Source organism: Neomonachus schauinslandi, chromosome 6 (genome assembly GCF_002201575.2).
Source record: "Neomonachus schauinslandi chromosome 6, ASM220157v2, whole genome shotgun sequence".
Taxonomy (NCBI): domain Eukaryota; kingdom Metazoa; phylum Chordata; class Mammalia; order Carnivora; family Phocidae; genus Neomonachus; species Neomonachus schauinslandi.
The window spans coordinates 132,719,113-132,863,291 of record NC_058408.1 but is presented as its reverse complement, the minus strand read 5'-3'; positions in this window follow the sequence as shown (position 1 = coordinate 132,863,291).

Genomic DNA, 144,179 nt, shown 5'->3' with positions numbered 1-144,179 from the left:
CATGTTGTTATATAAAATGACCTCTATAGCATGCTTATATTGGTGTTACAAAGCACCTCAAACTTTACAAGTTTAGAACTAACTTTCATATTTCTCACTCCCAACTGGCTCTCTTATATACTTTGTTGAATAGTAACATTATCCAGTTGCAGTGTTTCTATCCACTGCTCAGAAGCCTGAGAATCTTCTTTGACTTCTCTCTCCCTTACACCCCTAATCTAGGACACCACACAGTCTTTATTGTTTTACCATTTAAATATTTCTTACCTCCATCCAATTCTCTATATGTATACTGCCTTCCTCCTACTCCTGGCCACCATCATTGCTCACTGCAATCTTTCCTGTAGCTTTGTAGTTCTTCCTGCCTCTATGCTTTCTCTTTTCCACCTCATTCTTCAAGGGTGACACGTGTTTGTCTTGTCCATTCTGGCTACTATAACAGAATACTATGGGTGGCTTAAAAACAGTAGAAATTTATTTCTCACAAAAAGATCAAGATGCCAGCAGGTACAGTGTCTGGTCAGAGCCTACTTCCTGGTTCTCATTATATCCTCACAAGGCACAAGAGGTGAAGGATCTCTCCTGGGTCTTTTTTTATAAGGGCAGTAATCTCATTCATGAGAGCTCCACTCCATGATTTAATCACCTGCCAAAGGCCCCACCTTCTAACACCATCACATTGGGAATTAGGTTTCAAGGTATGAATTTTAGAGGGGGTCACAGTCTATAACAGTGTTCTTTTAATACTTCATATTTAATATTTTTCTCTGCTAAAATTTATGATTTTCCATTTTTCATAAGAATATGTCTATATTATTTAATGAAGGCACTAAGACCCACTGATATAGTCTGTATCTATATACCTAGACTTAGTAGCAGTACCTTCTGCTTTACTGTGCTTTATTCTACTTCAGTCTGAGTGTGTTTGGAGGGTTTTGTTGTTCTTGTTAATCCACTTCTCTCCACTTCAAAGCTTTTCATATATATTGTTACCCTGACTTAAACACCTCCACCCACCCCATATGACCTGGATAACTCCTACTTATTTTTAAGTTCTTAATATAAATGTCATCTTTTTGAAACAGTCTTTCATGAGTCTCTATTCTAATGTTGATATTCCTCTTTCATACATATCAAAGTCCCTTAATATTATTACTTCTAGTAATATATTATTATTACTTCTCTCATATACTATCGAGAAAGAGTAAATTTTTGTAAGAAAATTTCCAACATAAAAGAGTGAATAGTATTTTTTAAAAGATTTTATTTATTTATTTGAGAGAGAGAGAGAGAGAGCAAGCATGAGTTGGGGGGAGGGGTAGAAGGAGAAGGAGAAGCAGACTCCCCAGTGAGCAGGGAGCCTGATGCAGAGCTCCATCCAGCACCCTTAGATCATGACCTGAACCAAGGGCAGACACTTAACGGATTGAGCTACCCAGGTGCCCCAAGAGAATAGTATTAATAACCACCTATATACCACCATCATCTTGCTTCAAAAATTACAACTCATGGCCAATTTCATTTCATCTATACCTATAACCACACCTCCCTAGCTCATTATTTTGAAATAAATCCTATAAACATTTCAATGTATGTCTTTAAAGGATAAGGATCTTTTTAAAAAATTGTATCATTTCTCATACCTAAAAATCTACAGTATTTTTAAAAAGATTTTATTTATTTATTAGAGAGCGAGCACAAGTAGGGGGCAGAGGCAGAGAGAGAGAGGGAGAATCAGACTCCCCACTGAGCATGGAGCCCAATGCAGGGCTGGATCCCAGAACCCCAAGATCATGACCTGAGCTGAAGCAGATGCTTAACCAACTGAGCCACCCAGGCATCCCAAAAACCTATAGTATTTTCCATAATTTTTATAGTATTGTAAAATACCTAGTAATTGTTTCTATGTCTCTGCCCCTCTTCCCACCCCAGTTTGTTTCTTTGAATTAGGATTCAAATCAAGAACCAGATTGGGTGCCTGGGTGGCTCACTCGGTTGAGTGTCTGACTCTTGGTTTTGGCACAGGTCATGATCTCAGAGTCATGAGATTGAGCACCACATCCATTGGACTCCCCACTCCTCATCAGGGAGTCTATTTAGGATTATCTCCTTCTCCCTTTACCCCTCCCTCTGTCCATGCCCCCCCTCAAAATTAAATAACCTTAAAAAAAATCATGAACCAGAAAATAAGTATACATTACAACAAATTAGTATCTCTCTTACATATCTTTTTATACACGAATTCTTTTGCTTGTTTGTTTATTGCCTTGCCATTTATTTGTTGAACAATCATGGATTTCTTGCCCTGTTAATTCCTCTACACTGATTTTTTTTAATTGTACCCTCATAATGACATTTAGCATATTCCTCTTTTCCTCTAAGGAAAAAACAAATATGTATTTGTTCTTTACAGTTAAATCTAAAAACTTACTTATATTCAGTTTTGATATTTTGGGGAAAAGGTGGCCTAGGTGGTCTCATGTACTTTCATCAGGAGGTACATTATTCTGTTTTTCCCACTTTTGGGGGGCTCAGTTTTCTTTAATTGTTTTGTGCAGTCATTGCCCTGGGCTATTTTGCATGCATTATGTGTTCCACAAGGGCAGGAAATACCCGTCTTGTGCCAAGTATAATGTTTGTCACACACAATGTGTTCAATTGAGTGAATAAGAGTAGAGCCTTGTTTTAATTTATTGTATTGTCATATAGTCTTTGTCTCCATATGGATTTTGGGTTGCTGCAGGGACAGATCCTTTTATCTAACTTCCTGGGCTGGACTGAAATTTTTGTCACATTATATATCAATGAAGTTTTGAGTGGACGCTTTCAATCAACCAGGTAATATCACATGCTATAGAGAACTATGAGTTGATGAAGGATCTTAAGGCCTATAAACCTCTGCAATTTGATTACCCTAAATCTAAGAGTGGTGGTTGAGAAAGCAACTCCATATGCTTTTCAGCTGTAGCATTTTTCATCCAAACTGCTCCTAATGCCTTATTAATCCATGCTAGCATTGCTGTGCCTCTAAATTTAAACTTACTGCAACCCCTTGGAACTAAGTTTATGATATGAGAAGTCACTTTGTGGCTTACAGTTTAATATGCTCAGTTAACTCTAATAGTGCTGTTTTCTTTCTTCAACAGACATAAAGCATTTCCATGATTGAAGATAAAAGTAAACTTTGTGTGTCCTTACTGCTTTTGCTTTATTTTCTGTTGATTCATATGCTGTCAACTTAACACAAACATATTTTTCCAACTTACTCTTAGATATTATGTTGCCTGTTTTTCTTGGTCTACAAAGATAGGAACAAGTGCAAAAGAGGCTTATACTCTCCTGCTATAGGCCTGTTCCACGTTAAGTTGACAAATCATGGAAGCAGAAGTCATTTGCCAAAAATACATTTATTGGAATCGGAATTACTTTATCTGCAGAGATTGCTGGATTGGTTTATTAATTCTTCTAAATCCATCAAATCCTGATTTTCTAGAAATATAATACACAATAAAATTAAACAAATTTCTTCTATCTTGTAATAGTACTTTGAAAGGAAATGTAATTGTACCTTGTTGCTATATCATAAATACCATTATGTTGAATTCAGTGGTTAAATATGCACTGATGTATTTCAAAATAGACATCAAAATCACTGTTTATATTTTATTACCTTTCTTGATTTCAAAATAGTGAATGTTTTCCAACCATACCCATAACCCAGGTCCCCCTCCTGCTGATGAAGTGAAAATAATAATAATCGTCTTCAATAAAGATGGAACCTTTTCTTGTCTCCTGGGTTCCTAATTGAACTCTGGGGACTGAGGAACCATGTTTCACTTACCTCTGAAGTGCTACATTAAGCAATGTTTTATTATATATTTCTGTGAAAACCACTGGTATCTCCCTCTAACCAACACTTGAAATTAAAATTCATTAGTCTACCTGAAAATTAAAGAGGGAAAAATATGTAAAGCCCTTTCAAAAATTATTATAATCCTGCCCCCAAGGAACAGGATAACCAGCCTTCCTGTTAACAAACTTGTTACATTAATTTAAGGAATGATAATGAGCACATCCTCTTTGTAAAAACTCATTGGGAAATTTACTTTCAGCTCCTCTTATGAGACCTGTTCCTGAATCTCTTAAATGTTACTTAACTTTATATCTTACAAACTCTTTTAATTCATGAGTGGAATCCTATTTTCTCTTTTCTCTGGATGTGGGGCAACTCTAAAGCCAAGCTGTAGACCACCTACCCCTGGAGCATGATTTTTCACCTGTCTTCTCAATAGTTAGCACCCCCTCCCCCTTAACTGGGCTTGGATTTATTTTCCTATTTTTATATTTGTTTGCTTCCCCCCCCCCATCTAATCTCCTTTAGAGTTATTTATGACAATTAGAAGTGTAAATTCCAAGATATTTTATTGTACACAATCACTGTCTTCAAACTAGTTGTAGGAGTATTACATTTTTATTCTATGTTTCATTTCAATTTGTACTCTCAAATCTGTTTCTCTTGAAATTTATATTTCTCTTTACTGAGTTTGGTGTTTCTGTTTTGGGATTTATATTTTCCTGTTACTTGGTGACTCCTAGCATTTTTTGTTTATTTGTTCATTTGTTTTGTTTTTTAAAGCACTTCCAGAGTCATCTCCTGCATATTTTCTCTAGCTACTTTTAATTTTAAAAATCGCCTTAATTTATTGTATGCTGGTGCCAGTTATTGTTTTTATTGTTTGTCTAGCATATTTTCTATAATTTGCAAAGTTTCTATAATTTAATGGATGAGAAGGACACATAGGCTCTTTTGTCATTTTGATTCAGTGTCCCTTAATCGCCAGTTTTTATTTTGCTGGAGGAGGGAGTCTATCACTCAAGGATGTGTGTGGATCCATCTCTGGACTCTATTTTATTTTATTGGCATATGTGCCTATTATTTCACTAATAGCATATTGTCTTGGTCACTTTAGGTTTGTAGTAAGTCTTGAAGTTGGGTAATACCCATCCTTCAATGTTATTCTTCTTCCAAGTGTTTTTTGTTTGTTTTTGCCTTTTATATAAATTTTAGTAATACTTTATTGATATGTGCAAAATAGCTTGATAAAACTTTGATTGGAATTATATTAAATCATAGATCAAGGTGCAAATAATTGAAATCTTAGCACTATTGAGTCTTGCCATCAATGAACATGGAATACATCTCCATTTATTTAACTCTTTGATTTCTTTCATAAGAATTTTGTGTTTTCAAAAAAAATAATTTTGTGTTTTCCCACATACAGATCCTATAAATATATTGCTATATTTATACCTAAGTATTTCATTTTTTTGACATAATGGATATGATAGTGTGTTTTTAATTTCTAATTTCAAGTTCCAATTAGTTTTTTCTGCTATGAAGGAAAGAAGTAGACTTTTTAATATTAATCTTGTATCCTGTGGCCTTGCTATAATCTTTTCTCTCTTTTTTTTTTTTTAAGATTTGTTTATTTGAGAGAGAGAGCACAAACGGGAGAGTCAGGGAGAGGGAGAGAGAATCTCATTCAGACTACACTGAGCATGGAACCTAGCATGGCGCTGGATTTCACAACCCTGAGATTAGGACATGAGCCAAAGCCAAGAGTCAGATGCTTAACTGACTGTGCCACCCAAATGCCCCTTCTCTTGACTTTTTACATATTTCTCCATAGACAATCATTTTATCTGCAGATGAAAACAGTTGAACTTCTTTCTTCCCAATATGTACATTATTTATTTCTTTTTTTCTCGTTGCATTAGTAAGCACTTCCAATAAAATATTTGTCAAGAGTGATGAGAGTACACCTTTGCCTTGTCCCCAGTCAAAGGGAGAAAGTATTCAGTGTCTCACCATTAAGTATGGTATTAGCTGGAGGTTTTAATAGATGTTATTTACCAAATAGAAGAAATTCCCTTCTATTCCTAGTTTTCTGAGCATTTAATCATTAATAGTTGTTAGACTTTGTCTAATAATTTTTCTGCATGAAATGATACAATTACATATTTTTTTCTTCTTTAGTTGTGATGAATTAAATTAACTTTTTTTTGAATTTTGAACAAGTCTTGCATACCTGGAATAAATCACACTTGGTCATAGTGCATAATTATTTTAATACATTTTTAGATGCAATTCAATGACATTTTGTTGAGAATTTTGTATCTATGTTTAAGAGATATTGGTATGTAATTTTCCTTTCTTGTTATGTCTTTATCTGTTTTTGGTATTAGGATAATGCTGCCACAACAGAATGAGTTAGGTAGTAGTGCTCTAGTTATATTTTTTGGAAGAGATTGTAAAGAATTGCTATCATTTCTTGTTAAATGTTTGGTAGAATTAACTAGTAAAACCATCTGGGCCTGGTGCTTCCTTTTATGAGAGATTATTAATTATTGATTAAATGTCTTTAATAATTATAGGCCTATTCAGATTATCATTTTTTTCTTTTTGTGTGTTTTGTTATTTTCTATATTTCAAGGAACTGATTCATTTCATATTATCAAACTTGTGGGCATAGAGTTGCTCAAAATAATTTACTATTATCCTTTTAAGCTCATGGTATCAATAATGATGAATCCTCTTTCATTTAATATATTAATAATTTGTGTCATTAATTAAATGACTCTTTCAAAATACATTTTAAAACTTCCATTAGACTAATTACTTTTCATCAGAAATGTACCACAAAGACTAGCAGAGGTTGGTAGTTGGTTAGCCCTGACAGTTGATATAGGTTTTGTGTCTTCATTTCCTTTTTCAGACTTGCTGAAGTTTTTTTTTTTTTACATATAAGGTCTTTCTTATATAGATTTTCTCACATCCAACCACAGAAATAACCAGATACAAAAACTAATGGAGATACACCTATTGTTATACAAATATGTCAGTATCTAAGAAGGAAATTTTTCCTTATATTATGAAGAATGTTCTAACAACTACCCTGAAGGTTGATATTTCCACCTCTCACCCAAGCTCTTCTGAAACAGAAATTATCTTTAGGACTTTAGGATTACTGCTTGAAATTGTTTTAGTGAGTTTTATTTTGCATGTATTTTAATGTATTGCATGTACTTTATTTTGTGTGAGGTTGAGTATTTTTTCATATGTTTAATGTCTTTTGAAGTCCATTTCTTTTTTTTTTTTTAAGATTTTATTTATTTATTTGACAGAGAGAGAGAGAGACAGCGAGAGAGGGAACACAAGCAGGGTCACTGGGAGAGGGAGAAGCAGGCTCCCCGCTGAGCAGGGAGCCCGATGCGGGACTGGATCCCAGCACCCTGGGATCATGACCTGAGCCAAAGGCAGACACTTAACGACTGAGCCACCCAGGTGCCCCTTTGAAGTACATTTCTGATGAACTTTAGTTATCATGTTTTGCCACTTTTTATTTGAACATTTGTTTTTTGTTTTTTTTCTATGAGTTTATAAATGTTCTTTCCATATCAAAGAATTGGACCCTTTACTTGAAATATGAGTTTTAATTTTGTTTCCATTTTGCCATTTTTTTCTTTGTTTATTGCTGTTTTTGATATTCATACTTATAATTTTTATGTTGTAATTGAACAGACTTTTCTAGGTGTGGCACAAAATTTAGAAGTCCAAATATATTTGATAAATCTGAGATAAAAAGTAATTTAAAATACTCCTCCATGGTTTTTACTAGTAATATCTAGCCTTATTTTTTTACATTTAATTCTTGGGCAGTTTTGAGATTTGTTCACTAGAACACATAAATCCACATTTATTTGATTTTAAATGGGCACCCTGTTCCCAACCCAATTCACTCTAAAAGGAAAAAAAAAATGAAGGAAAAAAGAAAGAAGCTTCTTCCTATAGTACAGATTACTGTGTTTAAATATTGCCATTGATTTAGATCCTTATAGAATCTTCCTTTCTGAAATTCTGGCCAGTATACTTTCCTGATTTATAATTCAGAGGAAGTCTACAGAAAACTGGATATATTTACAGGTCTGAACTTTTGCTTCTTGGGCATATCATGTTGATTTCAATCCATTATTTACTAAAATTTAGTAATTTTAAATTGAAACATTGAGTTTTATGGTGCATCAATGATTTTTTATTTACTAAACTCTAATTAGAATGCAGCTATTTATTCCTATGTTTACATTTAGTTTGGTTCTACAAAATGCATATTCTATATCCTATGAGCAAGGCACTCTCTCTGACACTGCAAGGCATCCAAAGATAATTACTACCTCCTGTCCTCAAGGAACTTACATAGATATAAAGCAGTAGATCAGTGAGTACAATGAGAATCAGAAGAAAATATTTTTTTTCTCAGAAATATAAAAGGTGCTTATCTTATGGGAATACAGAAGAGGGAAAAGTCTCATGTTTATGAGGGAGCTATGCTGGAAAGTATTCATGGAGGAGATATTTAATATTTTAGATAGTTCCTAGTAAGTTGAGGTGGGCTGTAGGAAGGTCAATTAAGGAATGGAACTCTGAAAAAAAAATAGGGTTGGAGTAGTCAGAAAACTATTTCCATACAGAAAAAAGTCTAGTTTAACTGGGTTGTAGAATATTTACTGAGGGACAATGAGAAGTAAATTTGGAAAGGTAAATTGCCATCAGATCAAGAATGGTATTTGCTCAGAATTTCCAGGTATTAGAGAGACTTTTAAAGTTTGAAGAGGTAGAGGGTAACATAATTCTATATTAGAAGAATTAACCAAGTAGCCAAATAAGGGTTGACAGCACTTTAGTTTGTACATGAAGTGTTTAGGAAGCAGTCATTATTTCTGCTATAAGAAGTCAATCCCACCTGCCCTTAGGAGCTTCTATCCTATCCTTGGAGGTGTGTATTTTATGTGTGTGGTGAGTGGAAATGGGAGGTGGCACAGAATATAGGCATCCCTCCTAGAACCTGGCAGATACTGGGATTCAAATAACCAGCAGTTGGTTCTTGCATTTTTTCCCCTTGATTTTGTACCTCGTGCAATAAGAAAATGCTATGTGAGAAACCTTGAAGTTTCTGGATTCTATAGGGCAGTTTGGGCAAGTGAAGTTGATTGAGGTGAAAGTCTGCATCTGTGTTGTCCCCTTGAGGTTGCCTGGGGGTCTGGTAAGAAATAATGGAATGTCTTCAGGTGGGGTTGGGAAGAGTGTGCTGGGATATCACATATGTTTGCCTAGCTTTTTTCTGAAACTTCCTGGAAGACTTCTAGCTATTAATGCATTAAAAAAAAAAATCTGTCATTTAAATTTAATTTGCTAAAAAGCTTATGAATAAATAACCAAAACCACATTCTAATCAGTATTTTAAGCTAGCATAATTACATGATGTTGGCCTGGTGGAGAGGGTGGAGAGTTGGACCTAAATGCCTTTGACATCCTGTTCTGCAGGCACCCACACATCTTCCTCCCTTCTATTTGAGGCTTCAGTTTATAAAAAGGTTTCCTTTACCTTTGAGGTCTGAGAGACAGTTGATAATGGCTGGCTGCCTTTGAAGGCTCTGACCTCCAAAGGTCAGGGTTGACATTTAGATTTAGCACCTGGACATTCATATTCACTTTTTAAAAAAATTTTATTTTATTATGTTATGTTAATCATCATACATTACTTCTTTTCATTTGATGTTCCCAGGGAAAGCAGATTTCTAGTAGCTAAGTCCTCTGAGTGATAGATGACATCTAGGTTTCTTTTAAAATGACGTGACTGAGGCTCCCATGTATACCCCAGCCCCTGAGGAAGGAAACTCCATTTCACACTTACCATGCTTGAGATTCCAATAGACAGATGAATGAGAGTAAGAGAGAGAGAGAGAAGAAGGAGGAGAGAGGTTTACATCTGCAGGGTAGAGAAATGTGAGAGGGAATGTATATGATTTAAAAGTGGTCTGACAATGGTCAGGTACATCCCTCTACAAAAGAGTGCAAAGTTCTGGGAAGAATAATTTCTGTATCAATAAAGAAGGAATTGAGATCACAATCAAGTCATAGAAGCAGAGAAATTGGTGATTGTTGAACATGGCGATGTAGTTGATTGAAGTCTAGAGTAATTTGTCTCTAGAAGAGCTTTTCAAAGGTCCTGATGATTCACCCTAAGCCCCCTGGGATATACTCATAAGAGAGGTTATTATTGGAACAGCTTGGGAACTGTTACAGGTGGAGAGAAGGGACTCTTAGCTGACCTTCCAGTGCCACCAAATAAGTTCTAGCTCTGGGGCCTTTGACCCACTCTCCTACTCTGGATCTTGAGGCCAATATTGAGAATGATGTAATGACATGTCTAGGAAAATATCTCAGGACAGGTAGTATCAGGTGTCTATTTATTGGGTGACAGATCGATATTTCTAATTGTGCAACTCCAAAAATTTATTTGTATGGGCCCATGTTTATAGTTTCTGTAATGTTAGCTTTTTATTTTTAGTTTCCTATTGGCAACAGGTCTAGAAAATATGGAAACTTGATAGAGGAAGATTGTCTTTGAGTGAACCATGAACTGGAAAAAAGAGGTAGAAGACCACTGAGCAATGATAAATATTGAAGAAGTTGAGTTAGAAAGTAAATGCAAAAAAAAAAAAAAAAAGAAAGGAAATGCAGGCCCCCCTTGGCGGGGGGTGGGGGGTGGGGGGCGGGGAGCTGTGAGAGGGGTTACCAGCAATACAAGGTCTGGTTATAAGTCAGGCTGAAAAGGAAGTGAAGAACATACCCAAGAGAGCCAGCAGATTTTATCATATCTCAAACTGCAGAATTTTCTTGTCATTGGTCTAGTTACTGTCTTCAGCCAAAGACCAAATACATTTCCTTGCTTACTCTACAATACCAGGTAGCTATAAACAAGAACGCAAATATCCACGACCATTGTTTACTATGTACAAAGTATGTGCCAATATCTTTATAAATTTCTTTACAAGCACATTATTTAACCCTTGCCATGATCCTACGAGGTGATAGAGAAGGGGCAACAGGCTTAGAGAAGGCAAATCATTTGCCTAAAATTTCACCACTGATGTCTGTTAGTGTTAGTGTTTGAATCTAGATCTATATTAGCATATATTAGCATATCTACATATCTTCCTTCTTGGGGTGTATAACTAAGTTATTGTTATTATTAGGCTACTTTTGAGACCATTGGAACCAAAAAAGTACTTTCTCATATTTAGGGTGAGTGCTTTCTGTGGCAGAGTAAGGGGGCACACATTCCAGGGTTATATTTTATCCTGTCAAGAAGGGCCTTAGGCTTGCCATCAAGTGTGAGTGCCCACACAATTAACCGAGAATTACTGAAATGAACTCTGGCTTTGAAACTTAGAAATACGCTTTTGAAAGCAATTGTAGGAGAGGCAGCGCTAAAAAAAAAGTCAGCAGTTTTAAAGCAGAAAGAAGAACGTTTATAAAAAAAGCTCTATTAATGTCATCAACTTTCCTTTGCTTAAGGTCAAAAACTTATAGTATGTTGGAATACTATTATATTACAAATGAGTTCCAACAATCATTTGTTTTCATGGTCTTGTCAGGTCTCTGCCTGATGTCTTTCTATTTGATCATTGTTGTGTTAATGACTGTGAACCAATGAATAAACTATGATACCTACAGTTTTAAATTAGTGTGTGTGTGAGAGAGAGAGATGGAAAGAGAGAGGGGAAGAGCCAAAAAGGGGACTATGTGGTCAGAGGAAGATTTTTTCTACTGGTTTACATCATTGAAGTCAATCTGATATAGAAACTACTGATTTATATATAGTTGAAAGCAAAGAAATCTGTCAGGAAAGTAAACACAATCATATTAACCCTTTTTGAAAGGCAAAAGACTCACAGAATGGGGTATGTGGGACAAGTCCTCCAATGTGTGTTTGGCTACCTCATTGACATCCAAGTTCTATTCCCAGAAGATTATGCTTCAAAGAGAATTAGCCTCTGTCATTTACATAATGCATCAAGGTCAGCAAAGAACTTTTAAAAACATATAATGAAGTAAACACAGGGCTAGAATTTGAATCTCATTAAAGATAGACTTCAGCCAGAATATGGGTGTCTAATTCAAGGCAGGTATATAAAATGTTTTTGAACTTCCCTGGGGCAAGTACATGCAGAGCGAGCATTTAAAAATTCTATGAATACATGAAAGAATGGAAGGAGAGGGGGGAATAAGCAGTCTTAAGTATCAGGATTTATAAGCATGTTCTGTAAAATGGTGGTACCTTAGTGGCGGGGGGAGGGCACCGTCCTTGGGTCTAGAAGGTTCGTTCTTTTTTTTTATTTAAATTCAATTAGCCAATATATAATACCTCATTAGTTTCAGATGTAGTGTTCAATAATTCATCAGTTGCATATAACACCCAGTGCTCATCACATCACATGCCCTCTTTAATACCCATCACCCAGTTGCCCCATCCTCTCATCCACCTCCTATTCTGCAACCCTCAATTTGTTTCCCAGAGTTGAGAGTCTTTCATGGTTTGTTTCCCTCTCTGATTTCTCCCATTCAGTTTTCCCTCCCTTCTCCTATGAGCCTCTGCATTATTTCTTATATTCCACATGTGAGTGAATAGAAAGTTATTTCTCTAAGGGATTTCAGGAATCATCTACTCTATTTCTGGTATAAATACCAGAAGAAATTTGAGGATCAGAGAAATTTAATAATTAACTAAGGTTATAACTCTAGTCAGTGTCAAAGCTAGAATTAAAATCCAGATTTCCTGATAGTCTGTTTTATTTTTTCTCTTTCTTTAATTTTATTTTATTATGTTATGTTAATCACCATACATTACATCATCAATTTTTGATGCAGTGTTCCATGATTCATTGTTTGCATATAACACCCAGTGCTCCATTCAGTAATGCCCTCTTTAATACCCATCACCAGGCTAACCCATCCTCCCACCCCCCTCCCCTCTAGAACCCTCAGTTTGTTTCTCAGAGTCCATAGTCTCTCATGGTTCATCTCCCCCTCCGATTTCCCCCCCCTTCATTTTTCCCTTCCTGCTATCTTCTTTTTTTCAACATATAATGTATTATTTGTTTCAGAGGTCAGGTGTGTGATTCAACAGTCTTACACAATTCACAGCGCTCACCATAGTACACACCTCCCCAATGTCCATCATCCAGCCATCCCATCCCTCCCACCCCTCACCACTCCAGCAACCCTCAGTTTGTCTCCTAAGATTAAGAATTCTTCATGTCAGTGAGGTCGTATGATACATGTCTTTCTCTGATTGACTTATTTCGCTCAGCATAACACCCTCCAGTTCCATCCATGTCGTTGCAAGGGCAAGATTTCATTCCTTGTGATGGCTGCATAATATTCCATTGTATATATATACCACATCTTCTTTATCCATTCATCTATCGATGGACATCTTGGCTCTTTCCACAGTTTGGCTATTGTGGACCTTGCTGCTATAAACATCGGGGTGCACGTATCCCTTCAGATCCCTACATTTGTATCTTTGGGGTAAATACCCAGTAGTGCAATTGCTGGGTCATATGGTAGCTCTACTTTTAACTTTTTGAGGAACCTCCATACTGTTTTCCAGAGTGGCTGCACCAGCTTGCATTCCCACCAACAGTGTAGGAGGGTTCCCCTTTCTCCGCATCCCCGCCAACATCTGTCATTTCCTGACTTGTTAATCTTAGCCACTCTGACTGGTGTGAGGTGGTATCTCATTGAGGTTTTGATTTGGATTTCCCTGATGCCGAGTGATGTTGAGCACTTTTCCATGTGTCTGTTGGCCATTTGGATGTCTTCTTTGGACAAATGTCTGTTCATGTCTGATAGGTCATTTGCAAATATCTCCTCCCATTCTGTCAGTTGTCTTTTGGTTTTGTTGACTGTTTCTTTTGCTGTGCAGAAGCTTTTTATCTTGATGAAGTCCCAATAGTTCATTTTTGCCCTTGCTTCCCTTGCTTTTGGCGATGTTTCTAGGAAGAAGTTGCTGTGGCTGAGGTCAAAGAGGGTGCTGCCTGTGTTCTCCTTTAGGATTTTGATGGACTCCTGTCTCACATTGAGGTCTTTCAACCATTTGGAGTCTATTTTTGTGTGTGGTGTAAGGAAATGGTCCAGTTTCATTCTTCTGCATGTGGCTGTCCAATTTTCCCAACACCATTTGTTGAAGAGACTGTCTTTTTTCCATTGGACATTCTTTCCTGCTTTGTCGAAGATTAGTTGACCATCGAGTTGAGGGCCTATTTCTAGCTCTCTATTCTGTTCCATTGATCTATGTGTCTGTTTTTGTGCCAGTACCATACTGTCTTGATGATTACAGCTTTGTAATAGAACTTAAAGACCGGAACTGTGATGCCACCAGCTTTGCTTTTCAACATTCCTCTGGCTTTTCTGGTTCCATACAAATTTTAGGATTATTTGTTCCATTTCTTTGAAAAAAGTGGATGGTATTTTGATAGGGATTGCATTAAATATGTAGATTGCTCTAGGTAGCATTGACAACTTCACAATATTTGTTCTTCCAATCCATGAGCATGAAACGTTTTTCCATTTCTTTGTGTCTTCCTCAATTTCTTTCATGAGTATTTTATAGTTTTGTGAGTACAGATCCTTTGCCTCTTTGGTTAGATTTATTCCTAGGTATCTTATGGTTTTGGGTGCAATTGTAAATGGGATCGACTCCTTAATTTCTCTTTCTTCTGTCTTGTTGTTGGTGTATAGGAATGCCACTGATTTCTGTGCATTGGTTTTATATCCTGCCACTTGACTGAATTCCTGTATGAGTTCTAGCAGTTTTGGGGTGGAGTCTTTTGGGTTTTCCACATAAAGTATCATATCATCTGCAAAGAGTGAGAGTTTGACTTCTTCTTTGATGATTTGGACGGCTTTGATTTCTTTTTGTTGTCTGATTGCTGTTGCTAGGACTTCTAATACTATGTTGAATAGCAGTGGTGATAGTGGACATCCCTGATAGTCTCTTAAGTGTGCTTTTGGACATTTCATTAATTTGAGCTCAGGGACAAAGTCAATAAAATATTAGTTTTATTTGCAATTTGTCCTGTTCTAGTCATGTTACATATTATCTAATTGTAGTCACTTTTGTCTAATATCTATTGGGCACTTTTTGAATGCCAGGTACCATGCTGGGCACTAGGATTCAGCAGTGAATAAGGCGAGCATAGTCTCTGTTCTCGTTTAGTTTACAGTCTAACAGAACCCAGGTACTAAACAACTATTTATTATAAGTGTAAATGGTGTTTATTATAAGTGTAAATGGACCCCTACCAGGGTCCTTATCAGAGCAAGCTTTATTATTTCTACTTTATAGAGGAGGAAACAAAAATACCTTCCAGGAGATTGCTGGGCAAATATTGTAGCAAGAATCTGGGGTTTTAATGGTTCAGGATCCTTGACACTCACACCTTACATGTGGACGTAGAGGATCTTAGGCTCATATCACCTTTTAACTATTTAAAGTTAGACAACAACAAAATATAGCAGATAAAGTGAAATAGGCAAGGAGGGTTTTATTAAAGAGTTACAGCTAGAGGGGGGAGAGATTGAAATCAATTGCACTGAAAATAAAGGTAAGGAGTTTTAAGTGTTGGGATAAACTGTGAACGGCACTAAAGGACATTAGGGTGGAGATTGGTCAATGTGATTAGGTCCTATGAACTTTTTAATTGTTACTTATGGAAAATTAGGCTCCTACCCTCTCACAGGGAAAGGGTCACTATCTTTCTTGATGCTTACATTTCAAACGGATGGCCCCTACGTCCTTGAGAAAGATATTCCTGGGTGGTAAAGCTGGCAAAGGCTGGGAAAAGAGAAAATGTTTTTACAATTTTAAGTTTTCTAAAGTAAATGTTCCAAGAGAAGGAAATTCAGGTGCCTATGATCACAGCAACCAACCTCCAGGATTAAGGACTTTATTTTTCTGGATTCCTAAAACTTATTAAACTTATTAAACCCTCATTCTAGGCTAGGCAGTATAACAAAGAAGTGCGTACGGATCCTTAAATTTAGTATTCCCAGAAACTCTATGAGCTAAGTATTGTTATTATATCCCTATTTTAGAGAAGAGGAAAGAAAGGTTCAGAATAATTAAGTGCTTGTCTCAGAGTCACACACCAAATAATTGAGAGCCATGGGACTCGGCCCTAGGCTGGATGTTTCCAGAGCCCATGTTCTTATTCAGATTCTTTGATGTCTTGGAAAGTTTTAAAGATCTAGAGGCTTATATTAGTTTCCTATTGTTGCTGTAACAAATTACAACAAACATAATGGCTTAAAACAATGCAAATTTATTATCTTTCAATTTTGATGGTCAGAGGTCCAAAACTGGTCTCGCTGAGCTGAAATCAAGGTGTTGTCAGAACCGCATTCCCTATGGAGGCTTTGGAGGGGAATCCATCTCTGTCTTCCCTGCTTCTGGGGGCTATGCACATTCCCTGTCTTGCGACTCCCTTTCATTTTCGAAGCCAGCAATGGGCAGTACAATCTATCTCCCACCACATCACTCTGACACTTCTGCCTCACTTTCCCACATTTTTTGCCACTTTATTGAGGTATAACTGAGAAACAAAAGTTTGTGTATTTTGCAATGTACAATGTGATGTTTTGATGTTCTTACACATTTTGAAATAATTACCACAATTAAGTCGATTAACATATCCATCACCCCAGATAGTTATCATTGTGTGAGTGTGTGTTTGTGTATGTGTGGTGAGAACATTTAAGATCTACTGTGTTCCTTTTCATGTTAAAGGACCCTTGGGATTATATTGAGTCCACCTGGGTGAGCAAAGATAATCTTTCCATCTCTGGTTCAGTTTCTGTAATTCCACTTGCAACCTTAACATCTCTTTGCCATGTAGCTTAGCACATTCCCAAGTTGAAGGGACTACAACATGGACTCCTTTGGCAGGCCATTATTCTGCCTACTTCTAGCCCAAGTCTTAGAGGGACTGTAGTGATCAGTTCTCACCTTCAGGTAAATCCCTGGTTCTGAAGACACAGAGCATAAAAGAGCTTTTCCCAGGGCACCTGGGTGGCACAGTCTGTTAAGCCCCTGACTCTTGGTTTCAGCTCTGGTTGTGATCCCGGGGTCATGAGATCGAGTCCTGCAATGGGCTCCACTCTCAGAATGAGTCTGCTTGAAATTTTCTCTCCTTCTCTCTCTGTCTCTCCCACTCATGCTCTCTCTCTCTCTCTCAAATAAAATAAATAAATCTTTAAGAAAAAAAAAAAGCTTTTCCTGAGGCAAGTGTTGGTGCTCCCTGACTTACATGTTTAAAGTAACTGACCCCTAAAATACAATGAGGGAGCATTCCCTTTTCCCTCCCCTACCCCATGCCACCTGTTCAGTTAAACCTAGCCAAATATGAATCAGGAGAATTTCAACCTTTGCCGTGTATTCTAATAAGGGCAATATCCTCTATCCCTGATATGCCAGGTCTCACAGCTTCTCAAAGGGGCTGGATTAGCCAGAAACACCAACAATACCTGACCTATTCCCATGGACCCGTCCTTCCTAGACATGCTTTAATCTTGCTGCTTCCCAAATATATCATGCAAGAACAGTAATGTTTCTCAAAATGTGGTCTGTGGACGATCCACATAAAAATCACTAGGAGAATTATGTTCACTGTTACTTCCTGCATCTCTTCTCCTCCCCAAGACTGGTCTGAGTTAGAGCGTCAGAATCTTTTTTAGAAATGAGTATCCCAGATGACTTTTACTCCAGCATTCCAGGACCACACATTGAGAAACACTGGCACACATAAAGTTCCCAAGGAATGTTGAAATGGATACTCTGTGTCCCGTGTGTGTGTGTGTGTGTGTGTGTGTGTGTGAGTGCCTGTGTAGAGAGAGAGAGATAATGAAAGAAAATAAGAGAGAGGATTGGGGGTGGGGAGAGTTCTTATATGTCAGACTGTGCTATAATCTTTTTATGGGGAGTCTCATTGAATAGTCATAACAATCCTACAAGGTCAGTACTACTAGTCTCCCCATTTTAAAGACATGGAAACTGAGGATCCTGAAATACAAGTAACTTGGCTAACATCATAGAGATATGACGCATACAAGTGTGTCCATACATTTGCTCTTTTTTCCTGCTGCCTAAATTGGGCAAAATTCTTCAATACAGACAATGACTGCATGGTAGAGTTACCACAATTTAGTACTTTTGAAAGTTAAACAGGTGACTTTTAATAATTATGCTTGGACAAGAGGAATAAACGGATTATCCTGGCAAGTCAGACCTTCTCCTTAACCCAAGTCCTACTGAATGAGCTATAGTCATGTGAGAACAGGACAGGGATGCAGACTTGCAGGGCCCTGGACATTTAGGCATAGGAGCTCATCTTCCTGTGGTGAAGGAATATTTATTTGAAATTAAAACTTTCCTTTAATTTTACATTAGTTTCTTTTTGTCTAATAAGTAAATCATATATATTCATGTCTTTTTGTATCATTAATTGCATATATATATTTTAAAAACTGTATTATATGATCTTATTGTCATAAACCTTATTCAGTCTATGTGTACATCCATTCATTTATCCATTTGTTCCTTATGAACAAAGTGATGGCTAGAGTAATTTTCATCAAACTAAAATACTAATATTTTTTCCCCTGGTGAGGAAAAGCTGTTTTGGGTGATTTCTTTTGCATTCTGTTTTATTTTGTGCTCTTCTAAATAGTTTAAAATTTCATAGAGAACATGTTAACTTTCTTAAGATGTAAAACTTAAAAAATAATACAAGGTTTTTTTCAAAGGCAAAACGTTTAATAAAGGATCCATATCCTGCCTCCTGTGTGAGTTTCCACAGTATAAAACTCTAACCAAATCCATTCCCTGCTTTAGCTGTGGTAACTCAGGATTACCATAAATTCCTGTTTGCTGAGACCAGTATTCGTTTAAGTCTGTTGTCCCAGTAAAATTATTAAGAGCAGCTGCTCCTCTCTAAAGTGTCCTTGTTTAGAAAATAAATATAAGGGAGCCTGGGTGGCTCAACTGGTTGAGCGTCTGCATTCAGGTCAGATCATGATCCCAGGGTCCTGGGATTGAGCCCCACATCAGGCTTTCTGCTCAGTGGCGAGCCTGCTTTTCCTTCTCCCTCTGCTTGCTACTCCCCCTGCTTGTGTGCTCTCTCTCTCTCTCTGTCAAATAAATAAAGTCTCAAAAAAAAAAAGGGAAGGTAAATATATGGTCACTGTAGCAGGTTGGGTCTGATGAACAGTTTAGTGTGCAGAATATTTATGTGGCCCTAGTAATCATCATCTGTGGAAAACAGAAGCAAGAAGCCAGATGAGGCAGAAACGCAACTGGAGTGCAGGTTCTACAACAACCTTGGCTGATCCCATAGGGAGTTCTGGATCTAGAATGGCCCTTCACAGCTGTCTAAGTCAGGCTGAGACTCACTCATCAGTCGCTGGATATGGGCCACCTTGAAAGGGGCATGACTTGGTAGGGGCAGCTGTCTCCCACTGGGGGAATCCCTGAAGGTTCTCCTTGCAGGGAGACTGCTGGCAGCTGACAGCTCTCCTTGCAGGTAGGAAACAAGATCTTCATGAAAGGGGAGGTCTGGGTGGCACTTTGGTGGTGTTCTGCTCTCACTGTAGTTTCATGAGGTCCAAGTACCTCTCTGGGGACCTAATTAGTTGACCCAGTTCACCACTGTGGAGAGAGGAAACACCTCTAAAAGTAGCTATCCAGTAATGTGAGCAGGGATCCCAGCAGACCCAGGCTGGAGTGAGGTACTTTCCCTAATGTTTCTAAGGATGTGTGTGGTCATAGTGGTTAATAAAAGTCATTTAAGTTGCATTAGGCTATTCTGTTGTAACTTCCCCTATAATTATGCCTTGTAACTGAACAAAAAGGGCAAGGACTTTCCCTGAAGTCTTTCTAGCTGAAAACTTTCTCTGCTAAAGAAAATAGCTAATGTTCCAACTCCTCATTTCTTCCTCTGGGGAAGTTGCTGTTTTTTAAACACATGCGTGCATGCGCACACATACACTCAGCAAACCAATACTACCAACACAAGCCTACACCAATACAAAAGAGTGGATTGTTGTTACTCCGGCAGTCTTTGGGGCTCAGGCCCCAGAACGTGATTTCTGTCCTTTTCAAATTCAACACTTTTCCTGATTGAGAAATTTTTGATTAATTTCAAGGAGACAGATCTCAGATTATGGGAAGGATTCTTCCAGACTATGCTGTCTCAGATCTTTTATTGAAAGATGGTTCTGGGAACGCCTGGGTGGCTCAATCAATTAAGCCTCGGTCTTTGGCTCAGGTCGTGATCCCAGGGTCCTGGGATCAAGTCCCGCTTGGGCTCCTTGCTCAGCAGGGAGCCTGCTTCTCCCTCTGCCTGCTTGTGTGCTCTCTCGCTCTCTCTCTCTCTCTCTGACCCATAAAGAAATAAAATCTTTAAAATTTTTAAAAATTTGCTTTTCTTTCTTTACATTCTACCTTTTTGTTGTCGTTGTTGTTCTCACTCTAAATTTATTCATTTGTTAATAAAAATAAATAACCAATAACCCTAAAAGTAGGTAATACTGTCACTGGCATTTTAAATATGAAGAATCCTATATTCAAAGATGTTAAGTAACTCGCCCAAAGGTTATTCAGCCTGAGGTGCAGCAGGGGTTCAAAGCAGATCTGTCTAGCTTCAGAGCTCCTTCCCTTCACCATTAAGGTACACTGTGTTCCCTGATGAAAGGGTCAGGATTTTCAAATTGCAAACTTGCAGCGTGGGTGTTCTGCCTCCCTACCCTGTCTCACTGACACTTGGAAAACAGCTGACTCAGTTTTAAGGGCTGATTGAAATGTGAATGCTCTAGAGGAGGCTTTTGAAGGACCCAAGTTCATTCTGGGTCGTGGCAATGCGTAGGTCACCCAACTCAAAGTAATTGATGTAGTGGTAATAATCAGTTCCTTTTAGAGGGGATTGTGCCATGTTTAAAATAGGGCTCAGAGAAAAATGTGTTATTTAGCAAAGCATCATTACAGCTTGAGAGGAAAATGACCCATCATTTGTCTTTAATTCCAGTTTTCCCCCCTGCTCTGGTCCCTAATTTGGACCCAGGGTTTCCTCATTAATTGTATAAATGGGATTAATGACTTCATACCAGCAGAGAACATAAAGTACTTAAGAACTCCAGCCATATGACACATTATTGTAGTAGCAAATGGTGAAGTATTTAGCATTTATATAGAACTTTATTTGCAGTGTGCCTATTCTGATCACATATTCACACACATTATAACCCTAATGATCACTTTGTGCTTTTCTATTTGTTATGCTTGTATGTATTTGCAGAATTTAAAATTTGTAATATTAAGCAAAATTAATGCTCATGAAAGCCTACAGCTGCCTGCCTGTGTGGTTTGGGGTTTCATTTATTCAGAGAGCCTCTGCCTCCCCCACTGAGGATGCAACCCCTTGGGCTCTTTGGCATCATAGGGGGAACTCTGGATCACTCATCTTCTGTTGATGGAGATTTGAATGATGCCCTAGAGTTATTTGATTCCTCTAGCAGCCTCAGTTTAGGGCAGCTTCTTCACCAAGAATCTCTGTTTCTAGCTGCAAATTCCACATCCTTCAATCCTTTTAAATAGCCTTACACCTTTCTGGAGGTGCACGAGTTCTAATTGGCCAACTCCCAGCTGACAACTATCTAGGAAAATGCAAGGTAGACTATAATGCGTTTTCACATCTTTCCAATGAAGGCTACTTAGGACTCTTTCTGTTTCTGGATTAATAGATATTACAGAATATGAACAATTATAACAATGGTAATAACTGAATAATAAATATAACTCAAGCATTTGCGTAAGTTCTCTGTGTATGCGGTCTAGTTTACTCCTCTGAAAGTCTTGTGAGTTCATTACTAGTATTCCCATTTTAGGAAGGAGGAGGCTGGAACTTGGATAGTCAGGGTGACTTGCCCTTTGTCCCATATTTAGAAAGTCTTTTTCTAGAGTTCAGACTCAGGATGGATTCCCAAACAACTAGGAACCTTAAATCTACCTTAAATCATGTGAGTCTCACAATCAGGGAGAAGATTTCATGCCAGTCATTGAAAACAACAGTGTCCTCTATGAGCTGCTTTGCACACTCAAATCACTCTTTTGCTTATAGTTAAAAGTCAAGGAATTACCCTTAGCAATATGTTCCTCTCTGTCTTCTCATTTCTCCCCCATCTTCATTTCCTTTGCCTTTTGAAAATGATGACCACTTTCTCAGCATTGTGACTGTCCTGTTCAGTTTAAAATTTAGAATTTATAATTCAGTTTTTTCTACCTCATATTTTAATAAGATTTAAATGTCTGTGTTGCTATCTAATGACCTATTTGTGATAATGAGGAAATATCTGGCAAGGGGTGTCCTATTTTTCTATAAAGAATGTGAACTTCACTGAGGCTTGGGAAATTGCAAACTCTTATTTGTTCCTTCTTCCACCCATTTACATTTGGCTTCTCTAGCTTCCCCAAATCCCTCTCTCCAAGGACTGTGATGTGGGGGATGGATTCATACTTGGTAAGTTAATGAGGTACTTCTGTGCTCATTTGAGGTAGGTATTTATCTGGCTTTTGGAGGCAGAGTGACAGAAGATGGGATGATTCCTAAATTCTAGGTACTGTGGAGGGAGTCCTTTTCTGTCACCGTGTCAGGGAATTTGCAGGTGCAGCTCCTCTTTGGGCAGAACTAACTCTTCCCTTGTTAAATACCAGTAGGAGAAGACCAGGGAGTTCTTCCTGAGGAAGGAGGGAGGACCCTTTTTTGATCACCTCCTGTATGCTAGGCACTTTTAGGCTTATCCCATGGAAGACCTACTATGTTCTCTCTTGTTTGGAGTTGGGGGCTGAAACACTGCTTTATGAGGCAGACAGATGGAAAGAAAACCTAGAAGCTCAGTTTACAGGAGTTTGCCATTCTTGGCTTTCTCATGGTCTTCATCACCACAGGGAGGTTTCAGACCAAAGCTCTGAGGATTTCCTGAACATCTTCACCTACAATGCTTCAACACACACAGTTGGGAGTTGTCAGCTCTGCAATAAGATATTGCCCCTGCCTTTCTCTCAAATGATATTCCTAAATTCTTGCATTGACTTAAAGCCCTGTTTTAAAATCTCTTGCTGTCCCCTTTGATCTGGAGGTGAGAGGATCATATGATTCTGTTTACTATCACCTTGTTCCCCTCTGCCTACAGTCACAAGAGAACAGGACATAGCTGCGCAGTGTCCTCAGTCTGGGGTTGTGTGTCACAAGACCATTTTATAGTGTCGACCTCCGTAAATGCCACTTGGGGAAGTCTGTGTCATTTTACAGCTCGGGGCCTCAGACCACTACCATTTGTAACATCAAGTCAGGTTGGATAAATTTCTCTCTGACAGATTTAAAGTCTGTCTAGACCCAGGGAAAAATCATCCCAAGGAGCCTTAAGTTTAACTGATCTTCCTGTCCTTAAACAGAAATGAGTAAAAAATGTCACAGTGAAAAGTGTCAGCATGTTGAATCTCATAAATCTGTCAGCAACCTAACTTCACATACATGAAATTAATCAAATAATTTTTCCCCTAATTTGAATTTGAATTATGTACTCTGAATTATAGATATATTAACTACTTCCCAGCTGGTAACTATGGTTTTAGAAGACATGGAGGTGTTTTGTTTTTTTTTTAAGATTATTTATTTATTTATTTGACAGAGAGAGACACAGCGAGAGAGGGAACACAAGCAGGGGGGGTGGGAGAGGGAGAAGCAGGCTTCCCACTGAGCAGGGAGCCCGATGCGGGGCTCGATCCCAGGACCCTGGGATCATGACCTGAGCCGAAGGCAGACGCTTAACAACTGAGCCACCCAGGTCCCCGGAGGTGTTTTATTTAAAATAAAAAATTAAATTTTATCCTGCTTCTGATTGAGTGGTTAGAGTGACAAGTGATCAAGCAACAGGTTAAAAAAATAATCCATAATAGGTGAGTGTAAACCACTTTTGATTATGCCCAATGAGATATAATTGGTGATATTGGCAACAACATGAATTGCATTGATTTTCCCATCCAGCTGAAAACCTTGATGACACTTTTAATTTCATCTCTACTATTCCTCTTTTATTTTTAATGAAACTATTGTACAATGAAAAAAAAATACTAGTTACAAGTTCCATGCATGTATCTGTGCTGTTTTCCTGAAGGGAATGCACTTGGATATATGTTATCTGCAAAATCATCAAAATAGATGAATTAATGATTGTGGACTCCCTGGGCCACCATCTACTGTTATGCAGGCTGTGCATCACACAAGGGTCCCCAGCCAAGGAGAAAAAGAGTGCCGGGGATCCTGCCCATACTCCACCTCCCAACCTGGCCAGCCAGAGGAAGAGGCTTCTTTTTCTAATTTACACAAAAACGCCGTATGAACTAAAAACAGAAATTTACTACCATGTGCCAGGAAAAGACTAGAAGCTCTATGGGCTGTATTACATTTAATGTGTATAAAACCCTTACAAAATGCATTCATTTCCCCACCCTAGTGATATGGGAACTGAAGCTCAGAGAAGCAGCAAGTCACAGTCCTATAGCCTGTAGATGAGTATTGGATTTAAAAACCCCGTCTGTGCCACCAAGTGCTCTGTGCTTATCCACTGGGTTCTGAGTCCTCTACTCCACCTTTGAAATGGTTTCCTAGGGAAAGGCTCTGTGTTCTACCTTAGATGAAATGGGAAAAGGTAGCTTCTTTGTGAGTGCCCCAGGCAGTTGTTGGAATTTTTATTTTCTTGCTTATGTCCCTAAATCACTCTCATGGCATCAAAAATGGTTCCTTTAGCTACTCAAACTCTGCTTTCAGAATAAGAGAATAAGATCACTCTTCTAATCAGGACTCATTTTTAGGCAAGAAAGACAAATAAGCTCAAATTCAGAGGGGAGATGGAAGAACACAAAAAAGGGGAATGCCAAGCCTTAGGAAGATTAAGACTTGATTTGTTGTTGTTGTTAAATGTCATCTTCTCAGGGTTTCTATGGCTTTCTTTCCTCATCCGTTCCATTCTATTTTCCTCGTCTGCTTCCTCTGGGTCTCTACTTCATATATCTGTTTGCACATGTCCTGATATGAAGAGCCCCAAATTTGACTTTTGCAGCACCTCTCACATCCATTTGGAATTCTGTGTCTCTGGATTCAGATTCCAAGCCCTGGGGGTCCCGCTGACTTACTCTTCCTTCCATGCTAGATATCCTACTTAGGTGTCTTCTCCTGTTACACTTAGCTGGACCTGGTTTTGCAGAAATTTGGTTGGGGTAAAGGATTTAGGATTGGGGAATACGGTATAACGTACACTCCAAGGTGCCAAGAGTTGGGAGCCCATATTAATGGGCATAGATTGGCAGCTTCCTAAAATAGATTTAATGTACTTTCCAGACTCTCTAGCTGATACTACATTTCAGAAGGGTCATTAAAAGATCCAACCACGGCAAAGGCTACAACAGCCAAGGTGCTATTCCAAGGATGAAGTTTGACCCTTGTGATCTGGTTCTCTCAGTTTCAGGTGTCTCCAGCTCCACTGGAGTAGCGCAGTTGGATTGTGATTCTTGGATAGCCTGTTTGGACTGGCAGTCAGCTTTCAGATGACCTTTGCTCTGGCCTGGTCCACCCTTAAGATGTGCTTGAGCTCCATCTGGTCCTATCCAACCTTACAATTTTATCTTTCTTTATATAACAGGTATTGAGAGTATACTTAAGTCAGGCACTGCGTTTAATTCTTCTGCACCAATTCACTTAATCTTCAAAAGACTGTATGTGGTGGCTAATATCATTATCTTTATTTTACAGAGAGGAAAATCAAATTTTGGAAAGATGAAATATAATATCCAAGATAACCCAGAAACTAGGAGGTTTAGATGGGATTTAAACGGAGGCTCTAGACCCCGTATTCTGATGCACCGCACTACACTGGGCGGTGCCAATATGCAAGAGGCGAGCACTTAACTCGGCATCTCCCGCATCTTCCCTACATGGGGAGCAACCTGCTTGTTTCTCCAGCTGTTACATGTCTAACTTACCTCTCCACTGACACTTAACATTTCTTGTGGACCTACGCTATTTGGAGGCACAAATGAAGTTTTCAAACCCTGGTCTGATGGGACCTATGCTACCCTTCAGCTTTCATCACCATCGAAGGAAATTTATCACCATGATGTGTATGTGTGTGTGTATGCTTGTGGGTGTGTTTTCTGCTCATCTTCAAGTCATTTTTCCTAGTAGAAGGAGGCTAACTGTCAATGCTCGGCTGCCCCCAAGCCTGGTTTTATTCTGAAGCAATTAGCACTTTTACAAGTAAGTGTGATTACATGGCTCATCAGTTTCTTCTGATGATTAATTTACTTCAGTAATTTGGTAATGATGGCAATGATAATAGGTTTGCATTACCAAAAATAATATTAATGTTATTATTACACAAAAATGTATGAACATAATAATATAACTAATAATATAAATTAATACAATTGATATTTATAATGTAATTAATAATATAAATTATGCTATAATAATATAATGTATGATATATTAATGTTATATAATAATATATTATTATACACTATAATTATATTCTTAAATATGATGTATAATTATATATATTTATAATTATATATACATAATTAATATTTAACTGCCAAAAATCTTTAAATTTCTGCTCTTCAATGGTGCTCTGCTGAAAAACCTAGCATCTGTTAGTTCCATCATAAAATGTCAGTGTTCTAAGCCATCTAAATTGAAGGCAGATGTTAATAACATGGTTTAATCACTAGTGCATGAATTAAAACAAAAACAAAAAAACAACTTTCTTCACCGTTCACAACCTCTTCATCGTCTCAACCAGGTGGTCTGAAAACTCTTCAGACCACTCTGGACTATGGTGTTCAAGATGGATAAGGAGAGAAAAACAAGGATGGTTCTAGGCTACATTCTAAAAACAAAATGATGGTCTGCCCTTAACCCCTTTAAGTCAATTTCTGTGACTGAGATGAAGCCATCAGGATTACCTGTATCCCCATAGCTTAGTGCACACACACACACACACACACACATCCCACTTATCTTTTGCTGCTACTTGAAAATTTATTAGCTTAATGTGATAACTACTTTATTATAGCTCACTCTTTTGTGGACCAAAAATTCAAGCAGGGCTTGACTGAGTGATCTTCTATTCCAAGTGGCATTGGTGAAAGTCACTTCTGGTACACAACTGGCAGATAGTCTGTCTAGAATATCCATAATGGCTTACCTCACATGTCTGTCACCTTGGTAAGGGTGGCTGGAGGGCTGGGCTTGGTGGTACTGCAGACACAAGAGCCTAAATTTGGACTTTCCAGAATGCTTGTGTCAGGGTAATTAGACTTATATAGTGCCTCAGAGGTCTAAGAGTGAGTATGTCAGTGAACAAGGAAGACCTAGGGTCCAATATGATCTAGACATTGAAGTCACATCATGTCACTTCTACCATACTCAATTGGTTGAAGCAGTTATAAATTTGTCACTTAGCACAGTGCCTGGCTGGAAGGAAATACCCTCCAAATCACAGCTAATAGAATAACATCATTGTGCTTAGTAGATGTAATTAGTAACACTATGTTTCTATAGTATCCAGGCTAAAGATCTTTGTCCAAGACACCCAGGTATCTCCCATCTTTCATTTAGCTCCATATGAGCCCTATCTGATTTCGTTTCTCTCACCCAATTTCCCCAGGGGCTTCCTGAAGGTCAGGGCCTGCCTTGTAGGGAGATGTTCTCAGTGAGTCAGGCTGAGCACAGGAGATTGTGATTGCATTAGATTGGCACCCAGATCAGTAAGGCCAAATCTGATCATCATTGGCTAACTCGGAAAGCTTGCCCTGTAGAGACATAGCCTGGCTGATCTCTGCTGAGACAGGGCATATCTTGTTTGCTTCAAACAGCATCTTATTCATAATTGATAAGATCCAAGGACATCTCCATCATCCACCATCCTAATTTAATGAAAAATATTGTTAACTAAGACAGTAGTGCTCAAAATGGCTATTGATTCCAACTTTCATCTGGGGACAAACTAATTTCCCCCAAACAAGGATTTCACTGACAAAATAAGGTGAACATGCAAGCATTTCTTTTCCTGCTTCATCCAAAGCATGGTGTCAGAATTGTTTAAAGCAACCAGACATTGACAACTTAAACACCAGCAAACCAAGAAAATATTCCTTATGAAACTTCTGGAAAGGGAAATGGGCAGATACCAAGCCCTGTGGCTCCTAGTTGGAACCAACATCCTCTCACCATTGGCCAACTTAATGTGTTGCTAAACAAGAAAAGAGAGAGGGTAGAGAGAGTTTATCTATTGCAGACTAACACTAGGTAGAACTAGAAAAACTAGTTCATTATCATTAGAAAAACCACTGGACAGATCTAGGGAGAAGTAAAATGTTATAGCTTCAGTGGGCGCTTTAGCCAAGACACCCAGATTATTATCCTATCCCTATGTAACAAATCACCACAAATGTAGCAGCTTGAAATAATGATGGTTGTTCTGAAGGTCAGAAATTCAGACACGGTGTAACTGAATTCCAGGCTCAGGGGTTCACAGGCTGATTCAATGTTGCATTCCCATCTGGAGGCACTTCTAATTTACACCGGTTGTTGGCAGAATTCAGTTCTTTGCAGCTGTAGAACTGAGGTCATGTCTCCTTGTTGACTTGCCAGCAGGGAGCCACTCTTAGCTCTTAGAGGCCGCCCATATTCCTGACATGCAGCTCTCTCCATCTTCAAAAGCAGCAGGAGAATTTTTTCAGGTTAAATCCCTCTCACATTTTTTTAAATTTTTTACTTTTATTTTTTTGGTCTCTGACCTCAAGACTCAGATTTAAGGTGCTCATGTGATTTGTCTGGCTCACTTAATCTCCCTATCTTAAGGCCAACTGATTGAGGGTCATATTACATCCATCAAAGCCTTTTATGTCATTACCTAACTTAGGGTTTGACTGGATGTCTGGGACCCGTGTGTGCACCAGGTGTCAGGAATGTTAGAATTCTTCCTGCCACTCCAGGGATAAGGATTATATGAATGCCAGGGTTGGAAGTGTTCTTACGTTATCTCAGCTGGGTGAAGAACTCTTGCAGAACTATTAGCTGCAGAGTTTTGATTGAGTGTTTCCAGTAACTACTATTTCAGAAATTAAAGCAATGCTTTCAGTTCATTTGAGTGGTCATGAAACACTTTGTATATTGCATATGTGATTTAGACATCCTTTGAACCAAATGAAGGCAAGAGAATTTCCTTCAAAACCATAATTACTCTGTGGACCAGACTGTAAGCAGTGTCAGAATTCAATGAACTAATAATAACTCTAGTTATAATAAATAACTAGATAATTATATATTTCATTTCCCTTATCTTATTAGGTCTTTCTTCAAACACACACACACACAGACACACACATAAATAGGCAACATGAAGTAGTTTATGGTTTCTAAAAGTGTGGTCCAAGAGCCAGCGTCAGTGAGGAAAGAGGTGAATGTTAAAAATACAAATCTGTGAGCTATATCCCAGAATCCATGAATGAGATCTCTGTGGGTCTGGTTTACAAATCTGCATTTTAAACAAGCTTCAACAGTGATTTGTTTGCTTTGAGAATGACTGATACTCCTTTCCTTGTGATAAGAGCTAAATTAGGGTAATTTCTGAACTCTTTCCCTACCCATTTACTCCCTCTACCACAGGGGATATAGAACGGTATGTCTCTTAGTAAAGTTTGTAAAGTTGCAAAGAACAAACTAGGGATGCTTGGTTTAACTCCTTTTCTTCTCTGCGGGGGGGCGGGGCGGGGGGGGGGGGAAGTATCCTTTCCTGTTCTCTTGGGGTGGTCTCCTTCTCTGGACCCTACATAAACATGGGGGCTGCCCTGGTCCAAAGTGACTGGATTATAAATCGGTCTAATCCTTCAATTTCTGAGGTTATTTGTCATCATCATAAATAAAGCACCTACTTTATTTGATACTGATAACCTTGTTTTTCCCCAGAAAGAGTGTAAAGTGGAATCTTTTCCTATTGATTATAAACTCTGTTTCCTCTGCCAAATCTCCCTTCCCAGCCTAGTCTCCTCACAATTATTTCTGTCTTTTGTTTGTATTCTAGTATAGAATTTGTTCAAGCAGCGAGATGATTTTTGTTTTCACTGGATCTTATTTTGCATCAAAATTCCCTTCATTTACTTATGGCCAAGTAGGAAACCCTCAGAGCAACCCAGTGGACCCTACCACAGGGCACAGGCAGCCGGTTCTCCCTTTAAGGCCCTGAGCAAAAAAATGTTCTTTCTATGGGGTTCTACTCTTCCTTTGACCCGTCACTCTTTCTACTCACCTCCCAGAACATGCTACATGCAACTTTTTATTTAAATTAAAATTTTGTTGTGAAACACTAAATTATGAGTTTTTTTTTAAGATTTATTTATTTATTTGAGAGAGCGAGAATGAGAGAGAGTACATGAGAGGGGGGAGGGTCAGAGGGAGAAGCAGGCTCCTCGCTGAGCAGGGAGCCCGATGCGGGACTCGATCCCGGGACTCCAGGATCATGACCTGAGCCGAAGGCAGTTGCTTAACCAACTGAGCCACCCAGATGCCCCAATTATGAGTTTCTTAAGGGCAAGAAACATGTTATCTTTTTCCCTTTAATCTTTTGAGAATCTAGCATAATGCCAGGGAAAGAGTAGTTGTATGACAAATGTAGTTGTAGTACGAAATTCCTTGGAATCTCATACTAGTGTTTGTAATCATGCAAATAATACATACAGTTGTAGAAAAATTATAGAAACCTGAAAATAAGAAAAAGTAATATAATACCGGTTTTGCCATTGTATTTTAACACATTTAAGAATAAGTTGGATATGTACAATTTTATAGTTAAATAAAACTTATGATCATTTCCCAGTGTTATAAAAAGTTAAAAAAATTGGAATTATATTCCAATGGGTGTGCTAATAAATATTTTTTCACTTGCAATTTGACCATAGACTACACTGAACATCATTATGTATAAAGGCTTTTTGAAGCATAGAGAAAACATTCCCTTAGTATTTACTCCTGGAGTTGCCTGGGTAAAATTGCTACTAATTATATAATCATTTTTATAAACGTTTTTATACAATTTGCAGCAACTTCCTTTTCTTGCTCTTTGATGAGGGTTTCATCAAATTTGAGTATGCATATCTACAAACAATCTTTGTAAGAATATAAAATGATGTAAATCTTTGAGAATTTGTAGAACAGTTCTGTAAAGCTTTTCCATGCAATAAATGCTCTTCTGTCCAGTTTTATGAAGTCTGCGCACTGCACAAAGGTTTCTGGGGAAGGTGTTAGCAGGAGGGACAATCTGGTATTGCAGTAGCCATGACACTCACTTTGGGCTGTCTCTGCTCAGTGCTGTTGCTTTTTCTAATTTGTGTAGGGGTGTCCTGTGTTCACCAAGCCACTGCCCATCTGCAGGTGGTACTTTTTGTAAATACCACAAACACTTCTTATAGGGCGGAGGGACTGTGGCCCGGAGATTTTCAAGGCTCTTGGGTCCAATTTATGTATTGGGTTTCCCTGTTAATGTTACTTTCTGAAAGAACAGGTGATAATCTGCAGTTTAGCTTTGCGGCGGCGGGGTTGGGGGGGGGCAGGTAAACAATGTTGACACTGTGAAGAGCTTGGGTAATAAGATCTCTCTGTCTCTGTCTTGATCTCTGTGGGGGTGTTTCCTTTCTCTTTTAACTGTTATAGATCTCTGTTACAACTCAGACTTATTTTTTTTTAAATGGATAATAATACAAATGGACAACTAGTGATCTGACTGAACTACAAGTCATATCACCTTACTTCTTTCTCCTTCCTTCCTTCCTTCCTTCCTTCTTCCCTTAAGTGCTTGATATTTATTGAACACACAGTGTATTCCAACATCTGGGGATGTAAGAGGATCATGATCTACACCACGGAAACCCACATAAGCACACCCACAGACTGATGATCAGAATGTGGGAAGAACAGTGTTACAGAGCTACACACACAGGGAGTTCTGAGTGCATAGAAGAGGGGCAGCTGAAGTGGATGAAACCAGGAGAGGCTCACATAGAGCTAGAACCAGGGAGTAGGTAAAACTGAATGACCTAGAAGTAATCCCCTCTTGAAGAGGGGACCAAGTCGGCATTAGCAGTGTTTCTTGCATAAACAAGGGCCCAGGTTTACCTACTCGTTGTAATAGTGATTCTCCTATAAAGATACATAGCCTAAGTGGGGAGGAAGGAACAAAAAAATCCTTTTGCATGTAATTACTATTCCCAACAACTTCCACCCTGATGAGAGAAAAAGTTTGGGAATGTTTCACAAATATATTTTAGCTGAGTCAAATACTTTTTTTGGTGCCTGTTCAGGCAATAACCAGACAGCAAGCCACTTGTGGCTTAATTCCTAAATCATATTAAAACAAGGCAATTTAATTGCAATTAGTGTTAGAATAATTTATTCATAAAATGCCAGTATATGTATTTATTTTCTATAATCCATTACTTTCAGACTGGTCCTATGTGTGCTCCATTAAATTATAAAGTACAAGGTCATTTACCTACAGTTCTGCTTGTGATCATGTTTTTAGATTGCGTTCTGTTTGCTCTTCAGTTAGGATTAAATTGTTAGCCCTCTTAGGTCATTTATCCTTAGCTATTTAATTTCTCTGCGATCATCTAAAGGCTCTTATTATTGCTAATTAAACAGGTGTGACCTATTCAGAAAACAGTTGTCTTTCTCTGAATATCTGGTAGGATCCAAAATCAAGTCAATCCTCTTCAGCTTTCATTGTTCCTCATAACTGAATCCCCTCGTTAGTGATTTTGAAATTGTGATATGTGTCTGCCTGTTCTGGATTATTCAAGTTTTGGAGGCCTCTACACAGAGCACTGGGCACATGGAAAAGTACACACATGCAGGCACTCTTTTATTCTTTTTTTTTTTTCTGTGTCCAGCCTAGGACTTTAGTTTTCCAGGGATGGTCAGCTGAGCATACAGATAATGAATCTGGAATTGTGACATGAGGCTTCCCAGGCAAGCAGCTTCACATAGAGAAAAACCCATGTTCCACCAGTGGAGAATGCATGTACCCCTACTCAAAGCCAGCCTTCTAAATAGCTCTTTAATAAACGTGTTTGAGAAAGAATAGATGGTTTAATCCAAACCCACTCCCACTATTGGCAGATTAACTGCTTGTTGGTAGGAATAGGAGAGAAATCCAATTTGTTAAGTTCCTCCTGCCAAAGTAGCAAGGAATGTTGAGATAGAGATTTTCAGAACCATGGCCCCAGACAAATTTCCCAACTCTTCAAGAGAGGAACTACTGCAACAACCATTCTCTATAGAAGGAGAAAGCGGGTCCTAGAGATAAAGTTATTTGCCCAAGATAGCTGATATAGAATTCAAATCTCCAGGATTTTACGGCTCAATATAATATGCAACATTCTATTTTCCCTTTAGCATTACCATATGCAGAACAAGCAATATTCCAGGAATTAGTTGAACTGTTTGAGAATTAACCACATTTGACCTTTTTTTTTTTTTTTTAAAGATTTTATTTATTTATTTGAGAGAGAGAATGAGAGAGAGAGAGCACATGAGAGGGGGGAGGGTCAGACGGAGAAGCAGACTCCCCGCCGAGCAGGGAGCCCGATGCGGGACTCGATCCCGGGACTCCGGGATCATGACCTGAGCCGAAGGCAGTCGCTTAACCAACTGAGCCACCCAGGCGCCCTGACCTTTTTTTTTTTTTATTCCACATTATTTCTATCCTCTACTAAGCATGAGACTTCCTGAGAGGCCAGGACAGAAAATGTAAGGCAGTCTGTGCTGCGTATCATGGTGTGTCACAGAGGTTTGCCCCTTCAGGACTAAGCATCCACTAACCCGGCTTCAGGGAATGTTGTTACTGATAGATCTCAGCTGAATTTCTCCCCAGAAAATTCCCTTGGCCAAAGGGAACTGCTTTGCCCAAGTTTACACCCCCTCTCCATGAAACCCCTTCCCCCCAGTCAAATGGCAGGTTGATATAGGGAAATAAAGGACTGGCCCTTGCCTCAATTAGGGATATCTCTGGTTATTCCAATTTTGAGCTACCTGCATGCTTAGCTAAGGCCTCTATTGTAATGGATCATAGTCCAGTTTCTTTGTCTTCCTGCATCCATCTCTCCCATACAGGCATTGTTATTGAACACTTCCAACTAAAATACCAGAACACCAATCTGTATCCCAGAGTCTGTTTTCTGACTTTGACACTTCATGTAGAAGGAGTCAGAAGGAGTGTTGGGGAACAATCTAAAATGATGTTTTGGAGCAGGATCACTCACAGGATGTCAGTGAAGACTTCAACATCGATGGAAGTTGGAGTATTGATCGTCTCTTTAATGCCTGTGTTGTGCATGTATTTAGCTTCCACCAGTGGTGAAATAGGATGGGATAATTGTGAAAGGGAATGCAGTGTCAGGTGAGATATCGCTGGCATTTGAAAAGTACAGAGAAAGTAGTTGTTCAGTGGAGGAGGATGGTTGTGGCTAGGGCTGATCAGTGTATTATAGAAAGACAATGATGGGTATTAAAGAGGGCACGTACTGAATGGAGCACTGGGTGTCATATGCAAACAATGAATCATGGAACACTACGTCAAAAACTAGTGATGTAATGTGTGGTGATTAAATAACATAATAAAAAAAAAGAATGAAATTCTAAGGGGCGATTAATCAACAGTTTAAAGATAAGAGCAACTGGTTTTGAAATCAGAGGACAGGAAAAACCTGAGGATCAAGTCTCATACTCCATTTAAGGGAAATAGAAGTCCAGAGAATGTTGAAGTCTCAAAAATATCAAGTTTGCTGTTCTAGAGCAGAGCCCTGAATACAAAGACGTGGTGAGAGCCTGAGAATTGGGCTGTGGTTATATAGAGAGGTAAACCCATTAATCTTGATTCCTCACAAGTACCTAAGCTACAAAAGGAAAACATTCTTCCTTCCTAGAGGTCAGTGCTTCCCCAACATTCGAAGACAAAGAAGAGGCCTCTGCCTTACAAGCCCATATAAATCCCCTTTGAGAATCGACCCTTATCACTCCTACTGACCCAAGACCAGAATGCAGGGTTAATCACAGTGCATGCTAGGCAGGGGAATCTAAGCTAGTAAAGTAGAAAAGTACTCTACCCCATGGAGCTACAGAACCTGAAGAACCAAGCCAGCTCAATATGACAGGAGCCAGGAAATTATATGTAGGACTGGGTCCAGAGAAATGCTTCATCTAGGGACAGAAAGACATAATTGTCAAAGAATAGGTTACTGAAGAAAGTGATCATTATTCCACAATATAGGACTTACCCCCCTTGTAAGACTCTGGGAGACAGTGCTGATGTGCTGCTAGGGTAGCTGTTGAGGACTTTTTATTTTTTTTTATTTTTTTATTGTTATGTTAATCACCATACATGACATCATTAGTTTTTGATGTAGTGTTCCATGATTCATTGTTTGTATATAACACCCAGTGCTCCATGCAGAGCATGCCCTCTTTAATACCCATCACCAGGCTAAACCATCCTCCTACCCCCCTCCCCTCTAGAACACTCAGTTTGTTTTTCAGAGTCCATCGTCTCTCATGGTTCGTCTCCCCCTCTGATTTTCCACCCTTCATTCTTCCCCTCCTGCTATCTTATTTTTTTTCCTCTTAACATATATTGCATTATTTGTTTCAGAGGTACAGATCTGTGATTCAACAGTCTTGCACAATTCATAGTGCTCACCATAGCACATACCCTCCCCAGTGTCTATCACCCAGCCACCCCATCCCTCCCACCCCACCCCCCACTCCAGCAACCTTCAGTTTGTTTCCTGAGATTAAGAATTCCTCATATCAGTGAGGTCATATGATACATGTCTTTCTCTGATTGACTTATTTTGCTCAGCATAACACCCTCCAGTTCCATCCACATTGTTGCAAATGGCAAGATCTCATTCCTTTTGATGGCTGCTTAATATTCCATTGTATATATATATACCACTTCTTCTTTATCCATTCATCTATCGATGGACATCTTGGCTCTTTCCACAGTTTGGCTATTGTGGACCTTGCTGCTATAAACATCGGGGTGCACATACCCCTTTGTATCCCTACATTTGTATCTTTGGGGTAAATACCCAGTAGTGCAATTGCTGGGTCATATGGTAGCTCTATTTTCAACTTTTTGAGGAACCTCCATACTGTTTTCCAGAGTGGCGGCACCAGCTTGCATTCCCACCAACAGTGTAGGAGGGTTGCCCTTTCTCCGCATCCCCGCCAACATCTGTCATTTCCTGACTTGTTAGTTTTAGCCATTCTGACTGGTGTGAGGTGGTATCTCATTGAGGTTTTGATTTGCATTTCCCTGATGCTGAGCGATGTTGAGCACTTTTTCATGTGTCTGTTGGCCATTTGGATGTCTTCTTTGGACAAATGTCTGTTCACGTCTTCTGCCCATTTCTTGATTGGATCATTTGTTCTTTGGGTGTTGAGTTTGATAAGTTCTTTATAGATTTTGGATACGAGCCCTTTATCTGATATGTCATTTGCAAATCTCTTCTCCCATTCTGTCGGTTGTCTTTTGGTTTTGTTGACTGTTTCTTTCGCTGTGCAAAAGCTTTTTATCTTGATGAATTCCTGATAGTTCATTTTTGCCCTTGTTTCCCTTGCCTTTAGCGATGTTTCTAGGAAGAAGTTGCTGTGGCTGAGGTAGAAGAGGGTGCTGCCTGTGTTCTCCTTTAGGATTTTGATGGACTCCTGTCTCACATTGAGGTCTTTCAACCATTTGGAGTCTATTTTTGTGTGTGGTATAAGGAAATGGTCCAGTTTCATTCTTCTATATGTGGCTGTTCAATTTTCCCAACACCATTTGTTGAAGAGACTGTCTTTTTGCCATTGGACATTCTTTCCTGCTTTGTCAAAGATGAGTTGACCATAGAGTTGAGGGTCCATTTCTGGGATCTCTATTCTGTTCCATTGATCTATGTGTCTGTTTTTGTGCCAGTACCATACTGTCTTGATGATGACAGCTTTGTAATAGGGCTTAAAGTCCAGAATTCTGATGCCGCCAGCTTTACTTCTCTTTTTCAACATTCCTCTGGCTATTCGGGTTCTTTTCTGGTTCCATACAAATTTTAGGATTATTTGTTCCATTTCTTTGGAAAAAGTAGATAGTATTTTGATAGGGATTGCATTGAATGTGTAGATTGCTCTAGGTAGCATTGACAACTTCACAATATTTGTTCTTCCAATCCATGAGCATGAAACGTTTTTCCATTTCTTTGTGTCTTCCTCAATTTCTTTCATGAGTATTTTATAGTTTTGTGAGTACAGATCCTTTGCCTCTTTGGTTAGATTTATTCCTAGGTATCTTATGGTTTTGGGTGCAATTGTAAATGGGATCGACTCCTTAATTTCTCTTTCTTCTGTCTTGTTGTTGGTGTATAGGAATGCCACTGATTTCTGTGCATTGGTTTTATATCCTGCCACTTGACTGAATTCCTGTATGAGTTCTAGCAGTTTTGGGGCGGAGTCTATTGGGTTATCCACATAAAGTATCATATCATCTGCAAAGAGTGAAAGTTTGACTTCTTCTTTGCCAATTTGGATGCCTTTGATTTCTTTTTGTTGTCTGATTGCCGTGGCTAGGACTTCTAATACTATGTTGAATAGCAGTGGTGATAGGTGGACATCCCTGCCGTGTTCCTGACCTTAGAGGGAAGCTCTCGGTTTTTCCCCATTGAGAATGATATTTGCTGTAGGTTTTTCATAGATGGCTTTTATGATATTGAGGTATGTACCCTCTATCCCTATACTCTGAAGAGTTTTGATCAAGAAAGGATGCTGTACTTTGTCAAATGCTTTTTCTGCATCTACTGAGAGGATCATATGATTCTTGTTCTTTCTTTTGTTAATGTATTGTATCACCATGATTGATTTGCGGATGTTGAACCAATCTTGCAGCCCAGAGATAAATCCCACTTGTTCGTGATGAATAATCCTTTTGATGTACTCTTGGATCCTATTGGCTAGTATTTTGGTGAGAATTTTTGCATCCATGTTCATCAAGGAAAATGGTCTGTAACTCTCCTTTTTGATGGGGTCTTTGTCTGGTTTGGGGATCCAGGTAATGGTGGCCTCATAAAATGAGTTTGGAAGTTTTCTTTCCATTTCAATTTTTTGGAACAGTTTCAGAAGAATAGGTATTCATTCTTCTTGAAATGTTTGGTAGAATTCCCTGGGAAGCCATCTGGCCCTGGGCTTTTGTTTTTTGGGAGATTTTTGATGACTGCTTCAATTTCCTTAGTGGTTATAGGTCTGTTCAGGTTTTCTATTTCTTCCTGGCTCAGTTTTGGTAGTTGATACATCTCTAGGAATGCATCCATTTCTTCCAGGTTATCTAATTTGCTGGCATAGAGTTGCTCCTAATATGTTCTTATAATTGTTTGTATTTCTTTGGTGTTGGTTGTGATCTCTCCTCTTTCATTCATGATTTTGTTGATTTGGGTCATTTCTCTTTTCTTTTTCATAAGTCTGGCCAGGGTTTATCAATCTTGTTAATTCTTTCAAAGAACCAGCTCCTAGTTTCGTTGATCTGTTCTACTGTTCTTTTAGTTTCTGTTTCATTGATTTCTGCTCTGATCTTTATTATTTCTCTTCTCCTGCTGGGTTTAGGCTTTATTTGCTGTTCCTTTTCCAGCTCCTTTAGGTGTAGGGTTAGGTTGTATACTTGAGACCTCTCTTGTTTCTTGAGAAAGGCTTGTATTGCTATATACTTTCCTCTTAGGACTGCCTTGGCTGCATCCCCAAGATTTTGAAAAGTTGTGTTTTCATTTTCATTGGCTTCTATGAATTTTTTTAATTCTTCTTTAATTTCCTGGTTGACCCATTCATTCTTTAGTAGGATGCTCTTTAGCCTCCATGTATTTGACTTCTTTCTGACTTTCCTCTTGTGATTGAATTCTAGTTTCAAAGCACTGTGGTCTGAAAATAGTCAGGGAATGATCCCAATCTTTTGGTACTGGTTGAGACCTGATTTGTGACCTAGGATGTGATTGATTCTGGAGAACGTTCCATGGGCACTAGAGAAGAATGTGTATTCTGTTGCTTTGGGATGGAATGTTCCGAATATGTCTGTGAAGTCCATTTGGTCCAGTGTGTCATTTAAAGTCTTTACTTCCTTGTTGATCTTTTGCTTAGATGATCTGTTCATTTCAGTGAGGGGGGTGTTAAAGTCCCCCACTATTATTGTATTGTTGTCGATGTGTTTCTTTGCTTTTGTTATTAATTGCCTTATGTAATTGGCTGCTCCCATGTTAGGGGCATAGATATTTACAATTGTTAGATCTTCTTGTTGGATAGACCCTTTAAGTAGGATATAGTGTCCTTCCTCATCTCTTATTACAGTCTTTGGTTTAAAATCTAATTTGTCTGATATAAGGATTGCCACCCCAGCTTTCTTTTGGTATCCATTAGCATGGTACATGGTTTTCCACCCCCTCACTTTCAATCTGGGGGTGTCTTTGGGTCTAAAATGAGTGTCTTGCAGACAGCATATCGATGGGTCTTGTTTTTTTTATCCAATCTGATACCCCGTGTCTTTTGATTGGGGCATTTAACCCATTTACATTCAGGGTAACTAGTGAAAGATAGGAATTTAGTGACATTGTATTGCTTGTAAGATGACTGTTACTGTATATTGTCTGTGTTCCTTTCTGCTCTATGTTGCTTTTAGGGTCTCTCTTTGCTTAGAGGACCCCTTTCAAGATTTCTTGTAGGGCTGGTTTCGTGTTTGCAAATTCCTTCAGTTTTTGTTTGTCCTGGAAGCTTTTTATCTCTCCTTCTATTTTCAGTGACAGCCTAGCTGGATATAGTATTCTTGGCTGCATACTTTTCTTGTTTAGTGCTCTGAATATATCATGCCAGTCCTTTCTGGCCTGCCAGGTCTCTGTGGATAGGTCTGTTGCTGATCTAATGTTTCTACCATTTTAGGTTACATATCTCTTCTCCTGAGCTGCTTTCAGGATTTTCTCTTTGTCTCTGAGACTCGTAAGTTTTACTATTAGATGTTGGGGTGTTGACCTATTTTTATTGATTTTGAGAGGGGTTCTCTGTGCTTCCTGGATTTTGATGCCTGTTTCCTTCCCCAAATTAGGGAAGTTCTCTGCTATATTTTGCTCCACTATACCTTCTGCTCCCCTCTCTCTTTCTTCTTCTTCTGGGATCCCAATTATTCTAATGTTGTTTCATCTTCTGGTATCGCTTATCTCTCGAATTCTTCCCTCATGATCCAGTAGTTGTTTATCTCTCTTTTTCTCAGCTTCTTTATTTTCCATCATTTGGTCTTCTATATGACTGATTCTCTCTTCTGCCTCATTTATCCTAGCAGTTAGTGCCCCCATTTTTTATTGCACCTCATTAATAGCCTTCTTGATTTCGACTTGGTTAGATTTTAGTTCTTTTATTTCTCTAGAAAGAATTTCTCTAATAACTTCCATGCTTTTTTCAAGCCCAACTAGTATCTTTAAAATCATGATTCTGAACTCTAGATCTGACATTGTACTAATGTCCATATTGAGTAGGTCCCTGGCAGTTGGTGCTACCTCTTGTTCTTTTTGTTGAGGTGATTTTTTCCATCTTGTCATTTTGTCCAGAGGAGAATGGATTAATGAGAGAACAAAATGCTAACAGGGTAACAACGTCCCCAGAAAATATACTGCTCTTGAGGACTTTAATAGTGAGATGGCTCATAACAAACTGACGTAGAAATGCTAGGGCCACTGAGGTGGATGCTGGGAAAAGCGATTGAAAGGCTCAGAGACATGGAAATAATAGAGCATATATACTATAAAAAGCTATTTAAAAACCAGCTGGATTTGTTCCATGACAGGACTAGAGGGCTTTCTGTTCCAAAGAGATATGGTGTGTCTTGGTGAGAGTAGCCCTAGCATCACTGAGTAGTTCATAAGGACTGTCCTTTGTAAGTTGAGGCTATGCTGGGACATACTATTACAGAATGGACCTACCTAATAACAGTGAAATGATAGGATACTAAAATCACAGGGGCCAGGGTGACATGCAGAAACATTAGATAGGTAGGCACAATACTCCTAATGAGTTATACAATCAGAATGACAGCCAGGGCAGTCTAACTTATAAAAAGCTATGGAAAAAGTTAATGAAACATAGCATTACTAGGGGCAAGAATGTTAGCCTGGAAACAAGAGTGTTGCTCAATCTATAAAAACAAAAGAAACCAAGTACAATGAAGGGACTAAGGGTAGACACCCTAATAATAAAATCACAATTCTTTGCCCAGATTTGCTCAATTTTATGGAAAAGAATCAATTTTCAGATACATTATACATTGGTGAAAAGGTTGTATTCTCAGGAGGAAGGATCATGTAACATCACAAGTATATACAGTAATGGAGTCCCTTGTTACCAAAGAGAGTCAAGACTATAAATAGATAATTTTTCACTTGAGAAATGGGAATACCGAGGCATTTTGAAGAATATTAGATGCAGGATCTGATTTAACATTAAAGCCCAGAAACCAGACACATGATTATGGTGCCCCTGTTAGAGTAGGATATGAGTATTCTCAATGATTATTCCCTTGGTCTTCAAATGTATAGTTGAAGTAAACATATGTGGTTGTTGGTAGAAGTTTCCACTGGTTCTTTGGCCTTTGGGGAAAAGCTACAAAGTGACAAAAGCCACATAGGCCAAGATTTTAAATTAAAACCATATTGTATCCCAAGTAAGGCCAGGACTAGAGTGGGACAAGTGAGACTTGTAGGGCACAAAAGTTAATAAAATATTCACTTTCAAGATCATGTACTCTAGCCCTGACCCTGCTCCTGAACTAAGATGCAGAGATTAGTGGTATACCTAAAGACCTAAAGGAGCCAGGGAGATGGTCCAAATTGTATCCATATTTAATGACTCCACCAAAAAAAAAAAAAACCAGATAGATATGGGAAGATGGCAACAAATTACCACAAACTCCATGAAGTAATACATCTAATTGCATATGTTATGCCAGATGAGGTAACTTTGCTAGAGCAGATTGACAAAACCTCAGATACATACTATGAAGTCCTTGATCTGGAAAACGTATTCTTCCCCATCCCTACCAAGATGTATCAAAAACATTTTGCCTTCATGAAGGATAAATAACTGTATACATTTATATTTATACTTTAGGACTACATTTGTTCTATTATCCTCTGGTATAATATAGTGATCAAATGATCTTCACTGTCTGGACAGTCTACAGAACATCCTATTGGTTCACTATTTTAATAATATTATGTAAATCAGACCAGATGAGCAAAAGTAGCATATATATTGGTACCTTTGGCTAGTTACATGCACACTAAGCTGGGAGGTAAACTCTGTAAGAGTTTGGGGGCCAGACACAAAAGTGGAGTTTTTAGAGATCTCATGTTCTTGACATGACAAGATATCTGCTTAAAAATAAAGCACAAATTACTGCTTCTTGCACCTCCCACAACTAAGAAGGAAGCACAACATGATAATCTTCTTCCGGTTCTAAAGACAGCATATTTTACACTTAATATAATTTCAAAGCATTTGTCAAGTGACATAAAAGACTACCTCCTTTGAGCAGATCCTAGAGCATATAAAGACTATGAATCAAATTCAGGATTGGGTGCCAGTTCTACCATATGACCCATCATATCGTTTGGTATTATATCTATCTATAATGGGCAAGGATGCCATGCAGAGTTTAAAGTTAGATCCAATAAAAGAAGCAGAATATAGATCCCCTGTGTTTCTTGAGGCAGATCATGATATCACATGACTTTATGGCCATAACTGTTCAACATCAGTTCATTTCTCTCAGACCCAGCAATTTATTTTTTCAAAGATTTTATTCATTTATTTGAGAGAGAGAGAGAGAGTGAGCAAGAGAGAATACACACGAGCAGGGGCAGAGGGTGAGGAAGAAGCAGACTCCCCTACTGAGCAGGGAGCCTGATGCAGGGCTTGATCCTAGGACCCCAGGATCATGACAAAAGCCAAAGGCAGGTATTTAAAAGACTGAGCCACCCAGGTGCCCCATGACCTAGCAATTTATAAACTTGGACACCATTACATAGAAATGATATATCCAAGATCAGGCAGGTGTAGGGTGCAAGTAAGCTGATCAATCGGGTTTCCTAGATACCCAGGCCATCTACCACTTTTTGCTTTAGTTACCTCAGTCTCTGCTAACACCTATGGTAACCAGGCAACACATAGAAAAGTTCTGAACTTGATTCATAGGCATGTTAGCTCAGTAAGTTGACAGATACTGAATGATTAGTAGACACACTACAGATCCACCACAGTAACCCTGACAGATAGAAATGAGGGAAAATCATTCCAAGTGGCAAAGTTTCAAGTAAAAACGTAAGACTTTATTTTTTAAGAGCAGTTTTAGGTTCATGCAAAATTGAGCGGATGGTTCAGAGATTTCCCATTTAGCCCCTCCCGCACACATGCATAGCCTTCCCTATTATCAACATCTCCCACCAGAATGACTTAAGACTAGTAGGAAAAACAAAAGATTTTTCTGCCCCATGTGTTGAACTACCCTGGTCGCTTCACTTAGAACTTAGGTAAATAAAGCAGATATTGTTATAACTATTTTAAAAATGAGAAAACAGGCGTTCAGGCATATCTGAAATTTTTCAGTGGCCTGTAGCCAATAGATAGTGGAGACCACTGGATTCCAAGTCATGACTTCCTTCCTGTCCTCTCTCAGTGGAAACAACATGCTTCTGCCTGTGTTATAACAACAGGAGGGTTTCAAGCTCCTGCACTAAGCAAACTTATTTTCTTTATTCAGACAGTCCGGCAAATAAATTGCCTTTTACATGGTGAGCAAGCCATTTTGCTGCAAATTTTTGCTTTCTTCCCAAGCAAAGGGAAAAAATAAAATTATCAACTAACAAAATAAAACTATTAACTGTTTTCTATTTTGGATGGAATCTTTTCCTTCTCATCAACAGTAAGGAGACATATTTTTCTCAAATATGTGAGTGATCCAATCATGTGTTTTGCTTTGACCATTAACATTGCATAATCGATATTTATTCTTTTTTCACTGGTTCAACCCTTTAGAGAACTTACTATAGACCAGCTCTCTGCTCATGCTTGGAGATTTATAAAGGAACATTAAACAGGCTCTTTGACCTTGCAAGTCTCATATTTTATGGTATAAACAGATGTGGAGACCAAAAATGACAATATGGGGAGAAAAATATTTTATTTGATACCTCTGTCTGAGTCAAGGATGACCAGGATACAATGAAGTAAGGTCTCGTTGGCAGAAGTGGGAAGATGTATAGTACAGCAATTCTTTTTTTTTTTTTTAAGATTTTATTTATTTATTTGACAGAGAGAGAGAGAGCAAGAGAGGGAACATAAGCAGGGGGAGTGGGAGAGGGAGAAGCAGGCTACCTGTTGAGCAGGGAGCCCGATGCGGGGCTCGATCCCAGGACCCTGGGATCATGACCTGAGCTGAAGGCAGACACTTAACGACTGAGCCACCCAGGTGCCCCCTTAGTACAGCAATTTTGAATGGTTGGAATATACATGAGGGAGAGATGTCAGGGTAAAGTTAAAGGGAAGAGTAAGAACCAGATCAGTAAGTTGAACATCAAGGATTGAACATATTTGGATTTAAAAAATAAGCCAGAACTTTAACCTCTGTTGTTTGCTTTACACTCTCCATAATTGGCAGACAATGAAAGTAACCATCTTTCTACACTACCTTGTTCTGACATCTGGAGGAAACTCATACCATCACAGGGGGAAATAGAGTGATTTACTAGAAGTATAGGAATTTGATGATCATGTTTTCAGAGCAATTTTGGATTTATGCCTGACCACAAGCCAGCATATTTTAAATTAAAATGGCTGGAGGGAATCTAGGATAATTTAGTACCTTTTAATGTTTTCTAGGGGAAGTAAATTAGATTAGTGTTTCCTTGTCATTCTGTCCAGCAGAGTCTGTCATATTCAGGTAATTTGAATCTGCATCTACTTGGCTCTAAAGTCTGAGTGCTTAATAATACTGCCACAATTCCAACATGGTTTCTAGGTCTAGTATTACATGATTCTGTAGGGCTATTCCTTCCTGGCCTCTCCATTCACAAAGTATGTGTTTTCATCACCTCAGTGCTTGACAAATGACCTCCCCAGGGCTTGTCTATAGTGTTGGCTGGACATCAGAATCACCTGGTAGTGGTTAAAAACCCTGACTCCCAAGCCAAACCCAGGACAAATTGAACCAGAATATCTGACATTTGGAGATGGGACAAGGTGCACACGCACGCGTGTGTGTGTATGTTTGTGTGTGTGTGTGTGTGTGTGTGCAACTTACCAGGTTATTCTAATGGGAAGTTAAGGTTAAGAATGACTACTATGTAGTATCAGCCATGAATCATCTATTTTGTTTTAAATTCACATACTAGCTGTTCACTGTGTACCTGCTAGCAGAGGGTTAAGCAGTGATTGGAAAAACAAAGGACATAATGTAGGTTCTATGTTCTCTGGGACGTGACATTTTAGATTGCAGCTCAAGTCAAACACATATGAAACAGTTAATAAAAAATCGAGAGATCATAGTAGCAAGTTACTCTATATCTCCATATATATGTGCCTTTTCTATGAAAGGGGGACAACGATACATTTAAGTTTGCCCAGAGACAATAATGGCTTACATTATCTCTGTCTTCTTGGAATAATTATTAGCAGCACTCCTGTGCTCTCATGTTTCCTGTTTAGCTGATAAGTTATAAGCTCACCCTAAATATTAAATAATGAGGTATTGGGAAATCATGGGATTTCCAGTAGAGTGCCCAGCTCTGTGCTCAATCTTAAGCATCCACCATGGACCCCCAGTTCCTCTTGGACTTCATGGTCTAGCTGTCTCATGTTCTGCACAGAGGTCTACACTGAGCTGTTACATAAGTCATGAAACTAAGATAATTATCTCCTACCCTCTGCCGCACCGTACTCTCTGCCCTGGCCCCGTGATCAGCAGTCCACCTGATGTAAGGCAGCTAGCAGATGCTACATCCACAGCATCAGAGCTATATTCTATTTATATATAGAAACCCATCCCTCAGCAAATTCTGCAGCTATGGGCATGTGGAGCTGTGTTTTCAAGGACAATTTCTATGTTGACATGTCCAAGGAAGCTTAATGAAATCACTGACTTCAATCTGAAGTTCCCCTTGGAGCTTGAGAAGCAGGCAGACTGAAAGACTCTGTACCCAGGTGAAACAAAGGAACATCCAGTGTCTACCTTGTCACAAAACCTCTTCCTCAGAAAATGATTGTCTCTGGGGTGGGCTACCTGTTGTTTCTAGAAGACAATTCAGCTGAATTCTGCCAAGTCATTGAATGAATTTAATAGTCATTTATCATAAATATGTGCATGCTGCAGTTATATGTTTGGCTATAGAATCAGCTCAATCTTTTACTTATTTATTTTACTCTTTCATTCCTTTTGTTTTACTTTATATAAGCTTCTCATCACCTCTCTGACTTTAGTTTTGCTTGCGTTTTTAACGAAACTATTAGCTGAACCAATAATCGGTGGGCAAGCAACTATTGAGCATTGAAGATATAGATGACCTTAAAATCTAAGGCAGAAAAAAAAAAAACAGATACAATATTAGGCAAAGCATGTGGTAATAATTGGTTTACTTCTCGGAAATTTTTTCCTATAGCTGTTTGTCCTTGAACCTTGTGGGCATGGTGCTGGGCTTAAGGGCCAGTCTTAACTATAAGTAACAACTGCATCAATAGTAATTTCTTTTCTGTTAACACCTATTAAAAGGAATAGCACCATGGGGTAGAAGGTGTGAAGTGCCCCAATCAATCAGAAATTACAGGAACAATAAAGTAGTAAAGGCATAACTTATTTATTCAACACATATCCATTGTGCCCTCTGTATCTTGAGCAGTAGCCTAAATGGGAGGATAGAAGGATGTGTGACATAGCATCCTATCTCCTCGGGGAGCTCACAGACCAGAACACAAACACACAATTACAAAAGACACAAGTGCTGTAGGGAAAGAGGAGTGGGGATGGGCATGCAACCTCATCAAAGGAGATGTTCTCTGAGAAAGAGAGATCTTGGAGCTCAGATCAGAAGGAAGAATGATGAAGAGTGAGAGGCAGCGAAGGGGCAGGGAGGGGAAAGTGCTCTAGGCAGAGGCGTACAACATAGAGATGAAGGAGATGGTGGTGTAGTGGGAAGCAGTATGGCAGGAGAGGGATGGGAGACTTGTGGCTGGAGAGGTCTGCAGGGCCACAGGATACCGACCACTAGAGGCCACTCTTGAGGCTCTACCAACATGGTTTTGTTGCCAAAAATGCAGCATACAAATTCCTCTGTGAGCGAAACATCAAACACAATTGACAGACATTCTACAAAGGAACTAGACTCTTCTCTTCAAAAAAATATCAAGTTCATGGAAGACGAGAGTAGAATGAAGAATTTTGCTGAATAAAAGAGACTAAAGAGTCATGTCACTAAATGCTGTTTGTGATCCTGGCTTATATACTAGTCAGGAAACAAACATACAAACAAAGTTATAAAGATAATTACTCCAAAAATTGGACACATTTGAATACAGACTGTGGATTACATTATAATATTATATGACATTATATTTCATTATTATGCCAATTGTACTTTGGTTATGTGATAGAATGTCCTTGTTTTAAGAAAATACTGTGATGCATTTTAAGGGTAAAAAGATACGTGTGTGTCGTTTGTGAGAGATAGACAGACATTGTTCCCCCTTGATTTCCATGCCTTTGTTATGTTCATGCTCTGACAACTAAGCTTGATAGAATGTCAGAAAAGATTGAAATCCTCTCTAAATCCTTGACAAAAACTAAAACCTCCTGTTCCTTAAGACCAAAAAAATGCATATTAGTTATCTTATTCAGCTCCTGAAAAATGTTCCCTGGTGTCACCTAAATTTTATACTAAACTTAGAAATTATTAATAAAAATAACCAGTTATTAAATGCTTCCTTGTGCAAAGCACTATAAGAAGTACTTTGCATGCTTTATCCCACTTAATCCTCAAATAGCCCTACAAAATATGAATAGTCATTATCCCCATGTTTTGGTGAGGATCTGAAATTTTAAATAAGCCATTGATGGTCACACCATCAGTAAGTATCAGAGTCAGGCTACAAATCCAGCTTATGTTATTTCCAAATCCATTCTCTTAATCACTACACTAATACTAAGAAGTACACCTTGACATTTTAATCTTAAAGGCAATTCCCAGATCCTCTGGCCTGCCAGCAATGTCACTTTGGCACACAAGGGACAAAGCATCGGCTTTTCCAATGATGGAGCTGTAATGTTCTTACTGTTCTGTTCTTCGATGTCAGTAGGACCAGGGACTCTCTGTGAATGTTACAAGATGTTGGCCACAGACTCATGCCATTTCACCACTGTCCCAAGCACAGAGATGACTAGGTGTCCTGAATGTTCAAGTCCTCAGCTCCCTCTGAGTGACAAGCACTGGGATGTGACACGGTGCGTCTCCTGCCAGGTTACCTGCCGAGCACCTGAGTTAACAGTGAAGACACCTGAAATGTCATGGTCAGTTTTATGCTTTGTCCATTCCTAGGAATATGGTATTGGGAGTAAGTACTACAAATGCAGGCCTGAATGTGAGCAATGACCTAGAGTCAAAGGGAGACTCTTGTCTCTGCAATAGGTTGTTTCCTTTTTTTAATTCAAGAAATCTATCCTCATCTCTCTACCTTCTTGCCTCACTTTCCATCAACCATTTAATTGAAGATGTAGATTAGCTTCCTCCTATGGTAGTTTGTGTTTGTGTTTTGTGACTAGCAGTGTTAGCTGCTGACAAAATGTGGGAAAGGGGAAGCGGGACACATTAGCAATGAGGTGGGGTAGCCCCGATGCGGACCTCCCGAAACCTGGTTGGTCCTGGCTCTGGCACCTACGAGCCAGGCATCTCCAGGCCTTGGACAGCACATCAGTAATAAATCAGGAGCACTAATTCCTTGTTCACTCAGGGCAGCCTTTTTTATGCCTGTTTTCCCAACATAGTTATTACTAGGGCTCAAAAGTGTCCCCATTTGGATGATAAATTATACAATCACCCAAACACTAGAGAGAATAATTGGGTTGATATGAGGATCAAAAGGAATAATACAGCATGGAGTGGAGATTACCTGCATAGACCATGAACCCAGACTGCTGAGGTCCAAATACTGACTTAGCCACTTATTAGCTTTGTGGCTACGAACATGAGACATGGTAGGTTGGGCCACCCCCTCCAGGAACTATGGGCACATCATGAAGTGATACACATGTATAAAACACGTACTTTTTGGGATAGTCCTTTTGTAAATATTCCTCATGAGCCTGTAGGAGGCAGATATTTGGCTATCCTGGTTCTTACTAATATATAACCTCTTGTGATGAATATAGATAAACCAATTCTTGTCAAAAGTCATACAATGACCATTTCTACATACAGGGCAATACCTACATGCATACATGGATTTAACTAGCTCTAGGGAAAACACTTATAAATGGTTTCTATATTTTAAAAAAGGATGCTATTGCCTTAATGCCAATAGAACTTCTCCTTGAAGTTTCCCCTAATAGTGGTGATGGGTTTGCTCTGAATAATCTGTACTTTCCAGCCTAGGTCTGTCGGTGAGAGAGCTGGGTTGGGCACTAGCTATAAAGACTTACTTATTCCCAAGAATGATCCCTCTGTCTCTGGGCTGGCCCTGTGGGTTCCCCTGTGGCCCTGTGAGGTGTGGCATGTCCCTTCCTCTTGGGAACTCTGAGTAACAAACTGTTTGTTAAGGGCAATTGTCTCCTGATGTGTTGACCTCACCATACCTGTAAATAATGAAACCTGCAATTTTAAACAGATCTCGGGGCTCAGAGTCACTCACTTGCGTGGTCTGGGACATTTGACTCTATGTCCTTACAGAATCATTTGTTCTTCTCCTGGCAATCCATTCAATCACAGCAATTATTTGCTTTTCTAGTCAAGTATCATGGACTCTCTCAGGCCTTTAGAAAACCCCATTCACAACATATTTGCAACAGGTAAGGAAAGAGAGTGATGAGTTGACAAAAACTATCTTAAATTGCCCTAGGAATAATTTTAACATATAGAACAAAACGCCCTTGCACCAAAGTTTAAAATAACCTTAGAAGGAATACCTATTATTCAACACTACTTCACAGCCAATGCCTTATGATTTTTCCTTCTTAAAGCACATCACGTACATCCCGTCATTTGATCACTGTGATAACAGGTTTATTATTTGTACTTTCTACATGAAGGACATTAAATTCAGAGAGGTTGTGACTCACTAGCTGCAGAGCTAGCATTAGAACTGTGGTCGACTTGGTTCCAGCCTTCTGTTCCTTCCTTTGAATCACGTTGTTTTCCACCTATGACATTACTTTTTATGAAGAGAGAGAATGATGATAATGATGATAATGAGATGTATTCAAAGTGTTTCATGGCTGACATTTTTGTTTTTATTTCTGTGAAGGTAGGCTTTCCTTTATGCCCAAACATAAATAAGAGGTCATGTTTCATGATCTAGAGAAAAGAAATTATTCTTTCAATTTTTCCCTAGGCTCTTTTCTTTCACACTAAGAAATATTTTTCAATGTTGTTTTCTTAACTGTAAATAAGGTTACAAGAGGGAGTATTCAACCAAAACAATTATAATTGTCTACAAACATAATCCAGTAACCTCATTTCACCCATATTGTTAAAAGAGTTCATTGGACCGGCACATACAGCCACCAGCTAAATATATTGCTGTATGCAAACAGTGAATCCAATCCAATTTCCTCCATAAATATCCCTCTGCAAAAAGAAAGGGGAAGGAGGGAAGATCCTTCAATGTAAGTCCCAAAGTTCAGCCATTTATCCATTTGGTCCAAGGTTGTGATTCAATCAATTCAGGAAGGAGAGAAACAGACAATATGTATTCATTATCTGTATGCATTTTCAAGTGAAACAGTTAAACAATAAAAAAAATAACTTGTAATTGCAGGAAGCTCAGCCCAAATCAGGTGTCTTTTCTGCCAGGACACCTTGTAAACATTGCATCTCACATCTATGACATTAATCTGAAGGAGATGAAGTATCTTTTGTCTGGGTAATTATTTCTCTTCCGGGCATATCAGCATGTTTATATTTTTCTTTAAAAATTCAAGATATAAGGGTTCCTGGGTGGCTCAGTTGGTTAAGTGTCTGACTTTGGCTCAGGTCATGCTCCGGGGTCCTGGGATCGTGTCCTGCATTGGGCTCCCTGCTCAGTGGGGAGTCTGCTTCTCCCTCTCCCTCTGCTTGCCCCTCTCCCTGCTTGTGCTCTCTCTCTCTCTGACAAATAAATAAATAAAATCTTTAAAAAATAAATAAATAAAAACTCAAAGTATAACAAAATCTTACTTTTTTTCAGATTTTCCTGGCTTAGAAATGTTGTTATTCAGCCAGTAGTCACCTCATCAGCAGCATTAGAAAGACATTTTGTGTCTGGACCTCTGCTCCCGCTGTTCTCCTTATTCACACTGTAACCTAAGGCCAGTCTGGAAACATTTTAAGCCTTATATTCTTTGCTTTTGAAGGGGAGTCATGATCACACTTTTTTTTTTTAATTAATGGGGTCATGAATGAATGTGAATGGATTTTTTAAATGTGCAATATGCACAATGTGGGGAAATATTCAATAAACAAACTCAACAAACAATAATGTAAACAAATATAAAAGAGAAAATTTATCTTACTTCCCAACACAAGTCACTTTGAGTAACTCTTAGAGCATAAATTAAATCCTAACAAAGAATTTGCAAATGGCACGTGTTCACCATTAGTTCATTAAGGAAGGTCTCTACCTTGAATGTTTTCTGGTAATGCTTAGTTAATTCAGATTTTAGTTGTTGTGGCTTTTAAGTACACCTCTTAATTGGGGTTTTCCCTGATTCCATTGTTGATCATTTTCATTAGTCCCAATGAGTGAGCTTGTCTGCCAGCCATTTTCATGGTCTGAGTTGACAAGCCTCACACTTGGAAATTGTGTTAAAGCAAAAACTCTATTTTTCTAGAAAATAAATTATTTTTCTCTGTAAATTGTATTAACCGCCTTTGCTTCTGAGACATTCCTTAAATAAGGAAAAGGCAAAGTAGAATACTGATTCCTCATTCCAGGTTTAAGCATTTTACAAATACTGTGTTTGAGTTTATCCCTTAACATAGTAGTCAGTATTTATTAGCCCATTTATGTCTCAAGAAAGAGACCATACCCCTGCCACTCATCTGTTCTGCTTGCTTTGAAGATCTTCAATGTGCTTTGTACTATTAGTGTTAATCTTATCTTCCCCAAATTTATTCCTACTCATATGTTTACCAAGAGTACACTCTGCATTGTGCTATCTGCTGTGAGAGGCAGAATAAAGGTAATTTTAGTTGTTAGTGTACCAATAATAGTCATTATAAAAGATTTATGGGGCTCACAGTTCTTTGGGGAGATGAACCATAAGCCCAAAATAGTTAATGAACAATACAAGACAGTATATGATTAAGGAAAGCAATTTGTGAACCCAGTTGTCAGTGTTAATGGGAATGGAGAGAAGATAGGAAACAATACTTGGGGGAAAGCTTCTTGGAGGAAGTAAGGCATGAACTGAGCCTGAGGGTGAGGGTTGTATGTGACTAGGATATAAATAGCATAAAATGTGAGAAGAAAGATTTGAGATTGAGATTTCAAAGTGACTTCAGGGCTGAGCTATTGATGCCTTTGGGCGAGTGGGTATAGTAAGCTACTCTTTTTTATCCTTTGCTTTAAATGAAGGTAAATTCATGAATGTCAGTGATTTGGGCTTTTCCCAATTTATGTAGCCTTAGTGGCTCTTAATTGTTCTGTCTCATCTTTAATATTTCTTATTGGAATAGCAATCTACTTCTTGGAATACTCCTTCCTAGCTCAAACTGTGTATTTTCTGGAGATTTTTTCCCCCAAGAACCCTATTGAGATTTTATATATATATATTATATATATATTTCTTTTGGCTATTCTGCCTATATTTGATTGGCTCAGGATAGGACCTTGACCTAAGCTTAATAAATGAGTCACCTGGCCAAGATTTTTGATCTCAGAACAAGGGAGCTCATTAGGTCACTTTCTCCATTTGCATCTGTAAGATGTGAAACTTGGAAGTTCTTATCAATTGTGTGTTTGGCCAGGTATAGAAAGCTCCTCTCGATAAGAGAAGAGAAGAATGAAGCTGACACATAGAAATGGGTGTGCATGTATGCATGTGTGCGTGTGTGTATGTGAGGGAGAGATCAACTTCAATACATTGATGGTTCTATTACATTTAAGGCCCAACCACAGTCTTGTTCTTAGTTACTTTTTTAGTGCTTGCAAGGAAAAAGATATTTATTCTTTAACAAATGCTATGTTCTGAATGTTTGTGTGTGCCTCCCTCCCCAAAATTCACGTTGAAATCTTAACCTGTCAGGATGATGATTTTAGGAGATGGGGCCTATGAGACAGGATTAGGTAATAAGGATAGAGCCCTCCCAAAGGGAATTAATGGCTTTATAAGAGCAGCCCCACATTGCTCCCTAGCCCCTTCTGCCAAGAGATGAAATGCAAAATCTGAAACCCAGAGAAGGCCCTCTGCCTACCATGATGGCACCTTGATCTTGTACTTCTAGCCTCCACAACTGTGAGAAATACATTTCTGTTGTTTATAAGTGACCAAGTCTGTGGTGTTTTGTTGTATCAGTGCACGTGGATGAAGACAGCAAATTAACAATTGATTTAGAGATACAAAGTTCAGACTGTGCTTGTCCACATAACACCATTTTGCAATTAAAATAAATATATTCCCTCTGGTTGCCCCATAAGCATTGGACTCATAAAAGGAGCACAGAATGTCTTATAGTCTCCATTGACCCACCCCTTAACCTGTTGTCTCTTTGCAATAAAAAAACCTATACAACCATTCACAGCAATCTTACAGAGGTCATGGATCTTTAGCCATGGCTGTAAGGACTATTTTCGTTTAATTATTGTCCTCTATGTCTTAAACAGCCTATTAATTTATTTTGTCCAGTCAAAATATCCTGGGGCACTTACCAGGAATATAGACTAGCTGTGTGGAGCCTTCCAGTCATCAGGAGATGGGTTTGTGATTACCTTCTTTTCCTGATAAACTCCGCCATAACATAAACAAGAAACCTTTTTTATTTTTTCAATGAAAGTGAGGAGTAGTAGTGGATATGAGTGAAAAATGTGTGCAAAAAAGAGCCAGTCCTATTTGCCTTTAGTTTTATGATTTGAATACTCTAAGCTTCAATATAATACTCAGGAACCAAGTTCCTGAGTATACTTTTGACAGTTACACTAAACTTGGGCACCAAATAATGTTCCTAGAGAAATTGAAAATTGGTATGTACATATTATATTGCAGCACCAAATGAAGTCATAATGCAAACAGAATGCTCACAGCAGGAACAGTTATTCCTGGGCAGGTCTGGTCATGCCCCACGGCCTCTACAAACAGAGGAAGCCCTCCCCAAGGTTTGGGAAAATGCTAGGACATTATATTTTGTGTGTAGTGGGGGGGAGGGCCTTAGTGGGGTAAATTCTTCAGCATAAATTATTGCACAGTCTGTGACTATTTTTAAAATGAAGAATATAATTTAACTTGTCAGCTCAGGGGTAGAAAAATCCATTTTCTTTATAAAGGAGATACCTTGCAGGGTAACTGAATACGGAACTAAGAAGAAATGCCCTTCCTAAGAACAGATATTCCTCAACCACGGATTTAAAGATAAAGAAACCAATCTGAATGGGAGGGTGGCAGCTTGTGATTTATGAAGCCAATCAGTCAACCTGAGTTTATGTGACAGGCAGGTGGGAAACATAGTTGAAAACACAGCTCCTGCCTCCGATTGAGTATAATTTCTTTCCAACCTCAGAGCAGTTGTTTAGATCTTATCCAGATTATGACTTTCCAGTATCTCTGATCTTAGCCTTGTCTCCCTGAGCTGTGTGGTCACAGTTATTTTGCTTGGTCTTGGGAAACGCTGTGTTGTTTGGCGTTCAGACCACCTTGGCTCTGATCCTGACTCTGTCATTTTCCAAGTAGACATTAGTCAAATCTTTTCAGGATCTTGCTTTCTGCACCCATGAAATGGAGGTTCAAATAGCACCTGCCCTGCAGAGTTGTTGACCTTCAAAGAGAGACCTTTTGGTTTCATATATTTTCTGTATGTTTTTCTACTATTTCCCTTACTTCTAGTTGAATTTTTATTATTGCCTTCCTCTCCCTTGCTTTGAGGTCAGTTTGCTCTTCCTTAGACAGGAAGTTTACAACTCTGCCTCAGCCTTAATTTCATGACAGCAGAGTCTCAAGGTCAGCCAGAGGAGAGAGGATAGAGACTCTTTGGGTCTTTTCCTGTATGTGTGCACAGCCCAGGGCATGCAAACAGCCCTGGGTATGTGTGTGGCCATCTACATTCCCAAGAATATATCAGAGATTCCCAAAGCCCCCTGTAACAGCTATTCATTCCTCTCCCCAGCATTTCCTTTTGTTGTAATTATTTTTATTCTTTGAGAAGAACTTATTTTGTGCCCCATTTTTTGCCTCCACCTCAAGTAGATGTAGTATTAAACAAGTGACACTGACTTCCCCCCCCCCCCCATTTACAAACACCCCTGGGAGAAAGTGTATTCACATGGTGTGAACTGAGTCAGGTCAAATAAAGACAAATGAGTGCAGTTCGACAGGGAACTTCTAGACAGATCAAAGAGCAGTTCTTTGGGAACGGGACTTTGGAGAAGCTCAAGTCCTATTCTGTCCCGTCCAGTGCTGCTGACGTTTGGTTTTCCCTGTGACTATGGGGCAGCTGCTTCTCAGGACAACCATGGAGGCACAGAGCGGGAGATGGTAATAGGACAAGTTCATTGCAATAAAGCTCATTATTATTACCAAAGTTCAGTCTTCCTCTATAATAGATGTCCCTTACATTGTTATAGGCCTTTGCTTAATTCCCAGAGCTCTGAAAAAATTGATTTTCACAATTTTTCCCACTGTTCTCATTACTCCAGGGAGGAAAGAATTTTCAGAGGTCCTTATTTTGCCATTCTGCCTGACTTTATCCACGTGCAATTTTAATCTTCATTCTCTTATGAATAATGTTTTTATTGCCTTTTAGGCTTCTTTTTTCTTCTTTATTTTTTAAATCTTTTTATGATATGCCCCTTTTGTGGTGATTTTCTTGGTTCAACTTATTTTAGTTTCTTTGTAGATTAAGGTGTTTTCATTCATTTCAAATTGGTCATTTTTTATGTTGTTTTCTTCTTCCTTCCTCTTCCTCCTTTTTCTCCTTCTCTTCTGTCTTCTTCTTCTTCTTCTTCTTCTTCTTCTTCTTCTTTCTTCTTCTTCTTCTTCTTCTTTTTCTTCTTCTTCTTCTTCTTCTTCTTCTTCTCCTTCTTCTTCTTCTTCTTCTTCTTCTTCTTCTTCTTCTTCTTCTTCTTCTTCTCCTTCTTCCTTCCGTCCATCCTTCCTTCCTTCCTCTCTTTCTTTCTTTCTTTTTCTTTCTTTCTCTCTTAAACTAGCCCCACCCATCTCTCCTCTCTTTCTTGGACTCCAATTATACATGTGTAGAAAACATGCTATTGTCACGGATTCTTTGCTTGTTTTTAGTCATTTATGTTTCCTGACTGCTTCAATTTGGATAGTTTCTATAACTATGAGGTCAGCAACATTGTTCTGTTTTTTTTCTGCTGTGTCTAATCTGCTGATGTTTTAGTGATTTTTTTTTAATTCTAAGATATGATATATTTCAATTCTAGAAATTCTGTCAGGTTACCTTTTAAATTATCCATTTCCCTCTACATTCTATTCATGCTTTCTCCTTAATTCCTTGACTATATTTGTAACAGATATGGTAAGACCTTTCTCTGCATATCCCATCCTGTCTCTCATTCTCAGTAGGTTTCTAATGATTGATTTTTCTCTTTTTTATGGGTGACATCTTTTATTTTTCTCATGTCTAGTCATTTTTGATTGGTTGTATATATGGTAAGTTTTCTGAAGTTTGTGCTTGATTTTATTTTCTAGCCATGTTTACAAACCATTGAGCTTTGATCTAGAAGGCAATTAAGTTACTTGAGGAACAACTTCATACTTTCAAGATTAATGTTTTAGTTTTGTTAGGTTATAGTACTGCCTGGGTGGCTCAGTCTTTAAGCATCTGCCTTTGGCTCAGGTCATGATCCAGGGTCCTGGGATCAAGCCCCACATAGGGCTCCCTGCTCAGCGGGGAGCCTGCTTCTCCCTCTCCCTCAGTCCCTCTCCCCACTCATTCTCTCTATCTCAAATAAATAAATCTTTAAAAATAAAGGATATAGTAGCTTATACAGACATTTCTTGGGCTTCTGTTGAATGTGCTAGATATTTAACAATGACTCCTCACTCTGGCCAGTTGGAACTTGAAAACCTTCCAGCCCTGGGTGAATGCTAGGTATGTTCAGCTTGCAGCTGTTTGATAATTTTTTTGCCCAGTACCCTGGGGTGCCATATGAGGTTTCTTAGTACTTAACCCAAAACTCAAGGGACTTGAATGTAGATTTATGATATTCTTTCCCTGGGAAGAAATCTCTAGCATGCAGCTCCTCAAATTCTACTTGCTTCAACTACCCTGAATTCTAAACTGCATTTCAGATTTCAACTCAACACATTTCTCAAGTACTGTTGGGTTTCTTTTGACCCCTCAAACTGTGATTTGCAAAATATTTGTCAGGATAATTGTACGGTTGACATTATTAGTTTCCCTGCTATCAGAGACCATACCTTTACACTGCCAGTGGGTCAATACCTGAAAATAGTTATTTCTCATGTTTTGTTCTGCTTCCTCACTGCTAAAAGTAGGAGGAAGAGTCCATATCCAGCTACAGACTCAAGGTTGGAAGCATAAGTTCCAGTCCTTGCTAGCTGATTTTTAATTCCTTGGCAATTTTGATCTTTTTTCCAAAAATACTTCATGTAATTAGCAATTTTAAAATGCACTAAAAGATTTATTAACAGTAATAGCAAATGCATCAGTCTCATGCTTAACCCTACCCCATTTCCCATTAAGCTTTCCAAGAATAATTACTTTTCTCTCTTTTATCTGTTTCTTAAAACAGATTAGCCATTAGTTCCCTGGATTTTCCTTCCCATGTTGATGCTGACTTGTTACTTTTGGTTAAGAAAATTTCTTCTGTGCATTAATAAGCCAGTCATACTCTCTATACATTAATGCTATTATATTCAAGATAAAACACAAAGCTAATTAATCACTTCAGCATGTACCAGGACCTCTGCATCAAAGAGTTCAGACATGCTTTCACATGAGAGGTGGCATAGCATAATGGTTAAGGACTCAGGCTCTAGATTTAGAAAGACAACTCCATCTCTGGCATTCACAAATTTTTTAGCTTTCTGCAATTTGAATACATCTTTGGTTTTTACATGGATAATGGCTATAGTGAGAGTTCCTACTTCATAGGAATTTTTCTGAGAAGTAAATTAGATAATGCTTGTAAAGTGCTTAGCCTAGTATATGCTGTATCTAGTATATGGTACATACTTACATTTTATCAGTGTCATAGAGAAGTAAAAGAAGGAGGTGGGAAAAAGAGGATCAGGATGATAAAGAGGAAGGAAAAGAACAGGAAGAGAAGAAGACATAAAGTGTCAAGAGCTATCAAGAAATACTATAAAAAGCCTTGGGTTGTATCTTACAAACTTAATTTTTAACAAGAGTTTCCCTCTGCTATTGTAATGGACATTTATTCAACCCACATTTATTGAGCTGTATAACTTTACTTTTCTACCAGAGGAAAATTGGATCTGTCACTAGTTAATTATATTAGTTAAATACCTGGAAAGGTGGTAGGAATAATTCACTGGGAGCAATACCTGCCACATTATGACATCTTCGTGTAGGTACATACAGTTAATGATAGCCCCATTACAAATTTAATCACATGTAAATATATACTGTGGCCCCTGGGACTCCAACCAAAATTAAACTCTAGGAAAAATTACAGTACAAAAAATAAAGGAGATGAATGTTTTCAGTAGCTCTTTTAAAAATAGTTAGTCTTTGGGGAGTGCAATAGGAAAGTTTTCCAAACCAGACTGATCATTAAGGTAGATAAATATCATTAACTCAAGATGTCCTAGAGATTTTGTCCTCTATCTGCGGTCACCTTCTTTCTTTCAGGGTGCTGCTAAATCCAAAAGTATAACACAGAGCTACTTGCTCTCAGAGCCCAGGTGTTCTATGGACATTTGGGGTGTACCCCTAATCCAGCTCATGGGTAAATCATAGTCAGGGATGGTTATGTAGCTACATTATTTCTAGAGCTCCCAGAAAACTTCAGTCTAATGCTTTAAACTTCTCCTAACAAGGTGTCAGAGGTAGAACCAATTCTGTTCCCAAAGACACCCTGGTCCTCGAGTACATACCCAGTAATAGAATCAAGGTTTCATACAGGTAGACAACTATATAATGACTATAGATAGAGCAACTGCTTGCAACTTAGTGAAGGGTTTCAGGTCTTAACACACAGTAGATTTTCAATACAGGAATGTTGAACTGATCTCAATTCCCTGTAATAGAATGTAACAACTAGGCTCACTCCACCAACCCCCCAACATATTTCTCATCAAACATGATTCCACAATTTGGTGTTCTAGAAAAGGTGGTGTTTTGTTTTTGTTTTTTTTTTTCCATAATAGCTGTAATAAAATTTACTTAGGAAAACAAGCTGCTATAAATAAAAATATAAATCCATGTAGAGATGTTATTATAGTTTAATTGTTTCTCTATATTTCCTACTGAGTAAAATTGGGCTGCTGCCTTATACCCATCAGATTCGGAGTTAATTACTCACACAAAATCAGCATGCTAGGTTTGGGGCCATTTTCATAACCACCTTATTTGTTTTGCTTTTCATATCACATACATATATACGGATATATGTGTGTATATGTTTATACACACATGTGTGCATATGTGTATGTGAATGTATATATGTGAGCAAAGTAAAATGCAGCATAAACAAAACACCAGACAGAAGGCCTATTTCATTTGGAATAGGTGTACTGCAGACTACAAGTGAATGACTTCTACATGACATTCAGGTAATAAAGCGATGCCTACTCCAGGCAGCCCATCTTAACACTGAATCTATTCTTTTTTTTTTTTTAAAGATTTTATTTATTTATTTGAGACAGATAGAATGAGAGAGAGAGCACATGAGAGGGGGGAGGGTCAGAGGGAGAAGCAGGCTCCTTGCTGAGCAGGGAGCCCGATGCGGGACTCGATCCAGGGACTCCAGGATCATGACCTGAGCCAAAGGCAGTCGCTTAACCAACTGAGCCACCCAGGCACCCAACACTGAATCTATTCTAATTCCAGGAAAAAGGCAACTTCCCATGAGGAAGGCATATATTTTCTTTCAGTAAATCTCTGTTGTGAGTGTATGCCTCACTGACATCACAAACACCAAATGTTACTTATGAATAATCACATTTAGAACATGTACCTTGGGGCACACAACACGCTTGCTAAATGAAGATGGGGCCAGGATCTGTTTATTGATTGTTTTGTGCCAGGAATTTTACGTTTATTCTTATAGTAACACTGCAAGATAGTTCATTTTATAACTTAAGAGAAAAAGTCTCAATGACCTTAATTAAATTGTATAAGGATACACGGCTTGTATATTACACAGCAGAGATCCCCACCAGTTCCATATTTGTTCAACATTCTTCCATTCTCCCTTGCATCAAGATAAAAATAGAAGGAAGAAAGGTAAGCAGGGGTATCTTTATTATGTATGTCAAAGTGAAAAAAATGCACTGGACAATATTAAACAAAGAAAGATTTTATTCAAGGCTGTTGCAATAGGGAAAAGAAGCCAGAACCATTTCTAAACTCAACTCCACTGAAACAAACAAACAGTAGGGTTTTAGGAGCTGAATTAGGAGGAGATCATAGGCCATCTGTGTTTGCTAGTTGGCTTTACCCAAAGTAAAAGTAAACTTTCTCATATCTTCAGGACAGGAGGTAGTTTTACTGCTTGGGGCAAGGCACCCCCAGGGGAAGGCAGGCTTCTTACCCTTCCACAGACACTGAGAGGTAGAAGCACTACCTTCCTTCATGATGACATTTCAAACAGATCACTCCCAGATCCTTCAGAAAGACACTCCTGGGTTGTAAAATTGGCAAGAGAATTTTAAAAAAGATTTATATCTCAAAGAGGCAGAGAAAGGATTTATAATTACAAGTTTTCAAAAGGAAATGCTCTAAGAGAAGGGAAATCAGGAGCCTAGAGGCAGAAAGAATTCAGCACAAAATGCAGTCAAACTGAGGGGAACACTAAGGTAGTTGGGGTGAATATGCGTACATCTGCGTCTAGCTTCTTGCCCCTTTGACTCTTGTCTCTCATCTTTCTCCTCAGTTTCTGTATTTGTGTACTTCTTTCTCATCGCACCATTAGTAAAGCATAATATAAAAGATAAATGTGACTCTCATGCAAATATAAACACTATTAATAGCTGACTGGTTTTGCTTATTGATGATGGCAGGAGTGCCCACGAGGGCCCTCTCTCCAGGATCTTCTTCTTGTCTTACATCTTCTAACCCTGTTTCTTTTGGTGAATCCTCATGTCCTCCAAGGCATAGGTTATCTAAAAAAATGTATGTTGTTACTGTTATTCTGCACTTACCTTTAGATTTTCCATTGTTACATTTCATTATCTTTTGCTATAGTGTTTGCAGCATTAGATTTTTAAATCATGTGTGATGTGTGCTTGGATTTATTTTTAGGTATACATTTTGCTTTCTTTCTTTTTTTTTTTTTTAATTTATTTGACAGAGAGAGACACAGCAAGAGAGGGAACACAAGCAGGAGGAGTGGGAGAGGGAGAAGCAGGCTTCCCACTGAGCAGGGAGCCCGATGCGGGGCTCGATCCCAGGACCCTGGGATCATGACCTGAGCGGAAGGCAGACGCTTAACGACAGAGCCACCCAGGCACCCCTACATTTTGCTTTCTTATCTGGAGAGTTGCAGTAAAAATGAACCAGCATCTTGGCAAAATTAGGGACTTAAGAGCATTCTAGTGGTATCGCTTTTGATCAGATGAGGCTCTCTCATTTTCCTCATCTCTTTCTCTCCCCCACTTCCTCCCTCCTTCATTCTCTCTCTCTCTCCCCTCATCTCCCTATCTCCTCTCCCTCTCCCTCTATCTCTTCTCTCTCTCTCTCTGTCTCTCTCCCTCTGTCTCTCTATCTCCTTTCTCTCTCTGTCTCTACTTTCTCTCTCTGTCTCTGTCTCTCTCCCTCTATCTCCACTCTCTCTCTCCCTCTTTCTCCCTCTATCTCCTCTCTGTCTGTCTGTCTCTCTGTCTCTTCTTTCTCTGTCATCTCCTCTCTCTCTCTCAATCTCCCTCTCTCTCTCTTCTTTATAGTTCCAAACTCTGGTCCACCTCATGTGAGCTCTTTCTGAGGTCATGGTGAACTCACAGAGAGGTCTTACATGAGAAAAGGCAAGATGGAAGCAGACTAACCTGCACAGGCTGCAGCATTTGAAACACCACACTGTTTGCACTAATCAAATAATTCCTCTGGGTAAATGCTGTTACCCTGACAATATGATCTTGGAAGATGGATATTTGAAAAATGAGCATCCTAGAAGGATATGAGCAGGGAAATGAACTTCAAGTTATAACAAAAAATTAGAAGGGGAATAAACATATCAATAGCAGAGGAGCTGAGGTGGCTATCTATCAGGGGACAGTGTTATTCATCCTGGTACATTGAGCAGAAGTGTAAACACTGAAATATTCATGAAGAGGATGGATGCAGGGAAGCTGAGTTACAACCCAGAGCTCCAATTTGATGAATGCTATGCCGCGAGGGTAAAGGGACAAGAAGAAATGGGCATAAACGAAGGCAAAGGTTCATCTTTTTTTTTTTTTTTCACTTTTGCTTTCCATTATACAATAAAATGTCAGAAAATAGAAATACAAACACACATGCTTTGTGTAGTATATTGAAACTTTCTGCAGACAGGAAAGAGATAGAGTAGGTCTTTCTGTCTTCTAGGAATATTTAGATATTTAGATGCTTTTGCCTGAGAAATCAGTGGGGGTCTTGATGGTGGTGGACTCCATGAGGGGTGGGTACAGCCTCAGTACAACCTTGCTGTCTGATGACATTGGCTCCTTGTGCATGCATGGAAGCCGGGTTCAGTTGTAAGCATCACACTTAGACAACGTTTCATCGATGGAATGAAGGCAGATGAGACATCACTCACACACTATGTGCCAACATTGCCACAGGAAAGACTGGTGAAGGACCCCTCTCCAGGGTCCTCAGGAGTGAGGCCGTTTGCTAATCAATATCTCAGTGACCTTCTGCATTTTACTACTGCTAACAGTCAATTAAAGAAATTTATTCTTCTTGGGGTGCCTGGGTGGCTCAGTCGTTAAGCGTCTGCCTTCGGCTCAGGTCATGATCCTGGGGTCCTGGGATCGAGCCCCGCATCGGGCTCCCTGCTCGGCGGGAAGCCTGCTTCTCCCTCCCCCAATCCCCCCGCTTGTGTTCCCTCTCTCGCTGTGTCTCTCTCTGTCAAATAAATAAATAAAATCTTTAAAAAAAATTTAAAAAAAAAGAAATTTATTCTTCTTCTTTCCCTTAAAATGTATTTCTAGAAAGCAAGCTGAGGAAATAGACTATATAGGAAATAATGAATACCCTGATTATGTTTCCAAGAAAACCAGCCAACAATACTGTTTGTTTATCTCTTCATTATGAAGATAGATGAAAAAGGCAACAAACTGTGCTTGAGAATATAAATTGCCTAGAGTGTTAAAAATACTAGTTGGGCATTTACTTAATAAAGGTATAGACAACGTGCAAGCTGTTTTCAATTAGATGGACTTTGCCTTTCCTCTCTAAAATAGGGCAATTTGAGTAAACTTCAACAACTTTTATTCAACGACCCATAATCCAGTTCATCCATATTTTGATCTAACAAAATATTGAAGCTTAAGATGAAACTCTGCCCAGTACTTATAGTCAAAAACATTTAGTAAATAGATAAATTAGGGTAAAAGGGAATACTTAGCAAATTAATGAAGGAAGGATCTGCTTATACATCTCTTGTGAAAGGTAATTTATTTTTCATATGCCCTGAGTTACTTGTAGAAATAGAACTTAAGGGAAGTCCTACTGTGAACTAATAAAATATATGAAGTTAAAACAGAAGTGAGCACAGAAGTGAGCACATTTTAATGGTCACTAATGACTTAATTAGTATAGACCATCACACTGTTAACAAATTATTACCCTTGATAGATAGAAGTGTGCCTAATGGATTTGGCCATTATTTTTCTGTGTTCCACACTTGAGATAGTTATTGATCTTGGTCTATGACATGTATTTATGATGCACTTGTCCCCAATCTTTGTGTAGCTAGAGGCTAGCGGGTCTCGACTTGCTCTTTCTGTACTATTGTCATGTAACTGTCCTTCAGAAGTGCTATTTGGGAGCCTGTGGTTCTAGCTGACTTTGATGCATGAGTTCCTGGTTGGCTGAAAGCACTTGTTCAGAATCAACTGCCCCCTACCTCTTAATTTCACATGAAACAGGTCTGCCTATAGCTACATTTCCTCACTTGTCTCTCTCTCTGCTTCTTCTTTGTCATGCAGACATCAGGATGCATGTAAGATGTTCCACTCTTTTTGTCCACACTGCAGCTCTTTGTTTCTAGATGGACTAAGACCTCTAAGCATAGCACCTGATACTTCTGGGAGTTACAAAGAGCATCAACTTTTCTCATTATATTCACTACAAGAAAATTCAGAGAAGAACTTCTATGGTCACCAATTACAAGCATAAAGGAAGGAAGGAAGGAGGGAGGGAGAGATAAAGGAAGGAGGGAGGGATAAAGGAAGGAAGGAAGGAAGGAAGGAAAGAAGGAAGGAAGGGAGGGAGGGAGGGAGGGGGGAAGGAAGAAGTTTATATTTTTCTATCCTTTGTGCTTGTTGGCTATGGCACAGTTCACAAGCAAGATGCCCTCCTCATCCCGCTCCTAGCTCACCACCCAACCAAGAAGGCTAAAAAGGATGAATATATAACTGCTGTGATTTGTTTACTCTGAAGAAAGTCTCTATTTTAAGGTGAAATTAGAAAATGCATCATTTTGGGGCGCCTGGGTGGCTCAGTCGTTAAGCGCCTGCCTTCGGCTCAGGTCATGATTCCAGGGTCCTGGGATCGAGCCCCGCATTGGGCTCCCTGCTCGGCGGGAAGCCTGCTTCTCCCTCTCCCACTCCCCCTGCTTGTGTTCCCTCTCTAGCTGTCTCTCTCTCTGTCAAATAAATAAATAAAATCTTTAAAAAAAAAGAAAATGCATCATTTTAATGGTTGAGAACAGGTGTCATTGCTCCTTTTCAAGCTTTTTGGGGAAGCTAAAAGATGACTGATGTCACAAATGTGGCTGGGAGGCGAGGAATCTGCCCCTTCACTCTTCACCCACCACTAATAATAATTGTAATTTCTCCTTGATGTTATTAGCCGCTGCTTTCCCATGAGGACCTGCTTGATTCCCCTTTAAAAGCCCCGTGTTCTGGCATCATTTGCTGGCCTTACTCCACGTAGCTTAGCCCAAAAAAGATTTAAGGTGAGGGGGTGGCATACATAGTGACATATACTGAGGCAGCTGATTTGCTTTTTATGGGGTTTTAATGCTAACTGCTGAGCTATATGTGATTGCTCAACAAACCTTACAATGGAAGTTCTCATCCATACTCTGAGCTGCTTATTGTTAGCCACAAGAAGCCATTATGAACAATGGCACAGCTCACTGTGGAGGTGCCTGCCCCTTGGGGCAATAGAACAGTTACCTCAAGCTCACTGCTCTCTTCTATAAAATCCCATTCATCTGAAATCCAAGAGATTCTAGAGAAAGCAAGATTCCCATTAAAGGAATCTCCTGGTGAAAACGGGGCACTTACTAAAAATTATCTCATAACCTTCAAACCCCAATAGTAACTAGACAAGGTTTGTGAAAATATTTCTTCATTTCTCTCTTTTCTCCCCTCTCCTCCCACTACCACCCCTGGTCTTCTTGCAACTTACTCTCCTTTGACTCTTCATAATTTCATGTAACCAGGCCCTCCATGCCTCTCCTCTGATGTGAAGTATATACCACTGCTGTTAGGATAAAATGACTGCTTTGGGTCTTAAAGGAACATCTATCATATTTCTAACCATCTCCTGCTCATCTGCAGCAGAAAATCCATTAGCTTCTTGAGTCAGCATGATTCAAGAACACCTCCTCCTCTCCTTCAGTCTTCCCCTTCAGTACCCATCATCCCAGTGCCTGGCATTACTATATCCTTTGCCACCCAAGCATAGACATTTTTCCCCATTTTGTCCTTTTTCGAATCTCACATCTTAACTGTCACCAGTAGTTGTTGACTTTACGTTCAATGTTATTTCCTAAGCTACCAATGCCTTGTCAACCATCAAAGTTTCTAATGTATTTATTTTCCCAACAGAGTTACTGAAAGGCCCTGAAACTGTTGACTCCAGTCTTGTCCCTTATCATCCATATCCCTACCATCACTAGTATGATTTCACTAATATGCAAATGGCATGTTTCTTCCTTGTTTCAAATCCCAGGGTGGTTTCTTAAATCTCAGACTGTAAAGCTCAAACTCCTTAACTGGAATTGCATACCAGGCTCTTCATGCTTTGTCCACTATCTTTTATTATATGCTAGTGTTTCCCTTTCACACTCGTTGGCGGTTCTGAGTCCCTGTAAAGTGCCATGCTTCCAGATGATTCTGCAACAATATATACACTGTTTCTTCTTCTTAAAATGCTTCACTCAGCACTTCTTTCCCTGGAAAAATTCTTACTGAGACCTCAAAACAAGGCTCAAATATCACCTCCTTCCCTCCTCACCTTGTGAATTAATGACTTTCCTTTGCATTGTAATTTTTACTCCTTATGGCACTATTTTTTAATCTGATATTTTCTGTTGTTTCCACAGAACCATGAGTTCATAATGGTTTCATAAAGAAAATATATAGAATCAATGAAATACATTCAATAATAAATGAGGGTACTTTCTCTTCTAGCCAAGAAGGAGTAACCAGAGTCAAACTGACCTTATTGCACAAACAAATTTAAAAAGCTAGAAAATAGAATACATGAAACAAGAGTTTTCAAGACAATGGACTCTAGGCAACTGAAGATGGTGATCCCTGAAAATAAGAGAACGGACAAGGTCAATTATGATTGATGGCTTGTTGCCTGGAGAGCATGTCCAAGCCATGGCACAATGAGGGGAAAACCAGGGAGAGACTGGTGGCCTCCTTGAGTTGAGGAAATAAAATTAGGAGTCGGGAGGCCAAGGAGCTAGAGTTGATAGGGCAGAATGCCAGAGAGGAGAGGCCAGCAGAGAGGAGAATAATCAATTAGATTTGTTTTGTCTTTTTATATAAATTATCATTATAAAATGCCCTCCCTATCCCTGATAATATTCTTTGTTGTGAAATCTAATTTTATAATATTTATATGGCCTCTTCACCTTATATATTATATATATAATATATATAATCATTTAATAAATTTAAATTTAACATTTAACATTTAAATTATATAATATTTTATATAAATTTTTATATAAATTTTAATAAATTTAAATTATATAATATATAATTATATAATTATTTTTTAAAGATTTATTTATTTATTTATTTGAGAGAGAGTAGAGGGAGTAGCAGAGGGAAAGAATCTCAAGCAGACTCCCTGCTGAGCACAGAGCTCAACATGGGACTTGATCTCAAAACCCTGAGATCACAACCTGAGCTGAAATCAAAAGACCCATGCTCAACCAACTGAGCCACCAAGGCACCCCAAGAGTTGACTTTTAAAACCAGACTGAGGGTCACCTGGGTGGCTCAGTAGGTTAAGCCACCGGCTCATGATTTTGGCTCAGGTTATGATCTCAGGGTCATGAGATCTAGCCTCAGGAGGGACTCTGCCCTGGGTGTGAAGTCTGCTTAAGATTTCCTTCTCCCTCTGCCCCTCACCCATCCCTGCATCTGTGTGTTCTCTCTCTCTTAAAAAAAATTAAAATAAATGAAAAAATAAAATAAAACCAGATTGAAGAGATACTTGTGCAACAACTGACTTTTTAGCTTCATCCACACAGTTGTGTTTCACTTTCAGAAGGCAGAAGGAAAAGCCCACCATTAGCCAACTTATACTAATAGGATCTATGTCCCTCTGGCTGTGCATAAAATTAGGGCTCTCTCCCTGCTTCTTGTTCTAACTGGTGAGATTTAACTAACTGTAACATTTCTGAATTTTCCTCAAGAGAAATTCCATCACACTGAACCTCTGAAGTTTAAAAGTGTGGAGGTCATCTAACACCTTACTGTATCTCTCTCCCATGGAAAAGCTAAAGGGACAGGGCCATGATTCAAGGTGAAATACAGACCCACAGTGCAAGTCTTAGTGTTGACACAATATTCTGCCAGTTGAACTTTAGTTTGACTGAAAATTAATCAATGTAAGGGCAATTTTTAAAACGCTTACAGTATACTTAAAAATAATATTCTTTCATTAATATTTAGCTTGTAATTGGTCATCCAGCAAGCAAAGAGTGCCTTTCATGATTAGACAGTTTTTAGGGTCAGGTGGACAATTCTTCCATAAACTTTTATATGTTAATTCATGTCATACTTGTTATTTATTTAAGGAAGAGGGAGGGAGGAGGAGAGAGTGAGAGAGAAGTGGGGGGGAGAAAGAGCATAAAAGGTGCTGAAAAAGTGTTGGACTCAAACAGAAACATGAGTTCCTTTGGGAAGGAAAATCATTTTCTTAAGTTGAAGTAGCTGAAGAAGGGAGAACTCAGTTTTACAAGTGCTCACACCTTATTGACAAATATTCCTTAGACTTTGTTGAACTACTCCACAATGATCAGAATTTCAAATATCACTTAGGCATATTTTAAGGTATTGAAATATGCCATTTCCCAAAATTTTGAAATAATTGTCTACCACTGAATTTTCTTCCCTGTAAAGTATAAAATCAGTACCTAATGTGCTATCATAAGTTATGTAGCCTAAGTGTTCAGGTTATTATAGAAATTACAATAAATTAATAAAAGGATGAGTAAGGGTGCCTGGGTGGCTCAGTCGGTTAAGCGTCTGCCTTCGGCTCAGGTCATGATCCCAGGGTCCTGGGATCGAGTCACCCATTGGGCTCCTTGCTCAGCAGGGAGACTGCTTCTCCCTCTGTTTGTGTGCTCTCTCTCGCTCTCTGACAAATAAATAAATAAATAAAATCTTTTTTTAAAAAAGGATGAGTACATGTGTGGATAAGGGATTTTAACTTGAATTTTTGGCAGGACCTGTGCTAACTTGCCAACATGTGAGGGCAGTGACTCAGACTGGTTGAGATTCACATTTGGGGCTGCTGATCTCATAGGTGGGAGCCATAGCTTGTTATATAAATAAGATTTGGATCTTAATCATAGGTTTAGATGATGTGTTATATTAATTTAAAATGAAGATCTAACTGCCATTTGTCTTATTGTGAACTCTGGCAAAAATTTTGTTAATATCACAATTTCTTGAGTACTTTCACAACATATCTTACCAATATCTTCTAAATATCCTTGGGTCTTCTCTGTGGCATTTTTTGAGTCCTAATCTCACTATCTGTGAACTCCTGGTTCTACCTCTCATTTTATTTGGGAGTTTGGAAAAACTACCTACATAAAACTATACTACTTTATTAACGGCCGACACTATACTCACCTTTAACTTATAAAGAGCAAATGAAGTAATATATGTCTAATGCTAAAAATGAGATCTGGTCTCTAAGAATATGACAGAACAGCTATTATTATCATCACTAATACATCATAATAGCCTCTCAAAATCATACTGTCTTAATGGAGACAACAAATAAGTTAACTATAAACTCATCTGTCCCAGTGCTAATTGATCAATTTCTTACTCCTAAGATAAATACTTAACATAGGAACAATATATTATTTCCATTTTTTAAAAGATCTTTTGAAAAAAAAAGTCCTTTGGAATTATGGGAATTGCAATTTTCATAAACACCTATCTTATTGCTGCCTAGTTTATGTTTTACATGGAAGAAAAGAAACTATGCAATATAGGGACGCATGAATTCTGACAGAAACATGTCAAAACATCCCAGAAAAATACAAAATCTACACTGATATATTTTTTAAAGATTAAGTGATAATGTAGAAATTACAACTTATGTTACCCAAGATTAGAGAAAACTTTCAATTTCTTCTTTATTTTGTAAGGAAGATATTAGAGTTTGTTTCACTTTTTATAATAGTAGAATAGATCTTATTGGAATAACTCTCCCGCAAATAAATATAAATTCTTATAAATATTATATTTTTTTTAAAGATTTTTTAATTTATTTGTCAGAGAGAGAGAGCACAAGCAGGGGAAGCTGCAGAGGGAGAGGGAGAAGCAGGCTTCCTGCTGAGCAAGGAGCCTGATGTGGGACTCGATCCCAGGACCCTGGGATCATGACCTGAGCTGAAGGCAGACACTTAACCGACTGAGCCACCCAGGCATCCCTAAATATTATATTTTTAAAAATCTCTTTAAAGCCATGAGAAAGCAAAAAAAAAAAAAAAGAACAGAAACTAGAAGAAAATTGAGCCTTGAAATAAAGGGATAGCAATGGGAATCATTTGCATTGCTACAGCATTTCACCTGGGCATATCTTATAGTTTGGGCATGGGATACTTGAAATGCAAAGATAAAGCAAGAGTATTACTGGATTGAGACATTAGAGGACTGACTTTAAGGCCACCAAATTGACTAGAAAATAAGGGAGAAATTCCTAGGAATGACCAAGACTTAGGAGTGAGAGGAAGAATGAAAATCTGTGTGTAAACTCAGTCTAGTTCCATGACTGACCCTGAAATACCCTTTACTAGGGGAAGTGTCAAGGGATCAAGTTCAAGTTACAAGGTAAAAGAATGAGGGAATTAAACAGAGGTTTCAGCTGCTTCCCACTATAGAAGCAATAGAGTTTGCCATTCAAAACCAGGTTACCTACTTACCAACATAATTCTACTATGTAACCTACAAATATTAGGTATACAATAAAAATTTACTAGACATGCAGAGAAACAGAAAAATGTGACTCAAAGACAAGGGATAAAAACAGTCAATAGAAAGTGACCTTGAGATATCTCAGCTGTTGGAATTTGCAGAAAAAGATTTAAGAGCATCTATTATAAGAACATTCAAGGATATATACAAAATAAAATAAGACAATATGTTCATCATGCAGGAAGAAATGTGACATATCAGTGCATAAATGTAAACTATAAAAATTCCAATCTGGAAACACTAGAACTGTAGAGTTCATTATCTAATAGAAAAATTAATAAATACAGAAGTCTTTGTACATGTTGACTAGTATAAATCCTTCCATTTCCCAGTTTGGTCCACTGAGAGGGCCTAGAAGTAGTAAAACCATAGTAACAATAAACATACCTAGAACCCCGATGTTGGTTTCTAAGTACCATTCTCTATAAAAGAAATCAGGGATCCTTGGAAAATGGCTGGTTCTAGAGCTGGGGAAAGGGGAAATATGATGATCCTGTAGCATCTACTAACACCAAAAAGTAAATGGATGCTTGGGGCTAGAGAAAGGATGAGCATATGCCAGAATGACAAAGCTGTACCAATATGAACAAAACAAGTAACAGCAGGATTGGATTCTAACACAGGGAGTAAAACAAATATGAGTCCATATTGATATAAATACATGATTAAATAGATAAATAATGGTGGAGAAGGGATATATCTGCCTTTTTTAAGAATTCCAAATAATAAATGTAAAGCAATGAAGGAAATAAAAACTTATCACTAGAATATCTCAGTAATAACTACTGCAGGCAAATCCTCCAGGCAAAACTTTTAAGAAAAAACAGTATATTTTCATAGCCTACAAGTATCTCTCATCAACTATTAATTACTGGGGTGTCTTTAACTTTTGTCCACAAATTATTTGATATATCTCCCTGCAGAAAGTAGAGCTTAATTCCCTCCTCCTTGAGTGTGGCCTGGACTTAGTGACTTACTTCCATCAAATATAATATGGAAAGGGGAAAATATTACTGTAAGAAAATCTCTGAAGAAACTGGGCAGATCCCACCTTAATAAAGCTATCAGATTAAAAGTCACCAATAATAAGTCATGCTGAAATGATGTCAAAGGACACTGAAGCTAACCAGAAAAAAATTCCAATGGCCAAAGTGAGAACAACATACACAGCAAAATAAATAACATGATATACATGTGTACACATGTATATACACAATGTATATATACATTATACATATAATACACACACATATATATGCACACAATGAAAAGAGTACTCAACTTCTATGGCATTTTCCCCCATATATCCATAGCACCAGTTTAATCATGAGATCTACTCAGCCAAATCTACCTGAGAGACACTAAACAAAATACCTGACCATTACTCTTAAAAAGTGTTAAGGTCATGAAAGACAAGGAAAGCCTTAGAAATCATCACAGATTGGAAGAGATTATGTAGACATGATAATTAAATGTAATGTGGTATTCTGGATTGAATTTTAAAATAGAAATAAAGGACATTAGTGAAGAAAGTTTTGAAAGCCAAATAGTCTGCAGTTCAATTAATAGTGTTGTGTCAATATTAGTCTCTTAGTTTTGATAATTGTATTATGGTTATACAAGATGTTAACATTAGGGGAACGTGGGTGACAGATGGATAGGAATTTTCTGTACTATCCGTGTAACTCTTCTGTAAATCTAGAATGATTTAAAATAAAGTTAAAAAACAACAACAAAGTTACCTCCAAGAAAGATACCTTAGAACTGGTTAATCCTTCATAGGTTCCTGACTCTAAACCCTCCCTCTAAAGGAATTTCATTGAACAGCAATGATAGATGTATATTTTTCAAAGTGTAGCACTACTTTTTATGAAGTGAATTGAGGGCTTCTTCTGAAGTCTGGAATTCTGACCAAGGAACATACTGTGGTTCCCATAACCTTACTTGTCCTTCCTCTCTGCCAATCACATACATATGTGGTGAGTTCATACATATGTATGTGGGTGTGTGTTCACACAAATGTTAGGAATGCTACAGAAACATGGGCATTCCAACTCTAGATTTTCACACTGAAAAAAGAGTATGTTTAGTGATTAAGCAGGCAACTCTATTAATTAATTAACTGAAGGTAATTGAGTTCATGTCTATAATTGTCAGAAATAAATCAGAGCATGCGATAAGACTAAGCTAAACATGAATTCTGAGATGGAGAATTTACCTAGATTAATTGATAGTTCTTTCTAAGATAAGTAAAATTTAAAGCAAATGTATCTCCACCTCAAGCATGCCTTCAACAAATACAGACCGTCTTGGTAAACAAAACCACCAGAGCCTGGCCTGCCCTCACAGAGCATATACTCTAGCTGGGTGTCGGATTTCATGGAAATGAAATACAGAACAAATTTTTTAAATATGTGTATAAATTCAATTCAGATACCATAAAAGAATTGTGAAGAAAAAAAGAAAAGATCATGTAAGAAAGAGTTACCGTGGATGTATTGTTAGACTGAGTGGCCAGAGGAAACCTCTCTGAGGAGGCTACAGCTTTAAACTAGTTTCTCTCCACTTTGAAACCAGCCATCTACACTCTTCTTCATGATGTTGGGGCTGGAACTCTGCAAACTGTGTATTTGCTTTTCCAGCCGCTCCTTATTAGGCTCTGCCAGTAAGTGGCACTGAGAGTAGTCTGAATGTCTCTGGAAGGGAAGAGATATACTCCTTTCTGTTGCTTTCAGCATCATCTCAGCCAGAGTTTTCACCATGGTTATGGGAGTTCATCCTAGAAGCAACAGTTCATTATAGAATACAACAATTTACTTTATTCCCCACATTCCCATGATGAGTCTCATCACATCCCAATAAGCCAGCACCAGCTGTCTGGCAACCCAGAGATTTTAATGGATGCAGACTAAATAGGCCCAACAAAATTTTGCTCTCTCTAGCCAAAGGACCATGGAAAAGACAGTCTAGCAAATAGAATGTTTTTAGACACTAACCATGCTACTGCAGCCAAATGCTACCAAGGCTAGGAAAGGCTAAGTGGAGAGCAGAGACTTCTACTTTCAACAGGCTCAGTTTTTCAAGGAAACTTCCTTTGATACAGTCGACAGCAAATGTCCATTCTTGGACAAATGTGCTGTGCTGTATTTATGCCAGTTAAACCTTATCATTAAAGTATTTTTTCCATGTTTTCAGGTATTATCCATAATTCTGGTAAAGGAAAATATATAAACTTGGTGTATTTTTTATATAACACATTATCCTGGTAAGTTTATAACAAATGGCATGGATGAACACACATGAAACATGGATGAATCCATACACAGACTATAAATTCTTTGAAGCAGAACCTGTTTTGCACCCTCTTATGTAAATCAGGATTTCTTAACTTTGGCACTACTGACATTTTGGGGCTAATAATTCTTGGCTGGGGGCTGTCTTGTGCATTATTGTATGTTTAGCAGCATGCTTGCAGGAGAATGCCAGGAGCACCATAGCTGTGATGACCAAAAATGTCTTCAGACATTGCCAAATATCCCTTGAGGGGCAAAATTGTGCCTCTGTTAAGAAACACTGTTGTAAACAAATCTCTAACATAGCGTTGTGGCCAGTATTTAAAACAGAAAATGGAGAGAGATTTGCATGAGCATTCTTCCATCTCAAGCAATGGTATATGCAGGAATGTTTGTCAGGATAGCTAATAAAAGTGGGAATGTTCAGGACACATTCCCCCAAAACATGACACCTAGTCATGTTTTAAGCTGAAGGAGTTTGAGAAGATGGCATAAGCACGAAGTTCTCTCTGCCCATCCCTCTGCTATTCTCCCCTGAAGCAGGTCCTAAGACTTTCATGTGAGAGGTGCCCTCTATAACCAGAGGAAAGTAGCATCCTTCTCTCCAAGATGGAGCAACACGAAGAAAGAGCTGAGCAGCAGACCTTGTGAAGGCTTCCACCTTTTATTGCACTTTGCTCATAATCTTTGTCCTATCATATGACTCCACGGCTGTCACCTCTTTATCAAACCTAGCATAACCATTCCCTTATGAAGGCTCCCATGTCACATAAAACTTAGATAAATGAATATAGTTTTCTTGGTGAATCTGTGTTTTTCAGTTTAATTTTCAGGCCCACCAGCGACCTTAGGAGGGTTGAGGAGAACTTTTTACCCCTCTACAGATCTTCTCCAGTGTCTCTCCAGGGCCTAGCGCATAGTCACGACCAGAAATTGCCTTATGGATAAATGAAAAAACAAATGAGCAGCAATGACAATCTGTAGCTTGCCAGTGGGACTTGATACTTGATAGTTGTCTTCAAATTCTTTATGGATATGTTCAATGGGAGAAAATGAGACTTGTTTTGTCTAATGAAAGAAGTTATCCCAGAACAGTAAGTATAATCTGAGATGGGAGAGTACAGTTCCAAATAAGGAAAAATGTGATCTCTGTTGACTCAATTTTCTCTCTCAATATATTCTTGCTTCTCTAGGGTAGGAGTTACATATTCCTTGATCACTGTTACATTTCCCCTGTTGGACGAGTGACTGCTAAATAGGAGAGAGTTAAAAAAAAAATACATATATTCAGAGGTGAAAAAATTCAGACATTTTCAAATATAAAAGTAGTGCGTTCTCCATCACTGGAGTTATTTTCACACACCCAAATGATCACACATTGTGGATCTCATCCCAAGGATGCAGGCATCAGGTAGGGGTTGAACTATATGATATGAAAGACTTTTTGCCTAGTCTGACCATGATATTTTAGAATTCCATTAAATTTATGCACCTAATTTGCCTACTCTTGCCACGGTTGTTAGGAAAATCTGCCCCACCACCTGTGAAGCATTCCTCAAAAAATGAAGCTCCTTGGACCAAGTGAGATGAGAGAGGTAGATCTCTTATCCTGGGGCCATGAGATAAATGTTTCACAGTGGTTTAAAGACATTAAAAAGCCTTTTTCCTTTATTCTCCTTTCAGATTATCTCACCCTATTACATAAATCTCAGAATTTTCAGTTTTCCCAGACCTGGGGTAGGAGCCCGCCTTCCTAGAAGCTAACCGAATAAAATTTTCTTCTTATATGGTGGCTGATTATTGGGCTTCTGTCGGGGAATACACCACGGAAGCCAGGCCATAATCAATAAAACTTATGTTGTTAAATGTTCCTGAAGTGTTGCTCCAAAGTGCTGTACAAATATTATATATTGGGGTGTGTGAGCATTCTGTTCCTTGTGGATGCATTAGCGGAGTAAACAGAGAGCAGTAATAGCAGTGTCTTTAGGGCCTTCTAGCTCCTGGGGCACCTTTTTCTGGGAACAAAACCACACTGGTTGAAATTCTCTTTCTGGTGGAAATATTCTGTTATTGAAAGACATTCCCAGAGTGGCATTGTCTGTTGCCACAGAAGAGCATCTTAGTTTTAAAAATAGCACCTGCTGAGGTTTTCTTAATCTGCCTGGAAATGATTGTGTGCCATTTGGGCATTTGTCTGTTTATTTCATCTCTCATGCACATATTGCTCAATAGAAACATAATTTCCTGTTTTCATTTTTTTCTTAATTTAGAAATATTATCAGCTTTTGAGTGACTAGAAATAACCATTAGTAATAAATAATGGTTACAGAATGCTGAAAAAAATCTGCAAAGGAGACTGCAGTTGATTAGAAAAATGGTCACAATACTTTATAGTACCTCTGATTAAAAGATGGGGCTTGAATCCCCAGCTCTTTCTGCTGTGCTGTGGTATTTTGACTTACCTATTGCAGAGGTGACCTTGTGAACTTAGGTCCTGGGCCTACGCTTGAGATGCCTTGCAGCTTCATCTGTTGCTGCTTGTGGATTCCTGCACCCCTGTGTGAAGAAACTGAGTCTTGCAGGCCCCCCCTGTTGCCACAGCTGATGACCTGCCAAATGCCAGACTTGGGAATGACTGGAGCCCAGTTCACCCAACTGCTAGGCAATCTGCAAGCCAGAGCCAGGTGACTACAGACTTACAGGGACCCTGGCTAGGTTCAACCAGAGGAACTGCCCAACTGACTCATTAGTGTGAGCTAAAAAAAAAGGTTGCTGTTTTAAGCTACCAAATCTGAGTATGGTTTGTTACATAGCAAAAGATAACTGGTACAGAAACTGCTTCATAGAAACGAGGACATACAGTAACAGATGTAGATCTTATGCCTATTTTTTTACTCCTCTTATAGATGTAAGCTTAATAAAAGCAGCAACCTCATTTTTTCTTGCTCATGGCTGTGTGGCCAATAACTAGGACAGTACATGAGAAAGAGTTAATGAATTCAATTTAGTGGCAAATACTTTGAGCATGACACTGTGTTAATTTTACAAGATTCTGTCCTCCCGTATACTCTAAGAAAACTGCTATCAAGGGGCAAACTCTATCCAAGTCAAACCAGAGGATTTCACTCCTGGGTGCAATTTGAATGTTCCTTTCATCCTGAGCTACAACCTCATAAAGAATGGTATCAGGCAGGCGGTCTCTCTCTCTCTCTCTCCCCCACCCCCCTCTGCCCTCACTCCTCTTTGTCTATAAAGTAGAACTTAATATACCATATGCCTTATACCAATAGTCTGATAGTTAATCAGCCATAGCAACTGGTTACAACTGGTTTTAAAGCTGGGTTTCTGTCAACCATAATATTTAAAGATGCTTGTCTTTGGGGAAAAGGGCTTTCTCTAAGATGAAAATATGATAGTGATATAAGAGATACAGTTGTGGTTTAAAATAACTGTGTTTATAAATAAGAATAATACCATGCCCACTTTCGGGGCTAAGCTTCTCTTGAGTGGATTGTGGTTTGGGAGAAGAGAAGAGCTAGGTTTTATATTTCCTTGATTAGGTATGGCAGATAGCAAAATATTATCCTGACACATTCACAGAAGGCAACAGCAATCTTGTAAACTCTATAAACATAGAAAACCCTGACACGTCTCAAGCTAACATCAGATGGCTAATGTCAATGTATACTCAGGGAAAATAAACAAACCAAACCAAAACAAAAACAACCTATAGTCTAAATAAATAGGGGGAAGAGTAAAATATACCTTAACAAAATGCTGAATTTAATTGATAATTTTGAATTACAGGCCACAGTTCACTAATTCATATTATAATTATATAAAAGAAAGGAAATGACATGTTAATGTTTTATTTAGTTAATAAATTGACATTAGGAAATTACTTGAAGTGGCTGATTGGTTAACTTCTATCATTTTCCTACAGAAAGATTTGAATTTTAAAATGTTACTGATATTTGCTAATATTCTAATTAGTAAGCCCTATGACCATACCACACACCTCTGAATTTCAATTCTTAGATCAGCAACCATTAGAAACGAAGACTTAAAAATTAACATTAATTAATTTACTACTACAGCAAAGACATATATAGGGTTAGAAAGGGATAATCACTTTTCTTAGTCCATTCATTTAGCACTTGTTTAATGACTGATGCCATTTAATTTTGGTGAGGAGGGTAGAAGAGAGGTGGAGCAGTTAAGGAAGTAGAATAAAGAAGCCAATTAATCACCATTCTCTCTGTTCTCTGTGTTGCCCAATACCAGAAACACTAGCTGATGATAAGGAGAAATTTAAATATATATATTAATGGACACTAAATAAAAATAAAAATTCAGTTCTTCAGCCGCACTACCACATTTCAAGGGCACAGTACCCAAAAGTTAGATTTTGTGAGGTTTTGTTATAGAAGCACTCCACTTCCAGGTACCAAATTCTATGCCAATAAGCGGTTGCTGAGTAACAAACTACTCCAAAACTTAGTGGCTTAAGTTATAAATATTGTGGGTCAGGACTTTAAGCAAGGATTGGCTGTGTGATACTTCTGTTCACATAGCACTAATGTAGGTTAATGGATTATAGTTACCTGCAGAATGAGTTCATCTGCAGGGTCCAAAATGGTTTCATTCATATTTCTTGTACCTGGATGTGGATGGCTGGGATTCTGGGCTCAGGTTGGTGGGGGTGTTAAGCTAAACATTTATATTTTGCTTTTTCAGCATGGATTTTCAGGTTTGAATTTCTTACTTGTGGGCTTAGCACTTTCAATGAGTTTTTCAAGAGGCCTAAACAGAAGTTACAGGTCTTGTAATGACCTAGCATCGGATGCCTCAGAAAATTCCTTCACCATATACGTTTGGTAAAGCAAGTCACTGATACCACACTGGATTCAATAAGATAGAATTAGATTCCACTTCCCTATAGGAAAAGTAGCAAATGATTTTTCAGCATCTTTAATCATAAAAGAGTTCCCTTCTAGACTGTTTTTCATGAGAATGTGAAGTGTAGGCCCACCCTGGGTGAAGGTGTCAATTGCAGAGAATTTTTTGTTTTCCAGACAATTTTCTCTTCTCTAACCTATTTTTTTTCTCCGAAACCCCAGTGTTTTCCCAATGTTATACGTTTGTTCAATAATCAGTTGGATCCATTACATTATAAGTGACTGAATGGGGTGGATGGGTGATGGACATTGGGGAGGGTATGTGCTATGGTGAGAGCTGTGAATTGTGTAAGACTGTTGAATCACAGACCTGTACCCTGAAACAAATAATACATTATATGTTTAAAAAAAAAAAGATAGTAGGGAGGGAAAAATGAAGGGGAGGAAATCAGAGGGGGAGACGAACCATGAAAGACTATGGATTCTGAGAAACAAACTGAGGGTTTTAGAGGGGAGGGGAGTGGGGATGGGTTAGCCTGGTGATGGGTATTAAAGAGGGCACATTCTGCATGGAGCACTGGGTGTTATATGCAAACAATGAATCATGGAACACTACATCAAAAATTAATGATGTAATGTGTGGTGATTAACATAATAAAAAAGAACATATGAAGCATACATACAGTTTGAAGAATAATTATAAAGTGACATGCTTGTAAGGTAATAAAACTCTGCTAGCACTCCCCCAAAAAACAAAACAAAAAAACAAAAAAAAACCAAAACCAATATAAAACAAACAAACAAAAATAAGTGACTGAATGTCTAACTAAAATCAGATTTTCAGATACAAAAATTTTAAAAGAATCTTGGTAAAGAGAACACATTTTTTGACCCAAATAATGGAAGATACAAGTCACCTGATTTTGAATGAAGATTAAACTAGAGGATCGAATGGTATAATCAAATCTCAGTGTCTCCATCTTCTGGCTCTATGTTCATTCAGTCTTTTTGCAATGGCAAAATTTCTGTAAGATTTTTTAGGTCTGTATATCCCCACGTTAAAATTCAGTGGCAAAAATGCCAATTTTTTCAGTAATTAAAAAAAAAAGTTCCCAGGATTAGTTCTGATTGGATCTGAACCAGCATTATGGACAGGAAAATAGAATAATGAGCCTAGATCACATGCTTGTGATCACATACACTCCTGGAGCAAAGGGTGTATGAAGCTATTTCATTTCAAAAAGCATATGAGTGGGACAGGTATTTCTACAGAAAACAATTACGGTATTTTTATCAAGAAACTAACAACTTGATGCTAAGAGGCAGATAAAACTTTCTGTCACACTTATGCTGTTCCTTCACATGAAGGACCGTCCTTACCATCTCAACCTGTCGAGTCCTACCCAACCTTGCAGTGCTGTCTAAAATGCCACTGCCTCTATGAAATCTATCTTGATTCATTAACTTCTTTTAATACCTGAACTAGATGTTCTAATTTAGGTTAAATTGAGTTTTAAGTTTCTTGTGTGGCTTTGTATGAGCCTGTCTTACAGCTATTCTTGCACTTCTCTTCAATTCTCCACAAACACATGTAATTCTTTTCTTTTTAAAGATTTGGGAGGCCTGGGTGGCTCAGTTGGTTAAGTGGCTGCCATCAGCTCAGGTCATGATCTCAGTGTCTGAGATCAAGTCCCGCATCAGGTTCCTTGCTCAGTGGGGAGCCTGCGTCTCCCTCTGCCTGCCTCTCTCCCTGCTTGTGTGCTCGCCACCTCCCTCCCTCTCTCTCTCTCTCTGACAAATAAATAAATAAAATCTTTAAAAAAAATAAAGATTTTATTTATTTATTTTAGAAAGAGAGCATAAGTGGGAGGGGGAGGGGGAGAGGAAGAGAGAATCTCAAGCAGACTCCACACTCAGCATGGAGCCCCTCACAGTGCTCAATCTCACAACCCTAAGATCATGACCTGAGCCGACACCAAGAGTCAGATGCTTACTTAACCAACAGTACCACCCAGGCACCCCATAAGCACATACAATTCTTAAGAGTAGAAACTTTGATACCTTCGCAGATGTATGTCAGTAACCTGTACTTAGCAGATACAGTAGATAAAGATCTGTTGAATTAGATGAGTTCAGTGACCCCATAATTATCAGAAAGAAATTATGCTTCCATTATATATATTTTAATTTTATATAAGCCTTTTTATATCAGTTTGTACTACTAGTCAATGACATAGTATAATAACCACTCTATTTTCCTACCTAAGAATCAGTCCTGGGTGTTAACTTCTTCACATGTGATTTAGGGAGGAAATATTGCTTAGGGTAAGCCAAATTAACCATTTTTTTTCTTTTCTCGCTTTCCTTTTTTCTTTTCTCCTGTGATTAGTTTAAGGTTATCCATGTGACTGATGAAAAGATGAGCAATCTTCTGGAGGGCTCTCTGAGAAAAATGTCTTTCTCTTAAAAAGAAACACAAGGGAAGAGACTGTAGCATTTCTTTGGTTAGATCTTTTCCTACCTGTGTGATACATGAAACTCTAGCAGATAGTCTGTGACCATCAGAGGAGCTTGCCTGATGGATAAGAGGAACACAGTGAGGCTGGAGAGCAGAGATAAAGCACAGTTGTGAGGAGACTGTTAAGCTTCTGTCTTAATAATCCTTGAACTGCCCAACTCTTCACATGATAAATGTGTTCATTGTTTAAGCCAGTGGTGTTGAGTTTTCCATTATTTGTAGCCAAAAGCATCTTCATTAATGACAACAGTCAGGAATGGAATGTAGGTTTATTGATTCTCAGCTCAGGGATTTGTCCAAGAGATCTTTACACTTAGTGAGAAAGAAGAACTTTGCCTGGAGCATGGAAGCCCTGTGATTTGTGGGCCTGGCCTAAGTTGATGGAGAACACTGATCACTGGGATAGCTACTTCATAGATTTAATGCTTAGGAAAGGATATACTGGTATCTTTAGATATTCTTGGAACAATAGAACAACCTTCAGAACATAGGTTCTATCCTTAAGTATCTTTCGTTCTTACCATATGCCTGCAAACTGAACTGCCCAGACTCTTAATGCATACCATGGCAGATTTTTCTGTTTCTAATCTCAACAGTGCTACATAGGAGGTAAATGATGGGCTCTCAGGCACTTGATATCCACAAGGTGATTGGCTGCCTGTGTGACTCCAGAGAAAACAAATCCCAAGAACAGAGGGAGAAGAAGAAATGTAGGACAGAAAGAAAAATTTGGCCAATTCCTTTTCTGTAGTGGAAACATCATCCTAATTTTTACTCTGAAATACTGTCAGGGCTAGTTTCAGAAATTGGCAGTGACTTGCACTCAGAGTTCTACATTTCCACGTGGATGAATGAGGAGCATCTCTTATAAATTATAAATCATAAGGCAGAAGATGTTCTATGTAACTCTTTCTAAGTTGCCATCTTAATGTGGTGATTATTTTGTGTGGGCGTGTCCTGAACAGATATTTAAATCAGAAAGCAGAGAAGAGATTGGGGAGAGACATGGTTGGACACCACTAGTGCTTCTTTTAGCAAGTTTTGGCTTCTTAGAGCTGAGGTGTGTTTCATAAACATAACACAGAATCAATTGTCACGTTTTCTAGGGATCTGTGGTAAAACAAAATGAAATGAAAAAAAGCTAGTCAGTGTCTTCTTATTTGTCATGATTTATTTTTCCTGTTGTACTAATTAAGTACTATATTAGAATCCACCCTGACCTCTAAGTGATGGGCTCATGAAACTGAATTTTAATTCAACTTCCACAGTTTTAAAATGTGTTTTATTTCCTGGGGGAAAAACATAGCTCTGAAATCGGTATTTTCTTTTTTTCCCATGAACTGATTATGACCTCAACTGACATCATTAAATGGACTCTTCTTATTGTTTGTGTTGTATTTGTAATTAATTTATTCATTAAATTTTTATTAAACATCTATAATGTGCTAAGCATCCCGCTGGATGGTGCATTGGTTTCCTACCACTACTGTAGCAAATTACTACAAACTTAGTGAATTAAAACAACACAAATGTATTTTCTTACCATTCTGAAGGTCAAAATCTGAAATGAATCTTATGGGGCTAAAATGAAGGTGTCAGCAGCGCTGGTTACCACTGGAGGCTCCAAAGGAGAATCTTTGTCTTGCCTCTTCCATTTTCAGAGGCTGATGGCATTCCTTGGCTCATTACTATGTTATTCTGGCCTTATTTTCTGTCCTCTATCTCTTTTTTTTAAATTTTTTAAAATTTTATTATGTTATGTTAATCACCATACATGTCCTCTATCTCTTAGGTCTCACTCTGATCTCCTTCCACCTCCTATTTCTAAGGATCCTTGTGATTAAATCATACTCACCTGGATAATCCAGTATATCTCCCCATCTCAAGATCTTTAATTTAATTACATCTGCAAAACCCATTTTTCCATATTAGGTGAGATTCACAGATTTGTGGAATTAAGAAGTGAACATGTGTGTGTGTCTGTGTGGTGGTGGTGGTGCCGGTGGTGAGGATACTATTCAGCTAGCCATAAACAAAAACAAGGAGATAGCTTTCTTCTTTTTTTTTTTTATTATGTTATGTTAATCACCATACACTACATCATTAGTTTTTGATGTAGTGTTCCATGATTCATTGTTTGCATATAACACCCAGTGCTCCATGCAGAATGTGCCCTCTTTAATACCCACCACCAGGCTAACCTATCCCCCCACTCCCATCCCCTCTAGAACCCTCAGTTTGTTTCTCAGAGTCCATAGTCTCTCATGGTTCGTCTCCCCCTCCAATTTTTTCTTAAGAGTTATATGGTCTAACAAGGGAAATTAATATATTTAATTACAATCCTTTGTAAAAAGAGAAATACTGGGGAAATGGGAGGTCAAAGAGAGAATGCTCATATCCATCTGAGCATACAGGAAAGATTCCCTAAAGGAGATTGTTGAGCTGGAATTTGAAGGATGGGAATATTTGGGGCTTCATCAATGAGAATAGACATGTTTTAAGTACTTGGTAAGAGGCAGGGCACTTTAATAAGTGTTTTATGATTTCCTTTATTTGTTATAAATGTCTCATAAGGTAGGGACTACTATGATTCCATTATAACAAATGGCTAAAGGGAGACGGAGAAAGGTTAAGCTGTTTGCCCCAAACCACACACATCCTGAGTGGAAAAGCTCTTCGGCAGGACATCCCAGGCTGAGGTAAGAGCAACTGTTAGGGCAGACGCATAGTGGTAAATGGAAAGTGGCTTTGCTTGTCTCCCTTACACTCACCACAATAAGCCCTGTCACTGATAGAAATCTCAAGACCCTAACTAGGCAGAGGAGTTGGCTTGTGCAACAACTAAGCTCAGTTGGTTAAGCATCTGCCTTCAGCTCAGGTCATGATATTGGGGTCCTGGGATCCAGTCCTGCCTTGGGCTCCCTGCTCAGTGGGGAGACTGCTTCTCCCTCTCCCTCTGCTGCTGCCCCCCTTGCTTGTGCTTTCTCTCTCTCTCTCCCTCTTTCTGTCTCTCAAATAAATAAATAAAATCTTTAAAAATACCCTCAAACTCTTAAAAACAGCTCTGCTTCTGTTTATCCAGCTTTTAAAAAGAGTGACTTGTAGAAGACAATCATCTTGCATAATTGAAACTTTGTATAGTGGTGTGGCTTTAGTTAACAGTACTGTATTGTATACCTGAATGTTATAAGAGTATAATTCTTCAGTGTTCTCATCATAAGAGAAAAAAAGAAAAAGAAAAAATGGTAACTGTATGAGGTGACAGATATCTTAATTAGCTTGATTGTGGTGATTATTTCACAATGTTGTGTATGTGTGTGTGTGATACATCAAACATCAGGCAAGGTATATACCCCAAATATATATAATTTTTCTTTGTCAATTATACTTCAATAAAACTAGGGGGAAAAAGTGACTTCTAAGATTGGGGTAGAAGAATTGCTGTCACTGATCCATAGAGCTTCTAACGTGGGTCAAAACATCCTCATTTTAGAAGGAAATCCCGTAGACTACTAGACTACAGGAGAGCAATCAGAAAGAAACAGAACCAAATACACTGGCTACATCCACATAGCTATTAGGGTTGGCCCTGGAACAATACGGGATTGAACTGCATGGGTACACTTATATGCAGAATTTTTTTCTGATACAGTATAGTATCATAAATATATTTTCTCTTCCTTATGATTTCCTTAATAACACTGAGTATATGATATATTTAACACAAAATATATATCAATTGACTTCTTTATGTTATCGATAAGGCTTCCAGTTAACACTAGGCTATTAGTAGTTAAGTTTTGGGGGAGTCAAAAGTTATATGCAGATATTTGACTGAGTGGGGGTTGATGTCCCTAACTCCCGTGTTGTTCAAAGGTTAAACTCTATATAGCAATGGAAAATTGGCAACATAACTTGTATCTATGCAACCATTAAGAACGATGATGTGAATCTGTATTTATAGACATGGAAAGATGCACCATCTTGTTAATTGAGAAAAATAGGTTACAAAACAATCTCACAGCATCTCAATTTTGTTAAAAAAAAATATGTGTACAATGCACAGATAAATGCTGCCAGAATAAACAACAAGGTGTTAGCTTCTATTTGCTTGACTAGGATGTAGATGATTTCTATTTCTTTTCCTTTTGGTTTTCTTTAGATTCTATTCCTTCACTCCTTTTTAATGGTGAACACAGATTTCATTTGTAATAAAAAAAGAAAAAGAAAAAGAAAATGATGCCAATAAAGACCTTTTAAAAGAAAGTTCCCCATTTTTATTCCCTTCTTTCTCACCCCAAACACTACAAATATTTTATAGGATTATCTCAGGGTTATCCCTGGGGGCTCAAGCAAACAAAAGTTCCAGAGCAGAGAAGCATGAATGTGAAAATGTTTGAGAAAACAAAGTTTTTTCTGCTTTCCCCAGCACTGATTTGTGGTTTCTCAGGGGGATAATTATAACTTTGAAGTTGGGGGGGGGAAATAGTACAATTATATTTAATTAGTTCCAGTGGCTGTTGGCTATTTTAACCCTAACCTATGAATACAATTAGTGAACAGATTGAATCTTGCCACTGTAACCTACATTAAATAAGTTTTTTGTTCACTTGCTTATTTTATTTTTATTCCTTGTTTGTTTGTTTTCTTTTTCCTTGGCAAGCACTACTGGGGTAACAGATTAGATTACTGTTAAGTCTTATACATTATTTTAGCAGTGCTTATAAGACAGTAATAAAGAGAAAATTCAATAGTATTGGCATGATAAAGTGGAAACTATTAATAAGGAGAAAGAATTCATCATAGTCATTAGATTTGAGGGTTGGAAAGAAGCACAGTATGTTAAGGGTTGGCAAAATTGCATTACAGAGTCATTTAATTTCTATATGGATTTTCATTTTTTTAGTGAGTAATTAGTATAAATAATTCTGACTGGTTTTAAAAACCATGGATACTGACAAAAATAAAGGAGTAGATGATGGGAAGCAGATGGATCATTTAATTTATTTCTCAATTACAGTTGACACATTGGGCACAGAAATCTGAAAGTCATCTATTTCTTTATGGTCCATTTTGCAGCTGTGTTTATTGTCATAACACATAAATACATTATCTCATTAATGGAACATTGAATAATTTTTATTCCAAAAGACACGTTCACACACAATGCTTATGCTCCAGAGAGAACACAAAAAAGGGAGAATATTTACCCAACCAAATGCAGCAGAGGAGTAGGGCTTGTGTGGAGTGAAGGCTTTAGAAAATAAGACATGGTCACAGCAGAGTGTAACCTGCTACCTTTTAGATATCATCTATTAGTCACTGGGACACTCTTCTTCTCAGATAGTAATACTACCTAATGAAGCCACACTTGGAAATTTGTGTGCAGTTCCTAGATAATGTGTATTGCATCTGAGATGCAGATGGATAATAAACTTTATTATAGTCCGTTTTAGGATCTCTCTTCCAGAAATGCCAGATAGAGTGAGGGAAATACCAGAGCCTACCTCTGGTGCTGTATTTAAAGTTGTAAAAACAATACACATCAGACTGGGAGCAGATAGATCCTTTATTCTCAAGTGAACAGATGGATTGTTACATTCCAACAGCTTCCCCATTAGAGTCGTATAGTTGATGGTGGAGTTGTGTACCAGTTTAGGATATAGAAAAATGACTTATGTTTCAACAACACATGCTAACCCAATAAGACATAATTTCAAATTCTTTGCACCTCCATATTATGCTGAGGTAGGGTGCTATACAAACACTCAAAGTTCAGAAGGATTCCAGTGGTTGGACTAACGTTAAGACTTTGGTCTGATGATAGATTTGATGTCATTGAAGAGGTAAAAGTTAATCCAGCAAAAGTGATTTGGATGCCAGCATATTAGAATATCTGGTACCTCATTCATCATAATTTCTAAAACTCACAGACTATTGTGAATGGAGAGATCCTTACTGATAGACCTCCTACACACACACACACACACAGAGGATGTCAGTGTCTCTTCATTGTTGGAGATCTGATGATGCATAACTGTTGTGTTCTTATCCCAGGATACTCTCTGATGGTGAGTCCAGGGCAAAGTGAAAGACTGACTACACAAGAGAAAGGAGAAGTTGGCAAGGGAGGGTCTGGATTCTGGGTCGTAAGCTGCTAACTAGGACCTCAGGAAGAAAATGTCTAATGAAAACCATCAAATTGTTTACTTTATGGTTTGTCACATGACTGCTGATTTCCTCATGACCCCTACGTCTTCAGTGAAGTAAAATAAGTGAATTAATTGTGCAGTTGTGGCATTGATGGGGAATGCATTGGAGGATTGAGTTTAAAATCTGGATCAGTGTCCCAGAAGTAAACAAAGATACCAGCCCCAAGAAGCAAGAGAGGTCAAGGAAACTGAAGCCCCCATGAAATTCACAGAAATCTTTTGGGGATCTGTGGACCCCCACAAGCCATGGAATTATGTGTGTCCTACATTTAAGGCAATTTTGCCTAGATCCTTAGGGCCAGAGGCTCTAGCAACCATATGATTTACAGTTACAATTGTCATGACATTTACTTTTGAGAGCATGTCTCCTACATATGTTGTGTGATTAAAAGCATGGGCTCTCCAGACAGTGATGGGGAGGAAGGATGGCCACAGCAGTTACTGCCTCTATGTAGGCATCTTCCCAGAGGATGTTTTGATCTTTCACCAAATGATGAGCAAAGAGAATGCAGCTGTCTCCAAGTCTTCTCAGAAACACAATCTGTAAAACTCTGGGCTCTCTCTCTCTTTGCAAAACTCAATTTTCCTGAGTTGACAGCTCAACTTACTCATGAGCAAGCTCAGACAATTCACTCTCTTGATCCCTGCTCAGTGGGGGTGTTGCGTGAATAATGGTGACAGCTCAAGACAAGCAATCCTGGGAACAATTGCAAGAATGCAGGGGTGGTTGGCTGTGGTTTTCAAGAGTGTGAAAGGATGTGTGGGTTCCTTGAAGATGCCAATTCCATGAGTCTCAGGAGGCAGCAGTTGGAAGGGTAAATGAGGAAACAGAGGAGTTTTAATTTCAGGCTAAGGTCTCAATTGCAGTGGAAAATGGGTGACAGGTGGTGGCTGCTTTCTCAGTGATTTTAAGCTCATTTAAAAATTATATAACTTGGCCATCAAGTGACAAAAACTTAGTCTGTAACAGATGACTTTTACTTTTTAGTCCAATGGTGCTTTCTTCCATACATATCTCTCTCTCAAGTTGGAGCTGGGATTGGACATGAATTTGTGCATGTTTAAAAGACAAAATCTTACAGAGGATATTAGCAGTATCTGGCAGAGCAGTCCATGGGCAAGCCTGTATTCAAGTGATCACTTAATCCTAACAAACTGCACTGAAAAATTTATCATTTCTTCCTAGAAATGGATCCTGAGTCCTATACTAATTAAGTTTTGGAAACAAAATGGAAAATTTCCTGTTCACTGCCATAGTTATACACGTATTCATTTGTTCTCTCCAAAGCAATTAGTTCAAGCAATCTTTTAGATGCTGTCAGTTATGGATTTTATTAGATTGTATGTAACAGAAAACCTATTATAATGGCTTAGCCAAATGGAGATTATTGATGTTCGTCATGTAATGAAAGCCCAGAGCTAAGTAATCCTGGGCTTGTGCAGCTGCTCAAAGGACCAGGCTCCTTCTATTTTCCTATAACTTAGCTCAGGGATTTCTTTCTCACCTTGCAAGTAGGCTTCTCCTTTTGGCTCATGTCAGTATTTCAGGTAGAAGAAAAGAAAGAAGCAACAAGAAATGGTAATGCTTGCATTAGAAAACTAAAATATTTTATCCAGAAATTCCCAGTAGATATTTGCTTACATTTCCTAGGAAAGTACTGTCATTTAGCTTCTCTTACCTTCAAGAAAAACTGGGAAATTGAATATTTTAGTTTGCTACATCACTGACCAAAGTAAAATAAAGCTTATATAAGAGAGAATAAAAGTTGAAGGGATACTGGGAAGAAAAACAGCCATGTCTGCTACATCTATGATAAGCTCATGCAGATGAGCTTCTGCTTTGGAGGAATCTAAACATGAAGCAAATTATATTAATTCATTCACATACTCATTTACTCATTAAGCAAATGTTGATTGAGTTATTATAATAGCAGTGCTGATGGTGCAAAGGTTATATACAATCCCTTCCTTCAAACTTATTAAGGTCTAGTGAGAGGAAACAGGCACATGGATGACTGCCCTGTGATGGGGTACCCCTTGTGAGAGCAGAACCAGGGCGCAGCTAAGGAAGCACGAAGGAAGGGCAGGTGGGCCCTCAAGAAGGAGGTAAGCAAAGACTTCTCACATGAGGTGCTTGATAAAGGAACACTTATACACTACATTTCCAAAGGATGGACTTGAATATCATGTCAATTAAAAGGTAGAAAATTTTAGAGTCCATGTGCCTCTTATTAACTATATGATCTTCCTGAGCATTGGGTTCCTTCCACTGTTTTTACCAAAATCATAGGGCTAGCATAAAGATCAAATGAGCTGGGGTGCCTGGGTGATTCAGTTGGTTGAGCATCCAACTCTTGGTTTCAGCTGAGGTCATGGTCTTGGAGTCCAGAGATTGAGCCATGTCTCAGTCTGAGCTCAGGGGCAAGTCTGCTTGAGATTCTTTCCCTCTGCCCAACCCACCCCACCCCCAACTTGCACTCTCTCTATCTCTCTCTCTAAATAAAATAAAATTTTTATAAAAATATCAAATGAGCTAATAAGAAATGAAATTAACTTGCACTAATAAGTACTAAATCACTGTTGATTGAACACAAGACTGAATGCAGATTCTACCACTATCTCCATTTCACAGCTAAGGACAATGCAATTGACAAGGTCAGGTACCTTATTAATAGTCTCATAGATAGCAGAGAAAGAACTGAGGTCCCTAACCCAAGACATCTGACTCTAAAACCCACCTGCTTCATGCCTTCCCCACTTCCACCACAGGATTTAGAAAACATCCAATAGTATAGTTTATGTTGTGCATTATAAGTTTACACAATGCCTGTGAAGAAAACGTGTTGGTCCTATAAAGTCATCAAATTAGGGTAATTTGGCCAATTTGGTGGAATGCTCTCTTTACTGGAACTTTGAGTTTTATGTGAAATTATTTTGCTTTCTATAAATGCCCAGTGTATTTATAAGTATCAGTTATTCCTCTTTCATTAAGGGCTTTCAAAAAACACTTAAAGTAGTGTTTAATAAAATGTACAGATACCAAAACAGGATAAACCTCACTAACTAAAAAAAACAAAACAATAAAAACAAAGCTCCAACAAAGCTAAATATAATCACCAAAGGAAAAGGAAGAATTAAGCAATAATGAGTAGTATTGATAGAACTGAAATCAAAAAGTCTACATTTAAGAATTTTAAGATCATAAGATACATTTAAGAACTGTAAGATCATGAGACATAAAACTCACTAATGAACTTCCAGAGAACCAAAGCAAAATTGAAATAGGACATATGACAGAGGTCTAATTGCATAATAAAAGGAAGTGGCTCTTCCTGTATTGTAAAAGGAACTGAAGCTAGATTTTCATTTGTTTTACCAATTTTGAAATCACAGGAGATTGTCATTTTGCTCTTTATGGAAGAGGCGCTTAATGTTCCGATTTAGAAGATTGTTAAGGTTACAGGTATTTTTAAAATACAGGTGACCTACTCGCCAATCTTCTCAAAGAATTGTTTTAAAATAGGTAACATGTCCATAAACATGCCTAAGACCAAAGTGGTTTGATGCTAGGATATGGAGTGGACAAAGGAGCCTTTCTGGGAGCACACAACGCTCTGTTGCTCTGGACAAGTGGAGATCTGTAATTGTACTAATTCTTTAATATCAACAAGTCTCTAGCACTAGTGGAGACTTTCCAGGCAGCTGTCTTCAGAGAATAAACCAATTATATCCCAGAGAAAGGGGCTGAATCCTTCAGTCTTGCCTTTAAATGACACAATATTGCTTCTAAACATCTTTTCCCGATGTCCCTTGGTATTTGAGAAACAAAGCTTGTTTGATGTCAGTTTCATTGAAATGAAGCAAGAAGAGAAATACAGAAAACTCTGGTATATCATTAGGTCAGAATTGTTTTCAGATAGTACTTAATTTTACCCTTCTGGACATTCCTACTATTTTAAAGTTCATATTTACTCATTTTATTCGGAGCTCTGGGTGGGTGACAGCCAAGCACAATGTCTTTTCAAGGGAGAATATTTTCTAGGAAGAAAAGCCCAAGAATGTTGGGATGTGTTTGTTAAGTATACAGCATCTAGGTTTTCTTAATGGAGTGCTGGAATGTCATACCAATAAAATGGGAATGGAAATGAAATCCTTTTTTGTGTGTGTAATGGGGGAACTGGATACTGCAGAGATTTGTCAGTGATCTTATCTGGCAATCAATTCCTGGAAGGGGGAGTTAAAGTAAGTCCATGCATTCATTAAAATCACTGAACAAAAATCTCAGCTTCATATGAATAGACATAGCATTTCTCCTATTTTATTTTTAATATATTTATGAGGGAAAAATCTCACTTCAACAGTTTCATCAGAGCATTTTTGAGTTACAATTGGCATGCAAATGTCTGGCTAAATTGTTGAGCAGATTCATCACTATTCAGCACAGAGGAGCACTCCTGAGGGAGACAGAGAAAGCAGAATTCCTGGCCTGCACCTTATTAAATCCACATAATCCAGAGATAGAAACTGCCTTTAAATGAAAAGTCAGGTGCAGGAGTTGGGGGGTGGATATTCTTTGCCACTCATGTGGAGATTAGGGCCCCGTGGCAAACCTTGGCTCTGTTTTTGGGCTCTGCTTCTCCAGTTCTGACCCTCGACCTCTTGTGATCTCAACATCTTACCCAAGTGTTTCTCAGACTCTATGTCAATTTCATAATAATAATGAATTATAGTTTCCTGAAGAATAGATTCTTGTTTCATACCTGTAGCATTGCTTCTTTTGCCACTAGGCATGTAGATCAGACAGGCAGACAGCTGTAGAAGTTGGCTTAAATTCATACTGTATTACAGGATCCTGGAGTCCCACAAATAAATGCAGGGAGCCTCCACTCACTCTGTTTCAATGTGGCCATCCCATATTGCATTTCCATCAGCTTTTAACATCCTAAGTGGAAACAGAACTCTCCATAATGTTTGTAAACTTACTGTATGAGATATTTAAAGTTTACAGTCAGAACACTTCAAATGTTAAGCAACAAATACCATTGGTCTCCTCTGTGAAAAAGACATAGTGTTAGTCTCCAAAAGCCTTAAAAATGCATCTCTGCTATCATGGAGCTCAGAGAATATGGGGGTAACAAGACAATCATAACAAATTGATTCTACAAAATGGGGAATTAGGAAGTAAGAGCTAACAGTACCTATTCATTTTTGATTCAAGTGACATTAATTATTCCTCTAACTTGGTCACTGTGCTTGGTCCTGCAACCAAATTAATGAATAAAACACACAAGACTCTTGCCTTCTTCAACTCCCAGTGAAATGAGGGACCAAATACTAAATAATCAAACACATAATGCAGTATCAAATTCTTATCAAGGAATAGTCCAGACCACTATCAAAAACAGGGGGATTCAATTTATATTGGACTTTCAAGATATTCTGTCTGCAGATGTGAACTTTATTCTGAATAATGGAAACAAATGAAACAAGGAGGGGAAGGCGGGGGGTAACCTGGAAAGAAGATAAAGCTTGGACCCAGTGGAGACATAATCTTGGTACATTTAAGAAACAGAAGACAAATGTGACTAGCGTATGCTCCAAGAGCAAGTAAGTGTGGTCGAAGTTAAGAGAGGGGAGATAGGCCGAGGTTTTATGAAAGAGATAGAACTTGAGTCTTGATGCTTCTATGGAAAGTATTCTTCCTGTGATAGAGAACAAGCTTGACCTTCTCTTACCCATGCTTTCTCTTGAGGTAACATAAAGCCTGACAATGGTCTGTGATCCCAACAAATTTCATCATTGTCATCCATTCTGGAGAAATTTTCAAGAAAGTCTCTTGGAAAAGCAAAATGTGAAACAGGTAATATCAAAAAGTGTCTTGGAGAAGGTCAGCTGTTTGCTTATAAATCTTCCTTTGCTTCCCACATGAAATAATATTCCAGGGGCACCTGGGTAGCTCAGTCAGTTAAGCGTCTGCCTTCGGCTCAGGTCATGATCTCGGGGTCCTGGGATCGAGCCCCGTGACGGGCTCCCTGCTCAGCAGGGAGTCTGCTTCTCCCTCTCCTTCTGCCACTAACCCCCTGCTGTGCTCTTTCTCTCTCTCTCAAATAAATAAATAAAATCTTTTTTTTAAAAAAAGAAATAATATTCCAAAAACTTTCTTCAGATGCTCTTGTGTACTTCTGTATTTGTGTTTGGTTGAAAGAAAGGCCTGCAGGGTTTGCGGAAGTTGACGTTTGCAATATCCAATTTGTAAAGCTCTATGTAAAAGTGTCACGGAGATGATTCAAACTTACTTTCACTGGTCGTCTGGACTGGTGAATAAGCAAATGTCTTACATGCACTGATTGTTTTTAGAGTTTCCTTCAGGAAAGACAATGACTCTTACTATCTGCATCATGAGATCGTTCTTCCTAGAGCTCTTTGCAAGCAACTCACTATTTGAAGGCACCACAGTCTCCTCAGCCTGCCTGGCAATGAAAGCTTTTGCATCCAAAACATAAATTAGAATGAACTTTAAGATTTCATATTCAAATAGTTTGCAGGTTTGCCACTGGAAACATTTTTGCTTTGATGAGACAAACATGTCCTCCAACATGCCCCTGAACTGGCCTGGATTAATTAATTCTGAGCAGAAGCAAGAATAAGCAAGAACCAAGATTCACCCTTTAATAACAAAAAATGCATGCATATACATGTACATATATCAATATGTGCATATTTCATTTTATTTACACATAAAGAGAATTATGTGATATATAATAAGCAAGACCATAGGCCAAGCATAATTTCAATTATGTCAGCCTAGCTCTCCAGCACTCACAGATGATCACTCCCATATGACATCCACATCATTCACCCCATGGGCAGACTCTCCCTCTTACAAAGATATTTCAAATGTAAGCACTCTTTGTCTTTTTTTTTTAAGGTTTTATTTATTTATTTATTTATCAGAGAGAGAGCAGGGGGAGCTTGGAGCAAGGAGCCTGATGTGGGACTCAATCCCAGAACCCTAGGATCATGACCTGAGCAGAAGGCAGACCCTTAACTGACTGAGCCACCCAGGCATCCGTGAGTGTTTGCTTTTGATTTTCAAGTCATCTTCTTTAAGAGTAAAGGCAATGATAACTGCCATTTGTTGAGTATTTACTGGTGTCAGACACTGGGCTGGGCACTTCACAATAATTTCATTTACTATTTGGAATAACTCTATAACAAAAATATATATTATGATATTCTATTTTTCATGTAAGCAAATTGAGGTTTATATAGGTTACTTAGCTTGCCCTGAAACACACATGTACAATAAATCAATATTAGAATACAGTCCAGAATGACCACAGAACATAAGCTTTGAAATGTCTATGAAAAAGTTGGTAATAATGTCCACAATAGCCAAACTGTGGAAAGAGCCAAGATGTCCATTGACAGATGAATGGATAAAGAAGATGTGGTATATATATACACAATGGAATATTATGCAACCATCAAAAGGAATGAAATCTTGCTGTTTGCAACAATGTGGATGGAACTGGAGGGTATTATGCTGAGTGAAATAAGTCAATCAGAGAAAGACATGTATCATATGATCTCACTGATATGAGGAATTCTTAATCTCAGGAAACAAACTGAGGGTTGCTGGAGTGGTGGGGGGTGGGAGGGATGCGGTGGCTGGGTGATAGACATTGGGGAGCGTATGTGCTATGGTGAGCACTATGAATTGTGCAAGACTGTTGAATCCAGACCCGTACCTCTGAAACAAATAAATCATTACATGTTAAAAAAAAAAAAAGATAGCAGGAAGTATAAAATGAAGGGAGGGAAATTGGAGGGGGAGATGAACCATGAGAGACTATGGACTCTGAGAAATAAACTGGAAGTTCTAGAGGGGAGGGGGTGGGAGGATGGGTTAGCCTGGTGATGGGTATTAAAGAGGGCACGTTCTGCATGGAGCACTGGGTGTTATATACAAACAATGAATCATGGAACATTACACCAAAAACTAATGATGTAATGTATGGTGATTAACAAAACATAATAAAATTAAAAAAAAAAAGATAAACAGACCTAGATTTAAAGCCAGGAGGACTGAATTTAAATCCAAATTACCCTAATTTTCATGTGTGCCTCTTATTCAACCATTCCAATTCCTCAGATGTAAACTCCTCAGAGATATAGTTTCCTTATCTTAGAAAAGGAGACAAAAGATTTATGAAAAGTGGATAGTGCCTTACCTAGTATTAAGGGTAGAAACCATTAACCTGAACTTTCAAGTTATACCAAAATTCAGATAAAAGGCCATAATTTTTTTATCATGTGGTGCTGTTCTGAGGTAATACACCGTATTTTCATGAGTGACTAGCTATTTGTATCCTCCAAACAATTTGGAAATCCTGTCTTTGATGGTACTGGCTCCGTAAGTTTCCAGTATTTTGGATGGACAGGACTGGGTTTTGGAAATAATCACATGGAATACTGCGAGAGTTTATAGATGGCTTAAATTCAATAGGTAATGTTCTATTCCTTTGGCTGAGAGGTAGGTACAGACGTGCAGTAAGTTACTTGTTATGTGCTTTGACTATGGGAAAAAACTAACAAATGCAAAATTGACTACTGACAAATGAGCCCTCTTAATGCCTGTGATCTCCAGGCAGGACTCGATTATCTTTGTATTACCTGTGTTCTCTTCTCTTAGGGAGAACTCTCAGAAGGAGATACCTTTCTCCTTATGCCCATGATCCTTCTCTGGACCACTGCACTAAAATTCTTGTGAGGTTCATCATTGAATTGTTTCATGTGTGATTGTAATGTCTCCAGGTAGAACATCTACACCCTGAGGACAGGGTCTTTATCTTCCAATCTCGGGTTTATTTCCTCACAGCATAAAAATACCTGCAGAACCAAGACTGAAGGCCCCAGCTCTCCATTCTGTCCTGGCCTAGGTTTCCGGGGACTAGATGTATTGGATTTGGGTACTCTTTTTCTTCCCTATCTGACGTTGTATGATTCTGTGAATTCTCATATAAAAACACCATGAATAATCTGCAGGAAAAAAAAATAAAACAGCTCTCAAAATCTAGATGCTTCTCAAATCATAACGTAAACAAAGGAACTTATAGAACTCTGCAGTAATCAGGCTGAAAACTATGAAATTTTGGAAACAGAACTTCTGCCTTTGAAAGAAATAAACTAGTGATAACATTTCATTAAAATCATATCTATTTCTAAAGGCTACAGTTTCCCTTTCCAAAATCAGGACATTTAAGTACAAAAGCCCAGTGGCTTTTTTTGGATGTCCCATCATAGGGGACATTTACAGGGCAAACACACAGGTTTTCTTTTTCTTTTTTTTTAAATTTATTTATTTATTTGAGAGAGAGTGAGAGGGTGAGAGGGAGGAGAGGCAGAGGGAGAGGGAGGGAGAGAGAGATAATCTCAAGCAAACTCTGTGCTGAACACAGAGCTGAACGTGGGGCTCGATCCCAGGACCCAGAGATCATGACCTGAGCTGAAATCAAGAGTCGGAGGCTCAACCGACTGAGCCACCTAGGCGCCCCACAAACACACAGGTTTTTAAAACCCTTCCCTGCCAAGCAGCCATGGAGCTTCTGAACTGCATTTCCAAGCATCCTTCAGTGCAGTTTCCCAATTTCCTAAGCGAATGGAGTACTTTGGCATTTGGCCTCTAGCTAGTTCTTGATGCCCATTGATAAAACTGGGCTATAGGAAAAGCTTGTCCTGAAGATGCCTCAGTGTCTTTCCCATTCTGCATTTCTAGCTCTTCTTTCCACTCTTCCCACTGCAGCCCACATACTGGATCCTCTGTATAGTCTGCTGACATTTGAATGGCTAGGACTCCACATATGGCACTATTGAAACTGAAGTGCTGTCTTATCTTTTGACTCTCTCTGTACTCCCTTCATTGCTTAGAAAGGCTAAAATTCAGATAATATATTGGATTTCCGAGCCTACCTTGAGTTTAGTTTGGACCTAGAGTAGGTCAATGAAGCCTGGAAGAAGGAAGAGAGTATCTACCAAGAGAAAGCAAGTGTGGCCGAAGGGAAGATGGGAGAGGTAGACAGAGAACTGACAGAAGGGATTCGGGAGCACCTAGTTTCCTTCCTGCTGTGGAGCACAGACATGCAGGAGCAGGCATGCAGCCCGGGGAGCCAGCGTGCGATCTGTCAGGATCTGGAGAGTACAGGCGAGAGTTGCGGCCAGCAAACTGAAGATGGCTAACAAGCAAGATGGAAGCACATGGGTGTCACCACCGTGACACTTAATGAATCAACCCTGGGACCGTCTATATCTTGCTTGGTGACAAGAGAAACACACTTATTCTAAGCTATTTTGAATTAGCTAAAATCTTTCCGATTCAAGCCCAACATAGACTCTTTGGGGTTTTTCCACCCCACTGTCTTTTGTACCATGTTTGAATTCACAACCGTACTAGAAGGGAGATGATACATTTTCCTTAATTTCTAACAGTTGGAGGACATTTTTATGCAATAAAATTGGACTGTGAAAAGTGCATGGAATGACTAAATTTTAAAACATATGTCAGATTTATTTATTCTGCAATTGTATAAAAGCATACAACTTTGATGAAGGTAGAAAAAAATATCAAGGAAAATTTGAATACAGGAGAGGTGGAACAGGACTCTCCATGCCCCTGAACTGAGGGATATAAACATATCCTATTACAAAATAATAGTTTAGAACTGAAGCTAGTGACACCCAAAGTTCATACAACCCTGACATTTGAGTCAGGCCAACTATGAAGCCTGTAGTTGGTCCTCTGGGGGAGGCTGAGGGTAATTGAAATGTGGCTAAATAGGGAATCATTATTCATTGCCTCCTGGCTCTTGTCAGCAGCACTCAAAGGTCTAGGGAGCTGGAAACTTCATTAAATCTGTAATAACCACATTTCCAAATTGTGGCCTTTGTCTCGGTTTAGTTACCTGTTTGCCACCAAATCATCCCTTGCTATTAGTGTGGAAATTAGCTGAAAGATGGTAACTGCTTTCCTCAGGATCTTCCTCAGAATAAATTCATGCACAGCTCTCCTTCTATTTGAGGACTGGGGTAATTTGAAAACAGCAAATCAGTTATCACTTGTTAATGTTTTGTTCACTAGGGAGCATTTTTAATTAAAAAAAATTGTTTGAAAGTGGTGTTTGCCTCACATCTGCTGACATCTGGGAAACTAACTGTGACCCACCCTTCAGCTGTGGGTGACCATGTTGAATATACCGCCGTAGAGTATTAGTTTGATACCTTAAAAAAAGAAAGACAGTTTTACTATTGAAATAAAATTTAAAACTGCATTTTATTTCTGAGAACATAGCCTGGTTAAATGGAAATGAGGGGAATATAGTTATTAAATTGTTCTCCACAAATGCTCTGTGTCCCTTGGGCTGGGTTGCTGTTCCTGGTGGCAGGTCTCGCTGCTTAATTGCTTTCATTGGCGTGTCAGACTAAGGTTGGAAAACAAACAATGTGTTTCAGAATGTCTTCTCTTTTAATTAATTATGACAGCGTAATTTGCTTCAATCTTAAACCAAGTCAGAACTTGACAATATTTTTCTTAAAATGTTGAGAACAAGTTCATAAAAGCATGGAATAAAAGTACATCTCCTTGTGCAACTTTTTTTAAAATGAGATGTCCAAATGATTTTTATAATTTTACTGAACTAGCTGTTATAAATATTAACTTTTTAGACTGACACAATCCTTATACTATCATTAATGAACTATGGAAAATGAGGTCTAAATGCTGAAATCATTTGGCAATTATTCAAATAGTTGGAGTATCTTTTCCAAGGAAGAATTATGAAAGGTGAAGTGTCAGTGTTGGATGGGAACATATTTTATACATTCATCGGTAATTGGGTAATCAGTGCAGTTATTTCTGATATTGGGAGTGCTGAGAATTTTTTTACAAAGAATATTGAGTAAAGGCATTCAATTTAACAAATACTAGGCCTTTACTGTACTTATGAGAACCATCCCTCCTGTCCTCACACACACTCAATCAGTTACAAAACTAAGATTATGGGTAGATTCCTATTCAATAATAAAAAACACTGTTATTTACTGAGGGCACTCGCGTCCAGTGCATAAAGTTTGTAATACTCCAAACAGTCCTGTGAAGTTATATAACAAGCCCATTTGACAGCCATGGTAAATGAAGACCAAGGAGTTTACAGATCATGCTCTGGAAGTTATTGAACCAGGATTCAGAGAGAAGTTTATTTTGTTATTCTACAATTAAGCTCTTAACCCACTATGGAACAAATGGTGTGCAGGTGCGCACACACACACACACACACACACTCATGCACATTCACAGCATGAGGAAGATGGCTGTAGTGCTGGTGCTAACTGCAGGGGAAAAAATGGAGAAAAAGAAAAAATTTCTAAAAAGAGAAATTCATGAGGACCAAAACTAGTGGCTTCATTAACCCTCTCCCACCAAATTCTGAAAGTTTTAGGGGATTGTCACAAAGAACAGTTATGAGACGTGACTGTAGGCTCCAAACTGAAAGCATGAAAACAAAGTTAGGATGTATGCTCTGTGCCAGAGAAATAGAATCTAGCTGAAGAAATCCCGTACAGACAGGACCAGCACAGAATCCTACACCTATTTGCTTTAAAATACTTGTTTCACTCAAGCTTTACTTCATAAATATAAGAAATGATTTTAGATACACAGTTTATAGTATACTCTGTTTTTACTTCCCATTTGATTTTTAGAATGAATATGGTTAGCAGGAAATATATCATGCTCAACTTAGGATCTTTAAAACTCAAATATCTAGGACAATTTAATCTTATTTTTATTTTTTAAGTATTATTTAAAGATATTTTAAAGCTGTTTTGGGAATGGGGTAAATTATATTAGGTTTGAAAAGGACAATTGTAAAAGTAAATGTAACAGTAAAAATAAACAATGCCTCAAAGAGTACCCAGCACATAGTAGGTCTTAACTAAATATTTGGTAGATGGTTAGATAAAGGACAATGGCAATGTATTATTTTATTGTTTTTGTAGCATATGAACGCTTACCATGCTACAAAATTTCATCTAGGGGTGCTTGGGTGGCTCAGTCAGTTAAGCATCTGACTCTTGATTTAAGCTGAGGTCATGATATCAGAGTCATGAGATTGAGCCCTGTATGGGGCTCCACACTGGGCATGGAGTCTGCTTAGGATTCTCTCTCTCCCAATTCCTCTGCCACTCCCCCCCTAAAAAATTCATCTAGCATTGGCTAAATGTCATCTTGAGATTTTATTTAAAACATATCTGAGATGATGTTTCATTCTGGGGAAAAAAAAAAAACAAGGAAAAAATCTTGCATTTGAATCATATACTAAAATACCAATTTTCATAAATAATATAAAAATATTTCCAGTGACCTGTTTCATTTTAGATTAAGCCTGAACAAACAAATACTATGAAATCCTTCAGAAATAGTATTTCTGTTCCTCAAGGAGGAAATAGATGTGAAGAAAGAAATGCCTTCTTTTATTTTTTTTTCAAAATGTTTTTTAGATTTTTTATTTTATAAAATTATTTGGAGAAAAAAAAACTCCTGTCTCCTACTTTTTATGTTCCACAAATGAAAGACATTTTTAGGAGTCTACAGCTCTCCAAGTAAAAAGTAATCATAAATTGAATTTTGCAAGACTCTGTTTTTTTATAATACTGACTTAAAAAATATAAAAACAAGGAGGGGTTGCTTGAGAGAGATTCAGAATCAATCTCATTTTAGTGGTGACTGCTCATGACTTGCATAAAATAAATTAGTCTTGTTTGGAACAACTGGAAATACATAATAGGATTGTAAAGTAAGATAGCATGGTTGCCTGTCTGGCAAAATAACAGAAGGAAATATTCAGCTCATCTTTGTTAACCCTTTTACAAAATCATTAATGTTTGTGGCAGAAAAGGGAAGGAGGTGTCAATGGCTAACTTCTCCAGCCAACAGCCTGGTCAAAGAATGAACTCTATTTACTTATTTTAAAGATTTTATTTATTTATTTGACACAGAGAGACAAAGTGAGAGCAGGAACACAAGCAGGGGGAGTGGGAGAGGGAGAAGCAGGCTTCCCGCTGAGCAGAGAGCCCGATGTGGGGCTCGATCCCAGGACCCTGGGATCATGACCTGAGCCGAAGGCAAACGCTTAAGGACTGAGCTACCCAGGTGCCCCTGAACTCACTTTTATTTAAATACGTTGTATGTGCATTGGGCTTAATGTAGTCCAAATAAAAGATGTTACTTCTCATTGTCGAGAATAAAGTTTGGTATGAAATACATAATAACCATTTACTTAACTTTTTGTTTCATTTCGGACTTCTAAAATCTTCAGATTGTTTTCTGGATGAGTCATAATAAGCTAAAAAATCTAGCATATTCCATGTGCATATATGTTACCAACAGACGTTGGAGTACTTTGTTGGAGTACTGTTTACATGCAAGTCACCAGGTGCACGAGGGATTGGTGCTCTGTGGCAGCTCCATGCTCCAGGAGTTGCTGACCTGCCTAATAGAAGAGTGACTCAAATGATGCAGTTCTTCACCAAGTCTGGCAAAACAACTGCTCTTTGACCTCTGCTTCAGGAAACTGAGGCTTGGCCACTGTGACAGAATTGTCACTCTTTCTAGACCCCCTTCACCCCTTAGAAGTCTCTCATCCAAGTACTTGTGTTAGGGAAATTGTTATGCCCCTTGCCCCTGAATATTTTCAGAATTTTTCTCAGAAGGTCATTTTGGTGTCGTGGACTCTCTCTCTGTAATCAGGAGTTTAGATATTTTTCCCTGGATCTTTTCTCTCAGGAGTACTTAAGACAGGTTGAATGCATGCCCCACATTAGTGCACATTTGTGTTAGCACATTAGCGTTAGCTCCCTGTTAGCCCACTCCTGGTAACAGCCCATGTCTCATGTTAGTGTCTGGCATTTTAGGCTTCTTTTATGTCAAAGACACAAAGGAGAAGCACTTTTTACTCTTTAAAAGCAGGGTTAATTACATGGAAAAGATTTCTGAAAGGCCAAGGAATGAAGTTCATGTGCATTTAAACAACTTCAAGTTTGAGCAAATGCAACTCCTGCGAAGCTGGCTTTTGTTACAGGACAGTGCCAGAAGTTAAGGGCTGGGGAGGTCAGCCCAGAACAGGTAACCATCTTGTGAATGGAAGAAGAGCCAAATGGAGATAAGGTACAAGCAAAGTTGGCTGGGCATGCAGGCTTCCTACCTCTTACTCTTACCTAACTACTATATTTTCCTCATTTCCAAAGTTCCAGCTGCAAAAGACCATGTGTGTAAGGACATGTTTGAGGATCTTGTAGACAGAATCTAGAGGCTGTGAAGGAGAAGCATTTGTGAATAACAGAATCAGGTGGCTAGATGAGAGGCTGCTCAGAATCCTGCACTATTCCATGATGCTGGGATCAGGACAGGTGTGAGTTTCATTGTGTTTGTTGTTTCCCATAAAGAATTCTCTGTGCTGAGAGTGGAATCACTTGCTTTTTATTGGTTTAGTTATTTTTAGAGAGGCAGGGGGGGAAGGGCAGAGGGAGAGGGAAAGAGAATCTTAAGCAGGCTCCACGACTAGCAGAGCCTGATGCGGGGCTCAGTCTCAGAACCCCAACATTATGACCCGAACTGAAATTAAGAGGCACACACTTAACCAACTGAGTCACCTGGGTACCCCTAAAATGACTTGTTTTTTCTGGCTACATGCTAGAAGTTCATCCTTCTCCCTGCAGTGAATGGTGGCAGTGCAGAGATTTTCTTAGAAGCCCATCATTTTTTGTTTTTGATTAATTATGCGATTTCACTTTTGAATTTTGCATCTTATTTTCTTCACTTCCTATTTGCCTATAAAGTTCATTGTTGGGATTCAGTTATAATCATTTCATAATTACTGTATTACATCATTAACTGATGTCCATTCAAGCCATTAACAATACCATTTGATATAAAATTCATCAAGTCTTAATGGTAATCTGTGGCATTCCTGTAGGGCCAATCTCTCCTCTCCGGCTCCTTTTTTTTTTAAAGATCTGAAAGTGCTTTTGGATCCAGAGATGATCTTAAATCCTACCCCATTAGTAATCTACAACACCCATACACTTCTTTTTTTTTTTTTTAAAGATTTTATTTATTTATTTGAGACAGAGAGAATGAGATACAGAGAGCATGAGAGGGAGGAGGGTCAGAGGGAGAAGCAGACTCCCCGCCGAGCAGGGAGCCCGATGCGGGACTCGATCCCGGGACTCCAGGATCATGACCTGAGCCGAAGGCAGTCGCCTAACCAACTGAGCCACCCAGGCGCCCACCCATATACTTCTTATGGAGCCTTTGTTCTCAAACACAGCTCTGTCTCCCTTCACCGTCAGTTACTATGTTCCTCTCTGTTCCTACCAGCTCGAATTCATTATATTTCTTCCCAAAAAATATCAGAAAGGAAGTGATAGTTTCAGAAACATAGTGCTATATTGTGACCTCCCTCAGGACTGACTTCTTGCCTCCTAATGTCAAACTGCATGCTTGTCATTCTACTCTTAAGGCTTTACTAGGTTTGAGTGTCCTTGTATTTTCTGGATCTTCAAGAAGATTTCTATTTTATTTCCACCCACACTCTCTGTGGGCTCCTTTGGTACATTATCTTACCATTGTTGGACCTTAGTTTCCGCATCTGTACAATGTGGAAATGGGGCAGGATCATGGTCAAAATCGATTGCTATATTTTTTTGTTATACTCAATTCCAATTAAATATAATTATATCCTAATTGCTTACAGGCTAAAAGAGCCCCATCACTAGCTTTTATGTGAATTAAAAGTTAACTATAGTTAATACTGTGTTGTATACTTGAAATTTGCTAAAAGAATAGACCTTAAGTATTCTACACACACACATAAAAAAATTAATGCTGCCTATGTGAGGTGATATATTTTTAATTAAGCCAATCATGGCAATCATTTCACAAAATATAAGCATGTCAATGCATCATGTTACAATATATAAATATATACAATGTATAAATATATACAATTTTGTCAATTATACCTCAATAAAGCTGAAGAAAAAAATGTTAGCTACTAATAAAATGTGTGCTTCTCAATGAAGAATGATTTAAATGGGCTGAATATTACCTCTTTAGAATACGTTGGATCTCAGATCTGGTATACACCAAAGGTTCATCCACTTGGGACAATGGAACAACAATGATAGAACCCCTAAGCAAGTAAACCCAAAAAAATCCATTTTGTCTCAGCAGAGTCTGGGGAATAAAAATCATGAAGCAGGCTTGGTCAGGCAGATTCTAAGCCACTAGCAGACAGCACAAGCATGGGAGGGACCTAGGCAAGTGGTACAAAGAAAGATCAGGTTTTAGTTTTATTATATTAGTTTTAATGAGGATGTGTTTTGTACCAATTTTGCTGAAATATTTCCCTCTTGGACCAGCTTGGCACCAACTAGAATGCTCTAATCTCATAAGACATTCCTCCCATTAACACATTTCTTTGGATAAGGCAACAAATTATGTCATTTTGTGAAAACTCAAACCCTAGCTATGCTTCATTTTGCAATATTTTCAAGATTTGTGGGATTATTTGATCCATTTCAGGATGGAGGATCAGTCTTACTTTTTTGGAAGGTTTCTCTAATCATAGAATCCTTAATGTCTTTTGTGGGATCTTCTCTTTATCCCCGGCATTCTGAAATTCTGAAATATGTTCCTAGCTTTGGGTGTATTTTCATTCTTTGGGCTAAGCTAATAGTAAACTATTTTAATCACTGTCACTCCGTCTTAAGAAATTTAAAAAAATGTGATAGAGGTATTGATACCTATCATGTTCATTGGAAACAAATTCGAATCTCTTCACACCATACTTGCTTCTTTGAGGTCCTGGAGACATTGTTTGGCACAGTCATGATTTCTAGGCTCATGCCTCGTTCCCCTCCACCCCGTACCTAGTCAGTCCAAACCTTGTGCCCTCTCTCACTCATTCAATTCCGTTAGTCACCAGGGCTTGGTCCAAATCCCATGTGCTCTATCTAGCAAGACCTCTGACAATTCCAATGTTCATGACTCTATTATTTACTGAATCCCATTGTCAATGCCGTACACTTAAGCACCATATTATATACACGGCCACAGGCATGAGGAACTGTAAATATATTAGCATTTCCTAATCTCTTCTATTTAAGTACCTATACTTTCTCTCTCTTTCTCTTTTTACTTTGTTGTCAAAAGAATATCAGGTGATTTTAATAGCAAAATAACTACTGAGGATAGTCATCATAATAGATTAGAACTTTAGTTTCATAGGGGTGCCTGAGTGGCTCAGTTGGTTAAGCATCTGACTTCTGATTTTGGTAAGGTCATGATCTCAGGATCATGAGATCCAGCTCCATGTCCGGCTCCATGCTGGGCATGGAGCCTGCTTAAGATTGTCTCTCTGTCCCTCTCCCTCTGCCCCTCTTCCCCCCTCTCCCTCATACACGGTCTCTCTCTCTCTAAAAAAAAAAAAGAAGAAGAACTTCACCTTCATAGAAAATGTAATGTTTTTCCAACAGCTTTCACTTGAAATCTTCTACCATTTCCTCTCTCAGATAAACTACACAAGTTCCTTTCGACTTTCCCAAGGAAGAATGTTACGCTATCGTGAATTACTACAAAGATTTCTTACAGGAGTAGAAAACAAGTCTTTTGACTGCTTTAAAAAAATTAGCTAGAAAATTAAGCCCTTACTTTCTCATGGCGACTGAAATAAATGCATGCTCCAATGAAAAGGAGCATAAATCAATTTCAATATTCTCATTGAGCTGCAAATTTTGTTATTGTCCCTCTAGCACAATATAGTTGCCATAAACCATGTCTAAGTAGGCAGAAGAAATTACTTCCATGAGATATTTTCAATTGGATGAGACTTTTTCGGTTTTTCTGTTCTACGTTATAAGTGCATTTTAATTTAAATGTATTCTTAATCATAGCAAAAGAAAACTCATCTCCTCACAAACTAACCAAAGAACATTAATTTCTAAAGTAATGGAATATTTTAAAAATTCATCCAAAATATCCTAGTCAAGATCTTTAAATATTCTACTGGTATTATTTTTAAAAGGTATTCCATTGCACTGTAATTAGATAGAACTTTTTTATTAGTGGAACACATGAGATGATGTATACTTTCCAGCTCCCATTTCCAGGCTTGTTATCAGAAAAACACATGAAGGGGCGCCTGGGTGGCTCAGTTGGTTAAGCAACTGCCTTCGGCTCAGGTCATGATCCCGGAGTCCCGGGATCGAGTCCCACATCGGGCTCCCTGCTCAGCAGGGAGTCTGCTTCTCCCTCTGACCCTCCTCCCTCTCATGCTCTCTGTCTCTCATTCTCTCTTTCGCAAATAAATCTTAAAAAAAAAAAGAAAAAGAAAAACACATGAAATAACAGAGTTTACAAAAACAGAGGCTTTCAGGGAACATCCTGATGAGGAGCTGGGACATGCAAACTTCTGAGTGTTAAAGCCGTCAAAGACAAATGTAATCAAATACAAGAAAACAGGCTTGTGAGATGGGGAATAGAGGAAACTGATCTTCACACAGTACATTAGGTGATATATGATCTGCTGAGACAAAATGCCAACTTCCTCACTTTCACATTCATCCCAAATCCTCACTTTCAATGCCTTCATTTCAAAGGAGTCTGCCAGGGATAGGAAGTGGGTTCGATTTGGTATATGAGTGATAAAAATGAAGTGTCCAATTTGTGCACATATATATCTTCCTAAGGACAAACTGCTGGATTCCCCCAAGAAAGTGAGCTGCCACTGTTTCCACCGAAATGCCCACTCACCTTTGCAGGGAAGTGGGCATATGGCTTGTGTGTAATCAATAAAGTGCAGCAGAAGGGACCCTGCATGACTCTTAGATTAACTGCAGCTTCCATCTGATTCACTGCAACACCTGTCCTTAGAGCCTTGAGGTACCATGTAAGAAATTTAACTTCCCTAAAGCATCCAGGCTTTGAGGAAGCCAAGACAAATAAAATGATCACATGTAAACTCTAAGGTTGGCAGTACTAATCTTTAAGTCATTTCAGTCATATGAATGCATGCAAATTGTCCCTTTGATGACTCTAGTTTTCAGCTAGCGAGTCACCTCCAGTCTGAGACTACCCACCTGAGGCTCCAGACATAAAAAGAGATAGGGTACCCCACTGAACAATAACCAAATTCCCAACTTGCAGAATCCACAAGAATAATAAAGTAGCTATTTTAAGCAAATGAGTTTGGGAATAATTTGTCACACAGCAATTTAAAATAGAAAAGAAATTTGTTATTTGCAATTTGGGGCAAATAAAACAACATATATCTACCACCAGCACATAAAGAATACAATAATTTGAGTGAGACAGGTGTGTTTTTTTTTAAATATGTTTCCTAGATTTTTTTGGTGGGCTGGGTTGGAAGTAGAGCATGCAAGTGAGAAATAAGCCTAGAAATGTTGGTTTGAACCAGTATGTCCTTTCAATCAATTGAATTTCACTTTATATGCTATTTCAAAAGAGGATATGCAAAGACCTTCCTTGAAACTCCTTCTCTCTAGAGTCCCCTTAGCAGATTTTGCCATCTTGAGCCTTAATTTTAAAATCTAGTACCTAATATTTTGTTTCACTTTCCACAGTATCTCAAAGGATGCTCAGGCACAAAACAATAGCTAGGCCCTTTGGGCATCACACACTCACTCACAATAAATGCCACATCTTGGAGATATTCTTGGAAGAATGAAGACTCCAAATTGTGGTGTTTATGGATTTCACAGTGTCTTCAGTCAGGAGTCAGGGACTGTAATCAAACCTTGAACCTTTATAGTAATATGTTCTGCACCAGCCTGGACATTGATCTGCCCCTAATCCACTGTATTCCATTTCACTCCCTGTCAGTGAATTACAGAGTGCTTTTCTACTTTTCTTTTTTTAAGCATTTTTCCTTTGAATTTGGAAGGAATGCTTCAAGATAAGTGTGACAGTGGCAATTTTCTTATTTTTCTGAAGCACTACACCTCAGAAAGAGAGATGCTTTTCCAAGGTTAAACGGGTAATTAGTAACTCATTCAGGACTGGAACACATACCATAAAATTTAACATGAGTAATTTAACAAATATTTATGGCACACCTCTCTAAGCCCTGGTCCTGGGTTAGGCATTCCTTGTTCATGAGGACTGAAAGCTTGCTATAGAAAAGGGGCTTTGCAATCAGCATGGTGAGGACTAAACCAAGTACAATGAGATTACAGAGAAGAAGCAAGTAACTTTGAGCCAAAATGAAATGCTGGCATGTTTTAAGTTAAGTCGTTGAAGATAAAAATGATGAGCTGCAGGGAGCGGAGAGGCATTTAAATGTGTTCCTGTCTCAAAGAAGAGAATGGGCAAGGACACAAAGTGCCCAGAGTGTGGAGGGAACAGGACGGCATTCAGTGTAATTGAAGTAGGGCCAGAAAAATATAGGTAGGATATCGAGGTGTCCCTTTAGACGATTATAAATTCATATTAATATGAATACACACCAATATACACACAAATATTTATTTATTTAAAAATGTGTGGCTTACTGTCAACTGGGATAAAGGTCATGGGAAAGGACTATTGGTAATCTGCCTGGTTTCTATTACAGTGAGACATTCTCATCTATTCCAAATTTACCTGTAGACAAAGTTACTTTCCATAGTTAACACTTGTCTTAGCGCAGTGTCTAGTGTAGGGATCACATGATTAAATTCAGCCTTGCATTTTGAAAGTTTCACTATAGACCCAAAGCAGCCCCCCAAAATATTACAACCATTGTAAAATTACCCCAAAACGAGATGTGGTCAGTGAATATTTTCCTCTTGTAAAATTTGAGCATTATTTTTGTGCTTTTTATAGATTAGTGTCCTGGGCAACTACTTTCCCAGCAGCTACTCTCCCCTGCCCACTGTCAGGCTGAAACATAGGGAGAAAATGGAAAAAGTGGCAGAAGATAAGGCCAGTGGCCAAGTTACAACATTTGGACTAAATTCTGCAACCTATTGAGAGAGAGAAGTTCTGTGTGTGTGTGTGTGTGTGTGTGTGTGTGTGTGTGTGTGTGTGTGAACAGAACACAGAGCCTAACCTCCCTTTAATCTGTCAGTAGGTCTTAAATTCCGGGTGAGAGATCTGACTGGTCTTCGTTAGTCTATAACTTTAGAGAAAGATAAAGCCAGGAAATGCCCTAATAACCTATTTTAAAACTTTATGCCATAAATTCATTGGTTTTCACTTTCTTTCAGCTTCATTTTTAATTTTAGGTACATCTTACTTCTTCCTTCCTAATTCTACCTCATTACCCCAGTCTCCCTATTTTAACCCCACGATTCTTTTTATAATACTATATAGATGACACCTTTATTTTGTGATATGGAGACAAAGTAATCTTTCCCTCATTAAACCAATGAAGAAGCCAAACTATTGTAATACCTCAAAACACTTCTCCAGTGAAAGGAATTACCTGAGCAACTTAAAGATACTGTATCAAAACTTGTAGATGGTCTCAGAAGATAAAGTACATACAAAACCTACTGCAGTACACATTCAACACATGCTCCATAGACAGATGCTTAACGATTAAGTCTTAGAAGACTTAGACAAACCTGTTCCTCAGTAGAACTCTGTTCCCATTGTGACAAACCAAAGGGATTTAAGTTCCTCGTTAGAAGAGACTTCATTGAATAATGTACTCCATTAGATTTAATGATTTTGGGTGGGGATGTCTGATTTTTTTTCCTCCTGTGGGAAAAAAATGTAGTGTCATTTCATTCTACCAAAAAATTTGAGCACACAATTTCAGGAACCGATAATGAATCTGAGGACAGAAAGTAACCCATGAGTTTTGACCTCAGTTGCTTCCTGAGACTGGAACCCGACAGTGTGCCCACCAATGGCGTGGTGCATTTGAGTGACACGAAGTGCATATGTGCAGGCCATGACTATGTGGAACTTGTTTCCTAATTTAAACAAGGCAGGGTATTATCCTGGCACCTGATAGCATTCATAGCCATTCCATTTAAGTCAGCTAAAAGAGTAATCAAGTTTCAGTGAATAAAACTATTGCCTTGGAGGATCAGAAAGTGTTCTCTTTTCCTATGATAAATTATTCTATAATTTTTCTGATATAGTGTTCAGTCTGGGGACAAAATTGCTACATTACACAGGGCTGCTTTCAAATCCAAATAGGTTATGCGGAAGACGTCAGGAAACCTGGAAAGTAACTCTAAGGTCTCTCTAGTTACTCTCTGGAAAGGAACTTCAGAATCATTTATTTTCATAGTTTCCAACCTTCTTTTAGCTGCTGATGCTTTTTTTTCTCTCTCTACATCAACCTTGGACAATTAATTCAACACAAATAATACATAGACGTCAAGTGCTCTGATAAGAGATCCAAGTTTTTATCTTAGCTAAAAATGTTCCTAACAATGTGAAATTGAAAAGTCACCTAATTTCTCTGTGCCTCCCTTACTTTTAATCTTTGAATAGGAAAAATAATACCTGTCTTGTTTCATAGTATTTTAAAAACCAAACAGGTAATTTATGTGAAAATACCTTGGAAATATTATATGTATCTGAGATATTCTTAGGGCATGAAAATAAAAGTATAAAGTGAGCACGTTTTTAAAGTAATAAATTGTGTTATAAACCAGGAGTGTTCTAAAATGGAGAAAATGAAATATTATTGGTAGTGTAGGCAATGACCCTTTTCCGGAAATTCTGGATTGCCCAAGGATTAGGATTTAACATGTCCGGGTTTGGGGATAAGAGAACATGATTTTTCCCATGTAATGCAGAAGGGGGTGCTGTGCATTTGCCAACCCTCTCCTGGATTTTCTTCTTCCTTCTCTTCTTTTCCAAATTCTCCATTCTTCTTCCTTGGTGTTAGGACCCATATTGCTTCTCAGGACACATAGGGTACATTATTTACATTTGCCCAGTGAGGCTGGGAATCACACAAGATTTCATTAGCAGTCTGTTTCCAGTAGCCAGAGCCTTGCTGTTATGAATTCTGACCAATCTGAATGGGAGTCTGGCATTCTCCTCAGTGCCTTTTCTGCATACCACATTCTCTTTAAATTACATAGGACTAAGTAATCACCTAAAATGATCAAATTCCATTGGGATCCATATCACTAGGGATGGACAAAGTTACCAATATAACATTGTAAATGTTTCTTCTCTCTTTCTATCACATTTTGAATAGAAAAGCAAGTGCTCTATGTAGGAGGAGGGCGGGTATCCTGAACATGTTCAGTGGACTAGCAAAATAAGAACATAGGCTTATCAGGGCACAGTGGGAACATATAATGCAGGGAACATATAACTTCCTATGCTAGGACTTGTTTATCTGTTTTCAAACCTTCTTGGAGATGGAACAGGAGTATAAGATACATAACCCCACAGGCTTCCTATAGATGTGATGAAACAAATTGCCTGCATGCCAGAGGCAGCCCTGGGGTCTCCTGATGTCCCACATGTAAGCACTGCCACAAAGTCAAGGGTCTCTGATATATCTGCAAACATTCTGCTGCTCAAAGCAATAATCCAAATTATGCCAAGAGAGAGGTGGTGACAACAGCATTTCTATGTCTCAGTCTTGCCCCTATAATTGTGATGGCTCATGAAGATACTGGTCTTAAGTCTATCTTTGGAATCAGCAGAAAACAACCGTTTTCCATTCTGAAGCAGGCACAATGACTGATTGGAGTAGGTATAAAAATCGCTTTCTGCTTTATGTTGTGTGGATTAATGAAAGTATTAAACCATTCTAATGATAGATAAGGAAATTATTTCCACTGTAGCTGAAAGAAATAAAACTGCTCCATCTTAAATTAAGGAGGTCTAAAACTTTGCAAGCTCATCAAAAGTGCGTGGGCAACAAAGAGGTACAGGTTTATGACCCATTCTGGAGCACCTTAATTTCTTAACATCCATCATTTTTCTGCTTCATTACTGTTGGTGGGCTTCTCAAAAGCTTCTGGGAAAACTAATTTTTGCAGAAAAGGATAATAAATATGGGTCAGGCTAATATCTTTTTTTTAAATAGGGAACACTGGGATTTCCCCATTTTATTAGCATACCGCACTGTTAATTTTATTTCATTGACACTGTTGCCTTTGTAGCAGCTGGGTCCTAAGCTTGAACGGCATGATTTACTACTCAAAGATTAAATCTGAACTAGGAAAATATCCAGGCAGTATCATTCCTGAGAAGGTCATAGCCTGTGTGCATACCCCCTCAAATTGGTGAGATTTGGTCGAGTTTTGTTTATAAAGTCAGCATAAGCTTGTGGAAAATGGGAACATAAAGAGTGATGTCAAGATATACGTACCAATAATCTCCTGTGCAACACTTTTTCCTCTCAGAGGTTCATCTGATTTCAGAAACAGCTGTAGTTCTCACTTCAACACAAGACTTTGACCAACTTTATTCAAATTCAACCTCAGGGCCCGGGCCACTTGTCCTTTTCTTAATGAAGCTGTGGCCCAGGAAACTGATGGGAATTTATTTGGCATTCTGGCATGTACAATGTGGAAGTTCAGTCAATCAGTGACCATGGAGCTACCCCTTGACCCATGGGTTAAGAGCTTAGGAACACATGCTTTCCCCCTTTCATTCCCTGGGCAAGAAATTTAGAGAGCCATTTCAAAAGCTCCACAGAAGGTGCCTGGGATCAATCACCCCGAACAGTGGCCAAATCAATAACTTGTCCTTGTGTTGGCTTCACTTGATTTCCTCTGTCCCTCATATGTGCTCTATGAGGATACACCACAAAATAAACTACCTTTTTCTCATGCTAAGCTTTAGGGGGGAACCATACTAAAACAACATTTCTCTTACTTTTCTTCAAAGGTATTGATTATAAGTCACTTGTGCTGATGTTCTCTCTCCCATTACCCACCACTAATGAGTCATGGAATTCCTGCACCCAGCCAAGGAATGGCCTCACAAAACTTTCAAGTATAATGTCCATTTAGATTTATCACTTGTTTTAATTTGGCACATATCACCCTTCCTTGCCTGAGGTCCTCTTCTTCTGTTCCAGAGGGAATCCAAAGTCAGCATGGGCCTCTGCTTCTCTTTCTGGAACCAGCCGCTTTCCATAACTGCATGAAGGACTAAGGCCTCCACCCCTCAGTGTGTAGTTCTTCCATCCTTTCATGCATTTGGATGTTGATGCCGGGCAGTCTGCTAAGCTATTCCTCAGAGCAGTTCTCTTTCTTGCGTATCAGCCAATGGTGTGTAGGATTCAATTTTCTGTCTCACAAAGAACCTGCATTTTTGAGTTCCTGACTTCAATACCTGATCATTTTTCTTCAACTTACTAACTTAATCTCTCATTTTTCAGTCTCTTTTTTACCAAATTAAACCTCAGAGATGCTTAACCATGTCTTCATTTCTTGATTCCAATTAATTTGATTTCATCCCTGGAAACCTGGAATAGTGTCCTTTACCTCAAGAATACAAAATTTGTTTCCAGAAGAAAGAATGAGAATATTATGATGGTATGGAAGTTCTGATACCTGTTTCCTCCCCAATTATTTCATAGCAATGTGAAGGTAAGCTCTAGCTCTAGCTAATTACTATGTCCTTCTTGCCATCATTGCACATTAAAGATTTACCATAAGTAATTGTTGAAGGAAATTATTAATGGATAAATCAATATTGGCTGGAGAAAAGCCACTAATCATGAAAGATGTGGAAATCATGAGAAAGTGAAATGAAGAATTTCAGGCAACAGAGAAGAGAGTGGTTCCTTTACCTCCCAACATGTAGGCAATTGTAAACTCCTGAAACATGCCTTAGGAATTTCATTTATAAAGATCCTGGAGGGAAAAGCATTTGTCCCAGTACTCAATACATGGATGGGCAGGTATGCTCTATGGTATACCACTTTTACCCAAACTCACCATGTCTTAGATCATATTTTATTCTAGTCATTGCTGAGCAACCAGTTGCATGTAAGTGTAAGCTGACAGCACTTCTATGGATCTAGACTTGCCTAGATTTAATAGTTAATTTGGCCAATATGTTACTTTGTGTTCTTAAGCAAATTTGGGTTATATTTCTGCTATTCCTGAGTGATCTGACCCCACCATGGTATGTATTTATCAGACCATGGTTGCTGAAATTGCCTATTTACAGTTAAATCTGGGCATGGAAATAGCCACAGATGTTCAAGTACATTATTTGGATGTCATAGTCTTCTATGTACCCATAATGAAGCAGCACCCTACCTTTTGATGATCAGGGTCAGTTACCAGTGTCTATATGAAAATGTCTTTCGGGGCGCCTGGGTGGCTCAGTTGGTTAAGCGACTGCCTTCGGCTCAGGTCATGATCCTGGAGTCCCTGGATCGAGTCCCGCATCAGGCTCCCTGCTCGGCAGGGAGTCTGCTTCTCCCTCTGACCCTCCCCCTCTCATGTACTCGCTCTCTCTCATTCTCTCTCTCTCTCAAATAAATAAAATCTTTAAAAAAAAAAAAGAAAATGTCTTTCTTTGCTCACTGAGGAGGCAAAAGTGACCAAATCCAGCTACAGATTTCAAGATTAGTGGAACTCATATTATACTGTCTGGTTAGGATGAACAACCAACCAATTTGTCTGGGATGAAGGGGGATCCTAGGAGGGAAGACTTTCAGTTTTAAAATATGGATAGTCGTAGGCAGCCTGGGACAAGTTGGTCACCTGACCTTTGGTCAAGGGCTTCCCTAATTAGGAAGAAGTACCTCTATATCCATGGGCACATGATGCACAAATATTGCAAGTGGTTTACTGTGAGGGCTGGGAAGAAGGTCCACTCCTGTATTTACCCTTAAAATCCCAGACCTATATATTCTACCTATTAGAACCACAATACCATATAATCACTATTGGTTTAAGTTTTAAAATGTTGCCCAACATTCATTGATTGTCAGCTCAACCCGGTGCCTCAGCCGCACTTTCAAGAGGCAACTGTTACTATAGTTTATTACACTAAGCCTGGTCTTTTGAAGAGATGAATGGTTTGTCATAGATTAAGAGCTTTTTTGTGGGTTGGATTTAATGTGAACATTAGTGGATCTGAGCCACCCAAGGGATGGACTATTATCAGGTACTTCCTGTGCTCTGCTTAAGAGAACACCTGCAGGAAACTACTTAGCCATTTCTAATACCTGTGTCTGGAGGTAGAAAGAAGTTAGAACTCTGAGGGACAGTCTGTGACCTATGGAGACAGAAGCCAATTCTCTTTTCCCATTCCTTGCACATAAAATATTGAGGCTCATTCTACATGGGTTTCCACAAAAGAGATTTTGTGGAAATCTCTTTTCTCCATTTTCTCCATTCTCCTAGTGGTGATTAAACTTAAAAACACACTGTTGGTTTTGCCTTCCCTCTTCTCCTCTTTCACCCCCATTGCCTGATATTATTTACCAGAATAAACTACCTGTTCATGAACCTTGTTTCAGGCTATGATGTATGCATTGTAGAAGTGAAGTTAGGGGATCAACTAGCCTAAAAACAATGTCTTGGCACTTTGTGTAAGTTGGAACTCTTGCTTGCAAGTGACAGAAATCTAACCCAAACTGGTTTAAATGAACAATTTGATTCACTGGTCAAATTAACTGTTAAATCTAGGCAAATCTGGATCCAGAGGCTCAGAAAATTTTATTAGCATCTTTCCACTCTGCTTTCTTCTTGTGATAGCTTCATTTTGAAGCAGATTCCCAGACACAGTGACCCCAGGCAGCTACAGATATAGAGCAAATAGTTATTTATTTATTTATTTTATTTTATTATGTTATGTTAATCACCATACATTACATTAGTTTTTGATGTAGTGTTCCATGATTCATTGTATGCGTAGAGCAAATAGTTTTAAGTTCAACAGAAAGAGATGTTTTCTTTCCTGAATTCCAACAAAAGGCTTGGAATTGGACCTCATATTGTTGTCCTAGATCAATGGGTTGTATCTACCCCCCCGAGCCCAACAAATTGTTGACTGGGATGATGTGACACCCTGACTGACACTCTTGAGCTACATTTCAATCCCTGGAATGGAGAGCAGGGGTGACACCACATCCCTAGCTCAACAGTTGCTTTCAGAGTAGGAAAAGGGGGGGTTCACCAAGGAAAATGAGGAAGCAATGACCACTAAAAGAAATAGAGAAGTTGGGTAGGCAAACATACAAGTGTTCCTACACACTGCAACCCTCTCAATCTTACTTACAGTCCCTAGTCCCTTTTCAAAACAAAACAAAACAACAACAAAAACAAAAACAGCTTGGGGGTCTGTGTTCTTCTCTGCCCTAACCTCTACTCCTAAACAAAACACACAGCCTTCCCTCTAGGATCCCCACTTCTTTCCTCTGTTTTTCCCAGTAAATGTGCATCCCTTTACAAACCCTCCATTAGCTTTTATATTTGCCTCTGTGTCCAGGTGTGCTGAACAGCTTCTCTAAGGTCTGCTGACATGTCTCCAGTGCTCTCCATGAGATTCTCCATTTCTTCATGAGACCATCATTCAGGGAAAGTCACTCACTTCATCATTACCCTTTAACACCATTTGTCTGTGTGTGAGAGAGCATGTAAGCAGCAAGGGAGACATACTGAGGTCATCAGAGCTTTACCAATGCATTTTGTCAAGTACTGGGGAGTCTCCATAATAAACAGAGAAACAGGCTGAGGCATTTTGACTGCTCAATTCATCATGGAAGAAACAGGATATGTGAAGTGGGATGATGGAAGAAATGCCAAAGGGATAGGGAAAAGGCACTGCTTAAATGTCCAGCAGAGCCTCTTATTTTTTTATGTTCACTGCACACGGTTAGGGCTTGAAAATGGATCCATTTTTCAGAGGCTCCTACAACAATTCTATCTTGAATCTCAAGGAAAGGTGCAGTCTCTGTTCCCTGCTGCTTGTCAGCTGTGCAGTGGGGAAAACTCAACTATCCCTAATTGGAACAGATACTTATCTAGTAACTCATGTCAAAAGGACTGGATGATATTGCCTCAATGGTACTATTAAAGTTGTCCATGGTCAGTGCCCACTGCAATTTACAATGAAGGATTCAGTTCCTAGGTGCCCTAGTTAAATTCAGTCCCTGTTCCTGGCTGCAACTAAATTCTTATTTAGGCATTTCATAAAGAGGCATTGCTTTGTCACAATGTGAAGGAAGGGAGAAAGCATATTTAGGTCAGTGCATATGGACCTATACTACTTTTAAGGGAAATCAACATGTATGATTTATTCATGATAAGTTCAAGAATGTCATTTTCAAAGTAAAGAATGCCTAGCAATTAGAGCATGATTCATGCATGGGCAGGTGAACAAGGTGTTCTGGTGGACTTGCCAGAACCCTCATTCCTTTTTATAGCTACAGAAAGAAGAGGTATTCCTGAAGTCTTAAAAGAGTTTGTCTTGGTTTCCTCTCTAGCTTGAGGTAGGGTCTTCATTAAATGGCTCTATCAGAAGGATTATGCCACCATTTTTCAGAGTTCCAATTTCTGTATATCTAGGGACATTCATTCTTCCCAAACTAGATTTTGCATCTGTTGACATCAGATTTAAATACCAAACACTGTATACCTACCATGATTAAACATTTCTCTTGACCTTGCATTGCCTATAGGTTACATCCAAATTTTTGGCATGTCATGTTAAAAATTTCAGAATTTTGTCCCAACCGGACACTCCAACCATGTAATCAAAATCTGGCCATTTCCTGAATACACTATGTTCATTGGTGCCATTATACATGTTTTTAATTCTCTCTGAAATGGCCTTCTGTGACTGGAGATAGCCTATATCCTATGAAAAGTTACCTTTCTGAGAAAGCTTTCCAAATCCTTGAGTAGAGGTTAGCTTTTCCCTCCTCTGTGCCTCTTAAGAAAAGGAATCCCCTTTCAATTTATTATTATTATTATTATTATTATTTATTATTATTAATTATTTGCTACTAGGTTAAGGTAGTCCCAGATGAGACAATTTTGCTCTGCTCCAAGTGATCCCGCATTCTCTAGTAAACCACCTCAGGCTTATCTCATGTCAGATTCAGTCATAGAGTCAGAATAGAATAAGAAAAGGCCTCTTGAGCCCTAAGTTCAAAAATGGTACACTATCATTTCTATTGCCTCCTACTAATCAAGTGACAAAGGGATTTTTAATGGGCCTGAAAAGTGTGGCAATAAATTCCACCTTTAATGGTGGGAATAGGTGGCTGCATAATATTCCATTATATATATATATATATCTCCCCCTCCAATTTCCTCCATACTATTTTCTAGAGTGGCTGCACCAGCTTGCATTCCCACCAACAGTGTAGGAGGGATCCCCTTTCTCCACGTCCTTACCAAGATCTGTCATTTCCTGAATTGTTAATTTTAACCATTCTGACTGGTGTGAGGTGGTATCTCATTGAGGTTTTGATTTGGATTTCCCTGATGCTGAGTGGTGTTGAGCACTTTTTCATGTGTCTGTTGGCCATTTGGATGTCTTCTTTGTAGAAATGTCTGTTCATGTCTTCTGCCCATTTCTTGATTGGATTCTTTGTTCTTTGGGTGTTGAGTTTGATAAGTTCTTTATAGATTTGGGATACTAGCCCTTTATCTGAAATGTCATTTGCAAATATCTTCTCGCGTTCTGATCTCACTGATATGAGGAATTCTTAATCTCAGGAAACAAACTGAGGGTTGCTGGAGTGGTGGGGGGTGGGAGGGATGGGGTGGCTGGTGATAGACGTTGGTGAGGGTATGTGCTATGGTGAGTGCTGTGAATTGTGTAAGACTGTTGAATCACAGACCTGTACCTCTGAAACAAATAATACATTATATGTCAAAAAAAAAAAAAAGATAGCAAGAAGGGAAAAATGAAGGGGGGGTGGAAATCCAAGGGGTAGATGAACCATGAGAGACTATGGACTCTGAGAAACAAGCTGAGGGTTTTAGAGGGGAGCAGAGTGGGGGGATGGGTTAGCCCGGTGATGGGTATTAAGGAGGGCACGGATTGCAGGGAGCACTGGGTGTTATTTGCAAACAATGAATCATGGAACACGACATCAAAAACTAATGATGTAATGTATGGTGACTAACATAACATAATAAAATAAAATTTTTAAAAAAGAAGCAATAAAAAATGGTGGGAATAGGAAGGCAGGGGAATAGGCAAGTCACTTTGCAAAATGTTGTGAGGTGGAACATTGGGGCATTTTGGTACTCAATTAGTCATTCACAGTGACCCTTCTTGCAGGTCTGGAATTGTATATGGCACATATATGTGTATATTATTTTTCAAACTCTTCTGAAAACCAAGACTTTCTTCTCTATAATTGCAAAAGATGGATTTTTTAAAAGGCACATTCTGAAAATTTCCCATAACCACTGGTGTAGAAAACAGTAATCCATGAAATACATTTCATCAGTCACATATTAACTTGGCTTAAATTTCAAAAAATGAATGTATTCCCTATGCTCATAGTCAGTATGTGCAGCCTAGTACTTAACATTGCACAATGCGGAGAGCATGCTAACTGACTTATTGCCTCTACACTTCTGCCTTCTCCCTGTCATTTTGTCTACTGTCTCCACCTGTGTTGTCATAGGTTCAACCTTGTTGGAAGGATCTCTTAGAGGGTTTGGGGAAAAGGTAGAAACTTATGGAAATTTTTCAGTGTGATGTAATCCACAGGACTGAGACTCTAGAACCATGCATGCCCGTAACTGTGTTATTGATACTCAAATTCAACTTCTATAAATAAAGATGTTAGACTGTGTCTTTTCCAGTTCTAACATTGGTTGTTTCTTGGATTTAGTGCCTTTATGCAATTTGTTATGAAACTTTTTTGATGGATGTCAGAGAACTTAATAATGTTCCTAAAAAATCTTTGTGGTGTGTCATATTGTAGGTGCAACATCTGGAATCATCACTGCCATTATTGCAATCTTTTACCGAGTGCTCTTGATGTATCAGACATACATTACCTCATTTACTCTCCCCTTAGAAAATTCAGTAAGAGATATACGATTATCCTAATTTTACAACTGACATTCAAACAAAACAAACAAACAAAAACAACCCTGAACCTTGCAGGGAGCTTGCTCTGGGTCCCATAACTGGGAAAATATAGAATTTTGGTTAAGTTTGGGTCTATGTGATTCAAAGGTCATGTTCTTGTCCACTGAGCTCCATCCCCCCCCATGAATTCAGAGTAAGAGCAATTGATGACTGAACACTTTCAGGATTCTTTACAAGATCCAGAAATATGGCAGAAATTGGTGTTTCCGTTCTTAAGGACTCCCACTCCAACCAATACATACCCACTATGTTCTTTGAAACCAAGCCTCTATATCTTACCCCTTCCAATGAAAATAATCTCAGAGACCTGATAATATTAAGATTTCAATATTTATAGCTTCAAAATATTTCCCTTACAAAATTTTTAGTTTTGAACCTTTCTCATTAAGAAACTACTGGCTATGACATTTATTTCTGTGCTAGGAATTTTATATACCTTATATTACACATATATACACATCTAAATATAGGTTTATAAAGATATATGTATAATGTGTTCATGTATATATAATCTGTACAGTTTTTGTTAGGTTAAAGCCTATGGATTTTACAGGATTCCCAATTTTTCAAATAAGAATAAGGTTAGCAATCCATAAATAAAATTTATGGACAGAGTGATCCAAAAATTAAAAGCCAAAACTCAGAGTGGCCAGCGTGCTGATGTTCTCAACTTTCAAACAAACAGTGGAACAAGACCCATGGACAATTTTCCCCTTACAGCAAACCTTCAAAAATGGAAATTAGTCATACTAACTTTTAAGATGCATTTCTTTACAAAATGTTGCAGCTGGTCATTTCCTTGTGGGCATCACAGAAGGATGAGGAGAACAAATAGTTCCACAGACAACTGCATAAGAATCTTAAATTAGTCTCCAAAGACTAAAACCAGAAGGAGGACTGCAGGAAGAATTTGCATATATTGCTTGCCTATGTTTATTTAATGTACTTCCAAATATTTCCTATAACCTTAACACATATATTCAAAAATCAAATAAAATATGGAGACTTCCACTCATTTTGAGGAATGAAATTCAGAAAAGATATATTTATGGTGGCAGAATAACATTCTATATGTTATCACCATGGGAAACGTGATAAAAGCAACAGAACCTATGTATTAGAATTAAGCAGTAAATACGTATATTGAGTGTCCAATGTATGCCATCTCTGGGCTTGAAAGCCTTGTTCTTGAGTAATTTGTCATACAAAATTGGATGTGTGTGTGTAAGATTTTTAGTTGTGTATCTACTAAATGGTAAGTGCTTTAGAGACATTATCTCACACCAGGCACACCAGGTTAGTGTTATTATCCTCATTTGATAGGTCACTAAACAATTTATTCAAACTCTATGGTCTTTATCTACTCAGTGTATATAGCCTGCAGTGTGTTGGGTGTGGTGGATGATAAAGACAAAACATGTAGTAACATTGGGAAACTCAGTATGACATGAAATGTCAATAGACACAAAATATCCTATTTTAAGCACAAACTTGGATGTTCCAGGCTGTTAAGTAGGGGGAAATGGAGATCGGTGGACAAGAACATGACCTTTGAATCACATAGACCCAAACTTAACCAAAATTCTTTATTTTCCCAGTTATGGGACCCAGAGCAAGCTCCCTGTAAGGTTCAGGTTGTTTTCTTAAGGGAAGTCTTGTGAAAATAGGAAAGGGAAGAGCTTTTCCTGTATGGGCAACAGTACAGCAATGACATTCAGGCGGAGAAACACGGTAACAACCTTGCACGTTCAATGATGTGCATTATGTGGCATAGATCAGTATTAGGAAGGAGGGACTAGACTTAAGAGAATGAGGGTTTATTGGGGAAGAATTCTCCAGAAAATGACATGTCCTGGACTGTTACTCTTTGGCAACTTTTCTTCCACTCCCTGTGATTGATTCTGCTATGACTGTTAATCAATGGGTATTCCACATTGCTTCTTGGGAAAGAAGATTTGCTCCAGGCCAGCCATTAACAGCTCCTTTGAAGAATGAGGTGGATGGTTGGGCCATCTCCATGCTCCTGAGTGTTGAGGAGCACTTAGGAATGAAGCTGCTAGAAGTCAGGGTGTTCCCACCACAAGATAGAATCTCCCTCAGAGAATCCATGCAGAGGCCACAGAGCCAAGACTGAGAGACAAAATTCTGATGGTGTCCTCGAACCGCTGGATACAGCCCTCCCCACGAGAATCACTACAATTCCCGTTGTTGTTTTTCTTGCAAGATGGAAAATTTGATGACTTTAACTACAATTGAGCAAAAGACTTTGGGATCTCTAAACAAAAGATAAATCAGGAGAACACGAATATTTATTACAAAACATCCAAAATGAGAGTTGTTCCACTGTGTCCTATTAGAAATATTAAAGTGCGTTAGGAGCTGGGAGAGGTGCATTTTTCAATAACCAAATGTCATCTATTTAACTTGCACTGTTGGTTTATTATTTCTTTTACGGGAGTAATTTCACATACTGCTGCTTCTGAGAGAGCTGCCGCCCCCCTTCCCTCACCGCCACCCCCACCGTCTTCTCTTCCTTCACAGTCACTCAGCCAGTCTGTGTGAGGGTTGCTCTTTTTCCCTTCACTTCCTCAGCATTTTTCATCTCAGAAAGAGAATCTTCTAACTCTGAACTGGGCAAGTGATAGGCAACCCAGAAAATTATCTTCTTAAATGGATTTAATCATTTTTATATGTCCATTGACTGACATTTTCTATCCCTCACCCCACACTGAAAGAAAAAGCAGTGAAATGCCTGCCTTCACATCTTAAATGGAAGTAACCTTTGTTCACTACCTTTGGCTTCTCGTGATCAGAACTTGCACTCCTAAAAGTTGATGCCATTGGTGGGTAGAGGTAAATTCAGGTTTATAATGAGAATGATCCTTCATTATTCCCAACAGATCTTGTGCTGTGTGTAGGCAGTGATTAAATAAGCATCTCAGGACTCATGAAAACATATAGAAGTTTCCTAGTAACAGATCTTTATTAAAGCCAGTCTAGAATTGAGCTTAAAATAACTATGTAGCCTTTCTTGTCAAGGAACTATTTCAAGAATCAGGTAGGGAAGGGATAGGGTGAAGTATGTTGAGGCCCCAGTTGATAACAAGCTCTGTTCTGAAGTATCCTCAGAAACGTAGAGAGGTCTTGTGGGAGTTATCACAGCTATTAAAGAAGGGCAAGTAGATCTCTGAGAAAAGCTTCAGATTCAATATGAGTAGTTCTTAGGTAGGATAAATTGTTCAGTCACTAACCTTAATAAATATTGGTTTAAGCAAGGGGGAATGAGGGGGTCAGGTACCTATAAGAAGTTGGGTGAGGCAGAAGTAAAACTTTTGAACCAGGTAGATGGATAGGCTTTAGAATGGAGACCAAACAGTAGTAATTGAAGGACAGGAAAGACAGGAAGGACGATCCCAGTGTATGCATCCATTATTCAGTGACCAGCAGGACAAGTGTCATCAGGTGGAAATGAACATCAACAGTATGGAAGGAATAAAAATCAGAAACTGAGCTATAAGGTAGCAACTTTCAGCATGAGAGCTAGAGTATGAGGCAGCTAGGAGAGGGATATGATACAAAGTCAGCCGATCTAGTTTTCTCTCAGCGTCAGGAGATAGCCTAGACCTGAGTGGTTTCTTGTTAATTGTATGAGTTCTTTGTTCCTTTTGTAATCTGTTTTTTTTGTTTTGTTTTTTCTTTTCCCTTTGTAATCTGTTGGTAGTGGCATCTCTCTCTCTCTCTCTTTCTCTCTCCATTTTCCTTTCTGTTTCAAAAATTAGTGCACCAAAGCATCTGATGTTGAGAGTAGCATGAGGCTTGGCCAAGTGCTCCAGTTTGACATACGCTGATTATGCCTGAGAAAATTAAAGATCCAGCACAAGTGATGTGGATTAGAACAACAGTGAGACAGATCTGCGTGTGATGTTCTACATTACACTGCATAAATGTTGTGGCCTTACCAAGTTTATTAATCTCTCTAAGACTCGGTTTCCTTATCTTTAAAATGTGAATAAATGCATTCATTTTAGGATTGCAGTGAAGAATAAAATGCAAAAGTGCTTAACATCATTCTTGGCATTGAATATTATAAAATCGCATAGGAATAAGGTAAACAAAGAATCCAAGATGAAGTTCTTGATACTGAGGAAGAGCAAGAGGCAATATAGACTTCTAAAAAGAGCTTTGGCTTAGGAGACTGGCAGCCCTCTATTAAAATTCCAGCCCTTCAATGTACCAATTCTTTGTATTGGATATGCCATTTTAATTTTCTTAGCTTCAGCTTGCCCATCTGCAAATGGAAATAATAAATCTACCCTATGGCTCTTGTAAGGATTAGTCATAATGCTTAGAAAGAGCAGCTTAATGGTGAAGAGGAATGATTTATAGGAAATGAATATGGAAAGACTATGTGTCCTTCTTATGCTACCTCTTGACTTAGACTAAAAAGATTGGGATGATAATGAATCGTCCAGGTAAAGACTATCAATCCCTGATCAGAAGGTGAAGAAATTGCTTTGATGTGTTAATTGAGGCTTGAGGAACATCTCTCATTGGCAGTGGAATTGATGTCTAAAGGTTGGAGATGGTGGGGATAAAAACAACAGAGTAAACTGTTGCATGTTCAGAGCGGACAGCTACTACTCTGAGTGTCTGTAAAAAAGGTAGGGCAAGCAGAAAAAAATAAACCTATCAAGGAAGGGAAAAATGAAGGGGGGGAAATCGGAGGGGGAGACGAACCATGAGAGACTATGGACTCTGAGAAACAAACTGAGGGTTCTAGAGGGGAGGGGGGTGGGGGGATGGGTTAGCCTCATAATGGGTATTAAAGAGGGCACGTACTGAATGGAGCACTGGGTGTTATATGCAAACGAATCATGGAACACTACATCAAAAACTAATGATGTAATGTATGGTGATTAACATAACATAATAAAAAAATAAATAAACCTATCAGATAATCACCTTAACAAACAGTGTTTGCCTCTGTTAGATTTACTCTGACCTGTCTTCATGACTGAACCATGCAGCCAGATCTTCAGGAGTTTCCAGACCCCAGAATATTAAAACTTTCAGAAATCCAGGACACGGCTACTTAGCTTCTTAATATTCCTCATTCCTATTTCTCATGGTTTCCCTCTGGTTTTTCTCTCTCTGCCCCTCCCTCCCTCCCTCCCCCCTTCCCTCCCTCCCTCTCTCTCTCTCCCCTCATTATAGAACCCTTTTCTCTGCTACAGAGGTCATATAGTGGTAGAAGATAGCTTCCCTCAACTCTAAAATGCATGTATTTTAATTCCACTTAGAAGCACAGACTCCCTCTGGCCACATCAGCTCCCAGTCTGCATTCAAGACACCTACTAGAAAGAAGGCAATATTTATCTAAATTATATCAAGTGCCAAAGGATGGTTCAATCAACTAAAATCAGAGAGTCGGGGTCATACTGTGGTCAAGAAAACAGTATGAACTAGTAGATCCTATAAAATGTAAATAAGCAAGAGCTGCCCAAAGAGATTGTCCCACAGTTTTCCACTTTACACAGGGCACTTAGTGACAATTTTTCTCACTTATTATTTTGCTTCAAGTGAAGCAACATGCTAGAAGAGGACATGCTAGAGGAGAAATGCTCAACTGGAAAGAGTCCGAAGGAAAAAATATGGTGGACTGTAGTTTTCCTCAGCCAGTCAGAAGAAGGTTTTAGAGATTTTCCCATCACTCTTTCCATATTTCAATTTCCCATCAGAAAACATTTGTTTTTTACATTAGGCTAAGAATTATCTTGGGGAGTCAGTGTGACAGACTTTTCCCATCACATCCTGTTCAAATCAAGGACCATCACTAGAGGTACTGCACTAAATCCCATTCACTTAAAAATAAACCCAGCTTTAATCCAGTAATTAACTGCATTGAGGGTTAATCAACCTTCCTGTAAGTGAAAAACTAAATTTCATAATCTTTCCCTACTTGTGAAGAATCTGCCAGATGACATTCTCTGCATTTTACCTCCTCCATACCCCAAGTTGCACAGATAAATTCTACTGTCATTTTTATGGAAGCATCTATATGAACCTGAAACTTTTATTATGTTAGCTTTTCCATTGATAAATTTCCAAAATTAGCTAATTTAAGGTCTTGTAAATCACAGTGCTGGGTTAATGAAGAATGACAGGAAATGAATTTAACACAAGTTGCAGGCAATAGTAACCAGTCTTGGTCCTCTTTCTGACCACCTTAGTCAACCTCCTGTCCTCCCTCCAGCTTAACTCTGTGTTTGAGCTGCAGTTCAGCATTATGTCAGCACAGGGTTGGCAAATTTGTTACATCTCAGGCACTGGACTGGATTAGTAGTGCTGTCTAGAATATGTGTTGAGAAGAATTCTGATGGTTTTGTCTAGATTTTGGAAAGAAGGCAAGGATTGACGTTATTGACTCTCCTGGAGTGGAAGAGATTACCAACATGTATACCTTTCTATACATACTGCTGCTTCTATCAAAAGGAGCCTGGGGGAGTACAGTTGCTTCCATACTGGCATTAAGTCCTTTGGAATATGACTGACACTCAACATCTCTGACTATGCTAACACAATCTCCCTCTCCCTCCCCTCTCCTCTCTCTCCCTCCACTAACTGCACTACAGAGTAGGTACTATTATCCTACTGGCCAGGAAGCTGAGGCAATGAGAAGTAATGTTCCCATGATCACATAGCTAGGGATGGAACAACTGGGAGTCTAGGCCAGACAATCTGAGTCCAGAGCTCTTAAACCCTGTGCTTACAGGCTCAAGAGGGTAGGGAATTAACACTAACTTAGACCCAAATGCTGGACAGTCAGCTGTTTATTAGCTCGATGATGTGCTCCTTCACACCAACCTCACTGCTAGCTTGATTCAGATCTCTCATTGTCTCTTTTACCTCCACAACAATCCTATGGGATAGCTGTAATTACTCTTAAATATGCACCATTAGAACCGCTTGCAAATAGTAAAAATTGTGACCATTATAACCCTAAATAACAAGGAGAGATTCAAGTATATCCCACCCTATAGTTAAGATACTGGCATCTGGAGAAGGCTGCAATAGAAACACAAAGGCAAACACATTTGCAAGTCCCTATGAAGGCTCCACAATGGTTTATTTCAAAAAAGAATTTTTTTTAGGGGACAAATTAAACAAGAATTCTGGTTGCAGTGGAGTGCTATATTTGTATATATTTATTGTCAAATAGTATCAAATCCACTTGACTGCAGGTAAATATTTTATGAACTCACTTGTGTTTATAACTCATTGTGTATCTCATTTCTTGTCTGTCAGTTATTTATGCTTTATTTTAAAGGACAACAAATTCATAAAAATTACAGTATTAGTAAAACCTTCTATCAGCCACTTCTCTCTCCTCTAAGTAATTTGTGTCTAGAGAATCAGTTTCAGGCTGATTTATTTCTATCAAACCTTTGCTTGGAAAAGTCCCTTTTCTGCTTATGACCAGTACAAATAAATCTTGGATTCCTCATTCCCAATCCATTGCCTAGGCAACACGCACAGATGGTCAATAGTTCACACAAGTAGGCAACAGACCATGTAAACAAGCCTTCAAATAATTACCAGCACATCTCAGTAATAAAGTAAAAATTCTGCCTAAGAGCTGATTGCATGTATACACCTCCATGCCCATCCTCTTGGGAAAAGCAACAACTAGGCTTTCCAACGCTATGTGATTTCAGCCCATTATTAGCATGGCTGCTTCACCAGATAGTGTGGACATCAGAGAAAGAAGCTTCAGTTGGCAGAAAAAGGGGTTCATTTTCTGCACCAGTTTTTTAGAGTCAGGAAGGTTTGTATATAAGAACTGACAAGGGTATGTCTATATGCCAGATGGAAAGTTGGAACTGTACCTACAAACCAAACGGAAGACAAGGAAAGCAGCCTCTGTGATACAATGGAGTAAGCAAGGGCTATCACAAATACAGACCCAGGATCCAATGCATTTACCATCTGTGAGGCTTCTGAGCAGGATACTTAATATCACAGACTATTTCTTCATCTGTGAAACAGAGAGATGATGATGGTTTCAGATTGTTGTGCCAATTAAATGAGATAATATAATGTCCACAACACTCTGGCTAAACATATGCCTCAAGGTAGTTGTTCAGCAAAGCTCAGTTCCATGAGTAATACTGTCTAGCACCTCCCAACAGAAACTAAGACTTAATTTAATCCCATACCCATCATTTCAGCAAAGACCTCTTGTTAATTGCCAACTGAATAACTCTATAGGAGGAAGCCCCTCTTTTGTTGAATACTAAGGTTATCAGGGCTGGTATTTCTGTGTGTGTGTGTGTGTGTGTGTATTGTGCTTCAGGTAGGGCTGTCTACTACTTTCAAGATTATTCTCCCTTCATTCATCTAGTACCCTCTGATTGTTTAATTTATTCTTTCTTCTGGGTGATTGTACTCTGCACCTTCTCTTCAATATGCTCTTGAGAAATCATCACTTTTCCCATTCTCTGTCCACCAGATTCAGGTTGGGTGAACTGTATATCCTGGTTCAGCACGTAACTCAGGCCCTGGACAGTGTAAGCATTCAGGGTTGCTTTTGTTAAAACAAGTTCAAAGAAGGCCATTTTTTCTTTCAGAGATGATGGGCCAGAACCCAAAATATGAAGAATTTTTCTCCACAGTGAGTTTAACAGTGGGACAGAGGGGAAAAAAAGACAATTTTTGTTGGCATGATTTGAGACCTTTGATCCATCTATGTCTGAAGAGTGAACTTTTGATATTAGCACAAGTCCTAAGGGATAATGAACGCCTAATTCAGACTGGGTTTAAAGCCAGAGATGTCTTCTCAGAGAGAAGTGTTTGATCATGGTCAGTCAGGACAGAATGTAGATAATGTGAGCCTTGAAAAGGAAGCACAAGTGCATCACTATGTGAATATGAAAAAGAAGATAGAGGTTTTGGCAATGGGAAGGATTTAAAGATTGGAGATACAGTTTGATGGGACAGGTATGTGGTAGAGCATTTTGTTATTAATACTTTCATTTTGTTGTTGTTGTTGTTTTTAGAGGTGGGGGAGAGAGGGAGACAGAATCTTACGCAGGTTCCACACCCAGCACAGAGTCTGAACTAGGGCTCAATCTCATGACCCTGACATCATGACCTGAGCTGAAATCAAGAGTCAGACACTTAACCTACTAAGCCACTGAGGTGCCCCTCATTATTTTTCTTTGTAGCTCATCACCCCTTAACTATAAATGTGAATGGTGGAAAAACTCCCGATAGTCACTTAAATAATAAAGACTATATTTTTCTGAGGAAGAGAAACTAAATAATCTGGATAATAAAGCAGTTCAAAGAAATAAGTTAGAACGAAACATGAATGAGGAAACAAATGAGAGTAGTATTTACTACCAACAGGATGGTTCAAAATGCCTACTAGAAGCAGAAAAGAACATTTTCCTTCATTTATAAAAGTGTATAAACTGGCTTCTTACGTGTAATGTAAAATATTCCTTCCTTCCATGCCACATCTATTCCCTCTTTTAATGTCTGCTTTTCTACTTCTTCAAGAGAATGCTGGTAAATTCTTCCCATATAAGCTCAGCCCACAGCTTACTCCTTGTCTTCCACCATTATGACTTTGACATTATCTTTACCAGAGTTCAATAAATATTTGTCAAATGAATGAATAATGATATAATGCCAAATAATGTCAAATGAATGTGCATTGAATAATTTGTTCATTTATTCAATAAGCAATTATTGAGCTCAGACTATTAGGCACTGGGGATATGGAAATGAAAGATCCATTCCTTATCCTCAAGGAGTTTACACATGATTGCTTGTCAGAGGAGAGTTTCCTAAGAGCAGGATTTGTTTCTCCTTTCCTCTTTCTTTATGTGAGAGCCACAAGATGAAATATCTAGAACATAAATAAGTATTTATTAACATACTCTGTCCATTTCATGCCTTATGAAAAGGGAAACAAGTAATTTTCATTGCAAGAGAGGTGGAGTTGTCCAGGAGGTGGGGTCAGGTTCATGACGTCTGCTATGAAAATGAATTGAAAGTCTTTTTTTTTTTTTAAGATTTTAGTTATTTATTTGAGAGAGAGAGAGTGAGAGAGGGAACACAAGCAGGGGGGAGTGGGAGAGGGAGAAGCAGGCTTCCCGCTGAGCAGGGAGCCTGATGCGGGGTTCAATCCCAGGACCCTGGGATCATGACCTGAGCTGAAGACAGACGCTTAAAGACTGAGCCACCCATGTGCCCCAAATTGAAAGTCTTCTAGGGTTCCAAGAACCCTGATTTTCTCAAAGCTGAGCACTCAGTCCTTTTCCACTACAAAGTTTGGAAATTCTCAGTACTGAACTCCTGAAGTGGGGATTACTGCCAGGAGCAAGGGCACACAAAGGATTGGGTCTTGTCACCATAGTGTGAGCAAATATTGGTATCTTCATAAGATGGTCAGTTGTTCCTTCTGGCTGTAGTGGGGGAAGATGTAGAATCTGGAAAGAGGGAAAGAGTTTTGCTTTCAGTGAAAAAAATCTTTAATGCTAAAGTTCTAAATTATCCCAGCATTAATAGATTTGTTTGAGTCATAATTCATATTTCAAACTCGATCGTCTTTGAATATTTTAACCAGATATGAGCTGGTATTATGTGTTCATTGATCCATAAGATATTTTAACAGAATATTTTTGTTTATAGATTTCTTTTGTTTTTATATTTTCTAGTCTTTGAGAAAGAATATATAGCAATGTCATAGAAGCCAGATGATGGGTTTTTAGTCCTTCTTTATCAGCTAGGAGGATTTTGATTGAGAAAAGGCATGTAGTTTCTTAAATTCTGTGCCTCTATCACCTCATCTAGAAAATGGGGATAATGCTTCTAGAATATTGAGCTAAGAGTTTATTTAAGAATCTGTGAGTACACTGCCATGATCATTCCCTGTTCTTAACCTCCCTCTGAATCATTCTTTTTCTTATAAGTTGAATCTGAGACAAAATCCTTCACATGGCCTTTTCTTAGGATCTTATTGTAGTTATTATATCATAGCACAGAGTAGGTACTCAGTTAATGTACTTGGGAGGAGAGGGGAAGGAGGCAAAAATATTTATTCATTAACTCATTCAACAAATACATATAGGAGCAAGTGCCATTTAAATACCAGGTATCAGGGGCGCCTGGGTAGCTCAGTCAGTTAAAGCATCCAACTCTTGATTTTGGCTCAGGTCATGATCTTAGGGTCATGGGATTGATCCCCGTGTCGGTCTCTGCACTGAGCATGGAGCCTGTTTAGGATTTTCTCCTTCTCCCTCTGTCCCTCCTACCCCACTCCCTGCTCGCACACACACACCCTCTCTCTAAAAAATAAATAAATAAATAAACAAACAAATAAATACCAAGTAACATTATGACTTATAGCCAGTAAGACAATGTGACTTCAGCTCTCTGTTTCACCAACTGATCCCCATTGTGCTTTCCTGGGACATTGACCTGCAGGTATTATGTTCATTTGGTCATCCTATGAAGCTCTCAGACTTGAAGCAGTGGAACACATCTAAACATATACTGAATACATGGGAGAAAGGGAAGACCAAACTGGAAGTAAAGGACTGGTTTGAAGTGACACGAACTTTCCCCCATTCATTTCTTTGAGCATTAGTTTTCTCCACCTAATGCGGACAGGATTCATTGACGTTTGGGAAGGAACTTCCCCCCCCATGTTCCAGCCTGCCCTTTCTTCTGTAGGATAAATGTTTTGTATAACACAAGTGATTTATGTATTGACTAGTATATATTTGTAAACATAGGTTATAGTGTAATGAATATATATTTTAGAAGTAACAGATCGTAGGTTCAAATCAAATCTCTACCATAATCTGTGATTTTAAAAAACACTTAACTTCTCTGGACCTTATTTTCTCTTCTTAAGTACAGGCTAACAATATTAACCTCATGGTAAGCATTAAATAAAATAATGCGTATCAATAGCCTGGTCTTCATGTAAGGTAGGTAAAAAGTAAGATTCTAAAATCTGAAGATTCTAAGATGCCAAGATTCAACAATCAAATTTGAATAAAATTCACTATTTAACAAAGATTAGTCTAATTTCTCATAATCCTAGATTTTTAAGTGTATCTGTGTTTATTTAGTTCTTTTTTGGTGGGAGAAGTTCAGACTCATTTCAGAATCAAGGCTGAAACCTGACAACCTTCCCACCACCCAGAATCCAGTCTTGGTAGTGACACTTGTTTCAGGAGCACCTGCTCTTCTCAATTGACCCACATGATCATGATAAAGGGGTTCTCTATGGATGGATGACAGGATGTCTTTGATTATTTCCCAAATCAGGGAGCTGTTTCTGGAGTTAGGATGTTTTGTCCTGAGATTCTTTAATCACTTAGCATCCTTTCTTCACAGATTTAATCTTTCTTCCAAGGGACCTAATGTTGCAGATAAATGCTTTCTGCAGTCTGGGAGTTCATAATGGAAAGTAATTAATTATAGGTTAAGAAAATAAAATAGGAAATAAGGTAGTAGTTTTCAAGTTCTGAACAGTTAGAGTCAAGGGTTGGACCTCAACTAATTGGTTTCCTGATAAAGTTTTCCGCCAGGGGCTCTGAAAGACCTTTTATTTTAATAAGTATTTGCCAAGATGAGAGATTTCTCTAAGCTACTGCCACCCTGCTACCATGAAGAAAGGCTGAAGTCTAAAGTGTGTTACAGGCTCCAAGATTTGCTGCATTCAAAAGGAATATCATATCAAAAATGACAGTGCAGTTGGAGAGTGATTGGTTTTCCTTCTGTAAGTCACCTGAGGGATCTTATTTGAATTTTATGACTGTGCAGAGTTGAGACTCAGGATAGATGGGATTTGCTCTGTCAAATGTTTCTAATTTAGAGTTAAGGTTTCCTGATCCCCAAACTTGAGCCTCTACCTAGAGCCCCACTCTGCCAGGTAATTAAGAAAGCTGTATGTTTTTATCAATTATGGAATAATTTCTATTTTTATTATTAATGTAATAAGTGACCCTCAAATGCCTGAATTAATCAATGAGCTAGCCATTCAGAGATGGTCTTCTCTTTTAAGACTGTACTGTATCTTTCTCATGAGGGAGGTAGGACATGCACACACAAAATGATACATAGTATGGCATGCTGTAAAAAATGTTGAAGAAAACAAACAAAAAAGTGTTGAAGAAAGTAGTTCTGACATCACCGGTGGCTTCTGTGGTAAGTGAAGTTTTCTCAGAAGAAGTGATAGTTAACTGTGATGTTAAAATAAATAGGACTTAAATGAGTAGAAAAATGAGGTAATCTTGGGAAATGGTATCTCTATTAATACAGAATCTTGAAAGTACAAATTATTATATATGTTTTTGGTGGTGTAGCACTTTTACATATCTTCAATCAAGAGTTGGAGTCTAATTCCATACCCTTGAATATTTCCTGGCCTAAGTGACTTGCTTATAACAAATAAAATGTGGCAAAATGATGTTGCATGACCTCCAAGGTTAAATCATAATAGGTGTTCCAGTTTCAGTCTGGCTCTCTCTTTTATGGTACGTGTGACTTAGGAACTCTAAACTGCCATCTAGAATTCTGGTTGCACTGAAGCTGCCATGCTGGGGAGAACTCATGGAGAAACTACATGGAGGAAAATGGAGATGCCTAAGGAGGTCTGCTGATCCATCCCCCAGGTCTTCAAAGCTTCCTAGTTCATGTACCATGTGAATAAAGAAGGCCTCAAGCTGCCACCTCTCTTCAAGTACATGAGAAGACCAATCAAAGAATGCCTAGCTTCGTTCAGACAGCCCCAAGAACCATGACAGACAATAACAGTAAGGGATTGTTGTTGCTCATGCTTCTAAATTCGGGGTGTATGATTACATAGCAATAGATAATGAAAATAGGAGAATAGATATGATTAGACTGGTGGGAAAAAAAATATATCATCCTAGGGATAAGAGTGAAATATAACTGGAGAGCATGGTTAAGCTAGACCAAGTGGAAACTTGAATATTGGGCTGAAAGATTCAATATTTTCTCTTTGACAAAAGTAAAACATTTGGCATCTTCAGGAGATAATCCTGGCAGTGATGTGCAGACCACTGGGAAAGAGGTGACCAAGACTTGGAAAGAGGTGACCAAGTCTGGGTAAGGAAATTATTGGAAAGCTCTAATGATTCACAGATAGCATAATGAAAGTTCTAAGAGAGGGGAGTGGTGGAAATGGATTATGAGACTTATTCCAAATTTATGAAAAAAATAGTCTCAGTTTGACTTCTGGCAGATCAAATGCTCTTCCCTTATTCTTGTTTTCCTGTCCTTATGTACCTTCCTCATGATGAGCATATGGTTGGCCCTTGACACATAGTCATGGGCAAGAAAGAAAGCATGACTTAATAAAAGTATTTTTGGATTGGGGCACTTGGGTTGTGCAGTCGGTTGAGTGTCCAACTCTTGATTTCAGCTCAAGTCATGATCTCAGGGTCAGAGATCAAGCCCTGTGCCAGGGTTCACTCAGTGTGGAGTCTGCTTGGGATTCTCTCTCCCCTCTCCCCCTGCCCCTAACTCATGTGCTCGCTCTCTCGGTATAAAAATAAATAAATAAATCTTTAAAAATATTTTTGAATTAAAAGAAGAACTTGGTTCTAATTTTGGCTTCATGACTTATTGAGCATATAAAAATTGAGTAAACACCATGGGACTAATTTTCGTCTCTTGAAAATGTAATAATATTAACTGCTTCATAGGCTTGCTGCAATCAATTCATCTTCCTTTTAAATCTCTCCTTAACCAATTATATCAGTATCTGTGGTTTCTGCTGCCTTGTATAGGCAGACCCTCTGAACAAAATCTCTATCCCCAATCTGTCCCGACCCACCTGACATATACATCTGAGTGCCTACAGATAACTCAAACATGTCAAAAATGTTCCTTATTCCAAATTCCCCACTGCCACCACAAACAGTTTAAAGAATGCTTGTTCAAAGGAGCCATGACTTAACCAAGAGAAACAATTTTTAGTGACAAAATCTGGCTCCAGTGTAAAATCAAGAGGAAAATATTTGATTTGAAAAATTGTCTAGAACCATTTGCATTTTCCACCATCATAAACAGCTATCCCTTCTAACCAAATCTAGCTTTGTCCAACTTACCTCTTGTGCCCTGCATTTATTACTATATATTAATGAATTAATGAATAGAAAACCTGATGTGCGGTGTATACACATGTAACTGATGGATTTAAAAGTCATATGCCCACATTCACATACTTTAGGGCACCTACAGCTGAAAAGTAAAACAAAAGATATAACCAGGATGCCCAATGATACCACAGACTGTTCGTGATCATAAATTCATTTCCTATTGACTCCAAAATAGCTCCTAATTTCCTTTACTTAGAAAACATGAAGCATATACAGTGACACCTGACTTTAGGGGTTCTCTGAAAACACAGGATGAGAGCTCAGATCACTGTTAACACACAGAATTCTGAAGAATATTAATTTAGACTTCCATTTGAAAGGAACAAGATGGCATAGTATAGTCTAGATTTTGGTACCAGAGTGCATATGTATCCTAAACAAAACAGAAGGAAGTAAAATTATGATCATTTTCCCCTACTAATCCCAAGTGGAAAGGGATTCTGAACCCCATCAAGTCCTCTTTGCACTTTCAGACCTCTCTCACTCTCTACCTCGTGTCGAGGAGAACTCTTAGCTAGATTTCAAATCAATCTTAATTAAGATCACAGCTGCGATAGAGCTTCCCTTCTGGTCTGAATAATTGAACTTTTTACTCAGTGTAGGTTTTATTCGGTGTAAGTTTGATGCATTCTTTTACATGATTTCTCATAAATCAGTGGGGTAGAGAGTTTTGAAGAGTTTCTCCTGCTCTTTTTCTTAGTGGCTGCTATTTTTTTTTTCTTTAGCAGCCTGAGCTGATTTACATTTGGCAGGTTGGAGACAGCTGGGGCAAAGCCCAGGTTTACTGAGGGTGACTGGGGAAGCATTGACTGCCGGAAAAGCACAAGCCAAACTAGAATTTGCATAAAAGGAAGCCAGGCTCTACACTACCAAAAATGCCACCTGTTTTCTGAAAGCCTAAACCTGCTTCTGTCTTGCTTTCCAGGTTATTATCTATAGGCAGGATCAGCTGTCCCTGATTTCAAGGAATAAGCCCTGAACATGATGATGTCAGCCACTTCTACACCCCAGATATATCACAAGTTATGGCTCCACCCAAAACCCTTAGGATCCCATTCTTTAGGAGCTAGTTAAAAGGACGCTAGATCATAATAAAAGTAATTCTTTTTTCTAGTGGTTATATAAACCAAACTCATTACCAAAAAATATTTAAGTGCAATTAGAGGCAAATGTTTATCAAAGAGAGCTATTTAATAACTACATTTGGAAAATTTTATTCATCTGAAGGATTACGTATAAGCTATACCCTCACCTACTAAGTCACCAGAAATGCCAGAGATAGTATTTTTGTTTGCTTGTCTGTTTGTTTTTAAGTAAGCTCTCTGCCCAATGTGGGTCTTGAACTCAGGAGCCTGAGATCAAGACTCACATGCTCTACTGACTGAGCCAGCCAGGCACCCTGAAAGATAATATTATTTTTTTAAATTTTTTAAAGATTTTATCTATCATCTATCTTCTATCTATCATCTATCATCTATCTCCTTATCATCTATCTATCATCTATCATCTATCTATCTAAGAGAGGAAGTGGGCAGAAGGGGAGGAAGAGGGAGAGAGAATCCTGAGCAGAATCCACAGTGAGCACGGAGCCCTATGTGGTAGCCCAATCTCCTGACCCTAAAATCATGACCTGAGCCTAAACCAAGAGTCTGATACTTAACTAACTAAAGCACCCAGGCACCCCCAGAGAAAAATATTTTTTAAAATACCATGTTTCTTGAATACAAGAAGGAGGAACTGTAGCAGATGAGAAACATAGAGACATCCTAAAAATGGTAGAAATCAAAAGGGAAAGAGTGTATTCCAGTTCCAACAATGCTAAAATAAAGTACCTTATATTAACCCCTTAAATAAAAATTTAGAACTCTGAAAAAATTATAAAAAATACTGCTCGCAGTAATAGAGAATGACAAAAAGTCAAAAACGCGAGGCCATTTGAACTTTGAAGGGAGGAAATGGCATTGTGTGAGATCTGTGTTTTATGGATTTTATCCTTGGGGCACTCTGCATTATTGTGAAATACAACTCATGTTGTAAACGGCAGGGTTACTAGTTTGATGTGATAGAAGACAGAGGCTGCAGCTGAAATAGTGGCTGCAAATGGAGAGAATAATCCTAAAAAGGAAAGAGCCACAGTTGGGGCAGCCCCCAAATTTATATATCTCAAACCCACAGCTGAGGACCCCTGCATTTCATTTGCACAGGGAAAATTCTCAAAGAACCCAGCAGAAAGTAGTTAAGTGCAAAACTGAAAGAGCTGAGCAGAAATTTGAGCTGCTCATACCACAGAGGGTAGAGGGGGAGTTTGGGGTTTGAATCCTACTAAATCACGTATGTGGTAAAAACATTGGCATTCTCATTGAAACTCCAGAGGGACTAAGCCTTAGGAATAAAGGCAAGATTCCCCAAACTAAGAATTCTTAGTTTCCATAAGACTAAGGGAAAATTTGTAGGAAAACAAAACACCCTTATGGAGTATAAACCTAAGAATGCATAATTTCAGTGTGATTAACTAATAATTGTTTATTAGAATAAAAGTGAACTCTCTTCAGAGGAAAATAGTTGAAGCCAGAATCTGCAATTTAACATATCCAGTACACGATTTCTCCAGCATACCAAATTTTCTAGGAATGTGAAGAAACAGAGCAATTTTAGTGAAGGTTAAGATAAATAGCAGTCAACAAAAAAAAGTGTCAGTATTACACTAGTGCTAAGTTAGCAGAAAATGAGAGATCTCAAGGTAAAATCAACAGATAAATTAATTGCTTGTAAAAGAAGTGAATGGAAATTCTAGGAGCACGAATTAAAATATATGAACTGAAAACATACTGATGGTGTTCAAAGCCATCTGAACAAGCAAAAGAAGATAGGGTCAGTGATAATGAAAACAGATTGATTAAAAAAACACTCAATTAAAAAAAAAAAGATGGAAGATCCATGAGTAAAATATCAGTAACCCATGAGACAATATCCAGTGATTTACCATATGGGTATTTGAACCCCTAGGAGAAGAGGACAGAAAAAGTAGTGGATAGTTTATTAACCCTTATGATAATTATCAGTAATATTTATTAAGCATTTACCATGTTCTAGGCATTACGCTAAGCCCTTTCATAGAGAGTATCACATTTAACTCTCTTATTAACCTCATTTGTTAGGTATTAGTGTACTCCCCTTTTCATAGATGTGTAAAATGAGATTCAGAGAACTTAACTGGTTTTCCCAAGTTCCCAGAGGGACAGAAAAAACCTAAATACTGCCACAGATCTCTTCAGCCTGTCTGGTTTCTATGCTTGTGTTCTTAACACATCTTACCTTTCATTAATAAGAGTTTTATAAAATAGTTCAAGTGTTCTAAATCTACTCCTAAAGTTTTCATGGGGTTGTTATTCTTCATCCTCTACTGACAAACTGAGGAGAAAGTATTCCAAGCATCATCATGTCACAGCAACATTTTACAGATGGAGAAAAAAAAGGGTGTGATTTTTTAGAGACAGTTGCTATGAACTTGCAAGAGCCAATTATACACAGCTCTTTCCAGGTCCGTGTTCAGTGGCATCAGGCTAATAGCATGAAATTGGCATAATAGAGCATTTACATGAGAGAGATTGCCAAACACTACAAACTGGAACTTGACTTTCACTTTCATTCCACTTCCTCTCCCTGCCTGGACAGCCAGGGACAAATATTTGCCAGCTTACAGTTGACACTTACCAGTATACACTAGATCCCACCTCAATGGCTTAAAATGAAACTTACTTTTTTCATGAACATACATAAAAAATCAAAGATAAAATTTAGGGGCACCTGGGTGGTTCAGTCGTTAAGCGTCTGCCTTCGGCTCAAGTCATGATCCCAGGGTCCTGGGATCGAGCCCCGCATCAGGCTCCCTGCTCGGCGGGAAGCCTGCTTCTCCCTCTCTCACTCCCCCTGCTTGTGTTCCCTCTCTCACTGTCTCTCTCTCTGTCAAATAAATAAAATATCTTTAAAAAGAAAAGATAAAATTTATCTTCATGTGTAGCATGAATCCAGTAGTACATCATTTTTTTCTCTATATATGCATGCTCCACTTTCTTCTCTGCATTGGCTCCATTCTCAGACACGTTCTCACTTTATGACGAAAAGAAGGCAACAGAAATCCCAGGAGGAAAAGGAAAAACAAAAGCATGTCCTTCTCTTGGGCATCTTGATCACATCCTAAGACTAGTTTCATGGGTTCCAGGTTGGTTCCCTAACTACGTTTGCATCCAATTTTGTGGCCAAGGGAGATGTTCAAGCCTATATTGCATGCCTCTCTCTGGAAGTGGGGTCAGCTCCACCAAAGCACACAACTTGAGATTAAAGGAGTTGCAGTTGCTCAGAGAGAAATGAGGGCTCTTTTTTACCAAAGAAGGGCAATTCCAAGTTGTATGGCTAAAATAATGACAGACATACACTCTATTCAGTGTGTACATGGATATTCTATTTTAAACTACGGTGGGAAATAACTCATGAAATAAGGCTGCTAATACCTCCCAAATTATGGAGACTTTTACCCTTGCTATAATATGCAGGTCTTTTATGCCCATTGGAGCCCTCTCTCATACAACACCTTCCTTGCCACTGAACTATTGGAGTAGGATCTCAACCAAACTCCGTAGCAGCCAAATCTTGTCCACATATGTCTTAGATGCTGTCCAGGCACCTGGCACAGTTCCAGGGCAGTGTGAACCACTGACCTTGTTCAAAGCTGGGGGGAAAAAAAGGAATGGCAAAAACTTTATTTTTCTAACTTTACTAGAGTACATATATACACACACGTAAGAGCATGAGTTTAACCTTCTGTGTTTTTTTTCTACCGATCTGGGATTTAGCATAAGAAATATTAAATGCAATCTAAAACCTTGACAATGAATGTGATTCTATGCGTTAGTCTTATTTAAAATGAATGAGGCTGCCAGTTCCCATTTCAGCAACAATATTTTATAAAATTGTGCTTTGTAGGTTGATCCTGCTGCACACATGGATTACCAGAGAGGTACTGCTTGGATTTCCAGAGCAGAGGAGTGGTCCTTTGAGACACAGCTAAAGAGACAAACAGTGACAGATAGATCTCTGACTTTCAATTTATTTTTCCCCTTTTCATTTCCCCTTGTTCTTTGAATAGGGTTACATTGCTGTCACAAATGATTCACTCTGCCACAGATATGTTTACCATCCCCTTTTGCCCAAAGTGAAATTGGTCCATATATTTCCAAACCATGTCTTTGGTGGGGACAAGGGATTCTGTTGGTCAAATGCTCAGTCACATTTAACTGTTATAGAAAAACGTGTATGCTCTCCATGCTGGATCAAGAGATGACCTTTTCTCTAAAACCTAACAATGCACTTTGAAATTATTGGATCTCAGACCTCCCCATCACTACTTTTGGACATGCACAGAATTGTGTAACATTTATCCTCAAGACATTCTCTCAGCTCTTCGTTAGCCTAAGCCTATTTATCACCACTGCACATTTATTCATATTGTTTCTTCCCCTGCCACAAAATCTCTTTTTTCTATCATCCATCCCATCTAAATCCTGACCACATTTTAAGACCTCTTATCTTACCATTTCCTTCCCAAATTGTCACCATCTATGTTCACTGGTCAATCACTGAAACCCTATATCATTTATCACTTAAATGAGCATAATTCATTTTAGTATTCTTCATGGGAGTTCTTTTTTTTTTACATATTTCTCGTGGTTTTTGTTTTGTTTTGTTTACATTTTTAGAGCCAAAGCAGCCTCCACCCCTGCAGAGCTGGGCCCACAACTTTGTATTCCTTATACCCAAGTTTCTAGTAACACTTGTTGCTTTGGTAAGCCCAATTCCTTCCTCATATGTTTTTTTTTTTTAAGATTTTATTTATTTATTTCAGACAGAGAGAATGAGAGAGAGAGAGCACATGAGAGGGGGGAGGGTCAGAGGGAGAAGCAGGCTCCCTGCCGAGCAGGGAGCCCGATGCGGGACTCGATCCTGGGACTCCAGGATCATGACCTGAGCCGAAGGCAGTCGCCTAACCAACTGAGCCACCCAGGCGCCCTCCTTCCTCATATGTTAGCATATTTCTCTAACTCCTAATGTCTTAATTCTAAAATTTGGTATATTTCAATATTATCTAGGGGGTTTGGAAATATAAACCCATATTCATGGGATTTGCTCCTGAAGTTTCAATTTAGAAGATCTTGATAGACTCAGGAATTTTGCTTTCATTTTCATAATATTAACCCAAATTATTCTGAGGCAGGTGAGGAAAAAGTAAACTGAAAAAAATGTTTGTAAAGAACTTTTAGCTGATTCTTTCCAGAGTGTTCCTGAATCATTAGTAAATGCTGTCTTAAAAAAAAAATGGCATCTCTGCTCATCCCACAGCCACACAGCCCTCAAAATCCTCTTAAAGAAGAAGACGGAGGAGGCGGAAGAGGAGGAGGAGGAGAAGAAGAAGTGGTGAAGGCTGGAATTAGAAGGGATCACTGTTGAGAATGTGAAGTTTGAAAACATCTTGCTGCCCTTGGGCATGGAAATGCTGAGCAGCACGGGTCTTTTATAAGTGAATTTTCCAAACTAATGATGCCACAGAAGAAAGCCATATCCTGGGTGACCATTATATCGTGCAACACTCTTTAGGATTTGTGAAAGTCATCAGCTGGACAGATAGAGCCTTCTGCATATTTACCTTATAAGAAGTTCTGGGGTGGGGCAGATGGTGAGTAGTTGCAGGGGGTCATCAATGTCCATTAATAGCCCCAGTGAGGTTTTCTCCTGTGAAGTTTCAGAAACCGTGGACTAGCGAGACACATGAGACAAGAGGTATAGCAGAATGGCACAGTAGAAATAGCCCCATTTTGGTTCCAGGAGCCACAGGTCCTTGTGCCCAGTCTGTACAAAATAAGGACACTAAGTTTATTAAACGCTTAGCGAAAAGTTTTCATTCGTTTTTCTCATTTGAGTTTCTCAATTAATGTCACATTGTCCATTTTGCAGCTGAAGTAATCATGTTAAGAAAGATTAAATGATTTGCCTAATATCGCAGAGCCTGTCACTGCTAAAAATGGAGATTTAAAGCCGGCTGACTGATTCTGGAAACAACTCCAAACTACTAAAGCTATGCCACTACTTCTCTTGTTGGGGACTTCAGCTAACTCAATCTACAAATATCTGTAACATATGTGTATGCACATGCCAGTTCCGGGTTATTGCATAGGGTTAACGTACAGTTCAAGTTTTAAAAAGTGCTTACAAGAGAATGTAAGGTCAAATCAAATGCCTACATTGTACAGACAGCTAGTGTGCAGTATGTAATTCTTGCTCAAATGAGTAAGCAACATTCACCTTGTCAACCAAGAAAGAATTCACTGAAAATTTAAACAAGCATATATTGGGGTAATTAGAATTGCAATTCAGGAGACACAAATTCAGGTTAGACACCTGAAGTATATTCCCAGAAAGACAGCAGAATCTTAGGGCGAAAGGTCATTTAGGTTCTCTGTGCAAAACGGGGATCAAAAGGATATCTGGGATTGGTTGGGTTATATGAAAATGAGCAATTGA